The following is a 116879-nucleotide window of genomic DNA, read 5'->3' on the forward strand; positions in this document are numbered from 1 at the left end:
CCACGTAAATTTCCCTGAGCACACATAATATCTATACATGATTAAACGATTTCTTTAGCTGGTGTGAACAAGTTTGGGTACAGCACGCAAAGGGCTCTTAATTACTCAAACGCTGAATGATCGATGTGCTTGAAAATCAAAGGGGAGAAACTTGGCAGTCGATTGTGACGAAACAAAAGGAGACTGATTGGATGTCATTCCCTGAAAGATCCCTCTCGGTTTGTACTCTGATAATTATTACGATGATGAAAGCTGATGATTATAATTGAATCTAATTAAAATGAATACTGAGAGATGATTAACATCATGTGATTTAGCAAATGTTATTGTTTCCCCGAAAGGTTTTAGTTGCTAGGTTGTCATATCTAACGATAATGATGATGTTGATAATGATAATGATTATGATGATAATTATGACGATAATAATAATGGTGATAATAGTAATGATAACAATGATAACAATATTGATACTAATAATAAAAGTAACAGCAATTACAATTATACCAATCGAAGACAATAGCGTTGCTTTTTTTTTAAATTTCATCACAGGAGTTGCCACCTGTTTCTACAAAAACCATTGGAAGGAGCAGCGGCGGTTTGCCCTGCGCGTCCTCCGGAACTTCGGTATGGGTCGGGCGCACGGGGTGGTGACAGAAGCCATCGAATGTGAAGCGAGACACTTCGTGGAAGAGTGGACCAAGTTAAAGGGACCCTTTGACCCGACAGACTCCGTGGGAATGGCCATCTGTAATGTGACATGTAAATTTGGCTTTGGACGGCGTTTTTCCTACGATAATCCTGACTTTTGTGAATTCGTCCATGCCCTTGACAAGGTGTTTGAACTCGCCAACGTAGGAGGTAATGATATAGTTGTTGTTGTTGTTGCTGCTGCTGCTGCTGCTGCTGTTGTTGTTGTTGTTGTTGATGATGATGATGATGCAGAAAAAAAATTACTCTTCTATTAGTCAACTGCCTCCCTTTACCCTGAACTGTAAATTTGAACGATGATGTTCATGGTGAAGTACAATAAAGTGGTTTTCGCTCCCCCACCCAATTCCCTGTCTCTCTCTCTCCCTCTCTTTAAGGTTTGATCAACTATCTCGGCATTTTGAAGTATGTCCCGTTCAGCGGTTACGGTGCCCTCAACGACGCTAGTCGCCACCTAGAGAACGGCCTCTTCTTGAAAGAATGCCTGAAACACAGACAGCAATTCTCTCCGGATCGAAAACCGGAGGACATCATTGACTGTTTCCTCCAGGAGATCGACAAGAGGAAGACCGAAAAAGACAACTCGCCTACAGGCTTCACCGACAAGCAACTCATTCACTTTATGGCAGACATCTTTGCCGCTGGAACAGACACAACAAGTATGTTGTCATGAATGCGATCATGCAAATTTGAAAACGGATTGGTACAGCTTGAAATATTTTGTCTGTTTTTGTCCATAGGAGGCCATTCTTAAATCCACTATTGTCAATCCCTCGGTGTGGCAGTAAAAAAAAAAAATTAATATGATAAAACAGCACTATATGTTCCTCCAAATGAGCGAAAATTCATGAAAAAATAAGACGATTGACGGCATCATTAGTTTATACCCTCAATGATTTTCAATGTTATGATGTTTTGATGAAAATATCGCCGTGTAAAATGTGGACTATTTGAACGCTGAATTGTGTTTCTTTATCACTGTGAGTATGACCGTTGTGTCAATAGCCACAAATGCGTTTTTCTACAGGAAGATGGATTAAGAGTTCAGAGAACGGAGTCTCGTAATTAGAGTGTCTATAAGAGCATTAAGAAGAACATGCTGACCTGGTGGGAAAGTATGGTAAAGTCTAAGGAAGTGAATTTTGCACTGTAAGACTTATAACAATCATGTAAGTGTATTGTAAAACCGTTTAATACAAATTTGTAAATGTTAGTAATCTTTCGTTTGTTTGTATGGATCTACACCAAATCTTTGTTTGTATTTGTGTCCTTGTGAAAACATTTGTGATATTGAACGATATTCGAATAGAAAATCATTCTATTTTCACTTATGTCTTGTGATATGACAGCTACATCCATCAAGTGGGCCCTGCTCCACCTCACGAAATTCGTGGACCCACAGGCTAAGGTACAGGAGGAGCTAGACCGAGTGGTGGGTAGGGATCGCATGCCCGCTATCTCGGACAAACCGCACCTCGTCTACACCCAAGCTTTCCTGGCAGAGAGTATGCGATACTCGTGCATCGCAACCTTCGGTAATCCATCTCAGTCACTCACGATTATTACCACGCTCTTGTTACTCAATGTACTGATGATATCTGGAGATGCGCCATGACACATGCTTCAGGATGCAGAAGGTTTAATAAACACACATAGGATCTTACAGCATACACTGAACATAAAAGATACACCTATGAAGACATATGACACCAGGGGGATCCAGGAATTCCGTAAAGAGGGGGCGCGTTCACAAAATTAAAGGGGGCGGGCGCAAGCACCCCTCCCCCATTTTTTCTTTTTATTTATTTTGTTTCAACGAAAAAATAAAGGGGGGGGGGGGTGTGCGCCGGTTGCGGTCCTCCCTGGATCCGCCACTGCGACACTATGACATAAGATCGACTAAAGTTAGAAGAAATTATGTTTGCATTGAATTTACCAAGGGACATTTACCACTTTACTTGGATTTTGAGAAATTACCATAAAAATCAGTTAACAGGGTCGCCTTGTATCTTTAAGTATTTATCGAATATGCAGTGTTTTATGTTATTACTGCATTTTCATGCGCGTAATCGCGGCAACGAATTCCGATCAGCACTCCAAAACGACATCAGAATAATGTTTTACTTTGTAGTAAATTGGCTTTGGTAATTCAGTTGAAACTTTACGAACCCTGATCTGTTGCGTCGATGTGACGTTTCAACAGAAATCTGAAATGATACCAAACAAAGTCGCAAAATATGAGTTTCCCATCAATTTGTTAGTCTCCTTGCTGGATTAACGCTCTCTAAATGATAATAAATAAATTGTTTGCATGTGCAAATTGTAACACGTGTGGTATATTGTAGTAGAATTGTTATATTCATTGTACTAATGTCAATCGTGACACAAACTATGATGTGTCTATAATGACAATATTGATAATAACTTGATCACTAGTACAAATATTAATGATAATGATACCGTAATGGATTATGGTGGGCGAGGCGTGCTTTATCATTATTATTATCATTTTTCTTACCTGAACTTTTCTCTGGTGTCCGTTTTCCTGGCTAAGGTGTTCCCCATGGAGCCAAAGAGGACACGACATTACATGGCTACGACATCCCAAAGGGAAGCGTGGTCATGCCGAACCTATGGGCCGTATGCCATGACCCCAAAACGTTTCCTAACCCGGATGTATTTGACCCCATGCGCTTCGTGGATGCTGAGGGGCAGATTATCCCGTCTCTCCTGGAAAGAGTTAGCACACAGTTCGGCATTGGTACGTATCATAATGTCCTTTTGTTTCTTTAATACATAGAAGTTACGGTCCGGAGGCGAGCTGGAGATCCCGTCTTCTGAAAGGGATCGTATAGTTTTGATTGAGACCTAACTTTAGGTTCCCAACATCTTTAGCTGAAAAGTGAGAAACTTCTTATGAAATATGAAAGAGTATAAAATTCCTAGAGGAATTCAACGATTATTTTAATGAGAATTGGTTTAGAAATGGAAGAGATATCGAAAAAATCATAATGAAATTAAGGACCCACCTTTTATTATGATCTCTTTGTTTTACTTTGTTTTTGGATACCCCATTTAAACACCGATATCTCAGTCATTTCAACACCGATTTTCATCAAATAAACTTTGAATTTCTCTTAGAATTGTGTGCTCTTTAACATTTTATGAAGTATTTTCTAATCTCGCAAGAAGTTCAAAGCTGAATCTTCACAGCGACTGATACTATACTATCCCTTTAACCGAAGATGAGCTAGAGATCACATCTTCTCAAATAGCGAGCTTTAGATCTGTGACGGGAACGCTAAGACGACGCAGCCCTCCCCCCCCCCCCCACGCCCCCTTGTACAATGGAAACAGATGTCTCGCGCATGCGCAGAACACCATTTTTGTCTAAATAGCGTCGTCTTAGCGTTCGCGTCGCAATCTTAAGCTCGCTAATGACACCAAGAACACGAGAGAATTTCTTCTCGACATCTTCGGGGGCAAGAAAGGGGGAGATTCGACTACGAGCTCGAGTTTCCTTTCTTTCTCGGACCCGAGAAGTTGAAAAAGACGAGGTCTCCCATCTCGCCTTCTCGGACCCCATACTTTTTGCCAAGAGGTCGGAAAGACTAATGTTGTATATCGTATGTTTCAGGTACGTAAACTAGATTAGTGACTTACAAAATAAGGGAGGAACACACAAGAGGTATTGTTTATGTTTATTGCCGACTTTCTCGTTTCCCTCCCTCTCTCGGATCTCGTGTTCTCGTTCCAGAAATGGCCGAGAAGATGAGGAATTACCTCGTCATTTCTGTGGCACTTATAAGCTTTCATACCCTTATCAGAGAGAGTCACAACTCAGGCAAGCTGAGTCCTTCCAAGTGAATTTTCGTGCTGTTTTTTTTTTTCCAACACTTCGAGTGAGTTCCATTTTTTTGACAAAAATGGTATCATATTCACGTCGTTTTTGCTGATGATTGGCAATTTTGATATTCATCTTAAACGAGGGTACCTTAAGTGGAACCGGAATACTTATTATAGAAAGAAACGTTCATAACTTTATCAAAGAAGTAAAGATGAAAAGAGGTCAAGGATTAGAGAGGCTTGTTACTTTGTATATAGCGAACAAGAAAAAAAAAGAATCAAATTAAGAAGAAAATGGCTAATTTTGTCACCGACTGTTTATTGTGATAATATCTTTACACATCCCAGGTCGACGAGCCTGTGTTGGAGAGCAGATTGCCCAAGTAGAAAGGTTCACGTTCGTGTCGCACGTCCTTCACCGCTACTCGCTGTCAGCGCCCGGAGGACCCGCATCAGTCAACCTGGCACCCGCCGGAGGCCTGACATGCAAACCTCACGACTACAAAATGATCGCCACTCCACGGCCATTAGGGGAAAATTATGCTGCGTAGTAATGTGGCGTTATTGCATGATGATATCGAGAGACATTTCGCAGTTTTCCAATCCTGATGCTCAAAACGGCTCTAAAAGGACTTGAATTTCATCAATATTTTTGTCAAAATTCAAATGCAAAATATCTATCGTTTGGTTCGCACGAAATGTTCTGGCAGAAAGAACTCCCCTCCGTGGCGTTGTTATTTGTGTAAACAAGTTAAAAAAACAATTTTTATGAATATATTTGGTGGGTTTTTTTAAAGTTTGGTGGTATTTTGAGTAAAGTGGTTCAATGAAATAATGAAACAGGGTACTTTGTAAACTATCAACTCATTCGTGTGATATTTAAGTCTAGTAAAAGACAAAGCGAGTGTATGACAAAGAGAACATGGAAAGGTTTTGCTCTACCTTAGCGTTATATGTATTTTGTTCTCTTTTGAAACTGTTCGGTCCAGGTTCATTCAGTGCAGCTGTTGTTGTTACCCTAAGTGGTAAGAGAAATATTAACCAAAGAAAAGAGATATAAAAACTAACGTCGATTATTGACTACTCTTGGATCTAAACTGATGATGTAATCTCTAGAATATCCTTTTTACGCAGCGTGATGATTAATGGGTTTTTTTTATACTTTTCGTAACGATTAATTTTCATAAATGAATGACGTCGACCATTTTTAGCAAAGTTTGGGCCCTACTATGTGCCTCATATTTATTGTGCGATACTGCCATGCTGTATGCGGGGATTGCGTTGTTTGACCAGTGTGCACTCCACTCGGCAGTTGCAGTTTGTTTTATCTCCTTATCAAACGTGTATACAAAAGTTGTATTTGTTCGAGCGACTTGACTTCGTCAACACCCACAAAACCAATCGGATATGTGCTGTATATAGCCCATAGGTTACCACATGGCTAATCCGTTCTACTCAATGTCATTTACAGACAGTAACTTCTTGAATGCAATCTATTACGTGATATATGTTTGCATTGGCAAAAATGTTATGTCAGCAGTTGTTATGACGTCACACCAAAATGTACCAAATGGAGCCCGATTAATTCTTGAGGAAAGTTGAGTTCAGTTATTCATCAGGAAGTAATAATCGTTTACGTCTTATCAAATAAGAAAACATTGATACTTTATAAATTTATTCTCTAAGGAAGAGAGAAAAAATAAGATATCGTCCCTTTACTTATTTCCTTTCTCAATATACATACATTCGTTATGCATAATCTATATGTAGTTTTGTGAAAATGTAATCACACATTGTCCACATGTACTATCTAGACCTATTAGGAAAATCATGCATTATGGCGGAGGCATACCAGTCGCCATAGCGACATTTCTAGTTGAAGTTTGCATTCAAATTGCATCTTATTGAATGCAGAAATAAAAGCAAGCAAACAAAAAAATCACTATTTTCCGTACACGCACCCAATGAAATATAGTCCTTTCAAATTCCATGAGAAAAGCTTTCATCTTCAAACCAAAATGCAGCTTGTAGAGAAATTCATACTCAATACCTGTAGCTATTCAGTTTTATGCCAAACTGCATTAATAATTGTTGATTATTTTTTTCTTCATTTATTTTGGTATCTTTGGTACGAATTTGTGAAGGGGTCTTGGACATTCCATTTTATTTACAGGTGTGAGCCCTATAGTGGAGGTCATATTTCTTATTTGACTTTTTAACATCATGAATGTGTTTTTGATGAGATTTGCCCCTACATCATACGGTAAATTGCACATTCAAGGGTTATAAAGCTTCTCAAAGAGACACTTTTAAAAACTGACGCCCTTTGGAGTTTTTTCAAAAATAAACCTTTGCAGTTTTGATTAGTTTTTCATAAGATAAATACATAGATGCAGGTAGTTATCCTTGATTAAGGGTGTGTCATCATCACCTTATTGCCTACAAAGTGCTGTAAAACACTTTTATTCATCAAACAGATTAACTTGATGTATTCTGAGCTGTTTCAGTAATAGCCCAAACAAAGAAATACATTAAAATGACACAATCATTCAAAGTTGTGTGATACTGATGACTAGTTTCTACCAAGATCTAGTAACACATCAAGAACATAATAAGAAAACAAATTGTAGTTAAGCAGAGATGGGGGGGGGGTAGAGGGGGAGGGGTAAGGGGATAGGAGGGGGGTAGGGGGAGGGGAGAGATGGATTTGACAGAATAGATCAACATAAACCAGCAGAGCTTGTATGGGATGAATACTTTCCATTGACTTGTGTGCATTGCGTGCATTCCCTATAGTGCTCACACGGGTAAATAATTCCCCATAGAGACGTGTGTTAAAATTCAAATTTCACAAAATTCTGTAAAATAGCTGGAAGAAATGAGATGTTTCATTTTCACTAACCTGAATAAGTGAGCTATACCCTGTCATCCATCAAATTTCCAAGGCAGGTTCTTCAGCTCAAACTCTAAGGGTCTGCAAAGCCAGACTACGAGTTCTTGTCACTCAAAAAAAAAAAAAAAATCACCTATTTTCCGTACACGCACCCAATGAAATATAGTCCCTTCAAATTTCATGAGAAAAGCTTTCATCTTCAAACCAAAATGCAGCTTGCAGAGGAATTCATACTCAATATCTGCAGCTATTCAGTTTTATGCCAAACTGCATTATTGTTGATTAATTTTTTCTTCATTTATTTTGGTATCTTTGGTATGAATTTGTGAAGGGATCTTGGACATTCCATTTTATTTACAGGTGTGAGCCCTATAGAACCCACGTACTTCATTCATTCACCGCCAGAGAGCAGGGTGCATAATCCGGTCGGCAACACTTCAGGGCTGCCATCCTTACAGGTGCCAAGAGCGAAGACATCGGCAAGAGCAACAGTCAACCCTTGGGAAAGAGAGACTCCTAACGACAGGTAGAAAGGAGAAATCTGCAAGGAACAGCGCCAAAAAGAACAACACAGAAAAAGAAGACCTTTCCCCCAAGACCTAATTAAGCGACACAGAGACAAGTGCCATGCAGGATTCAACGTAACTAACAAGACATGACGTATATCCATGCAAACACTTCTAACAAAAAACAGGAATGGCAATGGACTCAATATAGGTACATGGAGTGTGAGAACCATGAGGGTCGACGGCCAGTGGGACATTCCCAATTAACGCAGAAGCACTGACATCCTCGGCCTTTTAGTGAAACGCATCTGACAAACAGACACACCTTTATAACCAAGGACAACTTTACATTCATCTTGTCCAATAGAGCACACAACATTGACAGAAAAGGGGTTGCCCTAATGACATCAAAGCATTTTCATCTCTACTTATAACAGCTAAGTTCAAGATGAAGGTATTAAGGCATACTGAACATCATTCAAGTGTATACGTTCTCACTTCAACCCATAGTGACCAAGACAGTCGAGTGATCTGTTCTACGACGTTCTACTACATCACATCCAAAAAGTTCCAAAGAAAGAGGAGCTCAATGTCATGGGTGACTTTACCGCAAAAGCAGGCCCTGGTTTCAGCGCGTAGGCCTACAGACACCAACCCTATAGGCAAGTTTGGGCTGGTATGGGCAAGAGAAATGACAGCTAGGGAAGAAAAACTCCTGGGTCCCGTTCAGGTTGCATAAAACTTTTTTAGCAACCTTAAAAAATTCAGGTTGGGATTTGCCCAACCTGAATTTTTTAAGGTTGCTAACCTAAGAACGTAAAATCCGTTGCATAAAAACTGTTTTAGAACTGTTTTAAAACTGTTTTAGAATTTGTGGTATATATATATATATATATATATATATATATATATATATATATATATACACGTATATATGCATATATTGTATGTTCACCATATTGCGCTTTGATTGAATTTTTAGTCCCTTGTATATCTTTAGTATATTACATTTGACGTTGTCATTGGTTGTGATGAATGTGTGACAAAACCAAATTTCCATAACATGTTATATACATAATGTGGACAAACAAAGAAATGAAATGAAACGAAATTTTACTTTTGTGCACTTGGAGAAAAAAAAAAGGATGTGTACACTCCCTTTCCCTTTGTATTAACCCACTAGGTCGATAGCTTACTGAACCTTTAATATGATATCTGGCACATGATTTTTATCAAATTCTACAACAAATATATACAGGAACAAGTGTCTACTTTTTTCTTTTCTTTTTTCTTTTTTTTCTTGGTGTATATCAGTAAAGTTTGCAATTTATTACGGGCAATATAACGGGGAAATGATATCTGAGTTTATTGTGGAATAGTAATGCTACCTCGTTTGACTCAAAGAGAAGAAATTTCAACACCTATCTATAAAAATCAGAGAGAGAGAGAGCGTTTTTTTTCCCAATTTCGCAGTCCAGAAAATTCCAAAATTTAGGGCCCGTATTATGAGTTTATTTTGAACTAATGAAACGACAAGAGAAATAAATGAAACCCGCGGCATTACCTAATATTATAGAAAGGTAGTTTTGATTCAACGGATTCTCGGAAGCGTGGAGTCAAAAATACACGGAAATATATTATTGCTGTAATCAAACATGAATACAAATACGAATATTTGATTTTTTTTTGAAATTCTGTAACAAGAGAAGAGTGTATCTGTGAAGAATGCCGCGGGTTGAGTCCTCAAATATATTCCCATCGCCCTTTTTTTTCCCTAATCATGCATGATAATCGGAGTTTTTCTAACAAATTATGACGGGTGTTTCCCAATGAAAAAAAAAAAATAAGTGAGATAAAATCTATAGGAAGTGTATCAAGTCATCAAATAAGAGGAAGGAATGTGCAGCTTAATCGAGCATGTCAGCAATACCAATATTACGTGAAATTGTTTTGAAGATGTCGAATATAATGTGGTCTCCGCGACAATCTATTATCAGCAGTGACTACCACAAATTTAATCTTAGATGCATTTTTTTTTCAAGAGTGCCATCAAATAATATATTGGAAAAACGTCTATCGTCTTTATAAAAAAATCGAACAAAAGCTGTTCTTATGTTTCTGCAGATTTAGCGACAATTTATCTGCCCTTATCCGTTGAGTATCTTTTTGCAATTTGGAATTTACTGTATAACTACCCTCTGGAAGTCCACAAGTAATATCTTAGGCTTGAATTACATCCGTTGAAAGAAGTATTGTTTTCTGTTTGGAGGGAATTCCTGAACCTCTCGACAAGGCCTAGCTTGTAATGTATGGCGGTCACCTGAACTTGCTTGCTTGTAAGATTTCACGATTGACCTGATTGATATAGTCTCAAAGACCTTGGAGAAATCAAGAAAAATAGTGACAAAAGAACGTGAATAGTGTTATGTTTCTGTCGAAATCCTAATTGAAAATGAGTGAAAATGTAAAAAAATAACTTAATTATTTTTAGTAATACCATTTTTCTAAAGGAAGTTTGGCTAGGTTGAAAGTAAAGATTAGGCACTATATATAATGCCTAGTATCAGGATTATCGCATAAAACAGAGAAATAACCTTGGAAATTTTCAGCTGTTCAGGAAAAGCACCACTTGATAACAGACCTACCACAAAATCATATATGAGAGAGAATCAGCAACAGAAGAGGTGTATACCTTTCCAAATAAAGTACTTTTATCATCAAGCCCTTACTTTTTTTATTACTTTTATTTTGGGAATACACCCGAAAAGCTTCACGGCCCTGTTTTGAAAAACACTGCGTTATTTCATATTTGTTATGGCCTAAAAATCTGGGAAGTGTTTATCAGACTACTGGACTTTTCAACTAAGATATTTGCCACTATATCACTGGAACTTTCAATTAACTTATTGTTAAATCGTGTTTTTGTGTTACTAGTATATATCTGATTCCTTCTTTGGAATATTCATGGTTTGTTTCAGTATACCTTCAAAATACTTTTGTATCATATTTATTTTTTTTCTGTGCAATTTAAACGTTTAACCAACATTATTGTCTTACTTTTTTGACTTAAAGTCTTCCAAATATTTCACCCAAAGTTTGTGCCAGATCATTGAATTTCAATTCTTAAAATGCAAGAAAGCTTCCTTACATGGGAGGAGAACACCCCCTCCCCTCCCCTCCCGCACCTTCACCGCGATGGGTTGCTGCGCTATATTTTTAACCACTCCTTCCCTTCCAACAAACGAACAAACGAACAGGCACAATTATGGCTGTATTTGGAACATTTTACCCGTACCCCCCTCCCCATCGGGTATTCACAATGTCGTGCAACATGCACTAGACCGCTGCTCCTCGTTCATGCTACTTCTATCATTGTAAATATATTTGAGTGCGCTACATTTCCACTAACCACTCTCATCTGTGCATTATTTGTATAGCATTACAAAAATACGCGTTTAAGGTGTTTTTTTTTTTTTTTTTTTTTTTTTTTTTTTGCTCTCTTGGTAGTGATATTAAATTACACTATTGTGACCGTGAACTTTGCTGGTAGCAAACTTTATGCAGGAATTTAACAGTCAATTTGACACAAAAAGAGTGTCTTGGTCATGACATCTCGAAGCACTTTACCGTAACAAAATTTTCTTAATCACGCCATCTCCTGAAAGACGGCCATTAACACTTTGTTTACTATAAAAAAAAAACCAGAAAGATAGAAAGCTTTAAACACTTCCTTTTCTATAGCAACGATACTTTCTGATATATATAGGCATTCTTACAGCAGCAACGAAGGAACGACATGTCGTAAAATATACATATGCCTCTCCACCGAAGAGAATTGAAGAGAGGGAAAATAAAAAATATAAAACTTAATCCAGCAAGGAAATTAGAAGTACTTTTGTCGTCAAAGCCTGCGCTTTTATTGTTTGTTATTCATAGCACTAAGAGTATCTGTTACTTCTGCACTTCTCATTTTACCCCCGAGGCCGACTTTGGTTCTCACAAAGTTTTTTTTTCTTCTTCTTTTTTCCAGTTACACTCCCCATGTATAGATCGAATACTAGTACACATCTTCTTTTAGTTTTCTTTTGGGAGGACACCCGAGAGAGTTTAAGTTTAATCACTCCATCTCATGAAACACGGCCATTAATTTTGTTTATACCCTAAAAACAAGAAAGATCCGATGCTGTAAACACTTTCTTTTCTATAGTAACAATACGTTATTATATAGGCATTCATACAGTAGCAACGGAGGAACGACATGTCGTAAAACAAAGATATGCCTCGCCATAGAATACAATTGAAAAAAGTGGAAAAGAAAGTTACGTATTTCCGCAAGGGAATATAACACGCAGAAAATTTCTAAGGCAGAATCGAAACTTGCATTTAATGTATGTTCCGATTCCTTTTTTTTTTTAAAATCGTCTCTCGCTATATGTTGTGATGAAGAAAAATACATATAAAAACAAACAAAATCAAAACATGTTAGGAAGGGTCATGGGAAAATAACCTACTTTACATGTTCTACATTTCAAATTTCCAGGAGCCCCCTTCTCTCTCTCTCTCCCTCCCCCCCCCCTCTCTCTCTCTCTCACAGCTAGTGCAGTATCGTAAGACATACATTGGTGACTCATAAATACTTGTTTCAATTTTGATTTCTTACACCCAGTGAAGAGGATTTTATGAGACGAGTTAAAAAAAAAAGGGGGGGGGGGGGACACGTGGTCCGACGTAGTATCCTGACACTGCCGAAGATGAAATACTAAGGGCGATGATTTGGTTCATTTGGTAGCGCGTGTGGTTCCAGATCCAAAGGACTCGGGTTCGATTCCCGAGCCTCTATAACTGAACACTGTGATCATCCCGTCCCCTCTAGTAAGAGGCAAAAATACTCCTTCCCTCTGGTGGGACATCATGGAGGTCCCGTGTGTGAGAGAGTAACAACTAATGCACGTATACGATTCACACGGGTAATACTCCCCATAGAGACGTGTGTTAAAATTCAAATTTCAAGAAATTCTGTAAAATAGCTGGAAGAAATGAGATGTTTCATCTTCACTAAACCTGAATAAGTGAGCTATACCCTGTCATCCATCAAATTTCCAAGGCAGGTTCTTTGGCTCAAACTCTTTTTATGCCAAACTGCATTAATAATTGTTGATTAATTTTTTCTTCATTTATTTTGGTATCTTTGGTACGAATTTGTGAAGGGGTCTTGGACATTCCATTTTATTTACAGGTGTGAGCCCTATAGTGGAGGTCATATTTCTTATTTGACTTTTTAACATCATGAATGTGTTTTTGATGAGATTTGCCCCTATAAACCGTCATATGGGAAATTGCACAATCAAGGGTTATAAAGCTTCTCAAAGAGACACTTTTAAAAACTGATGCCCTTTGGAGTTTTTTCAAAAATAAACCTTTGCAGTTTTGATTAGTTTTTCATAAGATAAATACATAGATGCAGGTAGTTATCCTTGATTAAGGGTGTGTCGTCATCACCTTATTGCCTACAAAGTGCTGTAAAACACTTTTATTTATCAAACAGATTAACTTGATGTATTTTGAGCTGTTTCAGTAATAGCCCAAACAAAGAAATACATTAAAATGACACAATCATTCAAAGTTGTGTGATACTGACGACTAGTTTCTACCAAGATCTAGTACCACATCAAGAACATAATAAGAAAACAAATTGTAGTTCAGCAGAGTTGGGGGAGGGGGGGGGGGGGGGAGGGGGAGGGGTAAGGGGAGAGGAGGGGGGTAGGGGTAGGGGAGGGATGGATGGATTTGACAGAATAGATCAACATAAACCAGCCGACCTTGTATGGGATGAATACTTCCCATTGACTTGTGTGCATTGCGTGCATTCTCTATAGTGCTCACACGGGTAAATAATTCCCCATAGAGACGTGTGTTAAAATTCAAATTTCACAAAATTCTGTAAAATAGCTGGAAGAAATGAGATGTTTCATTTTCACTAACCTGAATAAGTGAGCTATACCCTGTCATCCATCAAATTTCCAAGGCAGGTTCTTCAGCTCAAACTCTAAGGGTCTGCAAAGCCAGACTACGAGTTCTTGCCACTCAAAAAACAAAACAAAAAAACACCTATTTTACGTACACGCACCCAATGAAATATAGTCCCTTCAAATTTCATGAGAAAAGCTTTCATCTTCAAACCAAAATGCAGCTTGTAGAGGAATTCATACTCAATATCTGCAGCTATTCAGTTTTATGCCAAACTGCATTAATGATTGTTGATTAATTTTTTCTTCATTTATTTTGGTATCTTTGGTACGAATTTGTGAAGGGATCTTGGACATTCCATTTTATTTACAGGTGTGAGCCCTATAGAACCCACGTACTTCATTCATTCACCGCCAGAGAGCAGGGTGCATAATCCGGTCGGCAACACTTCAGGGCTGCCATCCTTACAGGTGCCAAGAGCGAAGACATCGGCAAGAGCAACAATCAACCCTTGGGAAAGAGAGACTCCTAACGACAGGTAGAAGGAGAAATCTGCAAGGAACAGCGCCAAAAAGAACAACACAGAAAAAGAAGACCTTTCCCCCAAGACCTAATTAAGCGACACAGACACAAGTGCCATGCAGGATTCAACGTAACTAACAAGGCATGACGTATATCCATGCAAACACTTCTAACAAGAAACAGGAATGGCAATGGACTCAATATAGGTACATGGAGTGTGAGAACCATGAGGGTCTACGGCCAGTGGGACATTCCCAATTAACGCAGAAGCACTGACATCCTCGGCCTTTTAGTGAAACGCATCTGACAAACAGACACACCTTTATAACCAAGGACAACTTTACATTCATCTTGTCCAATAGAGCACACAACATTGACAGAAAAGGGGTTGCCCTAATGACATCAAAGCATTTTCATCTCGACTTGTAACAGCTAAGTTCAAGATGAAGGTATTAAGGCATACTGAACATCATTCAAGTGTATACGTTCTCACTTCAACCCATAGTGACCAAGACAGTCGAGTGATCTGTTCTACGACGTTCTACTCCATCACATCCAAAAAGTTCCAAAGAAAGAGGAGCTCAATGTCATGGGTGACTTTACCGCAAAAGCAGGCCCTGATTTCAGCGCGTAGGCCTACAGACACCAACCCTATAGGCAAGTTTGGGCTGGTATGGGCAAGAGAAATGACAGCTAGGGAAGAAAAACTCCTGGGTCCCGTTCAGGTTGCATAAAACTTTTTAGCAACCTTAAAAAATTCAGGTTGGGATTTGCCCAACCTGAATTTTTTAAGGTTGCTAACCTAAGAACGTAAAATCCGTTGCATAAAAACTCTGATTGGGAGCTTCCAACCAGATTTTGTGATTTCAACCGGAAAAATATCTGGTTGGAGTTTTATGCAATGGGCCCCTGGAGTTTTGTACATTCCATAAACTTGCCCTGCGTAACACACACTTTCGATACAACGATTGTAGGAGGATAGCCTTGATTTCCTCATGTGGTACCTAAAAAAAAATCAGTTTGGTTTTAGTATTACAAAACAAGAAATAATGAAACTCTTCAACAACAGTAACTGTAAATCATTCTCTTCAGCAGAAATTGATTCAAATCATCTCTTAGTCCTGGCAAACATAAAGCTAAGTAGTACCAACAAAACTAAAACGAATGAAGAGTCTCCTAAAAACGTTTGATGCGAGAAGAATCGAAGATCCTGCCATGGCAGAAGAGTTTAAAGCAAGGATTGGAGGAGCCTTTGAACCTATTCTTCAGCCTCCACTTTCCAGCCTTTTAAATCTTTTCCTTGAATTTGTGGCTGATGACATTAAAAAATCAGATGGTGGTCTCCATATATGAACAGGATGCATATCAATATCATGCGTTATGACACCACACTGCTAGAGCTGGTATTTGATGACTTACGGATTTTTACAGACATTATATAGAAAAAGCATATAAATCATGGTGAATGAAAATCATCAACTCAAAGTGTCGATTAATTTCAAGCGAACAAAGTGACATCAAAATAGTGACGCAATAGAAAAGACAAACAAGTTTGACTTTCTTGGCAGTACAGTCCCATCAGTAGCAGTGATGTTAAGTGCGGGGCTAATTAGTATCCTTGCAGCTCGGCCGTGTCAAAAGAACAATAATGGTCAAACCAAAATATTACAAAAAGTCTAAAAGTGCAAATTTACATAGGACTCAACAGACCAATCGCGACTTATGGACCTGATGAAACATGGACTCTACGAAGAGCAAACATAAGTAGACTTGAATCCTTGGAGATGAGATGCCTCAGAATCATTGCAATTAGTGTTCATCTCTTGGACATCAAGAAGTCCCTGAATATCATGAGAGCATCCATCAGTCAAGAAATCATCTCACGCAAAATGAAGTGGTTTCGGCATGTCTTGCGTTTGTACGATAACTTCAATTCACAACATGACCACCTGAACATCCTCCTCTCCGGTGGAAGGACCAACTACGCAGTGATACAAGATCATCCCTGCCGACTCTTGAAAACCAGGCCAAGGAGAAGTATAGGGATACATCGTCCTACCTTTAAGCCAGTTTTCATAATATTATTGTTGTAAAGTAAACTATATTAAACTAGTTAAACGTAACCAAACCAGTAATCATGAGGAAGCCCAGATTGAGACCTCATGTCAATTTACTGCATGCTGTGCATTATCATGTTGGGCATTCTCAGGTCGTCGATTCGAGCGTTCGCAGCATCCGTTCGATGAACGCTACACATGCGTTTTCCTTCGATCTTTACTTGCACGCTCGTGATGCGGCAAGCATACAATCATCGTGCGTCAGGCGTGCGTCTTACGTGTCTTATACATTTTCCAGTTCGCTGAAAAACAGATTTTCATCAATACGAGCGTATTCGAGCATTTCTGGACTTTGCCGAATTAAAAAAAAAAGGAAAAAAGTTTCCAACCTTTTCAATTACATACACTCAGTTCAAACGAATTCTTTATGAAACCCAAATCAAGCCATGAGGACATAGTGTACATGTAAGTATAAAAATATTCAGAAAATAGTGATAAAAGACCACTACGTTCTGAATCATAAAACTGAGACGGCATGTTTTATGCAAATAGTGCACTAAACTCACAATCACACAGGATTAATAACTCACACAATAATTACACGTACAGTACAAGTTATACATACAAGCACGTACTGCAATTCAAATGCCAATTACTCAAATGCTTTTATTCTAAAAGATGCTGGACTATAATTATGTTAACATGCATCACCAACACAAAACAAAAACAAGAACAAACAAACAAACAAACAAACACACAATGATAAAAAAACGAGGAAGAAAGGTAGCGCATAAGATGATATTCCAGTATCTTAGGCCTGAAGATACGTACTTGCGGGTAAGTCCTACATCCGGCTGGTTTGGGATCACAGTGTACTCGGTGCACCACTCTCACAATAATATACTAATAGTAGTAAACGTTTGATCTCAATAAGACATCAGTAGCTTAGGAATATTGAATGTTGTATAGTAGGATTATATATGAATGTCGAGAGTTTTCATGACTGTTTATAATACGACAGCGGGCATAACTATATGAAAATATTGCTAGGTTTTCATGTTTTTGAGGTGTAGAGTCACAATTAAACTTCTGAAAAATTATTACTTTTTAAATCATTTTTTAAAACATGCCACTGCTTTGCGAAACTGTCTTAACGAGCATATACATCTATCAAAGTACACTACTGACTCACCAGTGAGATCAAAAAACATGAGGGCTATTAAGACTCCGCCGTTCATGTCGTCACTTTTTAGGCCAGCTTCACTGCAAACAAGTACAAACCTTGCGCGTGACTTGTTGCATACCCTGCCTTGCAGACTGCTGCAAGACTGCTGGCCAGCTTCTGAAGCGAGATCTACCTAGAGCTCGGGAGAAGTCGTTCTTTTGATACTGCCAATCTAGAGACCGATGTAGTTGCTATGGTAACCTGTCATACCCTTCAGTTTGGTTTCCCGCGAGCGCGAAAATTGTTCATCGATACGTCGTACGCTTTATATACGTATGAGTTCGAAGTTCCGGTCAGCTCACATTTTAAAAAGGAATGACATAGTTTTGGTTGAAGTGGAGATTCAGATTTTAACTTATTGCGAGATAAGCAGAAACCTCTCATAAAGTATCAAAGAGTTTAGTTACAATTCTAAGAGGAATTCAAGGTTTATTTGATGAAAACTGATTTAGAATAAGATGAATTGGCTTATCTAATTTCCAAGAAAAGAAATGCACCGTCGAAATTCTGTAATTGTTGCGTGGTTTCTCAATTACTCATTGATATAATGTTCATTACTTAATTTTAGACTATAATGAATCAGAGTTGCAACCAAGAGTTTAGAGGAGTGGAGTGGAAAGGGGTATCTCCGCCTCCCACGCGGGGTAGCTTCCCTAGGGGTACAGCTTCTGCATGCGTAGAATTGAAATTCAACGATCTGATGTCCACTTTTGATGCGTATCAGGGTAATTACCCCAAGGTCAATACCCCCCCCCCCCCCCCCCCCCGGCTAGATACTGGTTAGTGATAAGGTTACAGTAAAGATTAGGGTAAGGGTTAGGTTTAGGGTATAGAGTTTGGTTTAGGGTTAAGATTAGGTTCAGGATTAGGATTAGGGTTACGGTCAGGGGAAGGACCCGGGGTAATTGCCCTAGAGGTAATTGCCCTAGATCTCTCCCGCCTCCCACGCGGGGTAGCTTCCCAACGGGTATAGCTTCTGCATGAGTAGAATTGAAATTCAAGGATCTGATGTATTATACACTTCTGATGGATTATTGAAAAATGATTGATCAAAGCGGTAAGAAAATGAACACTGGAATTCAAGAAAATGTCGAATGGTTCAAACGTGGTAGGCTTATATCTGTCAGGTCTTCTGCGTGTGCATCTTCCCTGCGCACCAAGTCTGTGGAGGCTGAAAGCGCTCGCCTTCAATACTTACTACCAGAAAACAACAAGGAGCAGTCAATAAAGGGGTGACGACAAAATACGATAATGCATTTGGATCTATGAGCAGAGTTATGATTTGGGAAGTTGGGGTTAATTTTGAAAAGTCATGATTCGGGAGGATGTTATAATTGATTTCTCATAGATCTCTTGATAAAACGGACTTATTACCGATGGAGAAGTTATCGGTTCATGGAGTTATGATTGATTAGGGAGAGTCATAACTGATTTCCGGGATTATAATCAAACATTTGGAGCATTTTGTGCACTGTCCTCTGATGAGCTGCTAAGTGATTTACAGTGACATTTAACTCACACGATATACAATGTACAAATGTATATTACACACATACACCTAATATATCATATTATACAGGGCTTGACACTATTTTGTTTCTCTGGTAGCCCGTTCGGGCCATCAAAATCTTGACTTTTAATCTGAAATTTTGGTGGCCTGAAAAAGAAATGTATTGGCCCAAAATATACGGAAACAAAATACATGCACAATTTGTATTCCCTTTTGAATCTTCAGTGCCCCAAGTGCACCAAAAGCGCACAAAAAAATCCCGACATACATTTTTAGTGACCCCACGCTACCGCTGAGGTCGAGCCCTGATCCTGACATATTATGATATATGCATATATATATATAACGAAGAATAAACCGGTAATGCAATATTTCGCCAATATAGAATTTATTGAGCAACTCAAATTTTCGGTGGCTTCCATCCACCTTCTTCAGGAGTCTCGACGCGGAGTCTCGACGCGGAATCCGCGTCGAGACTCCTGAAGAAGGTGGATGGAAGCCACCGAAAATTTGAGTTGCTCAATAAACTCTATATTGGCGAAATATTGCATTACCGGTTTATTCTTCTTTAAATTGGAGCCAATACGTGCATTCGCAACATATATATATATATAATACAAAAATACAAAATACAAACTGCAAAGAGGCTAAAATTCTATGAAATTTCTGATGATTTATTATGCAATGATTTGCAGTACTTAGTCAACTGCTTTTCACACACCATTATTTGACAAAAGAAAATGTTTCCATTCATGTAGCAGTCATTTGTAACTGTTGCACTCTGATCTATAGACCTTCTGCTTCGCTAGTTTGTGAGTGTAGTCAGTTGGCGATCGAGCCAGCTCTCATGTTACTACAAATATCCTTGAGATTAACAGCATGCCGGTCATGAGTACTCATTGTGCACCAGAGAGCTGGATTACCCTCCTTCTTTGTGACAAGCGGATTCTCCCTTCCAGGTTTTGAATCATGTCAAAATTAAAGTATCTGGGCACCCTTTCATCAAAGCTGTCAGCCCTGACAAGTTGTCAGTCACTGACAATTACCATAGTAACAGTCAGCTACAAGAGCATCTCAACCAATCAAAACCAAGGATTTTGCTGAAATTGTCAGAGACTTACAACTTGTCAGCACTGACTAAATTGATGACCCCCCCCCCCCCCCCCACTGTTCTCTTGGTCAATAAGCCAGTTCGTACTTGTAGTTCCACTTTGCGCATGAGCAGAAACAAGGTCATTCGGACCAACAGGCATAACGGTTTTTAAATTCACTGGGATAAGCATCTGTAATGTAATGATTATTCATGAGATACTTATAAATGCTGCTTGCCAGCACATCCACCTGACAGCAAAAGTGGTATTTGGCAATATCAATAGAAAGAGATTGTCAATACATTCAATGCAAAATAATGAAATGGATGCTTTCCCAAGTGTAAATTGACGGATCGTTCTGCTCATCTGGTCTACGCAACTCTATTCTTTGTTTGAACAGGATTGTGAATTCCATAAATTGTTATGTAAAGCTTATGCATTATGTCGCTCTAAAACGAGTTAAGTGCCCCTAACCGACTGAGAAAAGAGAAAGGTCATTCGTACCAATGCGCCCATGAGCTAACTCCGAACTAGCTTATACAGTCTTGGTTGGAATTTCATATATCATGCACGTGTGAACGTCATGATGAAATGAACACTTTTTTCAAGGGTCTCTACAGAAAGAATTCCCTCAACTATGGCTGGTTCGTCTGCACGTAATCATTGAATAAACGGTTCATCCTAAAAGTGCAGTGACCTTGTCAAGAAGAATCTCTCCATATGTCACATAAGTTAACTTTCACACATCAAAATCATTTCCAAAGACTATAAAGGAGATACTCCTGTATTACATGTATCTCAGTAACACTCGAGAGATGCCGATTGCAAAACGACAACTCCACTCAATTTGAGATAATACATCCAAAATAACAATTAAGAATGCACTTTCCTTTAAATTGTAACTTTAAGAATACATTGTACTCCTTGTTATGCAACAAGTGAGATATCATTGGAAAGGTGTTGTTTTGCTCTATCTGATGACGGATTTTCTTTAGAATATTCAACAATGGTACCCAGCCCTTTTTGCGACCCAACTCATTGCTTACTCCCAGTCAAGATTTGACTGTCAAGATTTGAAAGAGCACATAATTTTTGATTGACTCTCCTGCAGAATCAGAGAGACTTGGTATCTCTGATACCATCTGTTTTGAACAATCTTTTTGCCACGTACACAAAACAGACCAGATGAGTTTCCATGACCTTGTGAGGTCATAAAATTTGGTCTCTATCTCTGTTAATATCACTACATTATCCTTGATCTGTTCTGAGCACAGTCACAAAGAAAGACATGTCTGATTAATAACACTCTGTGCGTTAAGTGCAGTGGGATTGACAAATGAAATCAGTGGTAACTGAGACGAGTTTTCGAGATGCCAACTAAAGTGCTCTTAGATTAACATTCCACTGGTCATGTTTCATTCATTTATGATATTTCATTATATTTATGATATTTGAACTTGACCTGTCACTGCTCTGTTGTCTCATTTTCTTTAACCTCATAAACAAAGTAAAATAAAACAAGAAATACATTTTGTACTGTAATGTAATGTAAATAAAACACATCTCCATGGGAACATTCTCTTCCATGAAAAACTGTGAAATATGCCTTCATTTGACTGCACATTTGTACCACACTGAAATTGCTTCTCACCTACCACGGTCATTTTCATTTAAAACGCTTGTAATACTACAAAAGTTTGTGCATGTTCAGTGGAAGCAGACATAGTAAATGTATAAGTGTGTGTGTTGTCATTATACATACAAACCCACAAATACACACAACCATTTGATATCATTGTAGAAAATTTAGCCAACAGCTGGATGTGTAATTCAACACTATGAAACTACAATACAATTTTGAAATTGGCCGAAATTTGGGAAAATTAGGGAATCTGTTTATCCATGAAAAGTACATAATACTGGATAGAGTCAAGTTTGTTTAAATTTCATACTTAACTGCATCTGAAAAAAAAAGAAGAAGAAAAGTTAACTGTATTTGTATTTACAAAATAAGAATATATTTACCAGGCATCTTCCAACTGCACAGAATGAAATTTATCTGACTTTGTTTCATGAATAAAGACAAGAATTTTTTTTTCTTTCCATAAGTAAACTTGAACGAATTCAAATGCTGTTTGACAGGTCATACTCAGAAGTCATAAAGAGCTGCTAAATCATATAATGTACATGAAAGGTAATAATCACACAAAATATATGATCTACATGCATACATAATAAAACTCATGAAATATGCAAAGGGAGTGTACAAAACCATTCTGCCAAAATAAAAAGTTAAGTATTGTGATTGTACAGTTAAGTTCATATAAGCATTGAGTACAGTACATTTGCTCTCATTTGCATAAATAAAAATGCTCTACATAAGAGCATCTTAAACATAGTAGTGACACACATCAAAACAACTTAATGACAGCAATACAAGTGAAAAGAAAAAATCACACTTTGATATCATTACATCCACTCATAATTACTGTTATCAGTCAGTACTTTTACAGTGGCGGATCCAGAGGGGGCACACCAGGCGCGCGCCCCCTCTTTATTTTTTTTTAAACAAAAGAAATAAAAAGAAAAAAAATGGGGGGGGGGGGGCACGTGCGCCCCCTGTAACTCTGTAAAGGCGCCTCCCCTTTACGGAATTCCTGGATCCGCCCCTGGGGCTTTTATCTATACAAATACTCTGCACTTCCCTCTGCATTTTGTTCAGTATGTGAAGCTTTAGCCCATAACATAACCAATCCTCCGTCATTAATTAATGAGAATTCCCCTTTAAATGCCAGTAAAATACCAGCGAATACTAGCAAACAATTCTCCCTTAAATACCAGTAAAATACCAGTGAATACTAGCAAACTACAAATAAATGGATATCTATTACTCTTGAATTTCACATTCACTGAACATGGACTTTTTGCAATACACTGGAAAGTGAGAAAACTATTTGTATATAAGCATGTAATTTCACTTTAACTGTAACCAGGCCGGTCTTTTTGGGGTGTTCTGTGGCCGAGGGGGGATTGATTCAACCCCCCCGAGATCTTGGCCGTCGATCGCGCAATCGCCATGAAAATTGGCACATGCATTACCTGTGGCGTAATCTACTACACTATACAAAAAGAAATGGAAATTTTCATTATATTAATTAATCATGCTAATATATAAATACAATCGTACATTTTGCTCTAAATCAGAAAGTAAAGCTCCTAGATTCCTAATTTTTGGTGATAACATTCTTTGTAGCATTCCTAACAATGTACTAAAAAAAAATCTGCTATTAAACTTATTTTTTTTAATGTATTTTATTGTTTTATAAATTTCTTATGTATTTCTTTGTTTTTCGACCTTTTGTTTCATCATTTTTTTCCCCAAAATTTATGACAGAACCTTTTTCAAGCATAATTATGCTAAAATTAATTGATTTCAGCCTATGAAAGTGACAATAATCATATCTTTATGAATAAGGTGAGAAAACTCCATTTGCATAGACTTTATACACAAAATCACGTTTTTGAGCCATTTTCGGTCTGACAGGCATGTGTAAAAGGTCGTGCTGCGTCGTAACGGTAGGCACGGTTTTCGCGAAAATGGTGTCAAAAGATGTGCGAGACTTGAAAGTATTAAGTCAGCGAACGGCGCTGTCAGAAAATTTCGTGCGACGGAGTAGTAGCGAAAAATGTCTGGGGGGGTTGATTCAACCTCCCCCCCCCCCCTGCCCTTTTAGGGTTAAAGGGTAAGAGGGGTTATACAGTAAATGATAGTAGGACTAAAGAAAGATAATTTCTGCATGAGAATAAAAGAAGCCATCACCTATGAAACTCATAACTATTAATAATCAAAGCATGGATGGTTTTGGTTAGTTTCAGAGGAAAAACTCATCAGTGAAACTCTGCCTTGCAAACAGTAATTTCTTGAAAAGTTTGTAAGATGTACAGATGCAGAAATAGTAGTGTGTTATCTCTAAGAACACAGATAACCTCATCTTTCCTTTAAAAGGAATTTTCTCCTCTGTCTTGCTAAACCTCTCTGTGTATATCATTGACTACTCAAAACCCGACACAACAAAATTTCTATATGAAAGAGTACTTTACCTATGAAACAAACAAATAAACGCAGTCTTTGCAGAAATGTATGCAGAACAAGAGTGGATATCTAAAATGAATCATGGCTCTTCTAAAGGATAAACCCAAGTCAAAATGACAGCAAAAGGACCACTAAACAAGCAAACACCTAATATAAACTGAGATCAACCAGACTCAGCAAGGAGTTTGACCGATTTACACACGATGTCTTGTTTGGCAGACTGAATGTCCGCAAACCAATTTCAGGTTAATGGTATATCAAAGAATAATGGAACAGTTATGAGACAACAGATGGGCCTTAACTCAGACGGAGAGAGAATTACCTTGCTCCACTTGAATTTTAGACATACACACATACTGACAAATTACACCATGAACTGCACTAGAAGAAATAAAAGCTTTTTATGTATATGGGTTAACAAGAGAAAAATCCAATGCACAGCTGAGTTTTAGGACTAAAAATCTGTGTATGAAATGAAAAAGATACATCTCTCATGAGGTGAGGTGGCAATATTCCACACCCCCACTTTACAAATCCATTCCCCTCCCCTGCCCTCCCCTCCCCTGCCCTCCCCCCCCCCTCCGACTCACACACACAAAAGAAAAACAAGAAATAAGAATATAATAGAGAATATGAAAAATTACATACATATATAAATTAATTACTGAATATACAAATACATTAATGAATTAATAAAGAAACAAATGGATGGATAATGAGAAATGACTATTTCAATTTAATTGTTAATTAAACTACTTAACATGTAAATCACACATCACACATGTCTTCAAAATGATTCCTGAATTGTAAAGATCTTTCTCGTCAACACACAATAGAAACTGTGTTGTTTTCTATCAACATTGCATCCTTCAATACCATCTTTGTATGGCACGCACATCGCATCACATCACATCAAGAAATCAAATTGAAGTAGTACCATTCATTGCTAGGTAATGCATATGGTATAAAATAAGTTTGGTCATATATCATTTGTATGTACATATTGACATAATTTACATCCATTTCCTTTTACTTTCAATCAATTTGTAGAGCACAAATTGCGTGGCTTATATCGCTGGCCAACTTTTAAGTTTGTAAGTGTCATGTTAACTAAAAAGGCTCTACTACGGAACAGTGATTTCCAAAATCCTCATGCAAATGTGTTCAGCCATTGGTAGCAAAATAATTTTCAATGGGTTTTCTATCTTTCACTGATTATTTAAAAGCAAAGTTTTTAGTGTTTTTTTTTCCTCCGCCCCTTCACAACAATATGTATTGCACTCGTTAATCTGATCATTCCATGTTTGTGGTCATCTACACCACTTTTGCAATACTATTGTCATCGACTTGCCAGTTTTCATTTACACTTTCGAGATAATATATAACCTGGGCCCTGTTTCATAAAGCTGTTCATAAAGTTACGAACAACTTACGAGCCACTGGTGATCAGTTCTGATGTGCTACACTTATCAAAATTTCCATAATTCAGCACAAGAACTGATCACCAGTTGCTCGTAAGTCGTTCGTAACTTTACGAACAGCTTTATGAAACACTCCCCTGTATGTATTTGTTCTTCTTCCCTGTTACATAGGGGCACCATTTTGATCTCTTGGTCTAATTCAGTCACTACATCAATTCTACTGTCAAAGTGGTATCCACATACTGTAACACACGACATATTCGCGGCTTGAAATTTTTGCGAATTGGAGCCGGTGGCCTTTTCTGCGGCATGAAATTTTCGCGAAATGCCACTGGCATTCAATGCATATAGTGTAGACAAGAACTTTTGTCTTTTTTTTTAATTTTGCAAATCTTGGCTCTCACAAAATTATAATGCAAGCGAATATTCCTCGTTTTACAGTAACGACTTAACAGAGGGTTGTTGGGCTGTATCATCACAGAGACACAATCCATCCCAACAGTCCTGCCAATTCTTTATTCCTCTCTCAATGTTTGACAACACTTTTACATGTCATTACTACTTGCCTCCCAGAGTATACTGTAAAAATGCACATTTTTGCATGGGTAATTTTTGGTGCTCAGGTTAAATGAATTTTGCACGTTTCTAACTCTGCAGATTCAAAAGGATAACATATAATTATATATTGCAAGTGAAAACATTCGAGCACTTTTATTTCTCGCTAGTTTCATGCAGTGCGAAAAGACATCAAAATTTTCACACACAAAAACTCCAACCTTTAAAAAATACCTCACCACAGCCTTAATACACAGCACATATTTGTTGTCACTGGCAAGGGGCCAAGGTAGTATGCCTCTGGCTTCCCAAGAGACTCCTCGGTTCAAATCAAAGTCGACGTTCATATAGCATTCTGTACAGGTGGAGGTGTCGTGGCCAAGTGGATAAGAGTGCACGTCTTTGCATCACATATGCGTGGTTTGGGTTTGTGGGTTCGAGACTATGCGAAGCCCAAGACATGTTCGCCTTTCAGCAAGGCATTTTGCCCACATTGTTGCATGGGTGCCCGGTAGATTGAGAATGTTTGTGTTGGTTGATCAGCATGTGTGCGCGCCTGTAAGTTGGGCGACCGGCTGGAATGCTCCCCAGGGAGTGGAGAGTAAGCACTGTCAGTGTTGGTTGGGAATAATGTATCCAGTGACAGGGGTAATAATAGTCTGTAAAGCACACAGAAATTCTCACCAAGTCTGAAATGTGCTACATGAAGATGGCTATCATTATTATTATCATCATTATTATTACAGGGACCATGCTGGTCACTCTCATGTTCAACCCTTAGCCCCTTGCATTGGGATACAAAAGGATCTTGTTGTTTCCCTCTTATTCCTTGTAGTGCTCCAGGCATTGCACAGTTGCTCTATAAAAACTGATAAACTGATAAACACAAACACACATTTAAAAAAAAAACCACTACAATTTTGTAATCTGAAAAGTTCAGAGTGACATAATCACATCTGTCACACTAACCTTTGATTCAAAGGTGCATTTGGCCATTTCTCATACTCTTTGTGCCCCAGCCCCATGTTTTGCGATAAACAAACCACGATTTTTGCTGATCTATCACTGTATCATTATCTCTGTTACTGCGTGCTTCTACCTTCCTTTACCCCGAGATCTTCATCATCTTGATCACATGATTGATATTCCCCCAACTGTCTATGAGGTCATTACTTCCTTGTGGGGTCAGAGGTCATATATCCTGGCTATGATCATCTTGAGGCTCCTGTTCGGGGTCAGGTTGGTGTGACTGAGGGGAGCGTTGGTCATGGGGCTGGTGTTGCGGCTACCTCGCAGCCAGCTCTCGATGGCCGAGCGTTCATATGTGTACCCATCTGTGTCAGTGGGACAGAGCAATGAAATAAAAACAAACAAGCCATTACATGTAAAGTGTGTGATATGAAAGCTTAAAGAGATCTAATGCGTTCAAAATACTGACAGTGTTCAAGAAGTTGCAGTTTAGACATGGCCCTTGATTACATTTAAAGGACAAGTTCACCTTCATAGACATGTGGATTTCGTGAATGCAGCATTATTAGTTGAACACATCAGTGAAAGTTTGAGGAAAATCAGACAATCCATTCAAAAGTTATGAATTTTTGAAGTTTCTGCTCAGTCACGGCTGAATGAGTAGACTACTATAGCTTGTGATGTCACATGTGTACAACGACATAAAGAAAGAATAAAGAAAATTCAACATATTTTCACTTTTCTCGCATAACAAAAGAACACTCGACTTCTCTCTTTCAGAAAGCAGGGGTAACAATCCCCGAAACATACATCAGTAACAAGTCGAAGAAATGTGCACTTTATTCATTTTTTTTTTAAATTCTCTTTTTATTTTCGTTATATCGTTGTACGCATGTGACATCATACACTGTGATAGTCTTTTCATCCAGCAGTGACTGCACAGATACTTAAAAATTTCATAACTTTTGAACGGATTGTCCGATTTTCCCCCAACTTTTACTGATGTGTTTTACTATAAAATATTGTTGCCTTCGCTCAATCCACATGCATATCAAGGTGGACTTGTCCTTAAACTTGTTTCTTCAACAAACACACTAATAAAATAATCTTTTGACACTTAAGGACCTAATATTGTCAGTTGTCTTCACAATTCAAGCAATCAAGGTGGAGGCATTGTAATATAATACTATTTTTACACTTCAGGTCCTAATTTTGTCAGTTGTCATCACAAGTCAGGCTGCTCAAGGTGGAGGCATTCTGAGAGAAAAGACCTCACAGTGTATACAATATTTGAGTCCTGAAAACTTTTTAATGACATCAAGATTCAAACTGCTAATATGGAAGCACTTGAAGGATTTCATAGCAAAAGTCCATCATCAGATAGAGCTAAATGAAACTTTTCTAAACATATCTCATTTGTTACATTACAAGGAATATTTTTGAAGTTATGATTAAAAATATCCCATATTTCCTCTTAATGTCATTTGTTTTTAGAAGCTTTAAAGGGATGGTACAGTATAGGTGAAGATGAGAATTGGGCTTTTAACTTTTTGCGAGATACCAAGAAAACACTTATGAAATAGTACAGAGCATACCATTCTAACAGAATTTCAAAGTTTATTTGATGAAAATCGGCTTTGGAATGATTGAAATATCCAAAAACAAAGTAAAACAAAGCGGTCGTTAAAAAAGTGTGGTTCCCACACTTTATTAGAATCATTCTGTTTTGGATATCTCAGCCATTTCAAAACCAATTTTCATCAAATAAACACTGAATTCCTCATGGAATTACATGCTCTTTCATATTTCATGAAAGGTTTCTCATTATCTCACCAAAAAATGTTAGAAGCCTGATATTAGGTCTCAACCAAAACTATACGATCTCAACTTTAGCAACAATGGAGTTAACTCGTTTTGCCATCAAACTCTCTATTTCAAGAAAGACGCAATGTGACTCACCAGCTGCTATGACCGGGTCTTTCATTATCTCTCGACTGATGGGACAAAGGTACTCATCAGGTACTTGATCATCTGTATAATACAATGAATCAGAAAATGTGGCTCATAAAGTGCAGTCTTGACAGCTAGAAATAAAATCATTTCATGTCAAAAGAAACTGGAATCCTAGATCGTGCAGAGTACTGTTGATTTTGGATCTTGCTTTTTCAATCTCGTGTCTAGATACTATGCTGTCAACGATTCCATTGGGATAACCTTCAACAATATTTCTACATTCAAAATTTACTTGCATGAAAGAGAAATGAGTGATGTGGTGATGTTGAAAGAAAATAGGTTTTTGCAATATGCCTACACATTTCTTAAGATTCCCCCACATCATACAGGGACTTTAAATGAGCATGTAAACCTATTTAGGAAGCAAATAATTCATATGCTTGAGCTAACTAATAATTCTGACACTGCAAGTTAATATGTTACAAACACTGGTATCACAAAACATAAGACTGACAACCTAACCACTTCCAGAAACTCTGATAAATTCTCTTCCTTCTTTTTAGTTGATGGCAAATCATATTAAAAACATACTGTTCTTCATTTCTGTGATTGTTTCACGGTAAAGTTCATTTGATTTGGGAATTTATTTCCTGTTTGTATTTGTTCATTTTCTTTTTTTGTTTTTTGGCAGTACTTTGAGTTTCATGAATAAGGATAGTAACTTTGGAGGATAAAGCGATAGTGTATTTCACCTGGTACAGGTCCTTGGGAACCAGAAAAGAAACCCTTCTCTCTGACTGCTTGAACCCCTCGTAGGATCTTCTGACGATGACCAAGAGCCTCTGAGAGAGAGAATAGAGAGAAACCAATTGGTCGGTGTTTCAGTGCATTTTTTTCTTTTTGAATATCAACTGCTATGATGTCATGTGCCCATAATAACAACACGAATGCATATCTGAGGCGCGTAAAGTGTGCAGAAAAAAATAACGTGAACGCATGGATACTTACACGCACCTGGCAGGCATTCGCGTTGTTCTTCTAGGCACATGAAGATTAGCTTGCCTGGAGCATGAAGTGCCTTTATACAGGGCTCCACACTAACTTTTTTTTTTTTGGTGGCCTGATGGGGCCACCAAAATCATCAATTTCAAATTTTGGGGGCCCGAGAGAAAAATTTGGTGGCCCGAAAAACCCCCAATAAAAACCAATAAAAATTATTAAAAGTCCTGTTTTTTTTTAAAAGAGTCAAATATTCAAGTTTTATCATAGTATGAATGAAGCTGGACATATCTACTAATAAATAAACCTCAACAAACTCGCAACACTCACTCTCAGGCACTCATTCAGTCTTTTTCATCCATCCTTTAAACAAATTCAACTGCTAATTTCTGGTGCAAAAAGTTACGAATTCATTGAAAAACTTTTCAAAAAATGTTGGTGGCCCGACTTTCCTTTTTTGTGGCCCTGGGCCACCGTGCCATCGTTAGTGTCGAGCCCTGCTTTATATAACAAATAGGTCTGATACAATTTGGAACACCAGAATAAAATTGCCTGATCTTCTCTTATTTCCTCGTCAGTTCTTTTTCTTTCTAAGACCAGAATTGACAAGTCCCAGCTCTCTCTCACTAGTGACCAACAGAAACCGCTGAAAAATTATAAAATTAGTTTGTCAATGTGATATCCTTGTTTCTGTCTCTTGTTCAATGAGGTACAGGGGTAATTCATCTTTTGTGTGCACCACTGACAGGCACTTACTCCATTGCCAGCTTGCAGACTGATTTCATATTATCCACACTTCTTATTAAAAGTGGAGGCCATTCCCACTAAATGACAAATAGCAGGAAGACTCTCAGGTACTGTTGTTAGTGGAATTTGAAATCGACAGGCAGTAGGAACATATGATTAGAACACACCCTAAATGATGTGTTCTGATCATATCATGATTGACATAATCTGAACAAAGGCAAAACAATACTATGAATGCTAGATACTATAGATCCTTTATGCTCTTCCAATTTAGAACATTATGATGAGAAATATCTGCTTGATTTCATTGTACTATTGTGTATTGAATGAAAAAGAAATTAAAGAAAATGGCTTCATCATCTTCTTTCTTTGATTTGGCATGTGCATAAACTCGACCAAAAAAAAAAAAAAAAAATCAAAAATCTTTGCAGCCATTATTTTCAGTAGAGAACACGAGGTTCACTTGTTGATCCTTCTAGCTCTAACTTCTCCTCATCTGTACGTACTGACGCCAAGGTCTCTCGACAGAGTATCGGAGGTCAGATTCTGGAGCTCCTCCCCATCTATCTGGTTGTCGCGGAAACCGCCACAGTACTCCTCCAGACCGATGCTGCTCAGCCACTCGCAGACTGCGTCCACCGTCCACTCCGAGATGACATTGTGAGCCAGGGTTGGATTGGTCTCCTTCTCGGGGTTACTGGCGTCTCCGACAGCCGGACTCCCCTGTGGAGGCGCATCTGCATTGAGAACAATGAGCAAGGCAGGCATAATGCGATACATTCTTCTCTGAAATGACTGCATGGATGCTACTGTCTGACCTTGATTATCCAGCCACAGACTAGCACACAATTGTTTTTGCTTTTTTCAATGCAAAGTAATGTTGCTAAAAGGAACAAAGACAGAGAGGAAAGCGCATATCCACTCATATTTCATTTCCACATCATTTCAAATATAAGACATGTAAATATCATGTAAATCATTACAGTGAATGGTACACTAACAATGCCTTTCATATTATCCTCAACAAAATGTGCTTACATGTATCATGCATGAGCATATCTCATATCTCACTTATTTGGATGGGCACTGGTCCCCACATGGCCAAACGGTTGAGGTTTTGACTGTATTTCTCAATGGCATTCACAGAAAAATCAAGATGACACTTCTCTTCATGCTGAGGACATGAAGGAAGAGGGTGGGAAGAGCAGTGGGCTCCATGTTGTTTCACTCAATCTTTTGTTTCGTAACAGTGTGATGGTTTGAAAGGCATAACATGTGCTACTTTGCTAGAAACTACTCTTTAGGCATTGGAAGGAATTTCAAAATGGTTTTGAAAAGATGTATCATTGATACAGACATTCTTTTTATAAATGGTTCCCAAAGAGCAGCAAAGGCAAAGGACATACACACACATGAGTCTTCGTAAGCATCAACTTCAAGACAGCAAAATAGCTTCCATTTTATTCTTGTGTCTTAAACTTTATCACAACTTACTCATCAATTAGACTACAGATTGATTGACAATTAGTGTGATTGTGCTTCATAGGATGAAGTGTATCACATGCAATAACATAAAAAAAAAAGTAAAACCGATATATCGTCGCTGGGGCGATAAGACCTTGTATCTACAAAATGTCAAATGTTCAGGAGAGCCAAAAAACATGGTGGCCAAAGCACTGTGGCGAATGGGATAGCCTTTCCTTTGACATGCCGTGGTGGCTTCATTTTTGGAGTAAGACGGTTGGGATTTGGACAGGACATCACTTAACCCATTATTTGACCATTAATCAAAAAAACTCATTTTCACCAACATTGCAGATACAAGGTCTTATCACCCCAGCGACGATATATATATATATATATATATATATATATATATATATACATACATATACATAATACTTATATGTATATTTTCCAACCACATAGAATCCTTTTTCAATATTCTTCCACTTTGCCACAAGAAAGATGGAAAAACAACCAATTTGGAGGTGAACCCTTTTTTTCCCCTCCAGAACTGTAGCTACTTAAAGCATGAAAATCAATAAAATGCAGATTTTTTTTCTCTCTTACCACAGGTATGTTCTCAAGAAAAAGTACATTTCGAATGTAAGTTTAATAAAAAGAAAACTACAGTAGAACTGGAAAGAGCCTGACTCACTCTCGCTACTGGGGAGTAAAGGTTGCTGAAAGCCCAACCTCCAAACATAGACCTTGTGATGTGAGCCAGATGCCAGGTATAGGTTGTCTGGTGAGAAAGACACTGAGGTCACATACCTAAGAGAAGATGAAATGTAAGAAAAAGTTACAAGAGAAGGTCCGCATAATATATGCCATATACAACCGTGTATATCACATGGTTTTAATTTTTGTGAATATGCGAGTCAGGTCCTAGTGCCGAATTCAAGAACATGCATAAATATTCACTCTGATCCCAACATGAATGCTACATGCATGCAATACATATACTTCAGGGATGATATTGAGGTTTGTTGAAAAAATCGGAAATCAAAATTTTCAGGTGATTTTCATACATGAAAAAAGCAAAATGTGTACAGACTTGAGGGGGGAAAAAATCTGAAATCAGACTTAAATCTACAGAATATAATGCCTGATACTTGTAAGCAGTACACAGTAAAAGAACAAGATGTATGATAATACTGTACTCCACAATCGCGAATTCAACCATTCACAATAGTGTTGCGAAATCCTGATTTGTGAAATATTCGACTAGCTAAATATATTGCATATACATTATGTCATCACATCTCTTTAATCCTTACATCACTTTTGATTTCAACTATGGAGGGCCAGAAGGAATGAGTGTAGGCCTTTCACATTACATATTCTTGATCCTGGAGATAAATTTTGATTTCTGACACATCTGACAGGCCAGTAGGACTTTATTCTGCGTGAATTTGACAAAATTTTTGAGTGTTCGATTGTAGGTTCACAAAACTCCAATGTACCCCTTCTTGAATTAGCTGGCTAGTTCAACAACGATAAAATCACAGGAGTTTATTGACAATAATGCAACAGATATGGCTATTTAGGTGTGGTACATTAAAAAGATCATGCTTAAAAATTGATTAGAAAGCATCTATTTTAGGATTCTGGTGTGTTGATCATTTCCTAGTCCAGATCTAACATACCCACTTGTTGACTTACATCATTTTTTTTTTCAAGATTACACTAGTAACATCACTAGCATGTTCTGGGCCCCGTTGCTAGAAACTTTGCGTTTAAACGCAACTCCAAAAATCAAACGCAAGTCCTCCAAATCCCACGCAACTTTGCGTTTAAACGCAAGTCTGTTGCTGAAAGGACTTGCGTTTAAACGCAAAGTTGCGTTTAAACGCAAGTCCCTTGCGATCAAACGCAACTTTGCGTTTGATGTAGATCAAATGCAAGCAATCAGTCACAACACAATCAAAATGGCTGCCTATGTGGTAGAACTTGAGGAGGAGGAGGAGGAGGCACTCCATCAAGCTCCTCGGCCTCATCGTACTTTCAAACAAAGGTTCTCTGCCTTGGACTCCCTCACTGACGAGGAACTCAGAAAGAAATATCGTTTCAGTAGGGATGGTATCATGCACATTGTCAACATGCTGGACAACCATCTACAGCGCGCTACAGCAAGGAGCCATGCCATCCCTACTGAACTTCAAGTTCTAATTGCCCTGAATTTCATGGCTACCGGCTCATTATTTGACTCTGTTGCGAGTATTCACGGTGTACACCGCAGCACAGTCTCCCGGTGCGTGCATGCTGTTGCCGAGGCCTTGTGCCAGCAGAAGAACAACGTTAGTACATTTATTTGCCTTTGTAAAATTTATTTTGTATTCTAGAACTAGATACCGACTTTCAATCAAGTCGCTATTGATATCACCACATTCATTTTAGCAATGTTCTGAAGTAAAAACTTTATTATGAAGGCCACCGTGGCAGTCGCCACCATGAACAACTATGGCTGGGACTAAGAGTACCTGTACGAATGTTTACCGTAGTTACTATAATAGTCATTACGCTGCAGCTGACACTCAGCTTGCTTGCCTTGCCTTGCCTTGACTACATTTTTCCCACGTTGTTTGAAGCGAACATTCAATTGTAACTCAGCAGTCCTAGCCTTGTCTAATGTCCAGTAGTGAACTAGTACACTTGCAGAATTTCCAGACAGTCAGTTTAGCTCAGTTCAGGAAGATGTAGAACACTTTAACTCAGTTTGATTATGATAATTTGTCAGCCTTCAAATCGAGCCTTTCTGAACTTCTGCTACAGTTCAGTGGTGTACGCATCGAACAGTATCCGATCTCCTGTGATCATCGAATCGTCGTCTACGTTTACGTGGCCTGAGAGGGCAGCAATTAATCCAGCAACTTTTTATTATTATCATTATTATTGTATTTAGAATTTTTAAAAAAAAGTTTTTTCCCTGCAAACACTGTTTAGGGCAAAATGTTTGAATGTCATTATTAGCATCATATTCACACACTCATACACATCAGAATACAAGTGTAAACTTAAAGCACGCAGCTATACTTTTTTTATGTACAGTTAAAGCACACTTTTTAAAGTGCAATATGACATCTTTTAAATGAAATATTTCAAAATCCTTAATAACTTTTTTAAATGAAAAATCTGCCTCCAATAACTTGCTAGAGACATCAATGTCTCTTAATAACTTTCATAATATGACCACAATTATTTACCTTATTACCCATTCCACAATGTATGTGAAATACCTCTAGACAATTGAAAACAATACCCTGTAATCTGTATTAATTATGAAGAGTTTGTTTGCAAAAACCGATAAGTCCATATTAGCCAAATTGAGATATTTACGATTAAAGGTCAAGAAAAATAAAGAGAATAATAAGGAAATGTTTGCTTCTTTTGACCATAAGTTCAAAAATGTACCTGTATGTGTAGTGACCAATATATCATTTAAAAAGGTATTATTTTGTACTTTATGACAGAGACAGTACTTCAAAATCTTCAAAAATGGACCTATTGGTTTTTGCGAACAAATTCGTCATATGTTCTACATGTATATATGTATGTATGTATATACACACATATATACCTATAGAACACATAAGTCTACACACCAAACTGTAGCACCCGCCCCCATAAAGAATAAATTAACAAAGCACCACACAAGTACTTAACAGCACAACAAAACAAAAAACATTTCCACTTTCATACATTGATGTACAAGTCAATAACATGTGTCAAATGTGTACGCACTCCATTGAAAGCGTTACTACTTATAAGATGTGCAAAGTTAAAGCAGTGAATCATGATACACACACATATACTGAATGCACCACATACATCCCACACAAAGAAATGAAAAAATTCATTGCATGTACATACATAGATAGAGATATAGATATAGATATAGATCTGTAAATATGTAACCACACAATTACACATAGTATACTGTACAAGAGAAAATGAAATAATATAAAGTTATTAGGTGTCAATGATGTGAAGAAATAATTTATTCAACATCATAATAACTTTTCATTTAACTTATCATTGTAATGAAAAAGTACATGAATATACACGGTATAGAAAAAAACTGACAACAATAATACAAACGTCACGTACGTAGATGTAAGTACCACATACTGTGAGTATTGTATTCTAGACCTTTTGCGATGTTATTTGAAATGTTCAATTACATGTAGAACAATTTGTCTTGTCAACAAATTTCAGGTCATCAAATTTCCCCATGCCCCAGAAGTTGTGGCCTCAACTGTGGAGCAGTTTCACAACATTGCGGGATTCCCAAGAGTCGTAAGCGTGATAGACTGCACGCATGTCAGTCTCCACGGATGCCACCTCGGGGAAGACGAATATGTTTACATAAATCGTAAGGGAAGGTGTACAGTAAATGTTCAGCTGGCATGCGATGCCAAGTTCAGGATAACCAACTGTGTTGCGCGATGGCCAGGCAGCACACATGATAGCCGCATATTTCAGGTAAGTTCTCTCGATAATGATAATACAATTTGAAAATGCACCATTTTTTCTGCTTTAAATCTCACAAACTTGACCATATGTATCGAAAGAGTTGATACAGTTTCATAACAAATTACGATTTAAATGAGTTTGACACTAGCTGTTATGAAATAGCACCTTTCAGAATTTACATTGCTTTAAAAGTCTTGATGATGTTAAAACAAGAAATAGTACTGCAGCACAAGGCCATCAATGTATATTTCCTTAGGCAATGAGTCAATGATACTATGAAACAAAATAAACTAAATGCAATAAAATTTGAAAAGTCAATGTGAGAAAATTGATATTACCTTCACTCAAAAAAAAAGAGAAAAACATGTCATAATTGCAGTCACACTTATATATAAAAATATAAATAATTGTTGGTTGACTGAATACAAAAAACCAAAAACATTACTTTATTTTCTTACAAGTTTGTATTGTATCACAAACTGTTATCACAGAACAGCAGACTCTTCCAGAAGTTTGAAAGTGGCCAACTTCAAGGCATACTGCTCGGAGATTCTGGGTATCCCTTGCTTCCATACCTCATGACCCCAATACTGAATCCTCAAACAAGAGCAGAACATGCATACAACCAGTAAGTAACCAAGTATGTCAAATTCTACAGTAAATATTATGGTACATGTTTTCAAAACATAACATGACATAGTGTTCATTGAATAACATCTTCCTTCTTTTTAGAAAATGGTGAACACTGAAGTTATTTCACAGATATCTTATCTTTGTGTATTGCATTGCTATCATTTACTTTGTATTTCTTTTACATCAACAAATGTATTCAATCTTTTCTTCTCTGAATGATTACACACTGTGGTACTACACCCTCAGACCAAACTAAAAATGAAGAAAGCTTACCGGTATATACAACCTTCACTGTACTGTAACTCTATCTAGGAAAAAAAAAAAAGATCTGTTCATTACAACACTAATATATATTGGTAGATATCTGTTTACAGTTGAATACAGTTACTCCAAAATTATTTATTTTGGCAAAATTCTGATAGACAGCTTCTTTCAAGCAATTCTGTGGCATTTGACACAATTACCTCTTATAACAGTGTTGTATAATACATCATTGTACAGGAGGTTATGCATATAAATGTAATGTACCCTTTCACTGTGAAAATGCCTCACTTTATATTTTGATGTCTGGGCAAAAAATGTCTTCATTTTCAATTTGTAGGAGGGTAAGACAACATTAATGTTGACATTTTTTCTTTGTTTTTTTCTAATTTCATCTACAAATCTACAGTGCACATGTTCACACCAGGTCCATCATTGAGCAACTCAACGGCCAGATCAAAAACAAATTTCGTTGTTTAATCGGCCATGGACTGCAAATTTCCCCCCAGCGAGCCTGCAATATCATCACAGCAGCGTGTGTCCTGTTTAACATCTCAAAGGATCTGGGTGGACACGACATGGATGACGACTTCGCACCTGCCAACGAAGATGCTGCAATGGAGTTCGTCAACAGAAATGTGGACCCAGCAGCCGCAGCTGTGCGAGCAGAGATAGTCCGTGCATTTGATGCCTAGGTTTCTTTGGACCATAAGTACAGCATACATGTGCTTTTATGCCTCAGCCATGAAGTGTTACTTTTGGGGTTCGGGGGTTATCCGTATGTCAAGTTGTTCCAAAATCTATCTTGTGAAGAGTGTCAATTAGAAAAAAAAATAGTGAACAGAGCTGTGCCTATCAACTCCTGGTTGCACATGCTCAATAAGATTAAAGGTTAAAGTCAAATTCTTAAAAACATCACAATTACTCCTATATACATGCATTGCCTGAAAGTACTTCATTGCAACATATAGCGTACATACATGTACATGCATTTTCAGATAAATTCGCTGGGGAAAGTTTTGGGCCAAGATTTCAAAGGGCAATGGTCAAAGGGCCAGCTGAATTGCTAAAATGTCCACACTAGCAGCTATGCTCTCTTAATAACAAAATGAATAAGTAAAATCCATTGATCTTCAGTCCATTTCAGCTCGTTGGAACCATACCTCAGAATTTTTATTGGATAACTTCACCACCTCGAAAAAAATGGATTGAAAGTAAACTTGTCAAATTGGACCAGTTATCTCTATGGGAGTGAATTTTTTCTTGAAATGAAAGTTGACACGACTGTCTTCTGAGAGTACTAGCTCACTATCCTTCGATGAATATGTACACGTATTAGCCGAGACCTGGGGCTATCCATTTTTCATCATATGTTTGGATCACATCAAAAAACTTATCTGAAAATGAATCTTTGCTTCGATGTATGGAGATATTTCTTCTTTCTGTGATTTTCTTAGCAATAGCAAATGAAGAAAATTCAATATCACCCCACTATTTTGCACTTGCTTAGTACATGTCATGTACATCACTTCATTAAATAATTACTTCATCTGACACCATCTTGGGTAGGTAAATTTGGGTCATTGGTCATAAATGTTTAATACTGTGTATTCATGAATACATGTTGTATCTTTCCCATATTTTACAGACTTAAAGAGCATGATACAACAATCATTTCACAAAATAACAACTTCTTGCTTAGACCCAATCTTGTCCGTGCAAAGGAGGTTGAAGGTCAAATATACTTCATTCAGTAGCTTTGTGATTGTATGTGGTATCACCCCCGTACTTTGCACACATGGACCACGATACATTGATAAAATAACTCTTTGGTCATCTGCCATCATGGCTGTAATAACAAGTTCAAAAATTCTTTCTTCTGTATCTTGGTTATTATACAGTCCCTTACGGGGGCCAGATTGTGCACATACGTAGACCAAGTTATCATGATCATTTCATAGAATGTCGACTTTTTTAATCAGACGACATGTTGGCTGGAGCAAAGGAAGAGTCAAGACTAGAATTTGTACTGTACCTTTGTATACATGTCATATTACTCCCATATTGTGCACACATTTAGCCGAAGCCATATGGAAGGTTTCATGAAATAACAACTTTCTAATTAGGAGCCATCTTGTCTATGTACATGTTAGGGACAAGGATCGAAAGCATCTTTTTCTTTATCGTAGCAGATACATAGCATATTGCCCCCATATTTTCCATAGACATGGCTGCGGAAATGAGGCATGAAGGTCAAAAGTTCTTTATATTGTATCTCGGTTAGAATAGGCCTTACAGAAGGGAGATTGTACACATATATCAAACAATGTTACCTGAATCATTTCATGAAATAATGACTTTATCCTCAGAAGCCATCGTGTCTGTGCAAGGGAGCGTCATAGGTCAAGAATACTTCCTCTTGTATATTGTATAATATGTGACGTAATGTCCACAAATTTGCAGATTTTCACCCAGATTTTAGTATGTTGTAGCTTATTAAATGCTCTCATCGATATTCTAGCAAAAATTTAATTGGAAGACGGCATCACCTCGTAAAAATGGATTGAAAGTAATCTTGTCAAATTTGACCAGTTTACGTGTTATCTCTATGGGAGTGCAGTTTCTCTGGAAATGAAAATTGACATGACTATCTTTATCGAGCACTAGCTCACTTATGCTTTGGTGAATTTCTCCCAGAATTTCATACGTTGTAGCTGTACCCTCCATTATTTCATACCACATCGAAAAACTTGGTTGAATTTAAAGCTTATCTTCGATGTATTGAGGTATTTCTTTCTTTCTGCAACTGTCCTTGCAATAACTCAAGAAAAACAGCCCCTATCACCCCCATATTTTGCATATGTTTAGTTCATGTCACATACATATTTCATAAATGAGCAACTACTTGATCGGACACCATCTTGTGTAGGTAAATTAGGGTCAAAGGTCAGAAATGTTTCATCCTGTATCTTGGTGAATACATGTCCAAGCTTTCCCATATTTTGCACACGCAAAAGACCATGTTACAAGGATCATTTCACAAAATAACCACTTTTTGCTCAGATGCCATCTTGGCAGTGCAAAGTGGGGTCAAAGGTCAAATATACTTCATTCTGTATCTTCATTAGTGTATACGGAATTCGGTACCAAAGATGGCAAGTCTGACTCCCTTTTAAATGAGAATCCAAACATCACACGGCCAATGTCCCCTAAACACATATGAAACCTGTATGGTCATGCCTATTGGGATCAGGACTCAAATTATTGATTTCCAAATAGATCGGATCACCTAATTTGTCAGTGCTGACAAATTCCAACTCTAGTTTATATTTGTTTTTAATGCCCCATGAACTAATATGAAGATGCAGATTATGCATGTTGTGATGGATAAGCAGTTAACATTATTTGTAAAGAGATGGAATAGATTGAGGTGATTTGGGGTATGCAGATTGAAACTTTCTGTGAGATAATCACAAACCATTTGCAAAGATTGATAAAGATCATACTGCTTGAAGAGGTATTCATGACGCAAATCTCTCGTTTGAAGAGGCTACACCCCCGTAAATAATGTCAGTGTATATCTTGGCAATCAATGACTTAAAAACCAAAGATATAAAACACCTGTTTCTTGACCCTTGCCTAATCTAAGCATCAGTCATTGCCACAGCGCCACGGGGGGGGGGGGGCACCGCGATAGGAGGAGATTGTTTTGGTTTTGGCATGGGCTATGTAGCTCCTTCTTATTCCTGTATTTTCGTTATTTACGGGTCAATTTTTTTCGTTCGAAATGTAAAATGGATGACCATAGAATTTCTCAATAGAATATAAAATTGAAAACTTTAGAAAGGATAGAGAAAATTGAGTTCACTTTGAATGGTCTGCCACAGGCAGATATCCTTATCATGCTCTTACGTAATACGACAGCTGCTGTAGTCATTAAACCCTGGCTTTATAATTGGCCTCCAGGTTTGTCACGCCTGAGCAGAAAGCTAATTTGCAATGGACAAATACTTCGACTACCAACGATCAAACGAAGAATCGTTAGGGGGGTATAGCACCCCATCAGCTTCGTTAAAGTGGGGTCTCGCCTCAAACGAGGGATTGACGGCATGTCAAAGTTAGAAATATAGAAGTCCAATTTTAAAGGACAAGTTCACCTTCATAAATGTGTGGATTGAGTGAATGCAGCAATATACAATAGAAGAATACATCAGCAAGAGTTTGATTGAAATCAGACAATCATTTTAAAAGTCATCAACTTTTGAAGTTTCTGCTTCTTCATTGTTAGTTGAGAAGACTAGTACAGCTTGTGATGCCATTTGTGTAGAACAATGTAAAGAAAATAAGAAGAAAAATCAAGATATTCACACTTTTCTCGCATAGTCAAAGAACACTTGACTTCCTTCTTTCAAAAGGGAAGGGGGAATAAAATTACCCTTAACTTATGACAATGATGAGTCGAGGAAATGTCAACTTTTTTTCAAAAAAAGTGAAATTCTTTTTATATTTTTTATATCGTTGTTTGCATGTGACTTTACACACTGTAGTAGTCTTCTCATTCAGCAGTGATTGTGCAAAAACCTTAAAAATCTGTAAATTTTTAATGGATTGTCTGATTTTCCTAAAACTCTCACTGATATGATCTCCTTTTTATTCTTGCATTTACTAAATCCACATGTATGAATGAAAGTTAACTTGTCCAGTAAGTGGCACAGATATCCAAACAAATAATGAAGTAAATGGTCCTATTATGAGAATAAAACTGTCACTAGGATTTCTTTGTTTCTGGATATCTAAGCCTTTTCAAAACCAATTAACATCCAATAAAATGTAAATTCTTTTAAAATGTCATTTTTCGGTTTCATAATTCATAACAGGTTTGTCATCATCTCACAGAAAATATGGCAAACTGCAGTCCCATCTCAACACATACAATTACATTCATGGTATAAAAAAGAACATTATAGAATTAACACAAGTTAGGTGTTGACATTGCAGCAGCAATAACATCAAGAGAGTTTGCTATTCTCTCAAGGTGGGAATTTTGCTGCCTCAAAATAATAAGACGCTCCCTTTCCAACGCAACGAGCTGCTGACTAGCAGGTGGATGGGTCGTGGGGGGATGTGGAGTAGGGAAAGGAATTTCAAAGGGGCATGTTGCAGAAGGAAGAGATGCTGTCGGGTGGGTTGCAGGGGAATCAGTTGCAGGGGGGAGGGAAGCTGGACGATCTGGAGTTATGGGAGTTGGTTGTTGAACTGGAGTGGAAATCGGGAGCACTGGGGAGGATGCCGTCCCTTCGAGCAGCTGCCTCAAAAGATTTGAGGCAGTGTCATTTTCGCTTTCGTTGGTGCTCTATTAAAGGGACAAACGGTAAACACAATCAAATTGGTAATAGCTAATGTTATGTATTGAAGATGACTATTCTTACACAATCATCAATTAAAAGATTATCTTTTGGGATTTACTTCATGCATCTTTCCTTATTAGCTATCAATTTTATGACATATAACTTGAAACAGAAATAAACCTTTGAACGAAATAGTGATGCATTAAAGTAATTCATTATTCAAGTCTTTTAATCAAAATGTAATTCCTTTTACAATGGTTTATTCCTACAATAAAAAAAATGAACACAAAGGCCTACTTCTTGATTAGAAAATGACAGGAATTTGAATGTTTTGTTGGAAACTTCATTTTGGTGAAATTGAACAATAAACATTAAAAGGCCCATTAAAAAAACATGATAAATGGCCACAAAACACTTTACCAACCTGAGATGAACTGAACCCCGCTTCAGTCTCCTGTCCCTTTACACCTACAACAGCTTCCTTGGCCAACACTTCAAGCACCGCCTCCATCAAGGGTTTGATTTCAAGGCTTCCTCCACCTGCATGTAACATAACGTGTCAACAGTCGGTAACTTGTATGTTGATTTGTAACATTTGTAACATCAGTCAACATATTTGAACTGACATGCTATGCGTACATATCACACAGGGAACAATACACTTATAGTTGAGAGAGATAGACTTTAATAGATGACTATGTTTGGCCAGAACTTGGAATAAAATTCCAATACACTGTGACTGTCTGCTCATATACTGATACTACCTACAAAGGGAACACCTGCTTCTGTAACACATTGTGATCTCTGAGTGACGTGTGGTTGAACCCTCTGGTCGATAGAGCTTAGAGGCCATGTCTTGCCTCATTATGTAATATACTGCTTATTTCAGTTATCTGTAGCAATCACAATGGTAAAAGGATCCCTCCTTCCAATACATTTGCCAATTTGTGCATGTTTTCTGGTTGCCCTACATTCAATAGGAAAAGCAATTTGCTGTTTCCCTACAATCAATAATAAACTCAGTCAATGATCTGCATGTTAGAAGTTTTGTATAAGATGAGAGGTATCATATATGACACAAAACTAATTTGAATTATCAATCCATAAATGATCTAGTGAGGGATTTCAGTTTATCAAAATCACATACTATCAATGTGTTTGTTTCATTATAAATGCTGTTTGCTTCGATTCATCTGGGACTAATTGGTTGTTCATAGCAATCATTGTGATCACTGTTGACACTGGGTTAGGATATGACTGGAAAAAATGCAGAGGCTGTACGTACAACTATCAATTGCACCAATACAATAATACAATATTATCTGAAAATCAAAGAGTTGTGTAAATTACAGCAGTTTGCTTCAATTCATTTGGGACTAATCTGTTGATCATTGCAAGCATTATGATCACTTTTGACACCGGGCTAGGATATGACTGAAAAGAACATGCAAAGGTAATTTGAATTATGAATCCATGTATGAGGACTTAAATGACCTAGTGAGGGATTAAATATGTATCAATTGCATGCTTTAAATGTGTTTGTTTCGGTAGAAATGCTGTTTGCTTCAATTCATTTGGGACTAATCAGTTGTTCATAGCAATCATTAAGATCACTTTTGACACCGGGTTATAGGTTATGACTGGAAAAAATTGCAAAAGTAATTTGAATTATGAATCCGTATATGAGGACTTATATGATCTAGTGAGGGATTAAGGTGTATCAATTGCATACTATCAATGTGTTGTTTTGAAAGAAATGGTGTTTGCTTCAATTCATCTGGGACTAATTGGTTGTTCATAGCAATCATTATGATCACTGTTGACACCGGGCTAGGATATGACTGGAAAAAATTGCAGAGGCTGTACATACAACTATCAATTGCACCAATACAACATCTGGAAATTGAAGAGTTGTGTAGATTACATGTATATGTATCTTTAGTGTGCTTGTTTTGGTGATTAATTCAACTCACCAAAGCTTAATTTTATTTAGAAAAAGCCATTACAATGACTAATGACACAGTACCAAGATATTAAAGAAATATGATTATTCTGACAGAGGCTGTTTGCCCAACTGTAATAAATGCATTGATTCAACACTAAGCTGTGTGATTTTTTTTGTTACTTTTGTACGATGTTGATGTTTCGTGTCATTTGGGTTTAGATATTTGTTCACTGCAATCATTGTAACGAATTACACTGAAATCGGATACAGATTTGTACAAATATTATAAAAAACAGCAGATGCTTCAAAAGAATAAATGGACTGAAGTTTGAGGCAAAACATAGTTATGGTGTGCCTGCAAATCTGTCAATTGAATTTTCGGTCCAAAATGTGCATGTATGCCTAAAAGAATGTAATGAATAATGCTTTAAGAACAAGATATTCGTTGGATAACGATGAAAAATGCAAAATATCAACAATAAATGTTTGCATATCTGAACTTATCTGATCGGGGTCAGGCTAACTCGGACTCAGGGACAACTCGGCCCACTTGGATGGCAGGGCTGAGTTGTCCCTCTGGACTGTAAAGCGTGTATGGGAGCGCATCATGTTCTGGCTGGTCGCAGTTTTGGGCCGAGTTGATACAACACAAACATCAAAGAACCCCTTTGGCGCGTCTAAAAAATGAACATACGTGCCTATGCATGGCGATCACTAACTGCGTATAAATTGTCTGAAATAAAGTGGGCTGAGTTGTCCTTCATACCGAGTTAACCTATATCCTTTTGCACTAAAAGTTGGTATAAACCAACTTTTAGTCTTTATCTCAAAATAATATGAAACTCATCATCCCATCAAATTGTGTCATCGAAGTAAGTTTCTTGGTATGCTCTTTCAATATATTGCAAGCAAATACGAAATGGTGCCAGACAGGTTTATTTAACTTTTCACTTAAAATCAATGCAATATGTAGTCTGACGATAATTTCGGGTGCTGTTCGTTATTCCAAAGGTTCGCTATTCCGAAGGTTCGTTATTCCGAAGGGTCGTTAATACGCAAATTCCCTATTCCTAGAGGTTCGTTAATCCGAAAATGAAAAAGGGTTTGTTAATCTGAAAATTTGTGGCGTTATGCCGAAGGTTTGTTATTCCGAAGATTGGTTTATCCAAAAAGGAAATTCAAAACAATGAACCTTCGGAATAACGAGCTGTAACCAATAATTTCAGTGTAAATTGCAACATTGAATTCTTCAGCGTCAATAAAATATGATAAATGTCATATTGCTCTGTTAAGGCATGGATTGGTGTGTTTAGGTGTATGGGTGTTTACAGAATCATGACAATGCATTTCCCATTCAAATCATACTTCATTTCTTTTCAGTAATGTTTGCATGAAAAATGCTATAAATGCATGGTGAAACATTACAAGAATACGGCGACTGTGAACAGAAAAGACATGCATCGGTATGTAACGTTACCCGTTGCATTTCTTGCTGTCTTGTATTTCAGCGCCCTCTGCTTGAGGTCCTGCCACTTTCTTCTCACTTCCTCCTCCTCCCTGGAAAACCCCACTGCTTTCAAATGTATGGTTGCCTTCCTCCAATACCTCTTTTTCCGCTTTTCCACCTGAAAACATAAATGAAAATGAAGAAAGTAATTATGACTACATACAATATGAGCAGAGACATGTATTATTGATTTATAATATTCTGGACTACACCTTCACATCTTTCACCACTATTTATCTCAATCATTTCCAGTTCTAGAGGAAATTTGTAAAGATTCCTTACAGGAATTGGGGGGGGGGGGGGCACCCCTGCCCCCCCCCCCCCCCCCCCCCCCCCCAGGTGGGGTATGTTGCCATTTTGATGTAATTGAGATTCTATTCCCCTAGGGATGCTTCCTGCCAAGTTTGGTGAAAATTAGTGATAGTGTTTTCAATAAAAAGATGAAAATTTACAATGTCCGTCCAAATTTAACCCCCCTAGGCCCCCAGGTGGGGCATAGTGCCCATTTGATGGGAATGAAAATTCTTAATGGCATTTTCAAGAAAAGATGAAAATGTACAATTTGGGCCCCATTAGGACCCCTCCCCACCCCCTCCCCTGGGTCCCAGGGGGGGGGGGGGCACCCCTGAGTCTGCTATGAACAAACTTGAAACTACAGTCATCAATGCACTAATTCATAGTATAAACTTAGGTCTATCACTACTGGTTCTACAGAAGAAGATTTTTTAAGATTCCTTAATTTTGGGGGATTTGGGGGTTTGGTGCCCACTTGAACAAATTGAGATCCTATCCCCCTTGGGATGCTACCTGCCAAGTTTGTTGAAAATCGGTCAAGGGGTCCTCAAGAAGAAGATGAAAATGTAAAAGTTTACGCACGACGTACGCCGGATGAAAAGCGATCGCAATAGCTCACTAAAATAGCTAAAAATACAGGCAGTATTGCACCAAAACAATCAGAATGAATAGTGAAGTTCTCATGAAGCAAGTGTTAATATAAGTTTGTGTAAAAGCTTTCAGTACAGGCTAACTTACCGGAACGCTGGCATGGCCTGCCTTGCCAAACAGGGCAGACTTATGTCTGCCCACAAATTGGCACAAAGCCATAGCCTCTCTGTCTGTCCAGTTTCTTCTTCTTCTTCTTGACAGATCTTCCTGAAATTTAAGAGGGAAAAATGCAGATTTCACTAAATGTATAGTTTAATGTCCGTTTACATAATTTATTTTTCTTCATGAAAACTATAAATTATGAATATATTGCTACCTCCAATAGCGATGTATGCTAACACTTTACTGAAAAACCTAATACAAAATGAAGTTTGGCAAAAATGCTGATACTCTCATTTTCGGACATGGAAAATGCTTAGAAGTACAATTGCAACATCTTGAAGGATTTTATTTATTTTTTTTTTTTTGGTGTGCAAGTGATACAAAAAAAGTAATGGAACTTGTCACTAACATAATTTTTAGGGTAATATCAGTCACCTTGCTTTCTGAAAAAGGTTAACTGAATGCTTTATTATTAACATGTAATGTGAAACATTCTAAATATTCTTCATAATTTCCTGATATTGATCAATACATCATATGGTGTACAGAGTTCCTATCCAGATATGATTCCACCAAAACTGAAAGATTTGCAACCTTTTATGACAAAGTTATGTCAAGCTTTAATGGATATGCATTAGTACTACTGCTGCTGTCACTCAGTCCACATTCATGTTGGGAATATAGTATCCTTTGTATTTTCATGCCCTGCTTATTTTGGATGGATATCTAAGAGTTGTTTGTTAGTTTGTGTTTGCTGTTGTTTTATTTTCTACAGAAAACATGAAATAACAGATCCAGCATTGGAAAATCAGTTATAATTTACTTTAAGTGAAGAATGCCAAATTACAGCCAGAATTGTTCATTCAAACTTCTCATTTGTATTGGCAACACAGACATGCAGAGTATATTACACAATTATTAACTTCAATTTGGCAATGACAATAAAACACAGATTCTGAAAATGACTTACCATCTTGATGATATGAGCTAACAACCTGAAAAATAACAGAGAGAAAATGTGTGCTTAAGATAAATTTCAGAACCATTGCAACAGAAAAATTCAGTTAGTGATTAATTTCAAATCAGTTAACATCATTTAATAGTTAACATCAGTTAACATGACATTAGGACTATGACAGCTGACTTTGCAGACTTGTATAGTCACTATGAAAGCATCTGTATTGGTACTGAATTTTAGTCCACTTCATTGTGTGAGCAATCCATTATGAAATAATCTGGAAATGAAATACCATATCCACAGGTCAGTGCATAAATCACAGAATAACGTTACCCCACAAGATAACGGAGGTGTAACAATGTCATAAAAAAGTCCAGGCTGTTAATGGACAGTACAATCATCAACAAATTATTCTTCACTCATCAATTTGTCTATGTAACAATCAAACTAGGGGAGCAAAGGAGACTACCTGAAAGTATTCAAAGAAGGACTACTGAAATGATTCCAGGAATGAGACATTTGTCATACTCTTCTAGTCTGTGTCATCTATCCCTACCACCTCTCAGTAATATACAGGCAAAAAGAGGGGACAGGATAGATGTGTACAAATATTTGCATGGTCATTGTCACACTAAGTTTGACATGTTGAGTCCTAACAGTGTTGGAAGAACTCGTGGTCACTCAATGAAGCTTGGAAAATTGTATGTCATTAAATTGGATGTGAGCAAGTATTTTTTCTCTTCTTTTTTTTGCCAACATTGGTCCATATGTAGAATTCTCAGAAGATGTGGTCTCAGCATGCTCTGCTAATGCTTTTAATAAGCTGGACCAGCATAAGAAAAACTGTGCATTTGATTAGGAATAGGTTCTAAGTGCTATGTAGAGTAACATGCTCAAGTTTGGTACACTTCATGATTTTCATGCTATAGATGAAGTCCTGAGTGTATCTTTCGGAAGATTGTTTGTCAATATAATGACATTCTAAATGCATATTAGAGATATGAAAATTATATAAAAATTTTGCAAAAAACTAATGGAATTTATGATACCTTATCTTGTGCCATGCTAGGCACAAAGGTCCTTGATTCGTACACACACACACACAAAAATGTCACAATTTCTATGCACTGTAATACAACTACATTAATTTGCACGCTTAAACATTATCACCAATAAAAATCATGTAGCTGTAACAATCATGGCACAGTGCTGTCTGGAGGCGAGGCTGACTAGCATTAAATGTAAATATCTCTGTGAGCTCACTAGTCATTTGTAATCTGGCTACTGTTTACCAAATATGACAACCAACTTCACTTGCACAAGACGACTATTCAATCACGATTCAGTGAGCAACAACTGGTGAACAGCGGTCCAAAACAAGAACCGCGTCTAAACTCGCCTGCTAATTTCCAACTTGATATCAAGTTTGGCAAGAGGTCATAAAGATCAAAAACTTTTTTGGGAAGCTTCAGGTCTTTGCTGCCCTGTTTACTATGAATTTTATGAGGTAGCAGCCTAGCAGGCTGTATCAAGATTTCAAACATGTAACAGTTATAGGTCTAACGTTAGATTTAGCTTGTAGCTACATGTACTAGTACTACTACTAGTAGTTCTATACAAGACTGCTTTGTGAATTATTTATTACTTGTATGATTTAAATCAGCTTCAGTGTTACAAAGAATGTCCTTTGAAACCCTGTCCGGTTGGTCCCAAATAAGGGGTGTTGGACAGTAAACAACCAGAAGAAAAAGAATATGTCTAGGCCTACACTACTACACCCTAGTAGGGCTAGGCTGTACCAATCATGGGCTTGTGTACGCTAAATGTCCTTGGTCTTAAGCAGTTCTCACCACTCCCTGCCATAAATGTCTGTCCCAAGGATTTTTTTTTTTTTAAACTCAGTAACATGTTTAATAAGATTGGCTCAGCCTCAGGCTATATTTCTCATCATAATAAAACAAGTTAAGACTATCAATAAACGTACGTTTAATACACATTAGTTCGCATTGCTAATGCTATACAAGTGCAACAACCAACCCAAAACTAAAGCAAATGAACAGGCAAACACTGAAACAAAACTAGCAGTGTAGGCTAGGGCTAACAGTTTTTCTAACGCTGTTAGGCCTGAAACAAGGGTTTCTGCAGTGTTGGCCCTATAATATTTTCTTCTAATAACATCTACCACAAACACAAGTAGCGTCAGACGATTTAGACCTTATGTGGAACGGAAATACAGCATATTTCACAGCGTTCAGCGGATATTCACGCATTCGAAACTACAGCCACTGAGCTGAGCCAGTTCTAATACTACACATCAGCATCTTCACCCGCACGACCGTACGATCGTGAGCACGTAACTACAGGAAACTATAGCCCGTGAAATGCTTATAGAACGAAAAGAACTTATCTATGCTTTCAATGTACGTTAATTAATTGAAGCTGTTAATAATTCACGCAAAATACCATCATTTTAACGGCCAAAACGTATTAGTCGACTTCATTTTTACCAATACTCACCGGTGGAGCAGCAACAGGCAGGGAGCAGACGACTGAGAGCTACGCTGACTAGACGCGCGTTCCGTTTTTTCGGGGAAATACCGGAAATTAGGCTCGTCCATGACAATTCGTTCCGATTGCGCGTTTATCAATCACACGCAAGTTGCAATCAAACGCAAGTCTTTTCTAGCAACGGCGCGCAAGTATCCTACGCAAGTTGCGTGAGATACTTGCGTAGGATGTGAGTTGCGTTTAAACGCAATTTGAGTTTCTTGCAACGGGGCCCTGATCATAAAGTTTCTGATGATTTTGTTTCATTTTGTTTTTTGTTTTTATTTTTACTTTTGCTTAGTTTTTTTTTTTTTTTTTTTTTTTTTGCTTGTACTTTTCTAAAGATTATACAGATGCCTTGTTTCTTGGGATCACTGTGGGTTTCATACACATAAAGCTGTCTTCACCGCAATGTCTCTATTTCTCATATACCTTGAATGACCTTCCAAGGTGTACATCATTTCTGCAGAAATCTGTAAAGCAAACAAAAACATGATTGAAGGGGGAAGGGGTGAAATAAACATTATTCCTCTGAACTCACAGAACTCTTCAATGATTCTTGTGGAGGCATAAGTACAAGATGAGGATCTCAAGCAAACTACAGCAATCATTGATCAAAACCCTGATACATCAAATTTGAAGGGTGAAGAAAATAAATACTGTAGTCGTTCTATGGTCACACACCCATACAATAAACACATACCAATGTATAAAGTAACATACAAACAACATTACAGGCACATAAACATACAAATGCATACACACATACATGTGCATTCAAACATATATGCATACATATATATTTACATATTTGTGGGTTTGTATAGGATATTCTCTTAATAAAAAAGGCAGCAAGAAATGCTCTCCTGGATTTCAAAGTTTCAGCTGAGTTTTAGGACATCACAAGTCTCCGTCATGAGCCTAAAATCGATGAACAACCAAGTCCAAAATAAGATCTTTAATTACTTTTGTTCTTCTTTTAAAAAAAATAAAACTAGTCTGAAGCTAGTCTACTCTGACTTTGCTGAGATGCTTACTGGGTTCCAGAGTATGACTAATTTGTCCACAGCTCTGTAGAGAAAAAGGAGAAAAAAGATTTAGTGTGCAGATATTATACAACTCCTGGGAAGTCTCTCATGCAACTCATTAGCAAACATCGAATCACATTAAAAAAATATCAATAAATTTCAGGTAAATATTGCCTGACAACTTGCCTGTTTTCAATTTTATCAAACAGATGTAGACTTATCCAGGCCCTGCTGTTTTAAATGGTCAAGGTATCTTGTGTGATTGCAAGGCATTATTATCTATGAGCAATCTCTTTCTTTCGTTGGTTTTATTATAAGACAGTCAATGACTTAACATGTATTCACTTGGCTTAAAACTGGGTAAGAAGGTATCAATTGCATCTTCTTGCTTAAAGTCTCTCTCTATCTTTCTATACATATGTAACTATATATCTATTTATCTATCCATCTATCAATCTATCTATCTCTTAGTTCCAACCTGCACTTTGTGTTTATCCCCGCATTCATATTAGGCCCCGTGTTGAGGGGACAGTCACCAACGATGTTATCTTTTTTATGACTGACCGTCCACATGGCTATCTGGACTGTCCCCGAGCTGTGGGGGGCAGTTAGGGCTTGGAGCGAGCTCTGCCACTTGAAACCAGGCATTGGGCACATGCATATTTGATGAACACAGCTGGATGCTATCAATATACTGTGCCCTAAGGTAACTCTACCTTCCAAATCTTGGCCCCAGACTCGACTTGCTTCGAGGGGACAAGGGGACAATTCCCAGTGAGCGTTCACATTATGGTTTTGGAGGAGAAAGTCCCACAGTGTGGGACTTATCCCCGCATCACGGGGATTAATGTGAATGCAGGGTACGTGACTGTCGCTAGATATCAATGGAAATGAGCTTCGTCTTCAATACTTTAACCACACCGATCTCATTTTTTCAACACGGCAGATCTTACCCCGATGCTAGCAAGTGCCCATCTGCAGAGAAGGCTACTGATTGGACGGTTGCCGAATGACCCGTCAGGTCACACCGCAGCTTGGTGGAACACACTGAAAAAAAAAATAATAATAATCACAGACATCATCAAAAATTGGGAGTGCAGATCCTGAATGAAAGGGAGACAGCACAATATCCCTAAATATATTGTTATTATCAGTACAGTATGTATCACTTTAATAATTCACACATCAATCTCGTCAGAATTGGTACCTTGAATGATTACATAGCAATGACATAAACACTTTTGAAGGCACACTTGCATCCATAGAGGAATTTCACATATCTTAATACTGCTAAGTTAGAATAGCACCTTGATCAAAAGAAATATCCTATGAATTCAATGAATGATTAGCACAAAATGTACAATTATCTGTATTGAAAGTCTTTAATTTATTCATTTTATTGTGAATCGGAATGTATATTAATACATATATATATATATTTTTTTTTTAAAACAACAGTCCTAACTTTGTGAATTATTTTGTGGCATCTTAAAATAAAATTCAACACATAATATACCAACTAATGCTGGGATATCAAAGCTGAAAACATCCCAGTGCATTTTCAAAGACCTTGCTGCTAATGTCTCTGGCTCTACCAAGTAGTCAATCACATCACCACGACTTATTGTTGCAATTAGTCAAGCACTTACCAGGCGCAGTGTCCAGGTCCCAGAGTCTGACCAAGTTGTCTCCGCATGTGGCCAACATGAAGTAGGTCCGGAGCCCAAGAGCCTCTCTCATTGCTGGGTCTATTCAGAGAAAAACATGACGACGACTTGAAGTGTAATACAAAACTGCCAAAGCAATTCAGAACTTAGCAACTGTAACATTGAATCCTGAACACTTGGTACATAGGGATTAAAATTCACAGTGAGAGCAAAATCAAGGCATCGAAGTGAAAACATGGTGACATATCACAACATGAACAATTCTAAGGGATGAATAGTTAATGTGAGTCACACAAACACTCTTGGTTATTCCTTAGATACATTCAAGTACATTTGTATAGAGAATATATGAAGTAGCATAGATACATATATTCAAAGAGGATGAACAATTAGACAATTAAATCTAACTAGATTTTTCACAGAGCATGTTATTTCTACTTAACTGCTTTCATTAAAAAATGTTTTTCTCTTTGTGAAACATAAACTTAATAAGTGCTTGCACATGGGTCGGGGCAATTACCTCCTGGATAATTACCCCAGACCCTTCCCCTGACCATAACCCTTATCCTGATCCTGAACCTACTCCTAACTCTAACCCTTAACCTAACCCTTACCTTTACTCTAACCTTATCACTAACCAGTATTTAGCTGTGGGAGGGGGGGGGGGGGGTAATTATTCTCTGGGGGTAATTGCCCTGATATGTTGCACATGTGTGTGCTCATTTGTAATGACTTATGTAGGTTGGCATGAATTCAGATGAAGACTACTGATACTTAACAAATACATAAGATTCTCAATACTGGCATCTCATTCCCTCCTCATATTAATCATTATAACACTGTTCTACAGAACTGTAGTGATTTTCATGTTTAAGCACAAAAAACGTCAAGGGAATCTTCCATCAAAAATCAAAAGGAGAACAAGTAAATTATCTTCCTCAGAAAAAAAAGTGTCCTGTAGACATGTATATGTTCTTCACTGGTGACTTTATTTTTGGTGATTATTCTTGAACTACCTGGTGTCCATATAATTTACATTAGGAATATACCACTTTTTATGGTCAAGGCTTACTTGCTGAAGCAAAGGTGGGTGAAATCGCCAGACCAGAAATTGCCAGGTCATGGCAGTCTGGGTCATAGTAGAGACATTTGCCCTGGCCATGAAGGGCATCCCATATGCGCAGGTCACCACAGGTTGACCCCGAGATCACATGAGCACCGTTGGGGGTGAACGCACAAGCCATGATCACGTTGTCGTGACCGGCCATTTTTCTACAGACGAACACAAGGTACAAACAGAAAGATCGCACTTACTGAGATTCTGAATGACTGGTTCTGATACAGCTACCCTCCAACTCCTCTAGTGAGTGAGCAGTCTTTGTTCATGGTGAAAGCATGCATGCAGTACATTTTGTTTGCAAAGAAAACCAACATGGAACTAATTGATTATGAATGAATTATGGATATTGCCACAACTGAAGAAAAGACAGAGAACTCTCCTGGCATCGCAAAGTATCAGTTCATAAAAAGACTCGTTTGGTGTAAAAATACAATGCAATGCATCCAACAACCAGGGACAGTCTAATGACATTCATTTGAAGTAGGAAAATTAGTTGTTTTTGAGAAACTTTCTAATTTTCTCATGTCAGGATAGGGTCAGCAATTTTTTTTTTCTATAGATAAAATGTTCATTGATCACTGCAAATATTATTTGTGTGTGATAAGAAGAGCAAACTTAATAGTTTTGTTGACTTGGTCTTTGCAGTCACATTATTGCATAATCCACCACGAGTTATCACTGTAAGTGCATACAGGTATGTGTACAATATGAGTATGGTAAACTTCCATGATGCATGTTTGTGCAGTGTATGTATTCTATGCAGAGTGTTGTTTTTCCTGGCAGTTCGATGCTCACTATATTTTAATGTCGCTGTTCTGGCAGTGCACTCACAAATTTTGAGCATGAGAGAGTATTATCTGATGACTATTACATAACTACAATGTATTCAGTGTCTGGGCCCTTTTGCACCTGGAACATTATAAATGACTATAATTGTTTAGGATACAAGTGCTGTGAGACACTTAAAAAAACAACAACAAAATATCCAAAACAAAGTAACTATAACAACCAAAACAGACATAGCTGCAGGAATGTATCCAAACAATTCAGTTTCCCAGGGTCTGACATCAAGTCAGTCAATCATCCACTTCAGTTTGATTACATGTGAGAGCAAGAGCATGCCTTCGACACACGGATGCGTAGAACCGTCCGAGTGAATGCCGTGATACATCTGATGAAGTCAGTGCACGCAAAACCTCACCTTATGCACGTCTTTTTACTGAGGTCCCAGAGACACAGCATGTTGTCCGCCCCACCGCTGACGAGGAACTGGGAGTCTGGGGAGAAGGCGCACACTCTGACGATGGGTTTGTTCTCATGCTCAAACACAGCCAGCGTCTCGCCACTGGTGGTGTCCCAGACGATCACTCTCCCGTCAGTTGAGCATGATGCAAGCTTGGTACCAAAGGAGCTGAAAGTGGTATATGGCATGACATCAATATTACTATACTGTACAAATACATGGGTCACTTTTTTGTGTGTGTGAGGTGACTGATAATCACGGAAGTACATCTCAATATTTCGTTTTCCTTCACTGTGGTTCTCGATCACAAATTCCACCTCTCACAAAATAGCCTTATAAGCCCCAATTCACAAAATACGGTATTACTGCCATGGAATATCAATGGTAAATATTCTTCAGAACAGATCCAGTTAGGCATGCCTTGAGATGTACAGCAGTCTACTCATCGATTGATCTACACAATTACCAGCCTTACTCCCTCCTTGCTCTTCTTGGGAAAACCTGACACAAAGAGTTAGATTTTTTAACACTTCAGTCTACAGACTTAGTAAAGTATTGAAGCTAATTACTTTACATCATTAACAGTGTAAAGAATTGCATGCTACATATGTACAAGGAGATATTCACTCAGTGCTGCATAAATGGAATACCTTTGCCATAATGAACAGATTCATGAACTTGTCACGAGTCCGCTTTTAGTACATCAGCAATTAATTTTACATTGTTCTAAATGTCAGACAATAAATTAAAATTAGCCATAACAATGATGGCATAGAATTCACTGCAAGAGTGAAGTAAATGCCACAATGACAAAATACTCTGTGCTCTGATTACTGAATTATGCTTTGAATAGTTGAACGAAAAATTTTGCCTTCAAAACAAACCTCATCTTTAATCTGTAATGCCATTTTTCACGAGAAAACAGTGCTTACCTGAAGGTGCACCAGTGCACATAGTAAGAGTGGCCCAGGAGAGGTGAGAATGATAGTTCTTCAAAGGTCTGAGAATTCCACAGTCTCACTGACTTATCACCTGAGCAGGTGGAAAGGAGACTGGCAGAGAATGCACAGCAATTCACATCCTTGGAGTGTGAAGACAGCGTATGGATGAGGGTCGCCATGACAACGGAAACTCAAAGCAGATATGATATCTGGTTAGCTGCAAGGATCTTCGAGGCGGGGTATGAATTACCCAGTCAGGGGGCTTCTTCCTTTTTTGCTCTCTCCAGAGATTTCCGTCAAATCAGGAGGACTATAAATAGCTGTGAGATGAAGAGAAACTCCAAGAATCAATAATACAATGCATGCTGAGGGATGTCACATTTGTAGTCTCGTAATCATAATTGTATTTTTGATCCTTCATTCAGTTTTATTCTGGTGCTAGCAAGAATCAAACTGTCAAAATACTGGAGGAATTTTGCAGTAAAAATTTCTTCTTGTCATAACTAAATTGCCATCTCTGAATTTCACTGCATACCTAATACAACCAAACCTACCAAGCACAACCAAAGACGAATTACAGTAAACAAGCCCTCACGTGCCGAGAAGCGAAACTATGGAATGAACTCTGATTATCCAGAGTCCGCACCTGTATCAATCTCATCATTTAAATGCTATTTGAATAGTGATTCTGCTTGGGTGAATCAATTAGCATATAAATCATATTCTCCACGAAATATACACCAAATGAAATCTTCTATAGTACCGGTATTATTGGTTATGACTCGCCTCTTTTTTCACCGTGTTTCTTTAGCTGTCCCTTCTTTTCCTGCTTGTTTTTCTTTGTTTAAGTGTATGTTTGAGGTTTTTTTCCGTATAGCCATTTCTAGTACTAGGCCCCCTACTCGCATGATACAGGTTATATCTTGATTTTAAATTTTTAGTATTCAAAATTAACGTTTTCATTGCATTTATTTCTTGTGTGTGTGTGTATAATTTAACCCATTGAGGACAGTTTGATTTTGCTACAACACACATTTCCCATAGGCATAGACACCCGGGGGGGTGTTTCACAAAGCCGTTCTTAAAGTTAAGAAGGACTGAAGTGCGACTGGTAATCAGTTCTTGTGTGCTATACATATTAGAATCTCAATAATTCAGCACAAGAACTGATCACCAGTTGCACTTAAGTCCTTCTTAACTTAAGAACGGCTTTGTGAAACACCCCCCTGCCTGACTATAGTATACTCGGACTCAAATCAGAGCTCGGGGGACTTGTCTCAGTGAAACAATGCTGAATGAACGTCTTAAATAATTTGGGTGGTTTTTTTGTTTGTTTGGTTGTTTTTTTTTGTACTGCAAGGACCCCTTTGAAATGAAAATCAGCCTTAACTATGGCTGAGTGAAAGAGCAATCCTTGTTCCAATGAAAAATTACTGGAGCGGAGGGGTGCATTTTAAAGGCGGAAGGGGAATTTGGAAAACTCATTTTAAATCTAACTTTTTTTTTGTTGGTTAGACACCGGAATTGGAAAGAAATTCATTGAGAAAGAAAGAGGAAGAGGTACTTTGGGCAGTAATTTCAATAATCACTCAAAAATTTAACATCGCGTCTTGTTTGTACCAATGCACATCACAGTCACGTCCAACACTCAGTACAGAACAAACGTCAAGTGATCAGCTGATCGTTCCATGGTCCCATGTACTCAATGCCATGCTGGTAAAGAAGGCAGCACTTAGGTTACATAACACTACACTGCTAGCTGTGCTCTGATCTAGGGTCCACTCCAGCATCCAGATCCAGTGCAGTTGTACACTAGCCACAGTCCCAGTTCTCGCTCAGGTTAGGGCAAGAGCTGAGGATAAGTTTGCTACAATCTACAGCATCATAACCTAGCTAGACCTACAACATAAAAAAATAGAAGATTGTCATGTGTTTTTGTACTTACGGAACAATAAATCGAAGAATCATTCACGAGCACGATCCTCCTTCCGGCCTGTATGATGCGCACGTACCGCGTACTCTACACATCATCACACATGCACAGCTAGCAGAACGCTTCTAGTCGAGTCGGTGATAATCCCATGACGTGACGTACGTGATCAATGCTACATGCTAGCTAGGAGGATCCTGTTCAAACTGTTCGCTGTCAATTTTCTGGGGATGAAAAAAAAAAAAAATCACAGCACGACAGGTGCATTTATACGTACCACGTAAGTACCTTTGATGATAAGGTTGATGCCCCTCGTTTGGAATTCTAAAGGTTCTCTGACATACAACATGTTGATTTGTATTGACTTATTGACATGATATACCCTCAACATCACTTTTGCAGTGAAACGAATATCCAGAATTAGAAACATTCCATATATTCTTAAATAATATTTCTTCTATTTTTCTTCAGATTACTTGCATACGCCCCCAAAAAAACCCTTGCAAAACCGATATTCCTGTGGTGACTGACCTCATCTGTCAATCATAGCTAAAGTACTAAGGTACTGAAGTACTAAAGTACTAGTCTGAAGAAAAATAGAAGAAATTGAATTATTTAAGAATATAATAATGGAATGTTTAATTCTAGTTATTCGTTTCACTGCAACAGTGATGTTGCGAGTCCATCAAGGAGGTTTAACAATTGGAGTTCCAACTGGCTGTAATTATTCAAACAGTTGTCAGATTTCTATAGACGTACAAAAGAATTTCACAGGACTGGTGCATTTGTTCCTTTGATGATCGATGTTCGAAGCCGCAGTCTTGCTGAGCAATCTGAAGATTCATTTTGAACGTTTACATAATATTGGCCATATTTTGCTTATTTATTTATTTATTAAATGAAACGAAATTTCAGTTAATGATAAAGCATGTAAAACAAAAATCAATCCCGTGCAGAAATTTGTGCAGAAGTGTAAATCGGAGCTGTATCAAGTGAAAATGTTTAAAACTGTACCATCCTGGAAAGCCGGTTTTATCACTTTTCCGCTTAATTCCAACAATTAAAACTGACCTGGAATAATCTTCAAATATAGTTCTTTATTGATAGATAAATCAGATTAATGCCCGGGTATGCCCAGTCGAGTAATTTTCATCTTTATTTCAGCATTTTTGCGCAATTTCTATTCGCACATCCTCGTGTCTGCACCACCTACCTTGTATAAGAAGGGATAGCGAAAAGTAATTATCATCACAAAGACATATTTTCCTTAGAAAGTGGCCGGTGATTGCAATGAGACACGAGTTGCTGTTGTCTTCCTATCTACGTGGCAGACCCTGTTTGGCACATGCTTCAAATATTTTTGAGCGGCGGCTTCGAACATCTAGCAAAGGAAATAAGACAGTTGTGACTCCATTCTCTTGAACCTCGATCCTTTGTATCATGAATCAACACAAATCAACATATGCATTTGTATGTCAGAGAAACTCTAAAGTGGTCGGGTATATTCTGCATGTTTATTCTTTAAATGAAAATGAAATTTCATCTTATGATAAAACATAATTATGCAATAAAGCCATCCCAGTCCAGAAATATGCAAAATTGTAGAGAGCTGTCGTAGGGCCTATATGTTGTGATTTGTGTGTTTGTAATTAACTAAACTTTAGTTGTACCCTCCTGGAAAGCTGATTATATCGATCACTTTTCTGATAAATTCAAAAATAAAATATTGATTAGTTAGTGGTGATAAATAGGCCTGTATATTTTCTAGTAGGTCTATTCATTTATGTTTTGGAAATAACCTTTAAAATATTGTGAATAGTTATTCTATTCTTGATGTATATCCTGATAGTGTCTAATGAGTACTTTCCCCAATACGCTGGTATTAATAGGGCCGACACCGGGGAACATAACATAATAAAAAAATTATGTCATTGTCATTGTCATTCTATACCGTATACGAAGGACACGCGGTCTCTCCTATAGAATTGTGTGACTATCATTAGTTCTCACACAGTGCACTATTTTGAAAATGGCATAAACTGGTCGGATGCCATTTTCCGAATATTAGGCCTACCATGGCCATCCAGTATCAAACTGGTCACTGCATTTTGAAATAGCTGAAATACATTGGCAATAATCACGTAAAGCTCTTTCAACCATGCAATCACTATAGAGAATAAAATTTTTATCCCAAATATAAGTGTAGAGTGTAGTGTAGGTAGTAGGAGCAATAGGCCTTTTTATTATATACTTTTGTAAGCAGCTGCAGCAGCAGCAGTAGCAGCAGCAGAAGAAGAAGAAGATGATGATGATGATGAGGAGGAGGAGGAGGAGGGGCAAGAAAAAGAAGAACAACAACATTTTTTTAGAGCGATATGACAAGATTGCGAGCCTAGAGTGTTGCCGCACTGATGGTGGTTTTATCATGGTAATGATGACGCGTGAGGAGATCAGAAGGAGGAAGAGGCTGAAGGAGGAAGAGGCTGGGTATAAAATCATGGCTATCCTATATTCCTATATTTTCGGGTACATAATGGTGGACAGTAGGGAGAGGGGGGGGGGGCGGTCATCGAGAAAAAGTTCGCTGGTCCCGAATCGATATCTAGATTGTCTCGGCCATTCCTACCAAGATCCTCCACTATCTTTAATCCATTGTGTCATCAGCGCGCACTTGCTTTCTCTCTTTGGTAACCAGCGACGCTTCGGTACCTTACCGAGTCTGCGTTACCGACTCCGACTTGACCTGCGTCTGTCTCTCGCCTCTTCCAATATGGACAGGTGCATGTAAATTAGATCAGTGTCGCTCGTACCAGAGATACCATACCGCACAACCATAATGGTGTAAACATTGCGTGCGCTCGCAATGTTCGACGCGTCCCCTTCGACCCGACCGTAGATCCCATGTACACCCTCCACCCGCGCCCGTCGTCTTCATGTTTATTTGGGAATCCAAGTGGGAACAACGGGGAGATTGATGCGCGTTTGTACACAGATTTACGTAGAATTTAGAGCTCCCCCAGCCCTTGAGAGTGGGTCAAAATGACCTTACTTTACGGTGTAAACTACGACCAAATTTCGCATTTTACTAGCTGATGATTTCAAGCTTCACTGTATGCTATGTCTGTTTACTGGTTGGTAAGTATGAGCGCATCAATACAATACTACACTCTCTATCAATGCAGTACCAGTAGTAGTGGCCAGTACACTGTCTGTAATTTACATGTAGATCTACATTTGTATAATATTATCCAGATCTATAGGGGTATGCCAGAGCAGAGAGGCCCTAACTTGTTAAATGTACACAATCACACAGGCTCCCCAGGCTTTATTGCCTTGGTCTCACACACACTGTCCAACTAGTAACACTATAAACGAACACTACTACAGTCAAGACTGAACTAACTCATATTATTAGTATTTCAGTAGACAGACTCTAACTGATGCACCGTGTGAAGAAAATGATCAGTGGCATGTCACTCATATAATCTTGTTCATATTATTAGTCACATCGTCATTAGTAGTTTGTCTCATGATTGATGAACGTGGGCGGTGCAATTATTTAAAATAGATAAATTTAAGTATTATGAATATGCAGATCGAGGACCTAATCTTGAGACTCATTGAGACTTGATCTTGGGGACTGTTTTTATACTACAGTCAGTAAAAACTAATTTGGATACAGACTTGTTGGCACAAATCTAGTAATACATCTATACCAGGTAAAATTGTGTATCCATGACCATCTACTGATCTAGGTATCTCAGATTCAGCTGAACCAAATTGCACCGAAATCACAATAGCTTACACTGTATTTCCAAATATACCAATCGCTCATTTATATTTGAACCGTAGCCCGGCCCGACCAGACGCCATAATAAAATATGTGAAGCACGGCCTGTCATGACTTTCGTCATATCGTCATATCGTCGCAGCTGTGTATTTGATTTGAACCATAGCCTAGGATGTCGGCTTTCATGTCGTCACTCAAAACAACTCACTTTTTTGCAAGGGATCACGGCAAACGCTGCCTGCAATATATCTATAACTGAAGTTAATCATCTAATATTATGAAATGAATTTTTCAGGCAACTGGGAGCAAAAAATCAAATGATTATAAATGGCAAATTGAATGAAGTCAGATGAGAAATTAGTTCCCAGATCGCACTAAACCACAGACTGACTGACAGATGAAAGGCAGACATACAGACAGATAGACATACAGGTGTACACACACACACACACACACACAAAATGACGGACTTCTTTGAAATTGCCACAATCATTGCACCATTTAGCTCCTGTGTTGAGTTTTAATTTGCATAATATTAGATAGCTACTCACTTCAGTTCTAGCTTGTGCAGGCAGCATATGTGCCGCGATCTCTCACAAAGAGTGAGTTTTTTATTTAGCGATGACTTGAAAGTTGATGATGCTTTCTGACCACTGATTCCAATCAAATTCATGTGAGAGATTGCTTGGAAATGAGCTATTTAGTACATCCTGTGATTTTGGTGCCATTTGGTTCCGTAGAATTTGAGGTACATGTACACAGTTTGTATGATACGAAAGTGCAACATTGTACATTTGTGCTAACATGTTTTTGTTGAACATGTGAATGCCAGTCTCACACTTTTACAAGTAAGTACAATTTCTGTACCAGAAACGTCTGTGTCTAGTTGTACAGAGACTCCAACTCTCCCATTTTCGACGGGAGATCTCCCGCCGAAAACCCATTTTTGCAAAATCTCCCGTTCTCCCGCTTGAGAGGTAATTTCTCCCGCCCTGGCTCTGTGTCTCCCGTTGGAAAGGATTTCTTACTTATTGCTATCGTATGTTGAAAAAATAAGCCTTAGATAACACCAGAGACCATCTAGAACCCTAGGAACTTCGCGCTTGGCACACATCAACATGGAGTCTCCCGTTTACTAGGGGTTGCAGGCGGGAGAATCTCCAGATCAGAAGGTGCTTTGGGTTGGAGTCTCTGGTTGTACCTTTGATAGACGGGGACCAAGGGACTGTGCTCTGTTTCTCATATGTAGGTCCAATGTGCTCAGCATTTTGATCATAAGACCTAACACAGTTTGTTTTTGTTTTGTATTGTTTTTTTAACTTAGTGTAACATGCAACTTATGCATGACAATAACTTGGAGGCTATTGTATTGATGAACAGAAAATAAGCAATAAAAGTAGGCACTGTGTGATGTGAGAAGACTTCCAGGTGCTAATATACAAGTGTATAGTATAGTAAATGAATAATTGTAAAGAATACTTCTTGATAGCTTTCATGTAATACACTTTTATCTACAGTGTAGAACATATACTGGGACACCCTGTACATTGGTGAAATTGATATCACATTGCTGGTACTTTGATACATTGCCTTTATGTCTTTGTCTGCAGCACCTGGCAGTCTTCAACCTTTCCTCTTCAAGATAACCGCTGCACAGTTTCAATCACGCTGAGATCCTCCTTTACTGATGAACAATGGCTTCCACTTTGCAAACCAGACAGCTCAAGGGTCATCTCCAGTGCAGAGCAATGAGCTTGGTAACACAGTGAGTGCAAGATGCCTATGAGAAGAGTATCGGGGTTGCAGAGTTTCGCAGAGGGATCTTCGCAAGGAGTGTCGCACAGTACAGTGAGATCATCGCAAATGGGTAACAGGCAGTTGGCCTCAAAAGCACCCGCACTAGGGAGCAAGCAGACTCCATCTGGCAAGTTAATGAAGAGGAGCTTGAGCTCAAGTAAACAAACAGGTGATAAGAACTTCCAGAGGAAGGCTTCATCAGGATCCACAGCGACAATAGGAGAGATGATTCCATTTCAGAGAGGGTCCAGGAGAGAGCCTCATGTGCAAACAGTGAATCCAGACAGAGACAAGAATGTGCCAAACAAGAGGACAGTTCAGTCAGTGAATGCCAGTGACGAAAACAGTTCCAGCTTGCCTTCAAGCAGTAGAAATGTTAAGGGTGAGCCACATGAGACATTGTCAACACCAAATCCAGATGGCATGCAACCCATTACTAGTCCTCCGCCAAAGCTTGCCTTGTCAGATGGAAGGCCATCTGTATCGAGAAGCGTAAGACCAAAGCAGAAAAAACTGTTGCCACAGCCTTCCCCCCAAGGTTTTGACCCCAGAAATGCAAATGGAGCCTCAACCAGTGTCAGTCGACCCAAGCCAGGTGAGGTGGAAGTTGTCAGGGTTTCCAACACAAATCCACGTAGAAGAATAGTCAAGAGGAAATCCCAAGCTGCAGCAGGAGAGAATAACAGACGGAAAAATGAAATTGCACCAAGCAGTAGTGGCACTCGGCAGACAATGAGAACAGCAATGGATGACCCAGCGACATCCCTCCAACTAGATAATGAGACATCAGTTCAACAAGAAGTTAGTTCGACTTTAGTACATGAAGATGTTACAGAGACACTTAGAGATGAATCATTGTCTTTATCTTCCCATCCTCAAAGAAACTCTGTTGAAACTGTTAGACCACTTTCAAGATCCACACTACAGACTGTGCATAGGAGCATGCCAGAAAGTGAGAGTATAACTGAGCAAGTTAATTCTAGCAGACACAGTGACATAGAACAGTCTGCCCAATCCTTACCAACAAATGGTAGCGAGCTTCCCACAGAACTCCTGCCACGTCGACTGTCTTCTGCCAGGGTCCCAGTTGTAAGGAGTTTGTCAAGGAATGAAAACATCCGCAGTGGACTTGGCAGCGGTCGCCCAAGTTTTCGGCCTGCCATTGCCACAGCTGCCGAACTGGGTGGAACAAGCAGTGCCTCTCTGGACGAATTGCCCGAAACCTACCCCAACAGTGTCAGGAGGAGTTTTGGTCGTTCACAGCATGATAATGCCACTAGCAGCATGGTGGACAGGCCAAGACTGGGCAGACAGAGCAACATCAGTACAATTCCTCAAGCCCGGCAAAGAGAGCTGATTGATGTGAATACAGCTGCCTCTGTCCTGAGTCGTAGAGTCCCACCTGCTGCTGCTGCTAGAAATGAATTGGCACATAGCAACTCTGTGTCTAGACCTGAAAGTAGCACTGTACGAGGCGAAGAAGATGTCTGGCTTCCTCAGAGTAGACCTCAGAGAAGGGACAGAGAAGCATCTAATGTAGGGGAACCTAGAGAGAACCTACCCCTGAATACATCCTTGCCAGGAACTACGGCCTCTCCTGCAACTCCTTCAACCCGTGATGTTACATTCAGAGATAGTCCTGTGACCGATCTGCAACTCAGGAGAAGGTCAAGATTATCCTCTTCAGACGGTGACAACTTGCCCTCCACGCCAAGCGCCGCCAGACCTGCCGCTGCAATTCCCAGCAGACGGGGCCTCTACAGAGCACTGTCCGTTTTGGAGGATGCTGACCCTAGTAGTTCTCTCACCAGCACAGCAAGGACTGCAGCAACCTCAAATAGTCCAAGAGAAAGACTTACCAGTCGATATGACAGTATGGACAGTGAAGATATGGACAGGTGGCGGAACATCGAAAGTGAACACTCAAACCTTCCCATGGAGCCAAGGCAAAGGCTGATCTACCAAGACAGAGCAAGAGGGAGAACGTCAATCCTGAATCGTGGTTCTTCTGCTCAGAGAATCACCCCATCCAGTGCAGACTCAGTACCAGACTTAGATGACCCTATTGAGTTCCCATCTCTTGAAAGTTCACAACGTATCGCCTTCCGGAACAGATCTGCTGGTGTTAGAAGGGATTCCAGCGAGCAGGAATCCAGTGCTCCAGACACAGGGCAAGACTATGAGATGACACGGAGAAACAGACAAAGTGAAACTCCACCCCCTACCCCAACTCCTGGCAGACGCACAAGAGAAGAAGGGTATGTCCATGTTTTTCCCTCGGTTAATATCCACGGTAAATTATAGAGACGTATAAGTCATTGCCATAAATGCAGGTATAATCACACAATGAATATTAGTGTGGCTTTCATGATAAGACACTTTACAGAGTATGTGTTCTTAACAATTTAGAGTGTTTGTTTTTTAAACAAATGGTTACTCACATACTTTGAAATCTCTATGTCATTACATGAACTCAAATGGCCACAATGAACTGAATTAATTCAAGTTATCTCTGTGTTTGATAGGGATCCAAATTAAGGGCTTGTAAACCCATGAACCAGGTTCTTGAAACGAGACAGTGTGGTTTTGTAGACTTTTCATTTGACTTTGAACATCTCTTTGTCCCACAGTCTGCCCGAGACTTCTGACAATATGATGGAGCATCTTGTCCTTCTGGCCTCACCAATTTTTGGGCCCCTGATGCTGCAGGCATCTCCAGCTGTCCTCTTCAATATGCTGTCCCGAGCTAGGAGGGACTTTGGAGGAGAGTTCGTTGAACTCTTGATTGAGGTATGTATAACAGTCAAGATGTAAACGTCATGCATTTGTCAGCATATTGACATCTAACTACTGTACTCTTTTTGTGATTCTGATGTGAGAACAATATTTACCAAATTCACAGGCTATGTGTACTGTGTACCACAATATTGTAGATATTATGTAGTTGCCGTGACATTCTGAAAATGGTTACATTTAATACAGTGGATATCTATCCGTTCTGCCTTTTGTACTAGTGTTTGTTTTTGGAAGAGAAAGGAAAAATGTCATACCTGGAAAAAGCATTTTGGTCATTCGCTCATAAAACAAAGAATTTATTATGAGCCTTTGCAACACAGGCTTGGCTGTATAGTACTTTTCAGTGAGGATTAAATGTGTAGACCAGTTAAAATCTGTCAGTTTATTTTACCCTGGTACAGCGAGTTTTTGTGTGCATCTGTGCATTAGTTTCATACTTCAAAATTTCACAGCCTTTGATTGAATGCACGTGTGTGAAATAGTTTGAGGAATAGATGACGTTTACAAATTGAACTTAACTATAAATGCATCAGATGCCACACATACCTTACTTTCAGGCAGAGCATCACATAAATTTTTTTGCCCCCCCCCCCCCTTCCTTCTTTTCCACGTGTTCCATGAAGAACGTGGTTCTCAGCCTGTTGGCTCAGCACACTTTTGACGTCACAGGTGCTCAAACCATGAATAACGGTGGAGCGCCCCCACCTGCCTCACAAGAGACAATCGACACCCTGGAGAAGGTCGTGGTTACAGAGAAGATGGTTGGTAAGTGCAAGATTCACTTTTCAAGACTCAAGAGGAGGATGTCATTGAACAAGTTAGACTGTCAGAGATACCAGAGATAGGTTGTATACAGGCCTATATATTTGATTGATCTATGGATGGATTTTGGACCAGAATGGTAGTTAATTATCCACAAGAGTACGTACGTCTTTTACTGCAATAGTTACGGTAATGCCTCTAAAAGCATGTGGAAAATGGCCAATGATGACAAATATTTTGAGTATCTTTTGGGCATTCACTTCAGCAAAACTACTTAACCCTAATCCCACCGGGTTTTTTGAGGGAGTTGAAATCACTGGGGAGGGGCCCTTCAGATCTCGGTCGTGGATCGTGCGATCCTTGTGAAAATTTGCACTAAGGTAGAGGCCAATGTAATCTACAAGACTGTATAGTTAGAATTTTCAAATTTTAATTCATGTATTTTATATTAATTAATTTATGCAAAATACGTTTTTCTGCCTATAAATCAAAAAATAAAGCTCCAAAACTTCTAATTTTTGGTGAACATATTCTTTTTGATATCCTCAACAATGATATTGAAGCAAAATTTCTGTTTCATAATCATTTCTTATGTATTTTATGGTTTATTGAATTTCTTATGTATTTCTTCGTTTTTTACTTTTTGTTTTTGTTATTCATTTCGTCAAAATTTGTCGCAGAAACTTTTTAAAGCATAATCATGCTAAAATAAATCATTATCAGCCATTGAAAGTAAAAATATCTATTTTTATATGAATTGATTGCAAAAACACAATTTACATTGGATTTGTACACAAAATCACATTTTTCAGCACTTTTTGGGTTGACAAATTTTTTTCAAAGGGGCTTGACTTCAAAACGGTATTGCCAGGAGCGACAAATTTGGTCTCAAAAGTTGCGCAATACTTGAAAGAAAAAGTCATAAATTGCGGACTAATCACGTGAAACGTGGGGGGGGGGGGGGAATAGGGTTAAACCCCCGGCAGGTTTTGAAATTGCAACATACAGTAAATGTTTTAGGATCATACTCGGGCAATTGTGCATGGGAAATGTGTGTTGTAGCAAAATCAGCCCGTCCTCAAGGGGTTAAGTTGCAAAACATGTATTTGCAGTTGAAATGGAGAAATATGTGGTTCCACTTTCACATTCAATCACCTAATCTGTAGTATGATCTCTGCATTATTATGCTGTGCTAAAAAGTGAAAGAATGATTAAGTGTTTTGTGTTTGTTGAGATGCTTACAGTATCATCAGAGCCTGCCTGTTCAAATGCATTGCAGGAGAATGTGGGGATTACAGTGCACTCCCGTTGTAACGAACACGGTTATAACGAAATTTTGGATACAATGAAGTAAAATTTCAGGCTGCAACCTTATCTGCTCTATGTTTGTTAGATCTTGTCTATTTGTTCGATTAGAACAACATTTCAATATAACAAAAGAAAACTGCCAGTCCCGAGGACTTTGGTATAATAGGAGTCCACTGTATTTGAGTTTCACAAAATGCTCCGTCTTGAAAATGTACACTGTAATATCACAATGTTACTACACAGCAAGGAAGCAATTCTGGTCTTGATAAATGAGAGAAAGAAGAATGAAAATCCAGACTTTAAAGCAGTAACAGCAAAAAATTCTTTCCCCATCTGTCTTCCCCACCCGTGCAGTGGAAGATGCATCCTGTGCCATTTGCCACTGTGACTATGAGATTGAGGAGGTCCTGGACCGCCTGCCATGCAAACATATTTTCCATAATAATTGCATTACCATCTGGCTGAAGAAGGTAAGTGTAATTTTTTTCCAATTTTTCATTCATGAAATGCTTTTTTTTTTTTTTTTTTTTTTTGGGGGGGGGGGGGGCGGTCGTTTCAACATGAAGTATGCAATTTGTGATTTTTTTCAATGCTGTGATTATCCATGTACATCATTGCTATAGCAACCTGCTTGCTTGCGTGTGGATTTTCAGTATCACAGATACAAGCCCTGCTCTGAGAGACACTGTGTGAACTTTTGCCATTTGTGTGCTTAGAGATGGCAAGAAGTTGTTTGACTAGCAAGTGGGGAATAAAATAATTTCTGAGATTGTGATTAGTTGTTGATGTTGTTGTTGCTACCCTTTTCCTTACAGGCACCTGAATACCAGATTCTCGCGATGTCAACTGATAAATGGGAACCTGGTATGCCAGGTTCCCAAAATGTAGACTAGTGTGTCTCTGCATTTGTGATCTAAATTCATGTTTATTTGTGTTATGTTGCCCAGAAACTGACATTATTTGAAATATTATAGTTTGTTCCAGCAATCTGTTAGCTTTCTGTTTCAAAACTGCATAGTTTCTTTCAATTTACCTTATTCCAGCATATTAGTGTGCTTAATTGTTATCTTACAAAACTTGAATGAAAAGTATGCAGCTATCAAGGCTGAGCTCACTAGATTTTGACTTTTGCTGACCCCATTCAGGTGCCCATCAGTGCACGCTGTATTCATACTTCATGCCTGATTGATATTTTGCATTGTTTGATTGAACATGCAGTTGATAGTGATGTTCAATATACCTTATTCCAGCATGTACACTTGTTATCCTGTAGAAATTTGTATGAAGAAGTATATAGCTATGTGGTGAAAAGGAAAATACATGCATCGCTTGACTGCTTTTGCACAGAGGATTACAAAGCTGTCCGTTCTCTGTCTACTTTATACAAAAAGAATCTTGTTTTGGGGCATTGAAGGCTCTTGGAGAATTGCGAGAGGAACAGGTTATTCCTAGTCATCAGCAAGTGCTGATGGTATATTGTAGCCCCCATGTGAAAAAGGTATTCTGTGCCAGTTGAATAGAATGTTATGGTCATGAGTGGGTGCAAAATGAATGGTACATTGTACAAGTAAGCATGAATCCCGACCTTTCCACTTCATTGAAAACTTACTCGCCCAAGCCACCCCCAAATCCTGTCAACTGACAGTGCTGACAGGGTCACACGGATCCACGCCTCAGCAAACTCAAGGCTTCAGACACTTCATATACACTGTAATTCCTGCACTTTAATGACTGTATTGTTTATGTTTGACTGACTGTGACACAGATTCTTTTGTGATTGACAGTCTAAACTTTGGGGAAAATTCCTAGTACAGTGCACTCCCGTTATAACGAAATGCTCGGGACCGGCGGTGTTCTTTCGTTATAACGAAATTTCGTTATAACCGAACAAACACAATATATAAAAAAAAACAAGGATATCACGCATAGTATTATATTCTAGGTTTGTCGAATACTCATCGTACACTGGAAAGCAATGTGAAATAGGATGGTACCTTTTTAATTTCGTTTAAATATTACATTTAAAACTGATACACACGGAGCAAACACACGGTGATGTGAAGCGTTCTCCCATGTAGAGACGCTATAAAAATGCTTGTTCCGCTACGTATTTTCGAAAGCGATCTACCTTTCGTTATAACGAAGCACATTTCTTTTGTTTTTCTTTGTCAGTGGGGCTCGGAAAAGACTTCGTTATAACGAAAATTTCGCTATAACCGTGTTCGTTATAAGCGAATTTTGTACCATAAACTTTAATGGTGATAATTTTGTGACCAGAGGTTTTATTTCGTTATAATGAAATTTCGTTATAACCGTGTTCGTTGTAACGGGAGTGCACTGTATTTAATCCAGGTGTCTCTGTTTCACAACACAATAACTCCGAAGTACAGCTAGCGCACACAAATCAGCATAATACAAAGTAGAGTTGAAAGAAGAAGGAAAAGACGGGTGGGGGGGGGGGGGGTACTTGCTCAATCAGTGTTCCTCAACCTGCACAATGCCTGTGAAACTGAATATCAAAGGCAAGATCCAAACACTGATGCAGCATATGTTGCCTTGTTTTTATTTTTGCGAATTTTGAGAGTTGCCTGATGCTTGCAAAATTAACACCTGACAATGTACCCAAATGTGTAATACTCTATCCCCCCCCCAAAAAAAAAAAAAAATACAATGTGATTGTGAGCAATGATAATCTGAAATAGTAGTGAATCAATCAAAATGCAATTTCAGGATATGAAACTATAAATCATTACCTACATCCTGCAGAAAACCCCATTTGATTTGCTTCTGTGATGAGAAATGGTGATCTGTGTAAAGCATATCAGAAATCCCTTCCCTCCATATTTTGTAAGGAGACGTGTTTTCCATTGTGTTAACGCCTTACAAATTCCAAGTTGTTCATTGTGTTCTTTCACAAAAGAAAAAAAAAAAAGTCTTTTGAGAAAATGACTGCTTGTTCCTTTTCATTTTCACAAGAGAAATGAAAAGGGAATTATATCCAAAAAGGATGCAGATTTCTGAGATTTGCAGTCTTTCTCTCACTGCATTGCCTTTCCAGCTGAGTTTGTTTTCCTGATTAACTATGAAGCAAATAATTTAGAGCAAATCAATGTGAACATTCTGTCCTTATGATGATGTAAATTATAACATGTCATTTAATCACAAAGTGTATGTAAATTGAAGGAGAAGTCACCTTGCAATGTGTATGACTCGCATATACTGAAATTTCAGCATGTCTGGTTTGTTTCAAGTTGTGAGAGGGTGTCATTAAACCCCAGACTATAAAATTGAAAGGACAAGTCCAACTCCATAGACATGTGGATTGAGTGAATGCAGCAATATTAGTAGAACACATTAGTGAGACAACCTGTTCAAAAGTTATGAATTTTTGAAGTTTCTGCTCAGTCAGTGCTGGATGAGAAGACAACTACAGCTTGTGATGTAACATGTGTACAACAATATAAAGAAAACAAAGAAAATTCAACATATTTTCACTTGTCTCGCATAATAAAAGAACACTTGACTTGCCTCTTTCAGAAGGTAGGGGAATAATAGAGGAAATATGCATTTTTTTTCAAAAAATAAAAATTTTCTGAAATTCTCTTTATATTTTCCTTATATCGTTGTACGCATGTGACATCATACACTGTGGTAGTCTCCTCATCCAGCCGTGACTGCGCAGATACTTTAAAATTAAATTCATAACTTTTGAACGGATTGTCCCATTTTCCCCAAACTTTCACTGATGTTTTCTACGATGTACTAATATTGCTGCATTCCCTTAATCCACATGCATATGAAGGCGGACTTGTCCTTTAATACAGAATTCACAAAGGACACCCAGACTGACTGGGATTATATCACTGACAACAAGATGGCATGCAAGTGTGATGGGGATGGGGATGGGGGGGGGGGGGGGGGGGTTGGATGGACAAGAAATGGAGGGAGAGGAGTACCAACCCTTTGCCGAAATGAATAAGTGGTATGTACAATAAGTCCGCAAATAGCTACTGATGTAACTTATGATTGTAGCATCAACATTGTAGATAAACACTGAACTGGTGGTCTTTTAATGTTCTTACAGTGGTGTATAATCATGTATCGCTTTCTTTCTTTCTTTCTCCACATGTACAGTCTGGGACATGTCCAGTGTGTCGACACAAAATGTATGTGGACTAGCAGATGGCAGTGGTGCTGCTGACCGGTGATGGACAAAACAGTGCTGGTGGTCATGTGTGCAAGGTGTCATGTCAGCTTTGCAAGGATGTCAGCATCGTGCTCCATGATGAATAGATCTGACCAGGGAAATGCTTCTTCCATGGAAACCTTGTAGCTAGCTTCAGGGAAAGTTTACTGTGGTACTTTTAACTTCATGACATAGCTCGACAAAATTGATTCAGGGAAATTAATGTGGACAAGATCAAGAAATGCAACAGCTCTTTCTGTCGCTTTGACCCCTTTTTTCATTGATTGATTTTTTTTTTTCAGAGTTAGCTCAGTGTGAGTAAAACAGACAACGAGACACTCATAGATTTTATTTTTTACTACAGTCCGACCTCTCCTATCTGGCCTCCCTTTATCTGGATCTCACTATTATCAGAATGCAATCTCGGCATGATTTTTTTTTTTCCAATCCAATAATTACGGGGAAAAGTGGGGATTTTAAACTCAAACAAAATTACTACACAAGCTTGCATGAATTACATATTATTCCCAAAATAATTAACATACACTTTACATCCACATTTATGTTTCATTTAAATGATAATATGCATTCAGACATTCACTACCTTCAAATCACTGCAGTATAATAACTTATGCTACCTGCAATAGGTTACGTGTACAGTGTACATGTGTAGCTACCACTGGGTAGGGAGCTGTGAGTCTCCCATATTCGGCCAAATCCCTTATCCGGATGAGCGCCGGTCCCGGCATGTCCGGATAGGAGAGGTTAGACTGTACTTCATTAAAGATGTATCACACAAATATGTAAGTCCACTCAAATTTGGTACACCAGTGCTTGGGAGATATGATATGTGGTCTGCAGACTGGCACTATGTCATTTTCCCCGAGTTAGTCTGGAGTCAAGGAATCTAGCATGAAGGCATGCCAGGAGCTCACTTTAAACACGTATCTCTGTCTCGGAGACCATCCACTTTCTGTAGCATTGTGGATGCAATGCATTCAATGACTTGCTCATGTTCAGCAGAGGTTCTTTCACAATTGGATTGCAATAGGCGATGCTGCTTCTCTGTACAAAAATACACACCAGACCGCCGCACTCCTTGGACATCTAACATATGGTTGCATATTGTGAGTATTACAACCTGTTGTATGGGCAGATGTGGCTCACAGATGGCTTTGGGCTTTGCTCAACATTTTGCTCTACAGATTGAGACCAAAGCAAAAAAAAAAAAACCCAACATGTATGTATATTGATGATATATAAGTCCCCCCTCCCACTTTTCCTTCGTGATGGTATTAAATCACAGGTGATCATACAGGGACACAGTCGGTGGAAACTTCATAGAATTGCTCTTTTGAATTTTATTGGTGTGTGACATATTTCTGTTTGTGGCCTTGCTATGTTGCATAGTGTATGGCATGTCCTGTACAATGATGATGCTTTGCAGTTTCTACTCCAAAGGCTTTTTTTGCTGGTGCTGTGGAGCTGTCAGAAAATATATGATGTGTAGCTTTAAGCAATCTGTTGACTCTACTTGGTAGAGCAGTCATAATAGAGGTAGAAAAATTGTATCACAAAGTATCAATAAAGAAAAAGTTTGTTCTCAAACTCCTTCCCAACATCTTAGTTTTATGTCGTAAACGGCTTAATGCAAGCCCTTCCAATTTTTCATTAACATGTGAGTCGTTTATTAAAGTGGCACAACTAAAACATACATGTTTATCGAATGTCCTTTAACCCATTGAGGACGAGTCCCGACTATACTCGGGCAAGTGTCTATGGGAAATGCGTGTTGTAGCTAAATCAGTCCGTCCTCAACGGGTTAATTTATGGTTTGTTAAGCTATATTTAGATTGAATGATGGGATTTCATTTTGTGAGGACGAGTCCCGACTATACTCGGGCAAGTGTCTATGGGAAATGCGTGTTGTAGCTAAATCAGTCCGTCCTCAACGGGTTAATTTATGGTTTGTTAAGCTATATTTAGATTGAATGATGGGATTTCATTTTGTGCTGCCAAGTATATGGGACATCAGCCAGAATTGTATTACTCCCAAAGAAAAAGCTAATACCTGGGTTGGGTGAATGCAGTGAAGTACAAAGTGATGAATCAGTCAAGACACAATGGATATTGGACAGCTGCATTAGCAGTGATGAACATTTAAATGTCAGGAAGTTGTCAAAGATATTATCCAAGTGGTTTCTGGCAAAAACAAAAACAAAAACAAAACAGCATCCACCCCCTCCCCCACCCCCACCCCCTAAAAAAAAGTCATCTGATAGCAGTTTCAGTTGCAAAAAGTTGCCTGTCTCTCATAAGAAACTTTAAAGGAAAAGTTCTTTCATTTCCGAGAGTGGGATTGATGTTTCTGGTTTCAAATGCTGATAAATGCTGCAGTTGACTCAGCAAAAAGAAACCCTGCAGTTGCAAATTCCCTATAGTCTGCCAGCACATATACAAATTCATCTTATTCTTTGTGAGTGAAATGTTGGGAACCTCTTCACTGCTGAATGATTAATTGACGCATGAATTTTCATTGTTTCCCTCTATAGTCCATACTTTCGGAAACTTTGCCGAGCAGTAGCTTTCTTTGTATATGCAGGAAAGTTTTCTCTGATTGGTCACTTCTTTTCAGTTAAAAAAGAAAAAGTGTCCTTCTTTACAGTGAAGTCAATGCCTTAGACACTCTACCAGTGATTCTGAGTGTTGATTTTTGTCAAATATTTCTTTTTTCTATTTCTCTCTTTCGTGGGAGGTCAAGTACTGTCAAATTAAATGGCTAGTCCTGTAAAGCAACTCACTATGATGGGGGAGGGGTTGGGAATTTTTCTTCTTCTTTTAAACCACTGTTACACATCCTTTACAATTCAGTAACACCATATTATTGCTTTGTTCTTTTTCATTATGATGGAAGAAAGCTGTTAAAGTACTACACAATGGAAACAGTGATAAGCTATTTGTTTTATTTGTGTGACAGCAGTCACTGCCCAATCAAAACTCATACACATTTTTTTTTTTTTTTTTTTTACGAAGACATAGTTTTAGAAAAATTGCTTTTGATTTTGATTTGTTAGGGTATATTAATTTGCAGTGGGTATTAATTCAATGCTGTATCATGTATAGTAGAAATAAAATACACAAAGTGCAAATACTTGTAACTGCCAGAACGTACATAGACTTGTGCTGTTTACAAAACTGACAAAGAGGACTTTGGTTTAGATTGTGTTATGAACCATGACTGATGCTACGTGATAGTGCTTCTAGTTGCTAGTGACTTCAATTCTGAGTGCTGAAGGTGTCTTCCAGTTATTGCAAAGTTTATGGGTGTCACATGAAAGACAGAGTTCTCGGGCAATGTCTACTCTGTCAAACTGTGGATGAGTTACGAGGATCATTTAAGTAGATCTGGCGTGTCAGATTTTGTTTTAAGCTGTTTCCTGCCATAGTACTGCAATAGGCATCAAAAGAGTGCATCAAGTGTCTTTCTTTCATTTCTTTCTTTCTTTTTATAAATGCTTGGGGCTTCTACCAGGTACCTGGAGTTGAAACCGTCTTTGTAATTACTTTTTAATGTACATCTCTAAGTGAAAAGTTGTAATATGGAGTCGTCATGTCAGCTGCAGTGAAAATTTGTCACCTTCTAGCATATAGAATTGGGTTTGAGTACTGAGAGGTAGATTTCAATTTAGCATCACCTGATAGTGTTGTCTTCTGGGCCCCATTTCATGACAAGTTGATGTGATAGCAGCTCTTGCTGGAATAGCATTTGTCATGAAAATGTCAAATATCCAGCTTCCTGATTGGCTGTTGCTATGGAAGTTCCCATGCCAGCAAGAGTTGTTATCCTAATACATTTTTGTGTAATGGGGTCCTGATCAGATTCACATGGCAATTTAAAAGCATTATGTACCTTCCTGTGCAAGTTCACAAGATTTGGGTGCATCATATTGATTGTATTTGTGGACCCATGGATCCTTTCATTATTTTGTTGCTCATGATGCTTAATTATTTTTGACAAGAAAGATATTGAAATAGAATTATGTAAGTGAATCCTTGTTTCTGTGGGGTTAATTTTCTTATTTTGCAGGGGAACAAAAAGAATTATCACATCCCCAAACAGTAAGAAAATAGCAACATTGGACCGGGTGCTGAGTTTTATATGCGGCTGTGGTGATAGAGTTTCTCTTGTCTTTTCACAAAGTGTCATAGATCCTAACATCTGATCATGGTTTTGCCGGTTTACAATTCACAATTTTGTGAGGCATGCTCTTTCCTAGTCGGTGAGAAAGTGTGGCCTAAGATTCAGAGCATTATTATGTCTCTTATTTAATCATCATCATCATCATGGATATGTATTTGGAAGCTTGTGCAGTGATTCACCCCCTATGCAGTACATGTGCTGAATAGGAAGCCAGTGATGATGGATGGAAGCTAATTCAGTCTGTTTAGTTAAGTGAAATTAGATATATTAGAAGCAGACAAGAAAAAAATGGTACCATGTCATGTGGATTTGTATGTTTGAGCACACTTTGTGTGTTATTGCCGAATGAGAATTATATTTGATATATAATAACATGTATCACAGATTTTATTGAAAATGTGAAAAAGAAGACTGGTTTCTTGAACAAAAATGTAAAAAAAAAAACTATAACAATAAACCCAGTGATGATGTATACCTGGTCCAGAAATGACTGCTCAAGGAAATATAAAAATAAGTCTCTAAAATTTTGCGTGTCACATTGTAATAGTATATTTCCTGATTATTATTATTATTATTATTCTCTTTTGAGAATGTTTGTCATGTCTTTTCAAGTCATAAAACTGAGCTTCATGAAGTTTTTACAGTGTAGTTTAGAGATCATAGGCAATTACACGACAGAGTAAAGACCTAATGACCTGTCATCATGTCAGGACCACCGGAAACTTGTATGATGCCCTAATGTCAGGAGAATTGTCTGATGAATTGATGCACCAGTATTAATTGCAACTTAAAGTTTTACCCCGTCAGCAGGCAAAATGACAGTGGTAGTTGATTTTGATGACAATGAATAATAACATTATGCTGACAAGTCACTCAAATGCTGCTGACTCTAATGATTCACATTATTAAAGTTTAGATGAAATGAGATTGTGATTGATGTGCGGAAATGAAGTGCATCACTAATAATGTTCTGTATGTTCACTGCTGATGTGCCCCGAGAAGAAGATAGAAAAAAGGAAGGAATATAATTAGTCTGCAGAATACAGACCTTCTTTTTCCAAAGTCAATGTGCAAAACTGAATGATACCATACATTTAGAACAGTGCAACTTCGTTTGCATAGGAGGCAAGAATGATAATGGTAATAACTATAACGCTTGGTTGTAATTGTAGCAAAAAGATGATTTGTGTAAGGGAAAGTTGCTGCAGTAGTTCTGATTCAATGGACAAAGCAATCGTGAATCACACCCCTGACCATTTCGTTAATAGATGTTCGATTTTATTGAGATAAGAGACAATATTGTGGATTGAGTTATGGATTCTATCACGAAGTGCTTAGAATTATCTTGTTTTGTTGATAAACATCAAGGGCAAGTTTTACAATTACTCGAGATGACTGTGAAATGTCCTTCGTTAGAAGATGTTTTGCCTTTGGGTTTTTTTCCATGAGAGACATCATACAGCTATTACGAAAACAGAAGTTCATTTTCCCCGTTGAGTGTGAAAACAAGTCTAAGCGACTTTTCCCTTTTTAATGGGAAAACTTTTTGTGCAATCCCTTTTCATCCCTAAGCGAGCGTGTTTTCAATTTTCCACTGAAATTGGGAAATTCTTTGATAGTATACAGTCTGGATCGTGTTTTTTTTTTGAAGCAACTGACTTACATTTAGCAAACAATCATCCCCGACATTCGGGTAGAAAGCAAACAAACCATGGTTGCTGTTTAATCCCTTTCAATTGTTGGCCTTTGTATGTTGTGATTTCAAAAGGTTTCTATAATCAGCGGCGAATGTGACATTAACATACAGCGTAGATGTATGATACCTGGTACATTCATGGACCATGAAATGGATCATGAATTCTATAATAAACCACAAAAGTGCATGTATGTCATTATATGACCTTACATTTCTTTCCTTCACTTTCACATGATTTAATCCATATTGCAAACATCCCTTATTTTTTTTTGTGTCACAGTCTTAATGAACCACCCAGTTAGTGTATTAGTGGAGCCGCCATCTATCGTGACCTGACAATAGTGTGTGATGCCCCCCGGCCTTGTAAGGGTTAAAGCGTTCCACTGCCCGAGTAGGCCATACATATTTTCATAGTCCAAGCGCCACAGTGCATTAGAACTCGCCGGAAAAGACGGAGATAAAATGTCACAGGCCATACTATTCAATTCTATGATAATTTCCGGAGCTGCAAACATGATGCACATTATAAAGTATGGTGCATCATATTGACTTAGAATACGATATATGTTTGATATATGATAATGATATCTGCGACAGTTGGTGTGTATGGTGTAATCTATTCAGGCGTATTTTGCACAGAGATAATGTGTTCGATAGTCCTACCAGATATAAGTGTGGTGTCTACTTCAAGTGGTATTATTTCAATCAAGTATCTGAAATCAGAGTATTGAAACAGTCACAGTATTTATATGATCATGTCTGTTTGGGAAAATGTTTGTTTGACAGAGAGTGCTGAATTCAAATAAAAGACTTGAAAGAAAAATATGTTAACATATATCTTTTTTTTTTTTTTTTTGTATGTTTACGTGCAGTTCATGATTTCACCAGTATGTGCTATCTACACGACGTACATGTATGTGTGATTAGCTATGTGAATGCAAATCGCTCTGTACTGTGTATACTGCATGAACTGGTGTACATTTTGCGTGCAGAATGTTTGCATGGACCAATGTTCGAAGTCTTTACATTGTAGGTGACGCATTTTAAAGGGGGGGGGGGGGGGGGGGGGGGGGGGCGCACCCGGTGCGCTTCTTGAATCTCCCTGATGTGTATGTTTGTGTGGGCATATGTGCATGTATGTATGTATGTACAATGTATGTATGTACGTATGTGTGTATGTATGTATGTATGTGTGTGTGTATTTATGTATACACGTTGTATGTATGTATGTGTGTACTTAAGTGTATGCCGTATGTATGTTGTGCATAAGCATGTTATTAGTATTGGATGTATACGTGAATGTATGTATGTATTGTATACCTCCAATAAAATTTTGCCTATAAATGCATGCACATGCTTGTATACAATGTGCAATAACCGGAGGGCCAAACCCCAAAAAGTCGCTTACTTAACGAGTGAGTTGCACTCTCTCTACAAACTAAGTAGACCATGCTTATTTTCAAGTTTTTATTGTAACAAACAACATTCCACTGGTCTACCTCAAAAAATTTGTTGCAAAAGCCTCCAAATCCAAGATGGCGTCCAAGATGGCCGCCATATTTACTGAATTTGTTATTTGAAAGATAGAATTTGATTGAAACTTCAGACTTCAACAAATTTGATGTCATATGAAAGAGAATAAAATTTTCTACAAGTTGATACCATTTTTGTGGGTTATTGTGATAATTGGATTGAGATTTTAAGGAAAAAACACTCATGTTTTGATATTTTCTGAAAAAAGGAAAATCATGAAAATGCTTGATTCAGCATAAATCACAGAAAAACTGGAGGATTATCTTGAAACGTTTCAAGAATTTTGTTTGACATATAATTAATATTTGGAGAAAAATAGGGGTCAGTACCATTTTCGGTTCAGGAGTTATAATGTCTCAAACTTGAAAACTCACTATGTAAAAAGGCCACTTTAGTTGTGACAAGACCTTGTTGGTCGTAAAAAAAGCCTGCGCGCGCCAAGACTACTACACGCACCACTGGCACTGGCGCTTGTAGCAGTGCCAGTGGTGCGTGTAGTAGTCTTTGCAAACGCAGACTTTTTCTTTGACAAACAAGGGTTTGTGCCTGCAAACTAAATTTTCATGCCAAGTGGTAACTCAGGTGACGCTGATTGCAATTATTTCAAAGTAGATTGTTCTGAAGCAGACGAGATGAAGCAAAAAATATCTTTCAAATAGAGGTAGAAGCTTGAAACACTAACCTTGCTACAGAAAGTTTAAAACAAAATTTGGATCAATCACTCAAAAAATTCAAAATTGCAGGCCATCGAAGCTGACATAGTGTATTGCGCCAAAGTAAATGTATCATTTCGATTTTGATACAATTTTGTCTGTATCGCTGTCTATTTATATGGTTTTTATATATTCTGAATATTTTAATGGTATTTCAAACCATCTTAGGTTTTTATGGAGACATTTTTCAGAATGCACCATGAATATTTCTCTAAAAAGTAAAAATAAAATAAAATTAAAAATGTTTCTGAAAACCATGCAGAAATTAACATCTTTCCCATAATATAATCAATATTTGGAGAAAATTAAGGGTCAGTTTTGTATTTGGTTCAGGAGTTATAATGTCTAAAATTTGAAATCCAATTTTACATAATATATATTTGCACGCATCTGTTCCCAAAGACGTCACGGAGGGTCAAATCCAGGATCGTGCTTACTTCTCGAGTTCCACTCTCTCTATAAACAAGACCATACATAATATTAAGTATACTAAGCAATGTTCCGTAAGTACACCTTAGTAGATTTGTTGCAAAAACCTCCAAAGTACAGATGCGGTCCAATAGGGCCGCCGTTTTTATTGAATTTAACATTTCAAACATAAAATTTGATAGAGACATTGGATTGCAACAAATTTGATGTCATTGATTATGAATTAGGAGAGCAAAACTTCCTAAAAGTTGATACCACTTTAGCTGTGTATTGTGATAAATTGGGGGGGGGGGGTGTTGTTTGCTTCTCTTTTTTTGGGGGGATACATATTTTTATATTGTTTTGAAAAAAAGGAAGAAATGTAAAAATGCATGATTTAATATTTATCAAAGAAGAACTGAAAAATTGTTTTGAAACCTGCGATTGAGATTGAGATTTACTGAGATTGAGACATAATTCATATTTCTGGAATTATAGGCAATATCATACACTGTTGACAAGTTAACATCTAAAACTTGAAAAAATTATATTTATGCATTATGAATTTTGCATACAATGTGTTTACATGGTCACATATAATATTGTTATCGTCTAGTGACTTGCAAGTACCTGCAAACTAACTTTTCATGCCAAGTGGTAGGTGACGCTGATCGCTATTACTGTAGCATTTCATCATAGTAGATTGTTTTGAGGCAGATAAGATTGAACAGAAAGTATTTTCCAAAAAGATATAGGAGCTTGGAATTTGGCACAAATTTTGCCAATGTGTAATATTTAGCGATAAAAATAGTATCCACACAAAATTCAAGATGGCGGTAATTAATCGAGGTTGTCGTTCAGGCATTATTTACCATTAGTGCACGTAAAACAAAAACCCAACTTTAGTTAATTCCTCAAAGTAGTTCTAAACTGTGAGTTAGGGATAGAACAACTAATGTACAAACTTAAATCAGTATAATTAATGCTAAATATTGTTAGATATACTAAATCGATCTGATAAGATCTTTTTATATACTAAATTGTTAACAGTTATCATGGTTTAGGTTATGGTTTCTTGAAAAGAAATGGTGTCATCTCCGTATGTTTTAGGCTTTATTATAATTTTTTTTGCATGGTAGAATGTTTTGTGATACAACTAACCTGCACATATAAATCGAATGTGATATCTCTCCCAGTGGTAAACAATACCTTTAGTGTGTTGCGTGAAAGTTAAATCTCAACTTATAACTTATAATTTGATATATTTTGTTCAATCTTCTTATATTGCTGTCTATTACATGTTTCTATACATCCGAACGATATTGTACTAGTGTAAACCATATTGAGGGTCTTTTTTTTTGGGGGGGGGGGGTGGAGCTCATTCCAGTGTTTGGGTAAGGCCCAATTTTTGATAAAAAAGAAATGCTTCTGTATCAAAGATATGCTTTTTTACTTGTATGTTACTCTTCTGTTGTAGAAACGTGAATGATGATGGTATAATATGTGTAATAATGTCTGATGCGCAGATGTCCTTGAAAGCCCTTCTGATCCGAACCCCCCCCCCCCAAAAAAAAAAAAAAAAAATCTGACATGGCGGCAATTTCCCAACTTTGCTCTTAAATGTGTTGTGCGAAATTACTTTTTTCAGTATATTGTTCGAATAAAATTGTCCAAATTGATTAGTCGTGCTGTATATTCACATTTACAAATGAGCATGCTGAAACTGTATTTTACTGTTATCAGATTTTTCTTACATTGTTTTTAGGCTGATTTCATGTGGGTTATAGTGTCACAATTGATCTGAACTTATGCCATTGGTAGATACTTTCCCATAATATAGATATCAGGATCACTCGAGAGTGAAAATGTTCATTTTCATTCATTTTAGAGTGACCTCGGGGATCACTCGAAGAGTGACGAGTGATCCCTAAGGCAGAGCTCGACACTAACGGTGGTTCGGTGGTTCGATTTCAAGTTTTAGACATTATAACTCCTGAACCAAATACAAAACTGACCCCTGATTTTCTCCAAATATTGATTATATTATGGGAAAGATGTTAACCCGTTGAGGACGGTTTGATTTTGCTACAACACGCATTTCCCACAGACACCTGCCCGAGTATACTCGGGACTCGTCCTCAACGGGTTAATTTCTGCATGGTTTTCATAAACATTTTTAATTTTATTTCTTTTTTACTTTTTAGAGAAATATTCATGGTGCATTCTGAAAAATGTCTCCATAAAAACCTAAGATGGTTTGAAATACCATTAAAATATTCAGAATATATAAAAACCATATAAATAGACAGCGATACAGACAAAATTGTATCAAAATCGAAATGATACATTTACTTTGGCGCAATGCACTATGTCAGCTTCGATGGCCTACAATTTTGATTTTTTTGAGTGATTGATCCAAATTTTGTTTTAAACTTTCTGTAGCAAGGTTAGTGTTTCAAGCTTCTACCTCTATTTGAAAGATATTTTTTGCTTCATCTCGTCTGCTTCAGAACAATCTACTTTGAAATAATAGCAATCAGCGTCACCTGAGTTACCACTTGGCATGAAAATTTAGTTTGCAGGCACAAACCCTTGTTTGTCAAAGAAAAAGTCTGCGTTTGCAAACACTACTACACGCACCACTGGCACTGCTACAAGCGCCAGTGCCAGTGGTGCATGTAGTAGTATTGGCGCGCGCAGGCTTTTTTTACGACCAACAAGGTCTTGTCACAACTAAAGTGGCCTTTTTACATAGTGAGTTTTCAAGTTTGAGACATTATAACTCCTGAACCGAATATGGTACTGACCCCTATTTTTCTCCAAATATTAATTATATGTCAAACAAAATTCTTGAAACGTTTCAAGATAATCTTCCAGTTTTTCTGTGATTTATGCTGAATCAAGCATTTTCATGATTTTCCTTTTTTCAGAAAAATATCAAAAAATGAGTGTTTTTTCCTTAAAATCTCAATCCGATTATCACAATAACCCACAAAAATGGTATCAACTAGTAGAAAATTTTATTCTCTTTTATATGACATCAAATTTGTTGAAGTCTGAAGTTTCAATCAAATTCTATCTTTCAAATAACAAATTCAGTAAATATGGCGGCCATCTTGGACGCCATCTTGGATTTGGAGGCTTTCGCAACAAATTTTTTGAGGTAGACCAGTGGAATGTTGTTTGTTACAATAAAAACTTGAAAATAAGCATGGTCTACTTAGTTTGTAGAGAGAGTGCAACTCGACCTCTGTTTTTAGCTTTTGGCCCCCCGGTTACAATGTCTTCAGTCACATTGGCAGACGGAAGTGTGTGTGACAAGCGCAACTAAAAACTAAAAGTGCAACCGCAAAAGTGCAACCATATGGAGGAAGGTTCGAGTATCATTACTTATCTTCATTGAAGAGCGTTACTACCATGGTTACAAGACGATTGTGTGTGTGTGTGTGTGTGTGTGTGTGTGTGTGTGTGTGTGTGTGTGTGTGTGTGTGTATGCGTCAAAAAAAGTGTCAAAAATACTTTAACGCAAACTTACATATTATTTGAACGCGTAATATGTATCCAGGGCGGTCACCTGCTTGGTATATCTTTGTCACTTCGATATGACAGCGCCGCCCAATCTCATTGTATATTACGTCATACACATTAAAGAAAGACCCAAATCCCATCATGAATAATGATGAACGGTGGTTGTAGAAAATGCGCACAGAGCGTGCATTGTAGTCAATGAAACCAATCATGAATAGAGTCTCTGAATACAAATTTACTGGGGAGGGCCCTTGCAATACAGTCACATTCATCCAAGTATGTTGCCATGAGTAACAATAATAGTCAAACACGCAATCGAACCAGAGAAAACTATTAAGCATCATAATTGAGGATGATTGCTTATGAAGACGTTAGAAAGCAATGAGAATTGAGCAGTCTGTTATTTACTTTCCTTCAAGCAACATAATGTGATATTTCTTGTCGAGTGCATGTACTACTAGTATATAGTATGCAGAGGGGAAACCCCTACAAACAGGAAGAAAGAGACAACGACAGCAACTTGCACAACATTTAACGTTGAAGGGGCATGAACTGAGGGAAACTCACACACACACACACTCACACACACACACGCACACACACACACACACACACACAGCCACCTAGAGCGGGATAACTGCAAACTCTGGAGGGAGGGAGGGCTGGAAATTTTGAGAAAACGGTCTCAAAGCCTCCCATCAACCACTGAAAGAATTACTGTTAGAGTCTCTGCTTCTATAAAAGCGGAAGTGTTTTGAGTAAATACACAATTGACAGTACTCGTAAGATTCAGGCAGATTCAGGGGTGATCCCTTTGGGCCTGTACTAAATTAGGGACCAAATTTCACACTTTCATCATCTTTACAAAAAATGTGATTATTCTTTTTTTCTACCGAACTTGGCAGGTGGTAGACTATCATATTACTTAGTCACATGGGTACCATGAACCCAGTGGGGACTCCAAGATGCCCGAAATTCCCCAAATTAGGGAATCTTTGAAAGCAGTTTTTCCCTCTGACATCAGAAAAGGGTGAAATGATAAAGGCCATGATTACAGGGACCCTATACTGTAGAAGGTACTTTCAAATGTTTCATGGCAGATCCAGGATTGCCCCCGTTTGGTCGCTGCCAGAACTAATTCATTAGGGAACAGTTTTAAGTTTTGATCTTTTTGGAAACACATGATAACATTTTCTACAGACTTGGTAGGTGTTTTCGAATAAAATGTTTTGGAATAAAAAACACATGGATGTCATATCTCCTTGGGTCCTGGAGATATGTAAAGGTTTCCAACTTTGATGTGTTCTGCCTAGGTAACAGTTTGCAAGACTGCATAGAAGGTGAACATGAGATACTCAGGCGAGTTCTCAACCCATGGGTCTCTTGTTAAGAAAGTAATTGAGTGACCAAGGCACCAGATTATGACAAAAACATCTACTACAATGTATACCAAACTCATGTAACTTCTGTATATCAAGACATAGATAGACATGCTCATAATGAATTGATGTACCCTCCCTTCTTGCAAAAAAAGTAGGCCCTATTGTGTAGTTACAAATTTTGCATTAAACAATTCAAAGATTTCAATTTTTCTGTACCTATTGGGCACACCTGGAAGCTAATTTGAAGTTAAAGTTAAATGAAAATCGGTTCTGTTCAATGCTGTTTACATTGATTAATATCCAGAGGCTTTATTTGAGGAAATCATGGGTGGTAAAGTAAACCTAAAAGTACTTGCAAATTCATGGAAATTCATGCAACTAGGTGTAAGGATGTTCATTAAGATTGTGAAATGTAAATGTTCTTTGCCCTTTAATGAAGAGATACAGGCATCACAATCAACATTGCGCATATGTATATGTATATCCTAAAAGTAGAAATGTATTCATATTTATAGTGATTTCAATAATTGTATCTATATGTATATTTATGCAGATTTTAAGAGACTTACTGCTGAATGTAGGTACTGCGGCAATTATTCCTGGCAGTGAAGGTAAGAGACACAAAGGGACCCATTTACGGATTAAGTAATCAGAGATAGGGGCATGTACAAGCCATATGACAGCCATTTTGCATATAACTATATGCATACATATGCAAATTATGTATATAGGAATGCTGTTAAGTTACAACTGACATCATAATTGTGTTCATTGACGTGAAAAACATAGGTATAGACAGCAGAATTTACTTTCTACGGGTTTTATGTACGGAGATATTAACAGGCCATTGTGGCGGCCATTTTGGATGCGTTTATAATCAAATTTATGCAAATCATGTACAAAGGAATACTTTTAAGTCGTCACTGATGTCAGTATTCCTTGACCTAAAGAAAAACAAGAACTGACTTTCTATGTTTTTTATGTCCCAAGATATAAGCATAAAGAGGTTAAATGGCGGCCATCTTGAATTTATGCAAATCATGCATTGATCCACCACTCGAATTTTAGGGAACTTTCAATATGTTGTGTTAATAGCTCTTCCAGGTTAAATGCAAGTGGAATTGTTTCTGTTGCAATTTGTTTTGGGTCATTCCATGTTTTGACTGGACTAAATAAAGTAAAATGTCTTTTAAAGGGATGACTAGTAACTGATCAGTTGGAATCAGTGGGAATGCTGAAGGATGATTGTTCCAATCATTGTGGGATTCATTTAAGAGTATATTATATATCTATTGTTGTGTGAAAATTATTTGCTTCAGAATGGTCTCATATTCAAGTAACATGCAGTTCAATGTTTCCAGGTTAGCATGCCTGTACAGTGTCGGGGCGATCGTTAACCGCCCGACACTGTACAGTCATGCTAACCTGGAAAAATTGAACTGAAGCACTGAACTCGATTTGCACAAAAGGAAGTTATAGGGCATATTAAACGTGAAGCTTATATTGCTTTACCTGATTACACAGAAACACATTTTGGACATGCAATGAATCGTGTTGGTTTAAGGAAATAACATTGACACTTATCGAGTATAATTCATTATGTGCTGCAAATCCCGGTATATATTTCTGTGTTGTTGTTGTTGTTTTTAAGTTTTAAACAAGCACATTTTCTCTGGAATATCAGTAACCAATATATAATATGTTGCCATGGTAACATCTGTGTCAGAGAGGAGTTAAATTTATAATATACTTAAAGTATATTCACACATTTATTTTTCACTAATTTGTATGCTAAACATAACAAATTGAACGCGTCAACCATTATGTTGCCACCGGAACTGTCATGTCCTTTACCTTGAATATCTAATATATATTTATATATGTATATATATATATATATATATATATATATATATATATATATATTGTATAGATGTGAATTGCCAGGCTTGAATCTTTGTGTGCTCAGTGACTTGCGTTATGTTTTGATATGAAAGTGTTATGGATATTCCAAAAAGCAAATTCTCGAAAGTCGTTGTCATAGCAACCACCCTGTTTTAGAGGAAATATGACTCTGGATGACACTTCTTTTAATCATCTGAATCGATATCTCCCGCATGAGACCTTGTCAAAGTATAGCGTTGGCAAGACGTCAGTCTCTATACGTAACTCAAGCATGACTTTGATACTGACTTTCACGAGACGAAATGCAATGATTACATTATTAGTTTGATCATGGACCCTCTGTCAGTAAAATCATTGGTTCTGATTGACTGATAAGCTGTGGTCACTGACTGTTACCATGGCAACTGTCACAGACTGACAACTCGTCAGGGATGATAACTTCCATGAAACGGTGCCTTGATTTTGGACTCCGTTTTTGGCAATGTGGATGGGCTGATTGAGGTAATGGATTTCTGGTCGTGCTCCGTCAGCTCTGACAACGAACGTGATTTCAGAAATTTTGATAAATCCATGTGGAGAAGCAGTCATCTGTGTCCATATGAAGGTACCCATGTATATATATATATATATATATATATTGTGTGTGTGTGTGTGTGTGTGTGTTGTTTAAAGCTGATTGTGTAAATTGATGTGAGCATGATTATGTTGATATCCATTTACCTGTCTCTGTCTCTTTGTTTGGGTTTTTCAAGTTGATGATATCCTTCGTTTAGATCCTAAAACAGGATGACACAATTCGGAGAAGAGGACGCCTTAAACTGACTCACAACACTTTATGGCCTATTATCAAGAAGTAATAGTGACTACGGTGACATGTTCGCCTTGAACGTACGGGTCACACAATGGCTGTCTATGTACAGATGCTATTACCTATTTAGTAGGATCTGTGGAAGCTGACTACCTATTCAACACCACATATCCACTTTGATTCCAAATTCGAACAATGATGACGAGTGAAACGCTAAACATGTTAATCACCAGAATCATAGGGAAAAACCGGCTCATGAATTCTAGGTCAAGTATTGATCAGGATCTTTAGCTACACACACACACACACACACACACACACACACACACACACACACACTCGCATCTCCCACCTCTTATCTTGGCCCTCAAAGAAGGCAGCAAACGTAACTAGACATTCAGGCTTTAGCTATTAGAATGATCGAGAGAAAATAATATTTATTATCTACTTTATGTTATGTATATAAGAAGACGAATTAAGAAAAGAGAGATAAAAGAGAACTCCATTCAAAACTAGACCCCAGAATTCATGAAGAACGACTTATTAGGTGATCCTTTCCGTCAAGAAATAACTATTTTGAGCTCTTAACATAAAACGCGTAGAAAAGAAATATTGCATCAACTCAAGATGTCCGTATTTCAGGATATGATTCATTGTAACATAAACTACATGTGTGCAAAATATAGACGTTTTGACTCGGTTGACCCATGGCACTTTTTTTTTTCGTCCTCACGTAAAATTAAGGGGTGCGACTTTTTGTTGGTTTTGTGATGCATGGTCACATACAGTGGTACAATCAACGTGAAAGATAATACATAAAGTGACTGAAGATAATCAAAAAATAACAATAATAGAGATTGACATTAATCGTTGTGTCCCTCTATCAATCTTTTTTTCTTTTCTTGAAAAATTACAAACATTTGGTTTCTTAGAGCAAATACAGGAATATGAAAAAGAAATGTTTGAAAGGAAAGACAAAATATGCAAAATATCCAAATGTTATTATTTTGGTGCGGCAGTAATTACATAATATACAGAAATGGCACATGTTGCTTGCTTTAGAAAGGAAAATCTTTTTCATTGAATTGAATTGGAAAATCTTTGCATGTATTAAAGGGTTGGTACAGTTTTGGTTCAGATGGTGCTTCAAGTTTCCAACGTTTTGAGATGAGGACTGTTTGTGATCATGCGATTTTTTAATGAAATATGAAAGAAGATAAAATTCTGCAAGGAATTCAAAGTTAATTGGATGAAAATTTCTTTCGAAATGGCTAAGATATCCAAAACAAAGCGATGCTAATAAAAGGGGGACCCAACATTTTTATGATGGCTTCGTTTTACTTTTTTTGTGGATATCTACGGCCATTTCAAAACCGATTTCAATCAACTAAACTTTGATTTCTGTTAGAATTGCATGCTCTTTAACATTACATCGAGCGGAATAAGTATCTTTCAAAAAGTTTTTTTGAAAAAGGTAGAAGGTGTATCCTCACCTCAAATAATACTATACCATTCTTTTAAGCTCTGAACCTGTCCTTCACTTATCATAAGTTGCTGCAGTGTTGATGCTGGGCTGAAATACAGTGGACGCATAAATCTATTTGAAAAGCCTGTCACAACATGTGAATGTAGAATAGAAATTAATTTTGTTTACTCCCCGTTACGTGAGTTGATTCATTAATGACAATGAGCTAATCGAGGTGATGACTATATCGATTCCTGAAGGCCATGCTCCATCAGGTCTGCGAAATATGACTTCCAAACTTTGGACTGAAAAATGGTGAGAAGCATTTTCCACAGCTCATTTTCATCAACGGTGAGAACCAGTCTGTGGATTTGAAAGCACTGCTCCATATTGCTTCCAGACTAGCCCTGCTGAAAAGAACACAGTGTGTGTTCAACATTGTGCGAAACACACTGTGAGCACATTGAGAACACATTATGTACACAGAGTAAAATCTATTCGCACTGTCAAATTCGAGCGTTTGAACAGTGTATGAACACATTGTGAACTAGAACAGCACTCTGAGAGCGCAGACCTCCGCCAAGCAGTTACTTTCCACCGATGATCTTGCTCTTCCCAAATAGAGTTTTCTCCTCTCCACCACTGGGGAAAAGCTCTTTGGGGTCTTCCATAGAGATCAGTGATTTCCACCCATAGGTATACACGCTGTGAAATCGCCCGATTTCCGAATATAGAAACCTTTGTTACGTCATAAACTCTCAGTTGCGCGGCGCGCTGCCCTGTCCCTAGCAGAAACTAAATCACGCATTTTAGAGCGCTTTTGAAAACCTAAAAAAATGTAGAGCTTGAACTCCCAAGTTCATTGTCCCTACCTGTCAATACAGTGTTTATAAAAAATCCTTCATAAATTCCCCCAAAATTCTTGGATCACTACCAAAATTTAAAAAGTAGTAGCTTGTGTCATAGTCAACCCTTCCTGTAAGTTTCATCAAAATCCGTTTACTACTTTTAGAGTTATTTTGCACACGGACAAACAAACTAACACACAAATCAACAAAGCAACGGTAACGAAAACATAACCTCCTCCCTACGCGGAGGTAATTATCAATTATTCACAGTGAGGCACAGAACATTACCATGTGAACACTGTGTGAAAACCAAACGACAGTGCCAGTCATCTCCACACTGTTAAATTCGAGCGTTTTCACATTAGTCAACTACGTAATCACACTGTGATCACACTGTGATCTTTCCAGTACGGAAATCACGATCATGATCTTCAGGGCGGACTTTCCTTCTCCAAAGCTTACCAAAAAAAAAAAGAACAATTTGAAGAATCATCTCAACTTTCCTTTGACGCATGCTCTCCTAGTCAAAATATGAAGCCTAATTGACATTCAGACACCAGCAATAATGTAATAATCAGAATGATAGAGCTCCACAGATATGATATATAATTACATATATATATATATATATATATATATATATATATATATATATATAAATTGAAACAATTATATATATATATATAATTATATATATATATATATATATATATATATATATATAATTATATATATATATATATATATATATATTAGCAAATTGAAAAAAAATGATGAAAATGGAGAAAAGGACAATAATAAGTAAGCTGCTTTGTGTTAACGGTCGCAATCAAAATTTACGGGAATAAAACAAACAGGAATTATGAGAGGACTGTGTTTTAAGTAAGTCATATTTTTGACAATTTGGTCTGCTTTAGTTGTAGAAATAAATAAATACCTTAAAGATAATCGTACTAGTAAAGATGCTGTGCTCGAAAAATACAACACCAAAGGACTGATGACAATTGGATGACACGAAATATAATCAAATTTATTCATATTGAGAACAGGAAAAACTGTTTTTTTTTCTTGGTATTTGTAGGTGTTAAATATATAGGAGCTACAAGTTTTCATGCCCGCCATGTTACCATTATTGCTATGAACGTTGTTTATTTGAAGTATGCATCATACCAGTAATTTTATCGTGTTCTTTCATAAAACGAGAAATGAGTATAGAGCGGTGATATTTTGTAGCAGGTATCTGCTGCTCCTCCTGACTAATTCACAGCCGCACAAAGCTGATTGGAAAGCACCGTCCTTGGCTTGTCTGCAGAAATAAATGACAATACATTTGGATATTAAACGCCATGAGGTGATACTCCTATTAACTCGACAATACTAGCAATAATAGGTCCGACCAGCCATTGTTATGATGATGATGCATTTTCAATGTCAACGATCCTAATGGCCTAAATGCTTATTCGTCTGATTGTCAGGGTCATACACAACGCCCACAAAGCTGTCTGATATCCAATTGGTCAACTGCTTATCACGTGACGCGCGGTAAGACGTAGGCCCCACTATTGCATGTTGTTACTGTAGGCGTGCAGTAGTTTTGGATATTCCACTTGTTCATCTACAATCACCTCATAGCAACAGAATATAACTTTTAACGTCATCCTTTTAATGACAATGATTTTGATAGCATAATATACAGTTTCGCCATTAACAAAAAGAAATTGACATGCTGAAGGGTTTTCTATTATGTTATTACACTTCCCTATTATGAATATTATCTTTAGTTTCTGGATTTTCAGGCAATATTTATGGTAATATAATAGTAGAAACATACAAATTCTTTTAAGATGACAAAATCATAGGACTGATGACATGAATTTATAGTCTATCAAAATATTTATGCTGACAACAGAAACATTTGTTTTTCATTCTTTGTACTTATAGGTGTTATAAAATAGCTAAAAGTTTTCATTTCGTGTCAGCCAAGTGGCCATTATTGTCTATGAACGTTGTTTGTTTGAAATATGCATCATACCGTCCAGTCATTTTATCTTATTCTTTCATAAAACGAGGAATGAGTAGCGGTAATATTTTGTAGCAGGTATATCTGCTGCTCCTCCTGACCAATTCATAGCCGCACGAAGCTGATTGGAAAGCACTGTCCTTGGCTTGTCTGCAGAAATAAATGACAATACATTTGGATATTAAACGCCATGAGGTGATACTCCTATTAACTCGACAATACTAGCAATAATAGGTCCGACCAGCCATTGTTATGATGATGATGCATTTTCAATGTCAACGATCCTAGTGGCCTAAATGCTTATTCGTCTGATTGTCAGGGTCATACACAACGCCCACAAAGCTGTCTGATATCCAATTGGTTAACTGCGTATCACGTGACGCGTGGTACCAATGAACGTGATTCATTGTCACTTGTAACTTGTGTAGTGTGGACGCTGAAGCACACACATGACAAAAGGACACTCAGTATATAGGACCTACACCTGCATCACTGATTCCCGAGTGACGACCCAGATAGACAGCGCCACGTACGACGTAGTGTAGAGGCTGACACTAAGATCCAGGGTTGAGAAATTTTTGAAATCCCGTTTGACCAGGATATCGCAAGGCATTTTGTGGGCATGCGATGTCGTCACCTTTTTCATAGATGAACTAAAGTGAAAAAAAGCATCTTTTTTTTTTCTCTCTCTCTCTTTCTCTCCGTAGGCATATATGGGTCAGAATTTTGAACGATGTACAATTGAGCCAAAACAAGGCAAAATTTAAAAAGTAGGAAATTCTCCAAATCATTTATCTTACCTGAAAGAGTATAACTCAAGCTTTAATATGAACCCAATTATACTAGGATTTTCCCAGAGGAACAAGTTTTTATTCACCGCGGAAGTTTACCATGTCCAGAGCAGCGAACGTCCGTGAGGAATAGTACTGCACATACATTTGAATACCATTTAACATAGTTTGCAAAGATCTGATTCAGTTCAAAATCGTAACGAAATATCTTAAGGGACATGTGTACGTGTTTGCAGAATATTAAGCTTGTACTCTTAACCTGTACGTAATGGTAGACAAATGATGATTTAACCAAATTCGTCATTTCTGTTAAAATATTGCTCTTCCGCTAATCACTTTCTCCACTTTACGCGCATTTTACAGAAACTCAATATTTTGACCTCTTATTTCACTATCCCATACTTTAATCCTCACTCCCAAATAATAACACACCTTTTTAAGATGTATCTGATCTAGACAGTCTCTATAACCCAACAAACATAGCATAGTTTTCATCACGGAGGTTCGCATATAGCTCACGGACGTTCGGAACAAACAAGATATTGCACAATGCAGCTCTCTTGAGTTGGAAATGCATTCTACTCACAACAAACAGCTGCATTTCATGTCGAGAACAAACTTTTCTGCAAAATCCTGAAAAGATATTACCAATTCTTAATTGTATAAGCTTGTTTATCTTCTCATATTGAGGAATCAAAGAAAACAATTGTCCATCTCTCGTAAATGATCGTACAAACGTACGTGTAATCTCAGTGACGTAGTCCATCCTTGAGAACGAATATATTTATCAAAATTTCGTTATCATGAAGTAAAGATTCAGGTCCTAAATTTGTTAGCTAAAGTCTACAATGCAATATTTGCTTATAACGAACATGGTCACAGCTAAGATTATGACAAAGAATTAACATAGAAAAAAAATAAAAGAAAATGATCTCCGTTACAGAAATACGAATTTTAGCTGGAGAGGGTAAACAGGAAGAAATCCCTCTGCGTTTGCTCCCTGCGTTACACACTGTTACCGAGGAGAATTTGTGTTATTATATTAGTCAGAAATCATATTAGGTTCGATACTGCGAAGTTTCGTCATAACAAGACACAATAAGTCCATATAACTTGGATGGATATTTGTGACTTCGATATTAAACAATATAGTTTTTTATAACAAACATTTTGTAGCGCGTCATTTCGGAGGCTCGTTATTCATACAGTTTGTCAATACGAAAATTGATAGAGTTCGTATAATCATGAAGCTTTTTTATTCGGTAAATGATAGGAATCTCCGAAGGTTAATCGAAAGGTTTATTAATTGGAACATGAAAAATCAGGTTCGCTTATCCGAGTGTGGAGAAACAAGTTAACAACCAAATCCTCCAAATTTCAAAACCTCATGATAACCGTTTTCACCTAAACGAATATCAGGCCCATTCCACTTTTAGAAGAACGGACCTAAAAATAATGAACCTTGATATTTATTTTTCGGTTTAACAAACTTTCGGAATAAGAACATTTTTAATAACATACATCCTGAAGTAACTACAAACATTTGGATATTCTTAGTAACGAATCTTTGGAAGAGCGAACGTATCAAAGTGCAACCTTAAACCTATTCTTAATCATTACTTTTTTAAGATGTGTTTTCAAAGTAAGCACAGAAGCACAAACAAATTGACGATCTCTCTGTCTCTTAAATGTAAAATGAAAAAAAAAATCTTGGAAAGAATTACAAATAAACATTGCTTTTCATTGATGAGTATACAAAAACAACATGTGATGATAAGCGGAGGATTTGCGTGTTTTCATCAGACAATAATTGTATACTGCATTATTTTTGTTCGGTTGTGACGGCATTTCGATGAATAAAAAAATAAACAAACAAACAAAAAATCCTCCAGAGGAATTTGGTATAACGGGAGTGCACTGGCAATTCTTATCTCTGTGTGTTGGAGCTCGATCCCTTCTCTGTTTCTCAGTCATTTTCATTCAACTGCTTCCACGTCCTTTTGAAACTTTTCCGTTTCTTCTTCAACACATGCCCATTACAGACTTCTTCCGTCATTATCCTGAATGTGATTGCGTAGCACTTTTCGGATTTGTCTCGTCTTGTTTTGTTTTGTTTTTGTTTTCTGTTTTGTCGCAGCATGTTCCGGCTACATAGGGAATGAGAGAAAAATCGTCGTGAAGAGAAAAATAAGAATGAATTAAGGCATTTAATATCATGACAATTACAGCGAACGTCCGTTATGGAGACCAAAACTGGATATGTTCTGTTTGAGACGGCAGCTACCATACTCAAAAGATAAACACTTGGAGCATCTGTCACTAAAAAGTGGCACTGTTCTTCTTTCTCCTACTGTGTAATCCATTGACTTATTCTACCAACGAACATCCGTGATCAAAACTTTTTCCGTTTGTTATTACAGGTAAATTGAGTGCTGAACGTTATTCACTTTTGGGTATGAGCGGCTCGGTGATTTGGTATTATTTTCAACTAACATTAACCTTATGTTCAGTGATATATTTGTAATTATCAGAAATTTCCTTTCTCGGACAGAACGTCCGTGAGAGAAACTTTCAGAACCTTTCAGAACAGTACAAATTGTCTCCAGATCCTCATTAGAAAGAAATTTAAATGCACAGAAATTACAGATTACGCAAAATTCCATTTTCCTATAACTTTGTTTTCAGTGTTAAGCTGTTTTGTATAATTAGAGGGAAAACAAGCGTAAAATTGTGAGTAAATTTTCAACTGTTTGTTCATCATAATCACATAACGCCTTAAAAATTCTCAAACTACTGCTCTATACTCATTGTTTACTTTGTAAAACTTTATTTGTCGCTATTGGAGCCAAAAGTTTTAAAGAATACAGGACACTTTCGGGACAAGTTATCCCTATCGGTCGGATTGCATACGTCACGGACGTTCGTTCTACTACTAGGGGCATGTTCCAGGACGGATAACTAATCGGCAGAGAGTACCTAGCCTTCTTAACTCTTTCAAAAATTTGAAAAGGTATTGTTAATGCAAATTATAAGAAATTTGACATCCTAACAACATATGTATTGCTCAGAGGGGGAATCAGGAGGTGAATTTTCAGAGAAAATATTAATTATTTGCTTGGTTTACGGTGAATTGCATGGTCCAAAAACTGCGGACGAGCCTCAGTAAGCTCCAAAAATGACATGCAGCTCCTAGGCTAGAGAGCCAAAGGTAAAATGTACCTTCGCCATCAAAGCAAGACGGTGTCCCACTCGAAAACGTTTTATCATCACGGACGTTCTTTTTTTCTCGGAGGTGCGTCTAAAAATATAATTTCGGTTCCTATTTGACAAAGGATGGACAGAAATTCAAAACAAACATATTATCGTGTCGCTAGATCTTAGCTGATTACGACTCAGAACAATATTGCCAATAACGTTTAATGGGCTACGATCTTTATTAGAAAATGGCGGAAGCACGTCCGTGACGAAAACTGAGTATAATTTTGCATAAAAGAATGTTACGTCCCATGCACAGCCAGCGGACGTACAATTTTTGCAGGATATGTTCATTAGGTGGAACACCAAATTTTCGTATATATTACAGTTGGGACAACAAAGTAGAATTTGCAGCAGCGATAGAAATGAAAGCATCACGGACGTTCGTCTGTTTAGGGCTTTGATATTTCAATTGTTCTCTGTGATTTTATACGTGCTCATAAAGTTCTTATAATTTTGTGGTACAAACCCATGATATGTCAAATCCAGAACATGGTCAGATATTAGATGCCACGTACCATAAAAAAATGCAGATCATTAGTTTGAAAAACAACAATTATAGTGAAAATAGCGTTTTTACCGTATCTTTACATTTTAAGTTCTTGTCAAATGAAAAATATCAGGGAAAAGTCAACCAAACCATACATTTCCTGAAAGGAAATTTACCAATCTTTGAGATGACATGAAAACATTTGGTTTCTTAGATCATCCTGGCGTGTTCTGAGGGAAAAAATGTCATAAGGTGCGAAAATTGGCAATTGTACATCGTTCTCACCCATATGATAAATATATATATATATAGATATATATATATATATAGAGAGAGAGAGAGAGAGAGAAAGAGAGAGAGAGAGCGAGAGGGATGGATAGACAGATAGATATAGATGTATATAGAGGTATAGATATAGATATAGACATAAATATTGATATATGGAGAGATATAGATATAGACATGGAAGAAATGATTTCAGTGCATTGAGATGTTCCAGAAATAAAAAGTGACAAAGTGGATTTGTGTACATGCTGATGACAAGTCTGCAACCTGTAGACCAACACCATTCCGATTTTCCAACTGATTTATTTATTTATTTGGGTTTTTTTTTTTTTTTTTTTCAGTAGGGAAGCTCTGGTAGTGGCGACAAACACTGTTATTCTCAGACTGAGGCCCTGCACATATACATCACAAAATAAATATTGTAGATACATGAAAAACAGACATAACGATACTACACAGTTGCGGTACACTTACAACATGGCCATATTGTTGAGTATTGAGCAATCATTAAATTCTAAAGTACACTTGCAAACACGCACACACACACACACTAACACACACACACATACACACAAACGTACACACACACTAAATTTGACGTTGCTGAGCAAATGAGAACTCGACAGCACAATACAAGATACATAACTTATATACGACATCATACACAAACTGTCAAATAATAATCAGTCAAATATCAATAATATTACTGCGGTACAATAACAATTGTGGTACAATCTTCTTCCACAATATCAATACAATAATTATCGTTCAGAAAGATAATGATGATTGTAGAATGATTATAGATATGTAAAATACAGGGAGAATATTCATTGGCATTATATGAAAAAAGGTGAAATATCTTGAGAAACTTATTTCACAAGGAATTGGAGGTTGTTTGATACTGTACCTTCGGTCTCCCGAAATTCTCTCACATCATATTTGAAATCCACTGTCCGCTCGTCAGCGAGGGCTTGGTAAGGTGGGATGTAGCCGAATGCTGAGAGAATTAGGCAAAACTTTGCATTAATTGTGATACAAAAGGCAAAATACAACTCCGGAACATTTACTTTGGTAACGTATAACCCGACTCTTACGTAAGTAGCAAAAATGAAAGTGATAGAGGCCCTTGCCTCTTGGGCTTGATTGAAGGTGAAGGTTGAACTTTTGTTAATAGGGGACTTGACAATGACGCTAACTATATCTAACCCACCCCAGACCCCCTCCCCCCCCCCAAGAAAAAAAATATATCTTATTCATATATAGATTCAATGCATGCAGAAACTTCAAAACTATGAAGATATACCACGTGAAAATTTGACCAAAACCGCACAATGGGAATCGTTCAAATTTTTGAAATTGTGGGTTCCCCAATGTTTCTTTCATCGTTGAATCAACGTACGCCAACGCTAGTGTTTGGAGCTACTAACTAACCTTATACAGAGTGTAAACTGTGTAAGTTAGAGAGCAGATTTCTTTCAGGCCAGGTAGTGGTTGAGAAATGTTTTGATAAAAAAAAACATCTCAACAATCATTCAAATATCGTTTAGTTGCAAATTCATCGACACACATTCAATATTCGCAGCATGACAAATATTGTGCTTATAAAACACAAAACACAAGAAATGTATGTTTACCATAAATATTATTCTTTTCAGTGTCAGTGGATATCAAGGTAAAAGATACAGGCCCTACAATCAATCTTTAATCCTTTGACTTATTGGTAACACATTAATGTCTGCTGAGGTTGTGTAGTGTTACGGTTCCTCTTCAACATTGCTATATCTAATAGTGTTTTTATTCGCTTGTTTGTTGTTTGCAGGTCACACATAATTTCGTTCTCTGGCTATGCCGTATCCTTAAATCATGACTGGTGATTTAAATGTACATGGTAAGCTTACTGAGTTCGCTCATAGTCCGTTACCCGGAAAAGGGTAAAATTGGTTTAAAGTACACGTATAAATGTCGGCTTGCTTGATGCTGTCACGAGCATTAAGGCATTATCACTTTGCAAAGTCCATGGTCAAGAATAGCATTACACCCGTATTTTTTATTATCTTTTTAATCTAAATATTTAACCACTGTGTCGATCCAGCCTTGTTCCTTATAGCATCTTACCTGTCTGCAGAAGCCATTTAGCCAGCGGTAGCTTGTTCATAGCGCGAAAAACATCCGAAAGGTATTGCCTGGCTTCCATTCGAGTTACATCACCCTGTAGGATCATCCACTCATTCAGCATGTTCGAAATGCCTTCTTCGGTATTCTTTCCGATGGATGATTGATTTAAAGTACGATTAATTGTAAACGGATTAAGAGACATAAGTGTTTGCGGCTGATTGCGGTATCAGTATAAGTTTAGAAACTGTACGTCTGCACGACAGACGAACAGTTTTGAAACAACACTTCTCAAGGTTACTCCATAACAACTTGAAAAATGAAGATTCAACCATAAGCAACAAAATCATGTATTCTTTTCATCAGAAGCATAGAGGGAAGTCCTCGCAGTGATACGCACGCGGTAGTGCCTGAATATGATTATACAGTATTATGAGGAAAACAAAAATGGAGTCTCGAGTATAATTAGAATGCCATATACATAGTTCACAAATTTCCGCCCGCCTGGTGTAGGATATTAACATCACATTGTTAATATCACTGTGAAAATTCATAAGCATGTATTTTCATCTCTGACGAACGGAGAGGCCCCGAAAATTCGAATTTGATTTAAAATCAATGCAATTTATTAGCATTCAACCCGTTTGAGTTTGAGTTAATTGATTTAACCACGATAACGGTTGGTTTTTGCTGCAACACGCATTTTCCATAGACTCTTACCCGAGTGCACCGGAGCGATCCATCAGAAACAAATAAATGTTGGGAAAGTACAAATTAGATATTTCGCACCGGTGTCAGTCACTTATTGGAAAGTATGCTGCGGGACACATGTGTTGTAGGAATGTATGAAATGATAACAAGACTTACGTTGTTATAGTCTTTTTTCTTTTGCTCGATTTCAGAGTGCTTGAAGCCGAGGCGAACACCCAGCTCCAGCCACTCTTCTGGGTAAATCTTTCTAGCCACTCGGCTCAAAAGTACATCCATCGCTGCCACTTATGTATCCGGTCGTCATGCACTCATTTTACTGTACCTGTGGACATGCGAAATAATCATACAGTGTAAATCACAAATCACAAGTATAATCACGTAGGAGTTTGAAACGTCTGCGTTGTCTGGCTTATGGACTACGATAAAAGATGACAGAGACAACGGATAAATATGAAATACAGCGGCAAAAATATACGAATAGAATTGTCATAAGTACTGTAGGTTAGAATAATACCAATAGAACAGGTTAATTCCATTAAGGCAAATACATAGGAAACTAATTTGACAGAGATATTAGAATGTCAACAGATTAAAATGTTAGTGATACAATTATGCAAATTGAATAAACTCGAGAGATGTTAAAATACATTAACAAACATAATAGATTGTTGTAAAATACCTTTGCTAAAATAAGGAAAAGGTTCGGAGGTATACTATAAGAGTTGAGAATGCCAGGGCAACGTCATATTATAAGTACGACGTTGTAGATAGCGTGTCTATTGCGTTTATACCATTTATCACATTATCAGATAACGAAGCAATGAATAACAGTTTACTGCTCATTGACTTTTTTGAGACGCTTCGAAAGTGTACCCTCGGTGTTGAATACAGATGTAAAACCAGTTCTCGAGTCTCGAGAGGGGCCAGGAATCTCGAAATGAAAAAAAAACCAAACAAACAAAAAAACAACAAAACAAACAAACAAGACATACAGGTCGAAGCTCTTGTTTATGCCTTGAACCGCCAGTGTCATTTCGCGAAAATCTTATACGGGGAAAATGCCATCAGCTCCAATGTTTCTAGAAATCAATGCCGCGAATATTTCTGGGTTCATGATCTATCATTTTGTACTGTACTAGACCTACGGTCTACTAACTCTGGTCAAAGTGCAAAGTGCTGTTAGGACCGATATTTATTGACGATTGCGCAATGGAGAAAAAAAAAGACCCTTGTCACCCCATTCACATTACGCTTTGAGGCACGACAGCTCGCCACATCATAATGTCGCGTTTCATCCTCTTTATGTTTGAGTACATCTTAACTTCAAAGTAGGTTTTCCCCCAATTAAAGATTAACTTTCCAGTTCTCCAATGAAGCGTGAAAAAAAGACCAAGAAAAAAAAAAGGCCTGATCTATAATTATTCATGGCAAGCAAAAATCTTGGAGCATACATCGAAAATTAATAGCAGATATTGCCTGATATTCAGGTTTTTGTATTCAAAAGGGACTCACAAGGAAACACACACTCCCATCCACCCACCGACACACACACACACACACACACACACACACACACACACACACACACACACACACACACATTCACATTCCCCGTTCCTTGAGGGCAGGTGGTCGACATCCGACCAGATAATTCAAGAAGATCCCTTTATTCAAATTCCTCGGTTTGAATTTTATGATAGTAAAACTCATTACACCTTGGAATCTACATATTACGTCCATTACCATTTCATCATCTTGAAAATTCTAGATGGTATAAATGAAAATAGATGTTTTTTTTTCCTCCTCAGAAACGCTCTTATCATGATGTACTCTACTTGTGAGTACAGGTAAAATTTTTCAACTAGGCATATTATACTCGCCTGATAAAACAACTATTCCTTGCCAAGAGTGTATCATCATTACCATTCCCTCCCTCCTGTAATCGATTCCATGTCCATCAAAGAACCAAACTATCCATTTATATCCTACCCGAAATCGAGTGAATTTCATTTGTCGTGACTACGACATTTCTTGCCACATCTAAATTCTATTTTCTGGTCGAAAATTTGAAATTCTCTTGATCATTGAGCAAAAGAAGCTTTCAATTTAGAAGGTCTTATGTGACTGTGCATTACAAAATCAACAGAAGGTCACATATCCTGGTTTCAGGATTAAAAAAAAAATAGATGAAACAGGTCAACCTACCTAACTATACTCTACTCGCTAGTACAGGTAAATCATTTCAACTATGGCATATCACACTCGACTGATGAAACGGTTCTATGTTTGTGTTTGTGTTTGTGTTTGTGCCCGTATTTTTACTTCTTTTCTGACTTTGTGTCTCTATTTCTTTCTCAAACTATTTGCTTAATTTTGGTTTTGGTTTTGTAATTATCATATTTTTTTATGGGCAGATTGCAAATTAGAGTCCCTGCTTGTTTCGCAGTCCTCTACATTTCCAACATTGATTCGGTATTAATTTTGTGCCAAACAGTATTTCATTCTATTTCACTTTGTTTTGTTTTGTTTTGTTGTTTTTTAGGCGCTGATTCAGTCTTATTATGTGTGTCCAACTGTGTTTCCTTGTGATTACATTTTGTTGCAGATGAAATTGAGGAAATGGGTTCAACTAAAATTGTGCAACAGGGATGCATTTGGATTTTCACCCAGAGAGAGGGAGAGAGAGAGAGAGAGAGAGAGAAAGAGAGAGAGAGGAGTTCAAAGGGAGAGATAGGGAGAGACAAATAGGGAGAGAGAGAGTTCAGGGCAATGGAATTCTAAAAGCTTTGTACTCGCTGTTCAAAGTTCGTGGCACAGAGATAACAGGGGAGTAGCTAATGATTTCTATGGAGCGTCACGTAATCGTCATCATGCATATTTTACGCTTGAACACACACGGCAGACAAGGCGGCCCTTTTTTGTGTGTTTGTATTCACTAAATGCTTTTTTTTTTCTAATGTCGGGTATTTCCCTATACTGGAAAAGGAAATATCTTTGAACTGTTTATGCACACGTTTTATTGTTGTCTTGCCAGTGTTAGTGTGGAGCCATTTTGTTTGGTGCTCCGCTTGGAAGGTTGATTTCTTTGAGAAGATTTATAGAAAGAGGATACAGTGCTGAACAATCTAGAAACCAATACGTCTCAGTGTTTGTGATTCGACGTGGTTTTAGATAGCTATTTGCATCAAATGACACAGGGGTATGTTGTATAAAAATATTCAACGTGCAAGGTGTAAATGAAGCGAGTTTGATCCAAAATGGAAAACAGTTTGCTAGTCTGACCGGCTCCAGTGGACTGTATAATTAAAGCAAACGCCTTCGTGTTCATTTAAGTTCAATTCAACTTTTAGATTATCTCACATTTCAATAGAGCATACGTAAACAGATGAAAAACAATGTCATATCATTCTAAGGATGATATTTGCTTTAGAACTCTTCTGTAATATTCCAGTCGAGTTGATAGCGTGAAATCAACATGTAAATGGGGAGAATTCAGGGACCTAGGCAAAGGCATGTTTCTTAAATTTTGGTTGTCTTACATTACTCTGACATTGAGACCTACGCCTCGTATATCAAAGGAAAGATGATTACACTTGCAGCGGTAAACAGTTGATATACAACAGTTAACGACAGTGGACATGAGAAAAAAAAAAGAGAATAAAGGGGAAGTTCACAATGAAAATATGAAAATACCTTACTTAGCAATACCCATCCATCCATGCCAACCAGCAAGTAGGCCTGCATAGCAAAATCATATATAGTATATATATATATATATATATTATATATATAATTATATATTATATATATATATATATATAATAAATATATATATTATATATATATATATATATATATATATATAATTATATATATTATATATATATATATATACTATATATTATATATATATATATATATATAAATGCCAGCAGTAAAATTTTAGAGACAGCTCTCTAAAGTTTGCTTATACTAGGTCAAGGGTGTTGGAGTGCCAACTGGGTGCGCATTATGCCCAATGTGGCTTTATAGGGCTAAGCTATTCAATCTCTCATTGACGACAGACACACAACACCGGAGACACGTACAGACAAGCCAAGATTGCCTGTTGCTACATTCTCAGATTATTTCGGGGAGAGGAAAGCAATTAAAAAAAAAAGGATAGAAACCAGTCTAGCACAGACATACTGCAGCAGTTAAAGTGTAAAACCATAACATTCTGACGCCATTTTGAAAGAGACGTCCATATATACTGGGACAATGATGATACTTATGGTCTTACCTATCATCTCGCTCGTGGTTCCTGATGGAAGAAATGAGATCCGGTCTAGAGACGTCGTTGAAACTGATTGACGTGGAATAAATGCTTTGCATCTACTATCACTCTCAGTAAGAGGCGCAAATCCAACAGATAACCACTGTCCAGACAAGGCAGAGCAAAATAAAAAGTCCGAACTCGAGATCATGCATTCGTCGAAATGTTACTGTACGTTTCGAAATGTAATGTTCGTCTGCGCGGAAGTTGAGCTATTGGGGTATAAACTGTGTACAATGCGCCGCTTGAATCTTATCTGTATTGAATGGGGTTTTTTGTTTTCTTCTTCCGCGAGGGGAAACCCCTGAAACCCGTTCTATCTATGAAATGGCGCTCTGTCTTCCACCTCAGTACACCGAGGCGGAGGGCAAAATGTAATTGTATTTGAGTTCATGCGGTTAGGTGGTTTTATTCGTTCTGAAATACTTTTGTGAGCTTCCTTTTCTTCTCTGAAAGGTTCGATCCCCCGCTATACTAGCAGGCTACAAACACAAACACACACATACACACACACAAACACACACACAAACACACACACACATTGTCTCAAACATGCACGGGCAGACAGTGTATTATACTTATCGCTCCAGAATATATAAAAAAGAGTTTGTTCGCAAAAACCGATAGTCCGGTATTATGCCAAATGGAGATCTTGTGCTTCTTTTGACCTTAACTTAAAATAATTAACTTTATTGTAGTGACCAATATATCATTTAAAAGGTATTATTTTTTATTTTATGACGGAGACCGTACTTCAAAATCTTAAAAAATGGACTTATAGGTTTTTGCGGAAAAAAAAATGTATAGATTTATATAATTATACACTTGGTGATTCTATCCTTCTATGAAGAGTGCTCAATATCCTCAAAGGAAGAGCTTTAGACAGAAGTATTGGAACAAGTTCACTCGGTTGACAGCAGGTTCATCCGTATTTATTGCTACTCGGAGTTTCATGCAACCTCCATGAGGCGCAATCATCAGGCAATGATTAAATCATTGCCTGATGATTGCGCCTCATGGAGTTTGCATGAATCTCCGAGTAGCAATAAATACGGATGAACCTGCTGTCAACCGAGTGAACTTGTTCCAATACTTCTAGATTTATATGTATATATATATATATATATATATATATATATCTAATGTCGGAATTAAGATGGATCTTTCATAAACATCGTCAAAGCTGTGAGGGGGTGAGCCCTCTAGTGTTCTAAATAATGTTATACATCCATCTTTCTATATGAGCTCTTACAGGTGAGCACTGTCAATGACGCGTTAGACTAGAATATCATTACATTCTGCTATATACATTGAAACATACACACACAAAAAACACATACATTATATATACATATATATATATATATATATATATATATATATATGCATATTATAGTCTTTTGGCTTTTAAAACTCTGCTCAAGTTTTGTTGGAAATTGGTTGTTTTTTCTCATGTTCGTGCCCAAAGTCCTGATGAAGACCCGTAAAAAGGTTGAAAGCTCGGCGTCATTAAAATCAATGAGTGAACGGCATGCAACGTCCGATAGCTCTTTTTGTCTTTACCCCCTATATATTTTTTTTTAATTTATGTATATACTTTATTATATATGAGTTGATAATAATAATTGATTAAAAATGTAAGATATGCATATAAATATAATTTGTGTGTACTTTTATTGTATACTTTTTATAGTATGACAATATATAATTTCACATCAGTATGTAAATGAATCAGAATAATATTATATTTGTATAATACTTTTATGTATTACATGAAGAAATATTTTATACATACTGCAAAAACGTTACTCCCCTTGGAACTTTAATTTTGAACGGGAATGTTTTATATAATTTTTAAATAATTTGGCAAGAGTATGGATCATGTACTGACTATGTATTCTGTCTCATAATGACAGTGATCCGTTTGATCAGGCATGACTGAACATTCGTTAAAGTAAAAATTTCCACATTTCCATGTTTAAAAATTAGAAAGATATTAGAGGCCATAGAGGCCGTTTTTTTCTAATGATTATTTAACGTCCATTGCTGTTTCATTCCCCATTTTATTATATATCGTAATATGTCATATCAACAGTGTGTATTACTCCTATTTCAACAATGAAGTGTATACAGCTAAGCTTCACTACTTACAGCAGAAAAAACAACAACAACAGCACGTCTATTTACGATCTGTAGTTTGATGATATGCAAGATTATCTTTTATTCTACCTTAACACGTTAAGTCTCGTCTGTTAATTTGTGTAAACATTACTCAATACAATAATTATACATCACACTCATTTCATTCTTTATGCAATCTTTCTGTTTCGAGCTGATTAAATAACAAACATCATAAATTGAGACCAATTCGCTTTACAATAACTTCTTATCTATATACATTACCGATCGTATAGCTTCTCACAGTTTATATTTTATTTTACAATAAATTGTATGTGACCGTGCATCACAAAACTAACAAAAAGTCGCACTCCCTGACTTTACGCAAGGACGCAATATACGTGTAGGTGACACCAGTCCTGTCAACCTGGTCAATCTTGAGATTTTCATATTTTCTGAAAAAAACAATTCTTCTTCTACATTATTCTAAAGTTTGGAATCATAAAACGAACGGGAAACTGAATTCAGTTTAGCCTTTTTTTTTCTAGACCAGAGTTTTGGCAGAATACATAAGGTACGTCTTTCCATTCTTAAAATCTTTTACACTCACTTAAATTTCAGCTCTAATTACTCTTGAAAGGAGGATGATGCTACTTAGAAAGTTTTATAGGTTATACAATGTAGGCCTATAGCCAATGTGATAGCCATAGGCAAGTAAGCACGCCGAATTTTAGCCTAATCGGTTGATTCCTTCATTGGTGTAGCTGTGTAGTTTTACATCCTGTGTTTGTCTCATTCAGTGCGCAGAGCAAGACATGGAAGGAAGGATTAAGTGCGTGAATAGGCTGAACCTATTCTTCTGAGCCTAAATTTGTGCTTTCTTTCCAACATTAAAACTAATGAAGAGTCGATTAGAACTGACTAATCATTCTAAAGCTTCAAGTCTGCTCTCTCAGAATCTTCCCTTAGCTGATATAACATTTCTGGCGACTTTTTTTGTTGGTTTTGTGGTGAAGGGTCACGTTCATTCATTCATTTCATTTACATACGAAAACATAACAACATTTACAAAATTCTAAATGCAATTACCGTGCTACAGTTTATACACTTTGAAGTGAATTATACATATGAAGCCAATTAATATAAAGATACATGTGCCCGTTTTTCTTTTGCGATTACTTGACAGATAGTGTATTGATGTAAACTGATAGAATTCTTTGAGGATCAGGACTTGTCATTTTTGTTGTGTGTGATTTTAAAGATTGTTAGTAATTTTGTTCCAAAACCCTTATTTCATTTATTTATGTATTTATTCAAGCTTTCTTTAAAAAATACAGGGTAGACACATTCAGTTTGCCAACTGCTTTACAATGGCGCCCTGTATATACACAAGATATAAAATTACGATACATTTATAGTAACATGATTCATACAACTTCAGATCAATGACATCAAAAAACAAAAGAACTTAGGCTACCTTATCTACATTACTATACTGTATAATGGATACATCAAAGGTTATAGGGCCTTAGCAATTTGAAAAAAAAAAGCCTCAATGAAAGGATTAAATTCAAAAAAGTTAAATCAAACAATTACAAGACATAACAATCTCATGTGTCAATTACCATGAGCCTACAATGTTTCCATTTGCCTGTGCTTGTCAAATCATTTTGCAGCATGTTATACCACACTGCGCGTTGCATTTTATTATCCGTTTATTCATACAAACCATACTTGCACCTACGGATAAATGTTAAACTTGATAATATCTCCCTTCAAGCGATTGATTGGCTTGTATAGGATTTATTTTCTAAGATTAGTTATAGTTAACACATTCGCTAAGAGTTGCATTCCAGAGTAATTTTTTTTTCGCGAAAGAAATCGCACCTATTCTCTCTTTCCCGAAACCTCTTCTCCATGTCCTCTAGGAGATAATAAACTTCCTCACTTTCCAAATGATGTCATGAGAAATAGGGGAGAAAATAGCGTTGGAGACTGTGCTGATAAGAAGAGGAATATTTTTTCAAGCTTTCTTTAACTTTGGCAGCCAGCATGGCTGCGAAGAAAAGTAGTGGCAACATCCAAAAAAACAAAAACAAAAACAAAACATCCAACCAATGAGAGAACCGCTGCGACTGGCCTTAATACAAAGCCTTATGAGGGCATGTCAGTGGTTTTCACTCTTGCCGTAGAGGGAGTGCTTATAGCCTAATTCTGGTATCATTCCCTTTGACCAATTATAGTATATTTACTATTAAACTCTACATGCACACATCAATTCAAATCAATTCAATTCAATTCAACTCGTTTATTTCCATTTCAATCACACAAAAAAACAACATTAAGCATTCAGTGTTACAGATGAACATAAAAAGCAATGACAAAGAACCACAACATCGACATCAGATCATAGTCATGAACAGTCATAGATTGTTCCAGATTACAACAGGCAACAAGTAAAATGGAAAATGGTGTACACATAAAAAGCCAATAAGGCCTGTAGGCGCGCGTACATCGTTGTTACAATTCATGTACAATTGGAATCTAAGTTATTTTCACAAATCATAAATCAGTTGTATACAGAAGATACACAAAACAACATAAAACAAAAAACAAAACAAAACGAAAACAAAAACAACCATAAAAACAACATCAGTACACAACAATTAAAGTTGATAACTTCTGTTCAACACAAAAACTGATCGGACCTATGTATGTTATGTACATGTTATGATGCTACATCAAAGCACTTAGTTACCAGGGTAAAGGCCCTATCACCATAGAGGTACACTGTAGCTCCATGCTATCACTGCGTTTCGTTTACACTGTCAGAGATACTGGAGTGACAAGTATACCCCCCTGTCTGAACGCTCATGGCCTCAGCTTTGTTACGGCGGTACATTAATACTACTTACGAAATATTATATTCCAGTATAATCACTCCGTCGCTTCAACACTTCTCTTTCGTTTAGCGACATATATTTCAACTCGTTGCAACTAACTAATTGATATCTTATAGCATGAATACTTATAACACGAGATACAGGTTAAGTAGGACACTAAAATTCAATGATTGTTATTTGCAGCATGCCATTTCAAAACGTCATTTTTCTTAATATTAGCGCAAGGCACATATGCTTTTCTTTCGTCTCTTCTGCAACTTTACCACTTTCATTCACACTTTGAAAATATAGCAATTACTCATCTTAAACAACGCAATCTAGACAAATATAATTCACATGTCACACCAGTACAACGTTTCATGAAAATGCACTTTGCAATCAACATGTATAGAAGTATCGATTGGTCTCATTGAAAGAAGAGAAAACCAACATCACGTCCAGTTCAGCTATTGTGGAATAAGCATGGAATGCCTGAATCCCTAAGCTCATTGTAAGAACTTACCGCACCTAACTGTCACTTTCTCAGAAACGTTCCCGCAGCGACTCGTTCTATTTCGATCTTGTTTTAAGAGATGGGATGGGATGCCCATTCGTTGTATTGCTAGTTTCATAAGAAAAGCTAATTGAAATAAGAGGGAAAGGGAAGGTTGGAGAGGATAATTGTTGACGATTATCAATATATAATGTAACATATATAAAGAGAGAGAGAGAGAGAGAGAGAGACACACACACACACACACATATAAACGTTAGAGGAACACAAAATAATGTTACCAGGTACCTATATATATTTGATATAATTATATATACATATACATATCAATGTATTCCTATAAGAACAACGCGACACTGTCATGTTACTCCGTAGTTTGTGTTTTCACTTTTGTTCAGATTAATTGAATAAGGAAACCTAAAGTAAAACGTGGAAATACACTTCTTTTCTTTACACTGTTATTTTTCTCTCATAATTGAATAGAATTAAAAAAAAAATCTCTTCCTTATCAGAGGTCCTTCAGGGTTGTCTGTTCTGACGCTTTAAAAGGTCACGTGTATTGGATACAACATTGATGTTTTCATTTTTTTAAAGATGGTTAGTGTATATCGTACATCAATAATTGACTTCACGATTTTATTTAATCCACATAATGTTACATGATTGTGACCAATATGGCTACTTGAAACAAATGCAAAACGGGGGGGGGGGGGCACGTGAAAAGCGGTAACTTTTTTTTATTTTTGTCCGATTTTAGCTCAATCTGTTGCTGTTTATTTGTGACATATTGCACTGTTAATTCCCAAATGGAAAACCTGTAAAAGCATATATATTGAGTAAACTATTGCACTGAATGTCGAAGCAATTCCAGAAAAAAAAAATCAAAAGGTTTTATATTTTCCTTTGATTTTCCCACATTAAACATGTTAAAGGTGTCCGCAAGGCTTATATTCATTAAGTAAATGCAATATTGTCCATTGACACTATACGATGATGCACGATACCTTTTCTCTCTTGTTTTGCACTACTTTGGGGCTTATCTGTATACTATTCTTTTAGTCTAAATTAAAATTTAAAAGTAAAGTAAATTAAAAATTAAAAGTACGAAAGAAAAATGTTACATGTCATTATCTTCGATAAGAGAATAATGCACAGGATTCCATGCACAGAGACAGATATCAATTCTTTAGCAAAACGAGTGAAACTTCCAGTATCCCTCAGATCCATATCCGGTGTGGACACCGACGTAGTTGATGTCCATGAGTGTCGGGTAAGTGGCCGCCAGGAAAGGGGTAGAATCCCCGTGACGCCCCACCGCGATCGTGTTGTTACGGAAAGTGATCCAGAAGCGGTTGTAGATGCCATAACCAGAAAGGATGTTTGGCGTTTTCACTGTGATCGTAATTGCACAGTCTCCGCTGAAGTCTTGACCTGCACACGGGCGTATAGAATTTGCCGTGTTGCTCCAACCACCAATGACTTGGGTTAAAGGTTTTGACAGAGGGAAACCAATTGTAACAATTAAAAAAAAAATCACTCACATTACGGAAAAGGGCGGTTGAAGTGGAAACTAGCTGGAAAACATCCTCCTCCTGATGATGTTGATTTTTAATTAGTAAATGTATTACAATAATTGTACAGACCACAAGTGACAGTCCGCCCTCTGATAAATTAAAAAAGAAATAATTGATAAAATTAGTAAAGAAGGTCGTACAAGCATTATCCCTTGAATCCGTCAAATTTCTTACTCTATGATATCCAAAGAATGGACGAATTATACCGCCAAACCCAAATTTGATCGACACATGACATTGAATTGCCAACGGAAGGATGGAAAAAAGAAATCAGACAAAATATTTCTGACAAGACGAGCTGAACAACAAACCACTACCTTTCAAAAGCTTCAACTTGAAGTAGAACATTAAGTTCCCCTGGGATTTCAATGAAATTTTCCTGTTCCTGTTATTGTTCACCAAATATCCATTTGCGTACGTCCGTCAAGAGGGTGTTGCGGCACAAATTGTCATCCCTGCACAAATTGTCACCCCCGGCTTGGGGCGACAATTTGTGCATGGAGTTGACGGTTCCCAATTTTTTACTTCGATGGCGACAATTTCTGTAGGCAAAATGAAACGTAGCTGCACAAATTGTCGTCGGCCGTTGTCTTAAGCTGCAGAAGATAATGCTAAGATGCACTTCGAATTGTGCGGTGGTTGAGGTGATCGTTCCTGTGTTATGCTTGGATGGGGGTGGGTATGATAAGGGAGGTGGCCCTCATGGTATGATTGGTATAAACTTTGCGGTGTGAATGTGTGTGTGTGGGGGGGGGGGTGGGGGCAACATGGTATGTGTTGTGTATGGTGTGTAGGTGCGTAGGCCCTTAATTATGTGACGTGTGTATGCGTCTGCGCATGTGTGTGTGTGTGTGTGTGTTTGGAATATGATACATGTAATATGGGTGGAATCTGTGTGCATTGTGCATGGTGGTTGTATAGTGGTAGTGGAGTCTGTGTGCGTTTGTGTTTGGATGTTTGTGCGCGTGTGTCTTTTTATGTGTTTGGTGCGTATGTCTGTGGTGTGTATGATATGTGTGTGTTATGAGTATGGTGGTCTTTCTTTACGGGTGTATGTGTGGTGTGTATGTGCAGGGGTTTACATGACCTGTGGTGTGAATGTGTGCGTGTTTGGCGGGGTCTTTGTGTATGGTGGTGATGGTGGTTCTGTGTGTGTGTGTTTGTATGTGTGTGCGCGCGCGCGTGTATGTACGTATGTGCATGCATGTATGGATGTGTTTATGCACGAACGTTTGTGTGTGTGTGTATGTGTGTACGTCTTTTTGTTTGTTTTTTCTAGCCCAACGGAGGTGAGGGGAGAGTATTGGGATCACCTGCGACGTCTGTCCGTCCGTCGTCCGTCCTCCCATCGTCTGTGCGTAACGCCACACACACACACACACACACACACACACTCACACACACACACACACACAGATAACACTTTATTATAAACTCTGTACTCAGGGCTTGAATTTCCATCAAACTTGGAGGGAAGGGTGGTTAAAAATACAAAGTTTCACATCTTACCAAACATGGATGTCACCTTAAGGTCAAAGGTCACAGGCAAGATTCAGTGTTAAGTTCTGACGGCATGTTTCTATCATGGCTCATAACTTTCCATCCGTAGGACACACACACACACACACACACACACATACACACACACACACACACTCAAACAAACAAACACGCACGTTAATGAAAACACCTTTTTACGTGTCATTTTCACTGCACAAGTTATTTGTCTGTAAGGTTTTTGCAGCTATTAAGTGAATTAATAAGCTGTTGAGGCTGCTTGCTCACTTCAGGCGAAATTATCAGAAAAGACGACCTTGTGATAGTGCTTATGTAATGATCGATTGCTATTTTCCCCTTTTATCAATTGATATTCCAGGCCATTCAATCATGAATCGGACATGCTCTGCAAGGGCAAATTGACTTGCTTGTGAGATATGAATGTAAAATGATTGCATGCATTTTTATCAATGTTATCATATTTTGTGCCTTGCACATTCAAAGTGCATTGAACTTTTGAATTTCTCTTCACCAGCCTTTCCCCTTTCTTTTTCTTTCCATCTCTTTCTTATGTTTGTTCTTGTGATTTTTTTTAATTTTCTTTTTCTTCCTCTGTATCTTCTTATCATTCTTGTTCAGATAACAGCATCGTTTGTAAAAAGTTGTTTATAAACAAAATATACGTATACCTACACTTGTACACTCAGTAGAATTTCAACAGAGACCGATAAAGATAGTAGACGACATACAGTATGCCATAGCTGACAGAGAGAGAGAGGGGGGGGGGGGGGGGGGCTATACCTCTTTGGAGACAAAAGTCGTTCGTATATAAAGAATGCTGAATTGAACTGTTTTGCGCGACATTATTGTTGTTAGATATTTGTAAATGTTTTTAGATTAGGAATAAATCATGTCAGCAAGGTTTATAAAAGGTTTATCACATTCGAAATGATTTATTGCGACGGTTTTAAAACATTGTCATTATGTTAGATAATACACATTTCAAACGATTTGTCAGGATTCCTTTATCATTGTGAAAAAAAAAATGATGAATGTTTCTCGACAGCTAGAATTGCTATACAGGATTGAGAACTGGGGCACGCCTGGTAATATCATGCATGTAGGCTAAATATTGAGTAATACAGGTCCCGAAATAGAATTCCACATAATAATGGCAAATATATGGAGTTAGTGAGACTGAAAGGTCATACGTTGAGGACTATTTGCAAGCAATGAAACAGAACAGTTTCACTTCGTAGTCCATAACAACATATACAAAACAGTTCAGTTCAGTCTTTATTTGTCAATCCAAATTGGTTAATTATAATCAAAGATTGCTAGTTTGTATCAAACCGATGTAGTCTTTGTATAAAAATTTCTCAAGAATTAAGATACCAGTGGTTGTACCTCTTCATACGAATTATGCGCATGCATCCATTGTAGCTCAAGACGTCAAATCGCAATGCCTTGGGGGGGGGGGGGGGGGGCTTTCAGTTCAGTTTTTAGATAGAGTTTGCTGTATTTTCTGTCATGAAAATGTAAGAGTACAAACGCTACACCAAGACAAAAGAAAAGGAAAATAAGCGAAAAGTACTATGATGATTATGGAACGACAGAAACGGCACCATACTTGATTCTCTTTTTACCTATGCAATAACAATATCTAATAATAATAATATGATTTAAAAGGGCGTAAAGGGATGCATCAAGGTTACCCCCGGGCTCTTGATGGAGGGCGACACTCATAAAATTATCATCATAATCATTGTGTCCCTTTTCTCTTTCGAATCCATATGCGAACCCGATGCTCTTTAATATTCTGCTTATCATTACTATAAGTAAATCGTTTTTCTGCGTTCTGCATGGTTGGTCTGTCCAGGTACCCCTTTGTATGCCTGCTGGCTGTGTGTTGTTTTTTTTATATTTTTTTTTTTCATGTAGTTTTCCCCCAGCGTGGCATCAAGGTATACCAC

General features: G+C 37.6%; 6 protein-coding genes across 9 annotated transcripts; 3 read left to right on the plus strand and 3 right to left on the minus strand.

Annotated features, from left to right (window-relative positions):
* Positions 1 to 549: 549 nt before the first annotated feature.
* On the plus strand, positions 550 to 5105 carry LOC139714867 (cytochrome P450 2U1-like; the record flags this gene model as incomplete). The annotated part of the gene is made up of 5 exons (XM_071626516.1): positions 550 to 858; positions 1086 to 1367; positions 2058 to 2243; positions 3263 to 3469; positions 4903 to 5105. Coding segments are annotated over 5 exons (1187 nt in total), but the record flags the coding sequence as incomplete, so codon positions are not given.
* A 20118-nt stretch (positions 5106 to 25223) lies between these two features.
* On the minus strand, positions 25224 to 59289 carry LOC139714864 (WD repeat, SAM and U-box domain-containing protein 1-like). Its single transcript, XM_071626513.1, has 13 exons — positions 59232 to 59289; positions 57278 to 57606; positions 56304 to 56513; positions 55055 to 55254; positions 53965 to 54063; positions 53269 to 53362; positions 52325 to 52358; positions 51720 to 51760; positions 33220 to 33339; positions 31569 to 31780; positions 30069 to 30158; positions 29323 to 29394; positions 25224 to 27728 (listed from the first exon to the last, which is right to left on the minus strand). Exons 2-13 carry the CDS (start codon positions 57463 to 57465, stop codon positions 27580 to 27582), a joined length of 1509 nt encoding a protein of 502 aa, XP_071482614.1. The 5' UTR covers positions 57466 to 57606; positions 59232 to 59289; the 3' UTR covers positions 25224 to 27579.
* LOC139714865 (putative nuclease HARBI1) lies at positions 34497 to 38830 on the plus strand. The gene is made up of 4 exons (XM_071626514.1): positions 34497 to 34865; positions 36784 to 37050; positions 37533 to 37669; positions 38345 to 38830. The coding sequence occupies exons 1-4, from the start codon at positions 34497 to 34499 to the stop codon at positions 38628 to 38630; spliced, it is 1059 nt and encodes a 352-aa protein (XP_071482615.1). The 3' UTR covers positions 38631 to 38830.
* Positions 42552 to 47955, minus strand: LOC139714863 (uncharacterized). The gene is made up of 4 exons (XM_071626512.1): positions 47768 to 47955; positions 46706 to 46853; positions 43708 to 43823; positions 42552 to 43288 (listed from the first exon to the last, which is right to left on the minus strand). Exons 1-4 carry the CDS (start codon positions 47837 to 47839, stop codon positions 42905 to 42907), a joined length of 720 nt encoding a protein of 239 aa, XP_071482613.1. The 5' UTR covers positions 47840 to 47955; the 3' UTR covers positions 42552 to 42904.
* A 2893-nt stretch (positions 59290 to 62182) lies between the features above and the next one.
* On the plus strand, positions 62183 to 74213 carry LOC139714866 (uncharacterized). The gene is made up of 6 exons (XM_071626515.1): positions 62183 to 62351; positions 64617 to 67061; positions 67434 to 67593; positions 68223 to 68364; positions 70024 to 70139; positions 73804 to 74213. Exons 2-6 carry the CDS (start codon positions 64783 to 64785, stop codon positions 73846 to 73848), a joined length of 2742 nt encoding a protein of 913 aa, XP_071482616.1. The 5' UTR covers positions 62183 to 62351; positions 64617 to 64782; the 3' UTR covers positions 73849 to 74213.
* Positions 74214 to 94831: 20618 nt separating this feature from the next.
* LOC139714861 (uncharacterized) lies at positions 94832 to 106516 on the minus strand. 4 transcript variants are annotated; one of them, XM_071626511.1, is made up of 6 exons: positions 106289 to 106516; positions 102163 to 102328; positions 101299 to 101443; positions 100091 to 100180; positions 98373 to 98472; positions 94832 to 97300 (listed from the first exon to the last, which is right to left on the minus strand). In XM_071626511.1, the coding sequence occupies exons 2-5, from the start codon at positions 102280 to 102282 to the stop codon at positions 98420 to 98422; spliced, it is 408 nt and encodes a 135-aa protein (XP_071482612.1). In that variant the 5' UTR covers positions 102283 to 102328; positions 106289 to 106516; the 3' UTR covers positions 94832 to 97300; positions 98373 to 98419. The 4 variants fall into 4 exon arrangements, with proteins under 4 accessions (XP_071482612.1, XP_071482609.1, XP_071482611.1 ...); XM_071626508.1 differs by lacking the exon at positions 98373 to 98472; XM_071626510.1 differs by having other exon boundaries at positions 94832 to 98472.
* Between the last annotated feature and the right edge of the window lie 10363 nt (positions 106517 to 116879).

The sequence above is a fragment of the Diadema antillarum genome, unplaced genomic scaffold (genome assembly GCF_040938485.1).
Source record: "Diadema antillarum isolate AM-2024a unplaced genomic scaffold, OU_Dant_1.0 seq00002484_RagTag, whole genome shotgun sequence".
Lineage (NCBI taxonomy): Eukaryota > Metazoa > Echinodermata > Echinoidea > Diadematoida > Diadematidae > Diadema > Diadema antillarum.

Coding starts and splice junctions, on each gene's coding strand:
- LOC139714866 (XM_071626515.1), top strand. CDS start 64,783: ATGCCTATGAGAAGAGTATCGGGGTTGCAGAGTTTCGCAGAGGGATCT. Junction 67,062..67,433: donor AGACGCACAAGAGAAGAAGG/GTATGTCCATGT, acceptor TTTGTCCCACAG/TCTGCCCGAGACTTCTGACA. Junction 67,594..68,222: donor TCGTTGAACTCTTGATTGAG/GTATGTATAACA, acceptor TGTTCCATGAAG/AACGTGGTTCTCAGCCTGTT.
- LOC139714865 (XM_071626514.1), top strand. CDS start 34,497: ATGGCTGCCTATGTGGTAGAACTTGAGGAGGAGGAGGAGGAGGCACTC. Junction 37,051..37,532: donor ATGATAGCCGCATATTTCAG/GTAAGTTCTCTC, acceptor CTGTTATCACAG/AACAGCAGACTCTTCCAGAA. Junction 37,670..38,344: donor GCAGAACATGCATACAACCA/GTAAGTAACCAA, acceptor ACAAATCTACAG/TGCACATGTTCACACCAGGT.
- LOC139714864 (XM_071626513.1), bottom strand. CDS start 57,465: ATGGCGACCCTCATCCATACGCTGTCTTCACACTCCAAGGATGTGAAT. Junction 51,761..52,324: donor TAGTCATACTCTGGAACCCA/GTAAGCATCTCA, acceptor TTTGCTTTACAG/ATTTCTGCAGAAATGATGTA. Junction 31,781..33,219: donor CTCCCCAGTAGCGAGAGTGA/GTCAGGCTCTTT, acceptor TCCACAGGGGAG/TCCGGCTGTCGGAGACGCCA.
- LOC139714863 (XM_071626512.1), bottom strand. CDS start 47,839: ATGGCTTTGTGCCAATTTGTGGGCAGACATAAGTCTGCCCTGTTTGGC. Junction 43,824..46,705: donor GACAGCAAGAAATGCAACGG/GTAACGTTACAT, acceptor TGTTACATGCAG/GTGGAGGAAGCCTTGAAATC. Junction 43,289..43,707: donor CGGGGTTCAGTTCATCTCAG/GTTGGTAAAGTG, acceptor TCCCTTTAATAG/AGCACCAACGAAAGCGAAAA.
- LOC139714861 (XM_071626508.1), bottom strand. CDS start 102,282: ATGGATGTACTTTTGAGCCGAGTGGCTAGAAAGATTTACCCAGAAGAG. Junction 101,444..102,162: donor AGAAAAAAGACTATAACAAC/GTAAGTCTTGTT, acceptor TCCATCGGAAAG/AATACCGAAGAAGGCATTTC. Junction 100,181..101,298: donor TAAATGGCTTCTGCAGACAG/GTAAGATGCTAT, acceptor TAATTCTCTCAG/CATTCGGCTACATCCCACCT.